The sequence below is a fragment of the Bos indicus genome, chromosome 29, assembly GCF_029378745.1.
Source record: "Bos indicus isolate NIAB-ARS_2022 breed Sahiwal x Tharparkar chromosome 29, NIAB-ARS_B.indTharparkar_mat_pri_1.0, whole genome shotgun sequence".
Classification (NCBI taxonomy): Eukaryota; Metazoa; Chordata; class Mammalia; order Artiodactyla; family Bovidae; genus Bos; species Bos indicus.
The window spans coordinates 26,148,206-26,292,384 of NC_091788.1; the positions used below are offsets into that span (position 1 = coordinate 26,148,206).

Here is a 144,179-nt window from a genome sequence, read left to right on the forward strand (position 1 = left end):
TCAACGTTTTTAATATGACTGCATACTAATGGGGTGTTAATGGGGGCGGGGGTCTCTAAGTTGGAAGCTGCCATCCTCAGATCTGTGTTTCCAAAGACAGACATTCTTGTAGCAGCGTGAGAGATGGAAGAGAGGTGGGGAAAACTGAGCAGGAAGCTTCCAAAAAAATAAAAAAAAGCTAGGCAAGACATCTGAGCTAAGGCAGTAAGAGAAGCAGGGATAAAAAGAAAGACTGGATTGAAAAGCATTTCTATAGTTGATACAAGGGCTTCGCTGCTGGCTCAGTGGTAAAGAATCTGCCTACAGTGCTAGAGATGCAGGTTTGATCCCTGGGTCGGGAAGATCCCCTGGAGAAGAAAATGGTAATCCACTCCAGTATTCTTGCCTGGAGAATTCCATGGACAGAGGAGCCTGGGTGGGCTACAGTCCATAGGGTCACAAAAGTGTCAGACACAACTTAGCGACACAACAGCAACAACAGATTGTTGATACATGTGAGCAGTGATAGATGCCACTCAAGCCGTAGCAATCACTCCTAAAATGATCCCACTGATCCTCTTCTGAACCTCCATGTGTTAATCTGCATTTGTCAATTTGCTGGCCCTGTGAGACCCACCTAAGGGTTTACACTGCTTTGGGTTCCTCCTAGAGGCTTTGTCCTGGCTGAACAGTGAATACAAAAATAGCCTCTACTGAACCCCGGGGACCACTGATGCAAATTCAGTTCAGTTCAGTCGCTCAGTCGTGTCCGACTCTTTGTGACCCCATGAATCGCAGCACGCCAGGCCTCCCTGTCCATCACCAACTCCCGGAGTTCACTCAGACTCACGTCCATCGAGTCGGTGATGCCATCCAGCCATCTCATCCTCTGTCGTCCCCTTCTCCTCCTGCCCCCAATCCCTCCCAGCATCAGAGTCTTTTCCAATGAGTCAAATTAAGCCCTGCTAATCTCTCAGGGCAAGATGAAGCTGAGTTGGTGCTTTGACAGCAGGGTTCCTCTGACCTGCAGGGTCCCGCCCCTGCGCTGTCCTCTCTCCCAACCACAAAGCGCGATCAGATCAGCTGAAACTTCCCTCAGGGCATTGGCTCTGAAGCAGACTACCTGGAGCAGGTTCTCACTTTACCATTTACTGGCTTTACCTCACCTCTCAAACCAGGTTATTCATCTGTTAAAAAAAAAAAAAAAAAAAAGGGAATAATAAGCACTTCCCTGGTGATGCAGTGATTAAGACTCCTCACTCCCAATGCAGGGGCCCAGGTTCAATCCCTGGTCATGGAACTAGATTCCACATGATGCAACTAAGACTTCACATGCCACCACAAAGATCAAAAAGCCTGCATGCCCCAACTGAAACACAGCACAGAGAAATAATAAAATAAAATAAATATTTAAAAAAAGAGGAAAGGGAATAATAACATCTATCTATACTCTCCCATTGCTTGAGAAACAGAGAAAGGGACAGAGAGAGGAGAACCACATCTGAGAGAGAATCAAACACTCGGGAATGCCTTTAAGCTAAAAGCGTTATGTAAGGAACCCTGTCATCACTACAATCAGCAGTGATGTATGGTCATAAGAACAAAGAGGTCAGTAAAAAAAAAAAAAATCTGAATGATGCAAGTACATCAATTATTTGTTTCTCCAAGTTTCACTTCATTGCAGTGAGGATGACTATATATATATATATATATATATATATATATATCTTGGAAAAAAGGAACCATCCTGGTGTCCTTAAGTGTTGCTTTGCCCATTTCTCTGCCTTTCATGAAAGAACCACATGGCCAGGGGCAACCTTTGAATGGCAGTTTTAAATTAACTCTCTCTTGGAAATAACAGTCAATGACAAATGTCAGACCACTGGTGCAGAGAAATAGTGAAAAGCCCTATTTACTCTAAGAATGTGGCTGACGTTGAATACATTATAGTCCAATTATGTTTCTTTTCAGAGTGCTTTGGAGGAGTGGATGGAAACTAAGATTCCCAGGCCTGTAAGTTCTCCTGCGTATTTTCTCTGTGTCTGACATGGTTTAGAACAGTGGTTTCCAAAGCGGAAGGGAGGCCAGCATCCTAGACAGCATGTGAAATACTAGAGCACGAAAAAAAAAATTAGAACATTTATTTTTATGTTTTTTAGTGCATGGTATGGAGTGTGTTTTATAGTATATATGACAGTAATATGTTGGGACTTCCCCAGTGGCTCAGAAGGTAAAGAATCCGCCTGCAATGTAAGAGACTTGGGTTTGATCCCTGGATCGGGAAGACCAGGAATGGCCACCCACTCCAGCATTCTTGCCTGGTGAATTCCATGAACAGAGGAGCCTGGTGGGCTACAGTCCATGGGGTCTCAAAGAGTAGGACATTACTGATTGATTAACACTTTTTCATGGAGTGTGTTTTACATTGTATATTACAGTAATACATCTATAATTTACATATATATGCACATATATACGTGTGTGTAAGCCTATAAACAAAAATGTTTACTGAGGGGGCAATGATTCGATGAATCTGGGAACCAACATTGTAGAAGGGATTTGAAATTCAATCTGGGTTTGAATTTCCTGTCTCCTTAGAGATCTGTGTTTCCCAGTGGCTTCTCAGTTTTTGGTTATCCTAGGTGAAGGGAAGAGAGGAAAGAGTGATTCTAGTCCTGATATTGCTACTGACTCACTGTTGACTCTGCTGTGTGGCCTCGAGGGAGTTACTTAGCAGCTTTCAAGAGCTGTGTTTACTTCATTCCTCACTCATGGGTATAGTAATGGGTATAGAAATATCTTCTTCACAAAGTCATTGAGAGAATTAAATAAAATACAGCTTATTCTGATTTAGGTATAAAGACAGTGTTTTCAGGCGTGTATTTAAAATCATCGTCCCATCTCACTCTCTTGCCTGATGTTCTTTGTTTTGTATGTTTCACCGGTGAGTCATTTATGGCTATTCTGGGGGAACAATGGGGCGGGAACAGTGGGTTCTGATCCTTATATTACTATTTACTCACTGTTGAGTCAACACTCAGCTAGCATTGATTGGACATCCTGTGTGCAACTCATGCTTAATATTATCTAGTCCTTGTAGAATCCAAAAGGCATTTGCTTCATTCTTCAGACGAAGAAACTCTAGAGCAGGGCTAGTTACAGAACTTCTGCACAGATGGAAACACGCTATAGCCACACTGTCCAAGGTGTAGGCAGGAGCCACACGTGGGCAGTAAGTGCTTGGACTATGGCTACTGTGACTTAGGAACTGAATTTTTCATTTTGTTTAATTTTAAATAATTTCCACTCAGCTGCAGGTGACTGTTGGCTATTGTATTGGACAGTACAACTCTGGAGACTGCTGAGCTAACATTCAGGTACAGGCAAAATTGAGACCGTTATGGGCTGAATTGTTCCTCCCAAATTCCTGTCGAAGACCTAACCCCTGGAACCTCAGAATGAGACTATATTTGAAGATAAGGCCTTTAAAAGTAAAATGAGGTCCTATGATTGGGCCCTAAGTCCAACATGACTGGTATCCTTTTAAAAAGAGAAGATCAGAATACAGACACACAAGGGGGAAGACCATCTGCAAACATGTGAGAAAGATGGCCATCAACAAGCCAGGCAGAAAGGCCTCAGAAGAAACCAGCCCTACTGACACCTTGATCTTGGATTTCTAGCTCCAGAATTGTGAGAAAATTAATTTCTGTTGTTTAAGCTACTCGGTGTATGTTTATTACAGCAGTTCTAGCAAACTAACAGAGATTTTTTTCAATTATGTGTAAAACCCAAAATATTGTCATGGGTTAACTCTGGGAAAGAGAGTAGGATTGTGGGAGGGCACATTCTTGGCCTTTGTACACAAATACAGCTTGTGGGATCTTAGTTCCTGGACCAGAGAGAGAACCTGTGCCCCCTGCAGTGGAAGCACAGGGTCTTAATCACTGGACCACGAGGGAAGTCCTGGGAGGGCGCTTTTACTATTTACCCCAAGTACATCTTTATCATTTACTCTTTCACAATAAATATACATTCTTGTGTTAATTGTGTCATTAGAAGACTTTTTTTTTTAAGATCAGAAACATCAGAGTCAAACCTAGATTTTCTGGCTCCAGAAATTACTCTACTATACACATTGCATTTCCCCTTGAGCAAATTAAATCTCTTCTTTAGGCCTTAATATTTGGACTGATAAAATAAAAGTTGTGGGCTACATTGGTGACTTTCAAATTTTGTCTCAAAGAAATATTTTAGAAGCTACTTTGAAGGTTCAGAGAAAGGCTATGTAAGTAGATCACCTATGTTTTTCAAGCAGTGAAGTTCCTATTTGATTTGATTTATATATTTATGTCCCATTGGGGCTTCCCTGATAGCTCAGTTGGTAAAAAATCTGTCTGCAGTGCAGGACTCCCTGGTTCAATCCCTGGGTCAGGAAGATCCCCTGGAGAAGGGATAGGCTACCCACTCCAGTATTCTTGGGCTTCCCTTGTGGCTCAGCTGCTAAAGAATCTGCCTGCAATGTGGGAGACTGGGTTTGATCCCTGGGTTGGGAAGATCCCCTGGAGAAGGGAAAGGCTACCCACTCCAGTATTCTGGCCTAGAGAATTCCATGATCTATACAGTCCATGGGGTCGCAAAGAGTTGGACACGACTGAGTGACTTTCACTCACTCACTCACTATATTTGTGTCCCATTTAGCACTATTTATAGAAAATAGTATTATAATTCTAAAAAAGACACACCAAAGTCTGGAAGCTGCTTTCCCTAGATGACTTCTAAGTTCCTTCTAACTTGAACACCCTAGAGTACTTACCATTTCAATAACAAATACATTTTTGTATGAAAACACAGACTAGGGAAATCTCATATAGGGTTTTGCTGTATTCATATTTGTGAAATTATTGCAAGCTTCTTTACAGTGAAGTATTCCATCAATTAACCAACAGGTTTGGGTCATGTAATTAACAGGCTAATACAACTGATTTGGAGGGCTGGATTTCACACAACTCCTGGTTGGGTATTACCCACACCTGAGCTCAACATCCAGATCAACACTAGTGGAAAATACCTTTCCCTAGAAACAGATACTTGAATTTTGATCTAGGACCTGCCAAGTCCTGGATACATAGAAGAACTGTACAAAAAAGATCTTCATGACCCAGATAATCACAGTGGTGTGATCACTCACCTAGAGCCAGACATCCTGGAATGTGAAGTCAAGTGAGCCTTACAAAGCATCACTATGATCAAAGCTAGTGGAGGTGATGGAATTCAAGTTGAGCTATTTCAAATCCTAAAAGATAATGCTGTAAAAGTGCTGCACTCAATATGCCAGCAAATTTGGAAAACTCAGCAGTGGTCACAGGACTGGAAAAGGTCAGTTTTCATTCCAATTCCAAAGAATGCTAAAACTACTGCACAATTGTACTCATCTCACATGCTAATAAAGTAATGCTCAAAATTCTGCAAGCCAGGCTTCAACAACAATACGTTAATCGTAACTTCCAGGTGTTCAAGTTGGTTTTAGAAAAGGCAGAGGAGCCAGAGATCAAATTGCCAACATCTGCTGCATCATAGAAAAAGCAAGAGAGTTCCAGAAAAACATCTATTTCTGCTTTATTGACTATGCCAAAGCCTTTGGCTGTGTGGATCACAATAAACTGTGGAAAATTCTGAAAGAGATGGGAATATCAGACCACCTGACCTGCCTCTTGAGAAATCTGTATGCAGATCAGGAAGCAACAGTTAGAACTGGACATGGAACAACAAACTGGTTCCAAATAGGAAAAGGAGTATGTCAAGGCTGTATATTGTCACCCTGCTTATTTAACTTATATGCAGAGTACATCATGAGAAACGCTGGACTTGAAGAAACACAAGCTGGAATCAAGATTGCTGGGAGAAATATCAATAACCTCAGATATGCAGATGACACTACCCTTATGGCAGAAAGTGAAGAGGAACTAAAAAGCTTCTTGATGAAAGTGAAAGAGGAGAGTGAAAAAGTTGGCTTAAAGCTCAACATTCAGAAAACTAAGATCATGGCATCTGGTCCCATCACTTCATGGGAAATAGATGGGGAAACAGTGGTAACAGTGTCAGACTTTATTTTTTGGGGCTCCAAAATCACTGCATATGGTGACTGCAGCCATGAAATTAAAAGACGCTTACTCCTTGGAAGGAAAGTTATGACCAGCCTAGACAGCATATTAAACAGCAGAGACATTAGTTTGCCAACAAAGGTCCGTCTAGTCAAGGCTATGGTTTTTCCAGTAGTCATGTATGGATGTGAGAGTTGGACTATAAAGAAAGCTGAGCCCTGAAGAATTGATGCTTTTGAACTGTGGTGTTGGAGAAGACTCTTGAGAGTCCCTTGGACTGCAAGGAGATCCAACCAGTCCATCCTAAAGGAAATCAGTCCTGGATATTCATTGGAAGGACTGATGCTGAAGCTGAGACTCCAATACTTTGGCCACCTGATGCGAAGAACTGACTCATTTGAAAAGACCCTGATGCTGGGAAAGATTGAAGGTGGGAGGAGAAGGGGCCGACAGAGAATGAGATGGTTGGATGGCATCACCAACTCAATGGACATGAGTTTGAGTGAACTCCGGGAATTGGTGATGCACCGGGAAGCCTGGCTTGCTGCAGTCCATGGGGTCGTAGAGTTGGACACGACTGAGCAACTGAACTGAACTGAAGTCCTAGATCTGGCCTTGACCTCGTGGCCAGACCTCATGGTCTGGCCTTGAACAAGTTAGGCGTCTGTTTCTTTAGCCATAGCATAAAGACTTGGTCTATTGGGACTTCCCTGGCAGTCAAATTGGCTAAGACTTTGTGCTCCCAATGCAGGATGCCCAGGTTCAATCCCTGGACAAGGAACTAGATCCCATATGCTGCAACTAAAACCTGGTACAGCCAAATAAATACATGTATATATAACATATATATATATAATTTATTAAAAAGAAAGCAATTTGTCTATTAAACCTCTGAACCTCTTGTCAGCTATCAAATTCTATCATTCATTAAGTCCTTGATGCTTGATCAAAACATATGTGCCCTTCAGGCAGTGAGAAATTAGACCTCCAAAAACAATGTGGGTTTATAGAGACTTGTCAAGACTTCCCTTAAATAGGATGCACAGCCATGTTAAATTCTTAAATTGAAAAAGATAACAAAGTAACTAAAAACTTTGGAGAGAAAACTTATCCTCATAGGATAGTGGGCCATGAAGTAACAGGACTTTAATGATTAAGCTGGCCTTATTTTCCCAAGCTGCTTTGAAGAGATTATCTAAGTATCATTCCAGACACCCATCACTCTTATTTTTAGCTCTGAGTTTCCTTCACGAGAACAGTGGCCTGTGTCTTCGAGTTCCAGAGGGCGCCCAGATATGGTTCATGATTCATATGCAGGTACTCTGCATCGATTTCCAGGAAGGTCAGGGGACTGAGAGCCGGGAAAAATGATTTTTGGTGTAAAATCCTTCCTTGCTTTTGTTCCTGTTCCCACCACTTGATCAGAAATGCACAATCCACAAATTGATCCCTGTGTGCCAAAGGCGATTGGCAAATACAAAACCCAGGCGATATGGTTCTCCAAGGGCCTTGCAGCTGGTGTGGGGGAACGACACTCAGGGCTTTGGTCACAAGCTATTTTCAGCCTCTGATAGCAGTTGTGTTACTCATGTCTCATTCACCCCCTCCCCTCAGCCTCCCTCCCCTTCCCTGAACCGCAGGCCAAGGCTGGTGACGGCCCCCATGTATTTAAAGCAGACGTGAGCCCCTTTATGCAGCTGAGCCGACAGAGATCACACAGACAGGTGAGTGGAGCGAAGGGCATCAGGCCTGGGGGTGGGCTGGCCTGGGGGCGCGTTGGGACTAGGAAGGGTCCATAGAGTAAGGGTGTGTTTCATAGAGTAAGTGTGTATTTCTTTCAAGCGCCACCAGCCACTCTGGTTCTGTGTAAGGAGGCTCAAGTTATGCTCGATTCTGGGGTAAACCCAGTTGTCTAGAACACTCCTCAAAGGGTGATTAGCATTTGAGGGTGCAAGGAAAGCTCACAGAGAATAAGGGATCATTTTTGGTCTAAAACTATTTTGATGGAATAATGTTTCTTATTGTCTTAGTCAAAAGGCATTCATTCTAGTCCTAGGATCACATAATGAATGACGTGTGACTTTGAGAAAGTTCCTGCCCTCGGGGTCTTGGTCTCCTCTGCCAGGATCAATATGGATGTGGTGACATTTTCCTAAACTGTAAAGCCCTGCACAAAGTGGTTAAATAGACACGATACAGCAGAAGCCACCTTTCCAATGCTTAGAATACAAGGATCTGTTCTTTTTCAAAAGGTGTGAGTGAGGGACTCAGACTTCTACAGTTCACCTTATCCTCTCTTGCACTTTGGTAAAACTCAAAAGAGTCATTGATTTAAAACTGATTTTATATCCCAAGGATGTTCAGCAACAGACTTGCTCTTAATCATTTGAAACTACTCAAAACAAGCCCCCTCAAAAGACACGTCTGTGTTGAAAATCCATTAAAAGTTCTGTTTACTGGAAGATCATTCCCAGCTGGGGCTTGAGGGGTGATTCCCATTGTTTCCTCTAGATTTCAGTACAGGATTCTGTTGCTACTGTTGTTGTTACATCCCAGTGAATGACAGGCATGAGTGTGACTGAGAATGAGAAACGAGTGAAAACGCTGCTCAAGGATCAGAGCCACCGCCTCTAAATCCTGTTCCCTTCACTGAGCCAAGGTGGTGACTCCTCAAGAAGGAAGGGTTGGCGAACAGGTCTGAGGACCCCTGTCTCTGCAGTACAATTTACAATTCATTGCCATTGATGAGCTTGTACTGGCCGTCTCCTGAATGCAAGGAAAGGTGGGCATCAATACAAAAAGGGCAGGAAAATGGGGAAAACCTATGTCCTCAGTTTATAATATTTTGGGGATTGAACTGCAACACTGGGTATATTCAGTTCATCGCAATGCATATAAAACTTCTTTATGACCCAGAAAATGTCAGAGACTCTTCTGGCTTGACTTCAGTTCCATTCTAAACAACTCAGTCCTTAAAACAAGCCCTGCCTGTTGGTAGGGGTACAGGTGACCCCCAGGCTCAGAATCCTCTCAAACGGGCAGACAGGTGCCCTGCAGCCCCTCACACAAGTCATCCACTGGAGATGGAGGAGGAAGGGGACTGGGGGGCAGAGAAGGAGAAGGAAAGAGTGAGCAGGATCTTTCAACAGGCAAATTGCTACAGTCCTCCTGGAAGACGAGGAGACAGACTCGGGAGAATACAAATTCAGAAATCCTGGGGGACTTCCTTGGTGGTCCAGCGGTTAAGAATTTGCTTTCCAGTGCAGGGAGTGTGGGTTTGAGCCATGACTGGGGATCTAAGATTCCACATGCCACTGGGCAACTAAAACGGTGCCAGCCTGCATGCTGCAAAGAGCCAGTGTGGCCAAAAAAAAAAAAAGTTTATGTTTAAAAAAAAAAAGAAAGAAATTCTTCGAACTTGAAAAAGGAAATAGAAACAAATGAAGAGCCTCAGCCATAGAGGCAGTTCAAATTCTAGCTTTGAATATCACTTCTCTGAGTTTCCATTTCTGAACAGTAAAAATTAAAGTTAGGCCACCTATCCCAAGGGCATTTGTTAGAAGCAAATGGAATAAAGTATGAGAAAGTAGTCTGTAAGCTTAGTAAAACTGTACAAATAATCAAGGCCTTGGAGAAAAGGCACAGGGCCAAACCCCATGGGCTGCAAGAGGATTTCCTGCTAAGTACAAGTGTGTTAGTTGCTCAGTTGTGTCCGACTCTTTGTGACCCCCATGGACTGTAGTCTGCCAGGCTCCTCTGTCCATGGAATTCTCCAAGAAAGAATACTGGAGTGGGTTGCCGTTCCCTTCTACAGGGGATCTTCCCATCCCAGGAATTGAACCCGGGTCTCCTGCATGTGCAGGCAGATTCTTTACCATCTGAGCCACTACAAGTGTGATGATAGAGGTCGGAGCAAATAACAAGCTGACCAAGAGTTAGATGATTAACCTGTTTTACAAGAGGAAGGATGCAGACAAGGAATATAATACACAGGAAATAGAACTCCTGAGGCAGGCAGACTTCCAATTATAAGTGTGCCACTCAGATTTTCAGGAGTACTATATCCAAGAGCTGGACTTCACAGCCAAAGAGAAATGGGATGCCTTCAACTGTAAAGAATCGCAGTTATTCACTGCAATGAAGGGAAGCGGGAGAAGAGACAATCATTGTCTTATTTTGGGGGCCAAAGAAGACAGAAGCTTCTCTGAGCCTGACCAGCGACCTTATCATGGGCAAGGGGAAGGATCATGATTTGTCGGTTGTTTACTGCCCTGCGCAGGTGTGGAACACAGGTAGCCAAAAGTCACCAAAAGTCCTGCAAGACATCATTCTTCAGAGCAAGTAATGAAACTTCAAAGAAGCAAAGTAATCACTCAGGGTCACATGGCTAGGAAGTGGCTGAACAGGCTGCAAACTAAGGTGCAACGTGGTCTTTAAAAACAAATTATAAAGGTCAAGAGAGAACCAAGCGAGTTTCTGAGAGTAACAGTCGGCCACATCTCAGAGACGATTCCAGAATAGATAGAATATGACCCGTGCGCTACAGCCTTAGTTTGAGGGACAGGTGTGTCTACTCTGTCTGAATTTTAAAAGAGCTGTGTGTATTTTTGTACTGGGATTAAGTGACCTATGCTCTCCAGACTTTGAGAAAGGGCCTCTGGAAGGGGGACTTCATGTATCTCCTCAGAAGCTTAGCAGGAAGCTGCCGACCTTGCGTGTCCTACCCAGGGGGAGCCACGGTCTCCCTGGGCCACGGGCACTCTGTTTGGATTCACTGCTTCCCTTCCAAGTCCAGAGCACCAGCAAGGTCAGCGGGTATTAGGCACCAGAACTGCCCAAGTGAGGAAGTGGCTGCCCCAGGGCACAGGCTCAGGACTCTGCCAACGTGCTGTCTCTGCTGCCAGGCTTCATCTGTTCTTGGGTACAGCACACTCTGAAGGCTGAGAAACAGAGTGGGTTCACAGTCTGAACAGAAGAGCCATGGAGAAGGAATGGGAAAGATTTATTTAAGAAAACGTATTTTAGGGTCTTTCCTGGTAGCCCAGTGGCTAAGGCTCTGGTGCTCCCAGTGCCGGGGGCCCAGGTTCAACCCCTGACTGGGGAACTAGATCCCACATGCCGTAACTAAAGACCTCGCATGCTGCAACAAAGATCGAAGACCTGGCTCAGCCTAATAAATACATTTTTAAAAAAGAAAAGAAAATGGATTTTAAAACTGGAGACTAAAAACACTAACAGTAATAATGAAAGCAACTAAAATTATTAAACACCCGCTATGTGTAAGCATTTATATATAGTATCTTTGCTATTACTGCTGTCTTATTTAACCAAAAACAACCTTCTAAGAAAAGCCTTCTCATCCTCTCTTTATGTACATGATGACATTGAGCTCAAAGATTTTGAGTACTTTGCCCACAGTTGAATAGATAGTGCTTCTTGAACCCTGGTTTGGTTCTTTCCAAAGCCCTTGTTTTCCCACATTATCTGTTTTACCTGGATGAAAAAACTAAAGAGGCAGTGTTTAAGAGGAAATACCTCTGGGCAGCTTCTCTGCCAGGTGAGGTTCCAATCACCAATTAGATTCCTAAATCTGTCTCAGGAAGTACCCTTGAAAGGGCTTCACCACATTGCAGCCACTTGGCCATCCAGCCCAAGCTAAGTCAAGAGGAAGAAAGAACCCTCCAGTCCCGAAGGAGCCCTTTCCATGTGTGAGGAGCACTGACTCTAGGAAAGTCCTTTATTTTACTGAATTGAATTCCATCGCCCCATTACTCCCACCCATGAGTACTCTCTCTGCCCCACAGAGAGATGACAGGTCGGTAAGACCCCAGTTCCCATCACCTGTGAAGTTTGGTTAATGGAGTTGCTGACTCTGGACCCCTCTCCAGTGTGTTGTAAGCAGGGACATGGGGCACAGAACCAGCTTCCACGGGGTTTGACTTGTGGTTCTGCTGCTTACTAGCTATGGGACTTCAGCCAAGTCACTTTAGCTTTCTGTGCCTCGGTTTTCTCATCTACAAAATGGGAATCACAACATTTGCTCTACAGGGCTGTTGTATTAAAAGTAGTAATATATAAAGCAACTGACACTCAGTAAACAATAAGTAGTAGCTAAGGTTAACAGAAGAACACAGCTTCGGAGTTAGAGCCGCCTAAGTTCCAACCTAGCCATGTGACACAAACTAGCCAAGTATGGCCAGAACCACTAGCCACTGAGCAATGTAATTTCCCCAAGATTCCTTGTCTCTGTCTCTAAAATGAATGTTGTAAGCACCTATCTTGAAGAGTGGCTGTAAAGATTAAATGAGATTTGCCACAGGGCCTGGTCCAAGGGCCAGGCTCCAGACAATTTGACTCAACAACACGATTATATTAGTACTGATTATCACTTAGATTCCAGATATGTGTTTCTATGATCCAAATCTTTGCTTCAGTCAGTGCAGACAATTTAACTCACTATGTGGAATCAGGCCTCTAACAGAACAACCAACACTGAGATGAAAAGAGCATTGTCACTGGCGGTGTCTGCTCAAAGCCCGTGGCCTGGTTCTTTAATGGACCCCTAATAAAGAAAAAACAGAATCACTGAGCACCTATTTTATCTATCCCACCCACTTTTGCCCTAAGGTATCACCTTTCAGCTCTATAACAAAGAAGAAAGTGAAGTCGCTCAGTTGTGTCCAACTCTTTGCGACCCCATAGACTGTAGCCTACCAGGCTCCTCCGTCCATGGGATTTTCCAGGCAAGAGTACTGGAGTGGGTTGCCATCTCCTTCTCCATTCAGCTCTATAGTTGGTAGTTTAAAAAAAGAAAAAGCAAGTATTGAATTAGGAAGAATGTGCCCAAAATACGCAGTACAGCAATATTTTAAAAAATTAAGATAGATATGTGAACAACTTAGAGTTATTGCAGGACTCATCAGCTTTCACATTTTATAATACTCTGCAATTTCACTCACTCAAACAACTACCATCCTCCCCAAAATAGTGAAATAGATGAGATTATCATGCCTGTTTTAGAGAGAGACATTAACGTTCAGAGAGCCTGCATGGCTTTCCCAGATCACACAGCTTCGAAAAGGCCAGGCAGAACTAGAACTCTGGCCTCCTGCATCTGGCTTACTCTCTTCTCCAGTCCCCACAATAGTGCATTCCAGTATAATCTCTTCCACAGCATTATTCATTAAGAAATCCACACAGGTAGCTCTCACTGGGAACTGGGTATTCAGCAGTCTGGAGTCCACCCTCTCCCTAGTTGACATGGCAGGGTCTGGCATTCTCTTTCATCCTCCTAAATCCCGGACTGTCTCCCATTTTAATCCTGACTCACAGACAAGACCATCTCTGGGACTGGCCCAGGGAGTAGCGCCAGGTGATGTGATGGAGACTCTGATCCAGGTGACAAATGGGGCTGAGTGACGGGCAAGCCTATATTTGGTATCCCACCTTCAGTGACCCTTGCCTGTGCCAGGCAATGCTGATAAACAAGTGGCCCATCCCTTGGACCTTGCCAGAGTAAACTTGCACTCCAGGCCTGGCTCAGGGAATGTTGAGACACAGGAATTCCAAAGCCATGCGAGAGGCTGAGGTTAGGTATGTAACCCAAGACCTAAAGGTTCTTTCAAATCATAGTGACTTAATTAGCAGATGGTTATTCAGGTTGAATAACCTGAAATAAAGTGAGTAACAATGACTTGCCATTGAACAGCTTCTCAATGCTGCTTTAAATTCCATCATCTTTCCATGACCTTCACAAGGATCCTGTGAGGAAAGTGCAGGACATAACATTGTCATTTTTCACCCACTTTCAAGGCCGCAAGGTCAAGATTAAAGCCCGTGTCTTCCCATTCAGGCTGCTTCACAACGCACACTGCCATTTGGCCTTGAGCATCCAAAGAAGAAATCAGAGATGTCTCCTGCGTTAAGCCCCCATAGCTACACTTCCATCTTTAGAAGTGGACCTGAGCACCTGTTTAATTGAATGCTTATGGATTTCTATTTTGTGTCCTGACATCTTGATAAATGTATGTCAGATATTTATGATCACTTAAAAACAACCTCTGCAGGCTCCATTACCTTGTGAATAGCTATTATCTGTAATCTTATACTTACTTTGAAAAGTACCATGTGTAGACAACTGCTGAACACACACACACATACACACAATCCCCCTAAGAGGTATCTCTGTCTCCCATTAAATTGCAAGACATGCCAATGAAATCTCCATTGAAGATGTGAAATGAGAAATTTGACCTGGGGTTGTTTTCATTGAAATTTTTCATGTCATTAATTTCACAAGTCACATTTCTAGATATGTATTACATTTCTTCTCTATTTTATATTATGTTGAAACTCAGGATCAAAACGAACATGAGGAAAATTACATGATTCTACCCTTTTCCAAAAATGTATCATCTTTAGTCAGAGAAGGATGGATCTTGGAAAAAGAAGTTGGCTAAAATATTACCCCAAATGTCTACTTTTTATGCCTCATCTTGTGTATACATGAGGTTGCAATATTAAAAGTCTATTCTGTCCCTGAAAGTAAAGTATAAACAATTTGAGCTCTTTCAGGGTGTTTTACGATCACAAAGCCTTTCTGTGTGCTCTTTTCTCTGCCTGAAATGTCCTTTTTCCTTTTCTCTGTCTGGTAAACTCTTTGTGATGTTTTCTGTGATCCTCTAACAACTCACTGCTTTCTTCCCCAATCTAAATGTAGGTAAGTGGCTAAGTCATTTCCTCCTTTAAATTTGCATGCTGCTGCTGCTGCTGCTAAGTCACTTCAGTCGTGTCCGACTCATCCCAAAAGACTCTTTTCTGGTACAGAGTATGCTGGTTCTTGCCTATCTTCCTAGATATCTTCCTAGAATGTAGGCTTCTCAAGGCTAGGGAATGGGACACAAAGTACCCATCTTTATAAGCTTTCTCCTCCTTGATTCCCTCACCAAGAAATTAATGCAGTGTCTGACACATGACAGAAAGTGAAAGGTGAAAGTGAATTCGCTCAGTCATGTCTGACTCTTTGCAACCTCATGGACTATACAGCCCATGGAATTTTCCAGGCTAGAATACTGGAGTGGGTAGCCTTTCCCTTCTCCAGGGGATCATCCTAACCCAGGGATCGAACCCAGGTCTCCTGCATTGTGGGAGAATTCTTTAGCAGCTGAGCCACAAGGGAAGCCCAAGAATACTGGAGAGGGTAGCTTATCCCTTTCTCCAGATGATCTTCCCAACCTAGGAATTGAACTGGGTCTCCTGCATTGCAGGCGGATTCGTTACCAACTGAGTTATTAGGGAAGCCCAATACATGACACATGATACATTGACACATGATAGGTGGTAGTAAACGCATGGTGATTAAATGAATGAATGAATGAATGCAGATTTGACCCCAAGGCTTTCAACTAAAAATCCATTACTCTTGCCACTATATTGAACAACCTGAACTATAGAAATAGCACTAAAGGTTTCCTTTTTAAAAAACATTTTGGGGAATTTCCTGGAGGAGTGGTTAGGGGAATTCCCAGGTGGCTCAGTGGGTAAAGAATCCACCTGCAATGCAGGAGACATGGGTTCAGTCCCCAGGTTAGGAAGATCCCTTGGAGGAGGGCAAGGCAACCCACTCCAGTATTCTTGCCTGGAGGATCCCATGGAGAGAGGAGCCTGGCACGGCTACCAGTCTATGGGTCACAAAGAGTCAGGCATGACTGAAGCAACTGAGCATGCATGCCAGTGGTTAGGACTTGGCGCTTTCACTGCTAAGGGCTCAGGGTTCAATCCTTGGTTGGGGAATTCAGAGCCCACAAGCCTCATGGTGTGGCTATATTTTCTAAGATTTTATTGGATAAAAAGAAGAGCTTGTTTCTCTGAGAGGAAGGGTAGGTTTCTGGCTAACCTAACCCGTTGTTGGAAGAAAGGAAAGCTCCTTGTAAAGCATTTAGATGGAGAGTTTCCCTTTTGTCCTAGTATTGGGTTCCATGATCTGTTTGCTATTTGCCTTCTGTTTCTTAGCAAAACCTGTCTCTGTTATGAGGCTGGAAGACACAATCCATACCAGGTGACTCAGGAGCTTTAGTGTTAATCGCCAACTATTATAAGAAGGTGACTGGCTTCCTGGAAGGGAAGCAGAAAGTCGAAGCAGCCACTTGGAATGGTCTGATAGTGCTTGGTGCCAATGACAAGATGACACACCAGAATTCTTACAAACCAAAGGATCCCAGAGAAAATTCAAGCCCCGGGACTGACAGGATTTCAGAGATCTCACTGAGCATGGATAGCTCAGTTTAGTTCTGCTCTGGGGAAACTGAAAACTGGATTCATTCTTATACACTGTATACATTCTTATACATTCTGTGTCTACAGAAGGAAAGAGGAAAAAAAATTCTTGATGTCTCTCCTAGCCTGGTATCTCTGAAACATAGTTCTCTAGTGAGGGGACAAGGGTGGCCTGGGGCTGGCTGTCAGCAGCTCCTGGCAACAGAAGGTGCTTAAAGGATGTGGGCAGACTCACAGGAACATCACCTGGCTCCTGGAATCACACCTGTCCCTGAGAGCAGTGATAAGTACCTTCTTGCACATCCTCTAAACAACACTGTGAAGCAGCAAAGAAAAGAAGGACTCTCTTCATAGCACAGGTGGGAAACAGATATAAAGAGACCCTATGAAGTTCATTTCCATGCACACAGCAAGTTGCCGGTAGCCCTAATGGCAGGAGGTAGGTTTCCAAACCACTGATCTAGTGTGGTGCCAACATAGCTCATTACCTGGGCAATGATATTTCTTAAAAAGGAATTAATGGGTAGATGAAATGAATCTGAAGAGAGTTTTAAAATATTACATATGTATATGTATTTTTATCAGGGCTTCCCAGGTAGCACTAGTGGTAAAGAACCTGCCTACCAATTCAGGAGACCTAAGAGATGTGGGTTCGATCCCTGGGTGGGGAAGATTCCCTGGAGGAGGGCACGGCAACCCACTCCAGTATTCTTGCCTGGAGAATCTCGTGGACAGAGAAGCCTAGTGGAATACAGTCCATGGGATCGCACAGAGTCAGACATGACTGAAGTGACTCAGCACACACGCATGACTGGCGAAGGCTTTGCTAACCAAAGGGTGGTTCACTCCTAGCAGCATCAGCTCATCCTGGAGTCTGAGACACGCAGAACTTCCTCCCCTCCTCAGATCAACCAAAGCAGAATCTGCATCTTAGCAAGATCCAAGGTGACTCAAAAAACACTTAGCTAGATAAGATATGGTTTTCATAGGTTGTTCCCACTTCTGATGGAACAGTTTTAAAAACATCTAGATGGAAGAAAATAACAATACTGAATATTTGCATACAATTTCAGATACACAAAACCAGTTTATCCATTCTTTCTGAGAACCCTGTGAGGTACACAGGAAGAGGGACTATTAATTTTTAACAAAAGAGGAAACTGACACCCACAGTAGCAAAGTGACTGGCTCAGAGCTTGCTCTAAGTGTCTGAGCTTATCCGCTGACTTACACACAGTAACCATTTGCTGAATGAATGAATGAACCACCAAGAAACTGGGGCTTGATCCTGGTCTGCAGGCCACAGGACTACTAAGGATTGGTTCTTTTTTTTTTTTTTGAAGTATAGTTGATTTACAATGTGTTACTTTCTGCTGCACAGCAAAATGAATCCATTATAAATATATCCACTCTTTTTAAGATTCTTTTCCCATACAGGTCATTACAGAGTATCGAGTGGTGTTCCCTGTGTTATACAGTAGGTCCTTATCAGTTATCTATTTTATATACAGTAGTGTGTATATGTGGAGAAGACAATGGCACCCCACTCCAGTACTTTGCCTGGAAAATCCCATGGACGGAGGAGCGTGGTAGGCTGCAGTCCATGGGGTCGCTAAGAGTTGGACATGACTGAGAGACTTCACTTTCACTTTTCACTTTCATGCCTTGGAGAAGGAAATGGCAACCCACTCCAGTGTTCTTGCCTGGAGAATCCCAGGGATGGGGGAGCCTTGTGGCTGCCGTCTGTGGGGTCACACAGAGTCGGACACGACTGAAGTGACTTAGCAGCAGCAGCAGCAATGTGTATATGTCAACCATGATTGGTTCACTCTGGAGGCCACCTAAACTGAGGGTATTTGCTTTATATCCTGCTAGATTTGACCTTGATCAGAGAGTCTTCAAGATGCCAAACTGGGGTGGAGGAGCGAAATGCGGAGCCTGCGAAAAGACCGTCTACCACGCAGAAGAAATCCAGTGCAATGGGAGGAGTTTCCACAAGACCTGTTTCCACTGCAGTGAGTTGGATGTGAACACCATGACAGTCCCTCAGCATACCAAGGGCACACCAGAGCTCACCCTTAGCCACAGATACTGTGTATCAGCTGTTCTCAGCGGATGGCCCCAGGACCCAACGCTTCAGCATCCCCGGAACCTTGTTAGGACTACCACGCTGGGGAATGGCCTAAAGAAGGGACGGTGCTCTCCTAAGCACCCCTTCTCCAACCACGTGCCCGGCTCAGAGGCAGTTTCCCTGCAGCTCAGAATCAGAACAAGCTCCCAGTGGTGAAAACCCTGACCCCGTGGTGATATTTACAAAGTGTGACTTGGCAGAGAAAGGAAGTCATCACGTATCTGCAGCCAGGCTGGACTTGGCTCAATGGGTTGTTCCCACAGGCCAGCAGTCGCTGAAGCCAGCTGCGATGGGCCTTTCCTAAGAAAAAACCAGTGTCAGGAGAGGGGACAGCAGGGGCTGATTCTGGAAGGGTCAGAAAGGGAAGAATTTGGGGCACCATCAACTTGACAAGGGGAATCTTTACCGTCCCCTGTTGGACACAGTTTCACAAATGTCAAAACTAGGGGGACATTTAAGACTCTGTGGTCCACCCAGGAGTCAGGCTCTGCCCAACTCATGTGACTCTGGACAAGTCATTTCTCATGTCTAAGCCCAGGTCACAGGCATCTGCAACAGAGCCAGGAGCAGAGTCTGTACCTTCAAATCCCAGTCTAGTCTCCTCAACCCGACTGCCTTCTAGTAGGAGAGCAGTTCTGTTTTGGGCACTTACCTTCTTTGCTTCCCTCCAGTAGGTCTGGCTTAAGGGTTAGTCTTACTTGACATTTGGCAGACGCTCTCCCTGCCTAGTGCTCCATCCATCCCCATGTCTTACCCAGCAGCCACAAGGCATCACGCTGCCTCAAACTGTTTCAAACAGAACTTCAAGGGTAGTGCTCCATCTGTTAGGGCATAGAGACCCTTCATCCTCCAGTAACAGTAATGTTTTATCTGCTCCAGAAGTTTTCATTATCCTGTACCTCTTACAACATACATAATTCTCACTGAGGAACAGGGGAAAATGCTGCTGTGAGTGATTGGATTGGCAAATCTACCAACGTTTTAGGTTTTAATGATGGGTAGTTAATTTTAAGTCATCATACACATCCAGCAGATTCACCATTATCATCACAATTATCCAAGAGGATTTATTCCATAACCCTCTGACTTCTGTCCAAAATAGCTAATGTTCTTTTAAAAGAGTAGGGATAAGAAATACTGGAAAGAACATTGGAATTGGAGTAAAAATGACTAGGGTTTGAGTCTGAACCCTGCCATGCACTGTAACTGTGACCACGTAAGTCATTTCACCATGGTGAGCCTCAATTTCCCCATTTACAAAACAGACATGGTTATACCAGCCACACAAGTTATAAGAAGAAAGCTGGGGTTCTTCACCTGAAGTCCAGTTCTCTAGGCCTTTATTCTCCTTCCATCAACTTGGATATCTGAGTGGGAGCAGGCAATGATAGCGATGCTTTCCATGGTGAGGGGTGTCCTTCCCAGGAAGCAGGAAGATGCCCTCTTTAATGGACCATGTAGAAAGGATGCAAGCATTTACATCCCTTTCAACCCTTGAATATTCTCCTTAGAACTCGCGGGTGGGATGGGGATCTGAGCAGGTTTCAGCAGTGGTGGACAGAAGATTCTGGAGCATGTTTTTCTATAGTTTCATCACAGGACTGATCTGTCCATAGGTCACTCTGTAATTGCTGGAGATAGAGGCAAAGTCTACCTTAGTCTGTCCCTTGGCCAGTGTTCTCCAAACTTCTAGACAAATCTTAATCCTCCCTACCAGCGCTATCCAAAAAAACTATAATGCAAGCCACATATAGAAAATTTTTCTAGTAACTCTATTTTTAAAAACATAAAAAGAAACAGGTGAAAATTTTAAACATTCAACCCAACATATAAAAAATAATAATTTCAACGTGTCATCAATACACACATTATTACTTCATGTGGTGGGCAGGTGGCTATGGTATTGCACAGCACAACTCTGCTGCGCCTGGGGGTGAAGGTTGGTCAGAAGCTAGGGAGTGGCTACAGAATTGTTTAGGACAAGACAGGGGCCAGGAAGTCCTGGAGTGATGGAAATGAGCACTGGAGTAGGGTCAAAGGGATCCGAGGCTGGCTCTGAAATTTACTGCTGTGTAATACTTCACTTTCACTTTTCACTTTCATGTATTGGAGAAGGAAATGGCAACCCACTCCAGTGTTCTTGCCTGGAGAATCCCAGGGACGGGGGAGCCTGGTAGGCTGCCGTCTATGGGGTCGAACAGTCGGACACGACTGAAGCGACTTAGTAGTAGTAGTAGTAGTAGTAATCACGGACAAGTCACTGATATTCATGCATGCATGCATGCATCAATTCACTCACTCATTCACTCAACAAATGTTTACAGAGGACTAACTTTGGACTAGGCTCTGTGCTGTGTTCTGGGGATATTAAAATAGTTTTTACCTCAAAGAACTCAGTCTCTAACATTATAAATATTCAACAAGTTGTTCTGGAGATTAGGAATGACAGCGATAAGAAGGGCAAAGATAGATATATACTTAATATGCTGAAATATAAGGCATTTCCCCCCAAAATTATTCCTCACAAAAAGGGTTCACCTTGGCTTCAAAGCCTTATAAAGTCTCTCATGCTACAGGACAGACTCTCAGTTTATTTAAAATTTTTTAATTAGAAAATTTAACACACATAATATTGACATAATTGTTTACTGAACTCCCGTATGCCTGTTTCTCCAGCCACATAAGCACCGACCTCTGGCCAACCCCACCTCTTCTACCACCGTATCTTCTCTCTCTCTCCTATTCAATTACTTACTTTAAAAAAAAAAAAATTACCATTTGAGAAAGGCATATTAGCTTGAAACAATCTCATTAAACGTTGGATTGCTTATAGAGGTCACTTAATGGAACTCGTTTTCTAAAAAGGAGGCAAACAAATTGAATGCACATGTATTATTATTCCTGGGGATATGACCTCACTCTTATAAGCACTGCATATCACCGTAAACAGTCTTTAAGGCTCATCATTACAACGCAATACAGCAAGGTATTAAGCTGTGGAAATCCTATATGCTTTTAAAGCCGCCCTAATTTTATTGTTATTAGGTACTTCTTGTTGAGACACACAAGGTGACGGCCTCCTGCTCGAGGAGACAGGGTTGCCTCTCAGATACAGACAGACGTGGGGATGAGCTGCTCTGGGGAGCTGGGTCAGCTGCCTCAGGAAGACACTGTTGAGAAGGGAGATGTTGAAGGTGAAGATGCAGAGAAATAATTTAGATGCAATTTGTTTCCTGAATTTGTGTAAGATTAGAAAAAAGCTAATGTCTCCAAAGCAATGTATTTTATATTTTTTATTTATATTATTAAATATTATAAGTAGGTATTTGACATTTTCATTTACATCCTTAAACATTTATTTATTCAAGTTGACAAAAATGTTTCTATTAATTGAAAATGTTAATTAATAGAAGATTTTCTATGAATCTTCTTTTTGGAAAAATAGTCTTACGTACTATGTATAATATATGTAATAACTATACTAATGTAAAGTATCGCCCATAGTTTATATTAGGTGATATACAGTGACTTGAGTCAATGGAAGCCTAAGAGCAGGTCTACCCTTTCATTACGTCCCCTCCTTCCAGCACTGGATCAAAAGTAGTCTCAGCAATAATTATCTCCCTGAATATCACAGTGCCCTTCAGAGTCCATTTTAAATAGAGAAACTGCTCAGTGCTGATTCTGATGTGATTAAGAAAAAAATAAGTTCCTCCCCTGCCTCACTCCCTGCTTACCCCCACACATAAACACTCACACTTCCCGATGTCATTTGGGGTGAGACGCTCAAGGACAACTACTCTTAGTTGGTCTGAGACCACACACTGGGTTCCAGTCCTGGTTGCCACCTCTTTCTAGCTGGGCACCGGTGAAAACACGACTTCCCTTCTCTGTGCTCCCATTTCCTCATCTGTGAAACAGGACTGTCTTGGAAACCTATGTCTCAGGGCAGATGCACAGGTCAGGAATCAAAGTCATATGCTCGGCTTGGGGGGCCCCTCGTGCTCGGCTCCTTGGTCCTTGGCAAGGGGGCCCCTTGCACTAGCGGCACAGGGAAGGAGGGAAGAATCGCAGCCCTAACTCCCAGACCCTCCTTTCCCTGGCAGTGGCCTGCAGGAAGGCGCTGGACAGCACCACGGTGGCAGCTCACGAGTCAGAGATCTACTGTAAGGTCTGCTACGGGCGCCGGTATGGCCCCAAAGGGATCGGGTATGGACAAGGCGCTGGCTGCCTCAGCACGGACACAGGCGAACACCTGGGACTCCAGTTCCAACAGTGAGTTACTGCCCCGCTTCTCCCTGCCAGTAAAAGCCCCAGCTCTCAGGGTAGGTCATTCTGTTCCCATGGCAACGTTTTCTGGAGATGGGAGAATGAACCCCATTGTTGACTTGCCAACAACAGAATACTCAGTCTGACCAAGTTCTAACAATGTGTCATCTCTCTGAAGACACTCTTTAAATTATCTGTCTTTCTAAAGGGCAATTACTTTTATACCATAGCTCTTGGTTTGCATGTCAAGAGAAAACCCAGAATGTACAGATGTCCTATTGTTTGACCTTTGCAAAACCGCATGGAGTCTCTTTCCTTCCCCTTTGAGTATTTCTGTGTAAATTACATATAGACGGCAGGGACGCAATGGCCCTTCTCTGTGTGTTTGTCGCTGAAAGATCTCTCCCCTTGGGTTGTAAGATGACTAATGTCTGCATTGTAGGGGGGAGTGGGTCTGTGGGGATGGACTGTGCTGAGTAAACAATCAATTATGACTGTTCTGCGGGTCTCCTAGCTGCCCTGTCTGTTACCAGCACAGTGCTGAGGTTTCCCTAGCATTATCCTAGGGAAGCAGGGATTTCACACTGTGCCACCTCCATCTACCAGTCTGTTCTACTTGATGATCGTGCTGACCTCCAGCCTAAAACTGAGTATACAGACTGACAGTCACCGGCGTGCAGCTGCTATCTGGCCAGCTGGTACCCGGGCTCAGCTCTGCAGTGGGACTGGCAGAAAGGCCCAGCCCAGTGGAGGCAGTGTCCCCCAGAGATCAGTGATAGCATCTGAAGAGTCATCTGGTCCCTTTCAAAGAGCGCAGCCCATGGTAGAGCCTGTAAAAGTACAGGGATGTGTGATTTGTCATTTAAATTTTTCTCATCACTCAACTCCAACTGGAGATGCTATTTAAAAAAGAAAGATGCTACCAGCTGCAATCTCTGCTTCACATTACCCAAAGCTCACTTTTCTATGCTAGGGCTTTTTCTGGGGTGCTGCACAGACAGAAAGAGAGTCTGGAAACCTGGCTTTAATCCCAGCTTCACCAGTTATGAGCTGCTGACCTTGGGCAGTTACTCCTCTGGCCCTTACTCTCCAGCTTCTCCTACCTACTTTAGAGGGTTATGATGAGACTCAAACAATAAATGTGCAAGGAAACACCAAAAGATAAGGAAACGCAGGGTTATTATTGTGCCTCTATCTGAGACATGGCTCTCAAGAGGGCAGGTGACCTTTGGATGCAGGGTGACAATCTGAATTGTGACAAGGAATGCATCAGCTCATTGGACTATGGTTTGTTTAGTATCAACTGTCAAGATGCTATCTTGCCTTGTAATATTTTTACTCATTTTGGAAAGCAGACCTGTGGGTTTCCAGATGGTACAGATAACCCTAAATATGCAATCAGGATAATAACACAACAATAGCAATAATACAAGCTACATACATGGAACATTTGCTAAGTGCTTTACAACAGAAAGGAAAGATGTAAATGAATTCTGGCTCACATTCATTAGCCCTTACAGCATGCCAGGCAGGTGCTGGTCTAAGTGCTTTAGTTATCTGGCCTCATTAAACCTTCTCAACAGTGAGCCAGGCACTGTAACTATTCCCACTCTCAGATGAGGAGTCTAAGGCACAGAGAAGTTTAGTAACTTGCTCAAGGTCACACAGCTCATACTATTTGCCAAGGGAAGTCTATAGGTTTCATTCGTTTGTCTATTTCCACCAGGTCCCCAAAGCAGGCACGTTCAGCCACCACCAGCAGCAACCCTTCCAAGTTTGCGAAGTTTGGAGAATCGGAGAAGTGCCCTCGATGCGGAAAGTCGGTCTATGCTGCTGAGAAGGTGATGGGAGGTGGTAAGGTAAGGACTTCCACAGGAGCCAGATGGGGATGTGCCCGCCTCCACCCCGTGGGCTGGGAGGAATGAGAGGGGGAGGCAGACCCTCCTTAGCTCCCAGGAGCCACTTAGGAGCCACTCATCCTCACCTGCCTTCCTGGACTGTGACGGTCACCCTGCAGTGCCCTAGGAAACCGGAACTAGTAGAATTTGATGCAATATACATTAACTCACTGGAGGGAAGGCACCTAGCTAGGAGCTCTGGAGATACAAAGATACACAAGCTCCCTTGTCTTCAGTGTCCACAATCCTTCCAGAAAAGTGTCAGTTCTGGAAGCCGAGGCCACTGCATAACTCAGCCTGCTATTGGTGCCACACTGATGCACACAGCAAACATCCCACAGCAGCTAGAAGTATCCTCATTCAGAAACGTTGTAGCAACAGGGAGAGTCCTCAACATCTGAGACAGTAACCCACACTTGTCCACAAGCTCCAGTTTCAGGCCTGAAGCCAGGGTGTTCACCCAAGGATTTGAGCCTGAAGACAGACAAAGATCCTGTTTATACTAACCAGGGGGAGGAAGGCCACAGAGAGTGTCTGACTCCAAATATAGGGACTGTCTCCACCCCAGGACTGGCCACTTAAATACAGGTGAGGACCCTGGGCTGTGCATGGGAGACATGCAGATACCCAGAAGGCAGGCAATCTTCTGGGTCATCTAAGCCACACAACTTTCTTCCATCAGAAATACAAGGAGAGTACCAAAAAGACTACAAATAACAAATGCTGGAGGGGGTGTGGAGAGAAGGGAACTCTCCTGCACTGTTGGTGGGAATGTAAATTGGTACAGCCACTATGAGAAACAGTAGGGAAGTTCCTTAAAAAACTAAAAATAGAGTTGCCATATGACCCCACAATCCCACTCCTGAGCATATGTCAGAAAAGATGAAAACTCTTAATTCGAAAAGATACATCTGCCCCAAAGTTTATTGCAGCACTATTTATAATAGCTAAGACACAGAAGCGACATAAACGTCTACCAACACAGGAATGGATAACAAATGTACACACACACAATGGAATACTACTCAGACATCTAGTGAAACGATGCCATTTGCAGCACCATGGATAGACCTAGAGATTACCACACTAAGTCAGAAAGAGAAGGGCAAGTATCAGAGGATATCACTTACGTGCGGAATCTAAAAAAATGTTATAGACGAACTTACTTACAAAACAGAAATAGACTCACAGACACAGAAAACAAACCTCTGGTTACCAAAGGGGAAGGGTGGGGAGGGATAAATTAGGAGTTTGTGGTTAACAGACAGGCACTACTATATATAAAATAGTTAAATAACAAGGACCTACCTGTATAAACAACAAGGGAACTATATTCCGTATCTCATAACTTATAATGGAAAATAATCTGAAAAAGAACACACACACACACACATGTATCACTTTGCTGCATACCTGAAACCAATACTGTAAATCAACTTGCTCCAATAAAAAAAGAGGAGGTACAGAGAGTTAAAAATGAGGCTGAATTCCCTAGATGATGGCCCATTTCTTCGCCTTTCTTTTTTCATTTTATATTCAGTATGTTACCCACTGCCTCAAGTCCAAGTTCCCCTCTCTCCAGTTTATTTTTTGATCTTCTAGAAAGAGGAATCCCTCTTCTATTTAGTCTGTTCTGAAGGGATATATATGAAAATCACTTTGATAAATCCAGCTTTAGAGGTCCTAAGAATCACAGGCCAATTTTTTGTATCTCATTTTCCTCAAATCCCTGGAAAAATGATTCTGGGAGCCAAATAGTTGGGTCAATGATTAAGACAAGTGCACTCCTTTATATGCTACTGGTCAGGGGACTTAATAAGGAAGCAAATGCTCTGCCTGCCCTATTAAATATCCAACTGTCCTGCTCTCCTGTGCCCCACAGCCTTGGCACAAGACCTGTTTTCGCTGCGCCATCTGTGGGAAGAGTCTAGAGTCCACAAACGTCACTGACAAAGATGGGGAACTTTACTGCAAAGGTGAGTGGTTCCAGAGACTCTCCTGAGATGTTTTCTCAGGGAGGGTCCTTGGGAGGGAAACCTGTGTCCCTGCTGAGAGGCCTGTGCCTGCCTAGAGGCGTAGCTTCTCATCCTGATCCAGGTTTGGGCTCCCAGGATGCAGGGCAAAGCCAGCCACTGAATGGAAAGTAACCTTCCGCTTGACCCATCTCTGGCCCCGCTCCACAGCAGCATGTGGGGGGACCTGATACTTTACAGATGCTCAGGGAAGTTGAGGGCAGCTGGGCACCTGGCAGGAGGGAGGCCAAGGAGGCAGCAGTGTCCTGACTGGCCTCGGAAGGGGCCTCAGGTCTGGACTCATCACATTCCCTTCCCAAAACCTGAATGCTCTGTCCACATGACTGGCAGATAGGGGTGATGGGAGGTTGGGGAGGATGAACTCTGTTTGGCCTCTGCTGAATTCATCAAGACACACCTGTCTCCTCCCTCCCCCCTTCCTTCCTGACATGTCTGGTTCTGAAGTTGCACATCACTTAGTGATCACACAGAACTGACAAGCTGGTTTGCCTTCTGGTCCTCACAGGTCTGCCCCAAACTGCCTCCACCATCCCTGTGTCTTGCAGAGAGGAAGAGAGGCTTAGCTCCTTCCTGACGCCGAGAAGAAGGGGGATGCTTTAGGGCCGTGGCACTGTCCTCAGAGCCTCTCCTAGCCCTATTCTGCCTCTCCACAGGGTTCCCTCACCCTTTTCACCCAGTGATGGGTTCTCAGGATCTCTGAATGTGTGTGTTAGAGTTGGGGAGGGGGGAGAGGGTGGACATTGCTAACCAAGACTGCAGGTGGCCCGGCTTCTCCCAGCATGAGACCGGGTGGAAGCTGATGCAGCAACTGACAGGGACAGCTTGCTCCCGGTAGTAGAGGATACAGAGGGTCCTCAGCATTCACGGGCCAGAAACTTCTAACATGCTGCGGCAGCTGGTAGGGAGATCAACCTGCAGAGAAGTATGAATAACTGCATTCCCAAGTGCTGTGCCACACAGTGCAGGGCACCAGGGCAGACAGTGGTCCAGGGAAGCGTTCTTAGAAGAGAGAAGCTTCCTCTGGCTTTGGGAAGGGGTGTCCCAGAACAGGAACAGTGAGTGCAGAGGCACCGAGGCTGGGACATTGTGGCTCATTCTAGGCAGTGTGTACCTGGAGTGCAGGGAGGGAAGCAGGAGGCGGGGGGTGCTGGGCAAGCAACTGGCAGCCAGATTATGGGGACTCAAGAGAAAACGTCTCTGAACACACTTAGGAGAGTGCAAAGGTGCATAAACAGTTTTATAAGCAGATATAAAATACAATTCAATTTGTTTAAAAGGTAACTTATAAACACATTTATCAAAAGGATGCCTGGGAGAAAAAAAAAAAAAAAAGACGCTTGACCCAGGTAAAATAACTGTGCTCAGATACAGGGAACTGAAATAATGGTGCTGACTGGCCCATCCTCCCCTGTCCCCTTCTTTCTCTCGTCCGCAGTGTGCTATGCCAAAAACTTCGGCCCTACAGGTATTGGGTTTGGGGGCCTTACACACCAAGTGGAAAAGAAAGATTGAAGCGTGCACCGTGTCTCAGGTCTCTCACCAGCCTAAAGCATTTCCCAAGTAATCCTGCCCAGATGGAAACCCTTTCCCAACCTCCTCTCATCGCTGGCTGAACGGTATCTCTCCTCAGAAGCGATCACAGTCTTCACCCGAAGTTAGAAGAGCTCTTCGGAAGAAAATTATTAACAGTCAAGTCCAAGACAAAATGCTTTATTATTTATGATACCTGGGGGTGGGAGAGACCAGAAATAAAAATTAAGTGACACCTTGTATGTCTCTGGATCTTTTCTTTCAAATAAGGGGACATTTTCAAAAAAAAAAAAAAAAAGTTTTTTAACAAGTTGTGCAGAGGATGTTGGTGTCAGCTGAGGAGTGAGGAGGAGGAGGAGGCAACAGGCAGAGGGAAGCAGTCTTCTAGAATCTGTCAGCTAAGCTTCTTTCTAGTTAGCACGAATGGAGAAGAAAGTAGGGGGTCCCCGAGGAAACAGACAACGTGGCAGTGAATTCTAAAAGGAATATCAAACTAATCAAGACCTCATCCTTTTCTCCTTACCACGGGCTTTGCAATATTACACATTCGTGAAGACTCAGACATGGCAACAAAATGTGGAGTCTGCTTCTGTGGTAAACACAACACGAGCATGATTTTCTTTCATTCCAGAGCAATTCCCTAATGTTTAGCAATTTTCTTAAAACTTCTCCTGTCGAACTGCCAGCCTCACAAATGAAATGCAGCCATTTAAAAATGTCTGCCTCTGCCTCCTCAGCAAGACCTTGGCGGCTCAAGCGGGTGTATTTTCTCACCTCCTCTTTTAACAATCACAGCATTTCTACCACTACCATGAAATTCTCAATTCTTTGCAGCAAATGAAAATCTATTGACAAAAATTATGGAACATGAGACTAAACTGTAGGGCTTTCTGTGCTCCAAGACCCAAGGAGATGTTTTTAAAATGAGCATTTGTTCAGGGCTGCATACTTGCTGTCATGGACAAAGCCCTGCACTGACTTCATTCAGTTCAGTTCAGTCGCTCAGTCATGTCCGACTCTTTGCAACCCCATGGACTGCAGCACACCAGGCTTCCCTGTCCATCACCAACTCCCAGAGCTTGCTCAAAGTCATGTCCATTGAGTCGGTGATGCCATCCAGCCATCTCATCCTCTGTCATCCCCTTCTTCTCGTGCCTTCAATCTTTCCCAGCATCAGGGTCTTTTCCAATAAGTCAGTTCTTCACATCAGGTGGTCAAAGTATTGGAGTTTCAGCTTCAGCCATCAGTCCTTCCAATAAATATTCAGGACTGATTTCCTTTAGGATGGACTGGTTGGATCTCCTTGCAGTCCAAGGGATTCTCAAGAGTCTTCTCCAACACCATGGTTCAAAAGCATCAATTCTTCAGTGCTCAACTCTCACATCCATACATGACTACTGGGAAAACCATAGCTTTGACTAGATGGACCTTTGTTGGCAAAGTAATGTCTCTGCTTTTTTATTATGCTGCCTAGGCTGGTCATAACTTTTCCTCCAAGGAGTAAGCATCTTTTAATTTCATGGCTGAAGTCACCATCTGCAGTGATTTTGGAGTCCAAAAAAATAAAGTCTCTCACTATTTTCATTGTTTCCCCATCTATCAAGTGATGGGATTGGGTGCCATGATCTTAGTTTTTTGAATGTTGAGTTTTAAGCCAGCTTTTCATAATACTGACTTCATTATTTACCTATTTATCTATTTTCTGACGTTCAAAATGCAAATACATTTAACCACTTTGTTTGATTGGCATAAATAGAATGGTTCAGGAAGAAGAAAGAAAAACAGCCGGCAGGGGTTGCATCCCATTACACTTTCAAACAAGTGATACACAAGTATGCTTCACTCACTCAGAGATTCTTGCTGGGGTGATTCAGCCACTGAGTTCTGTTCAAATAGCCTGAGGATAGATATATTGTACATTCCAAATTCTCTGGGAAGGACGCCCAGGACAATGTATTTTTGATTTGGAAACATTTTCCAGAGTTCCCATCATTGTCAATCAAACAATAATGCCAGTGATGAACTGAATTAATTAAACCAAATTCTCTTTAATCGGAAGTGACGTTAAAAGCCACACACTACCTTGGCCCTTCACTAGGAGGTCCCCCATACCAGGGACTTCCAGGTTTGCTGAGGGGTGACACACACATGAATGTTTACCAGACAATGCAACCTTCTCCTCCACTGCAGTGCAGTTACCAGCATCTCGATCCATCCACCTGGGAGACTGAAAGCTAAATGTAAAGTAATTAGCCTCCAATTAAAATTTTAGAAAAAATTAAAAAAAAAAAAAAAGCAAAAACTTCAGTCATCCTTAGCTCTGCCCTGACATCCTTCCTTGCCTCATTCCCCAAGCCTCATCCTTCCTTGCCTCATTCCCCAAGCCTCCCTGATTCTACTTCAAAATGTCCCTAGAATACACCTCCTCTATCCCCATTCTTTGATATGTTTGATATGATATCCCCACTCTTTGATATACAGCTGGGGCTACAGTAGCAAAGAACCATGGAATAGATGGCTTAAACCACAGAAATTGCTTTTTGCAGTTCCAGATCCTAGAAGTCTAAGATTAAGGTGTCGGCAGAGTTGCTGTCTTCTGAAGTCTCTCTCCTTGGCTTGTAGATGGCTGTCTTCTCCCTGTGTCTTCACATGGCCTTCGCTTTATGAGTGTCTGTTTTGCAATTATCATAACTACCTCTTCTTATAAGGACACGAGTCATTTCAAATTAGGGACCACCTGAATGATCTCATTTAAACTTATTTCTGTAAAGATCCCACCTGCAAATACATCGCATTCTGAGATACTGGGGGTTAGGACCTGAACACAGAATTTGGGGGGCAGGGTGGGCAGCACAGTTCTGTTTGTAACAGTGTGTCATATAAAGGATACAAACTGCCTCGGACTTAACTCATTCAACTTAGCTTCAGACCATCTCCTCCATGTGAGCCCAGCTACACTCAAAGATGCAAAGCTTTCCGAATACACGAATTCCCCCATCCCATCGTGCTTCTGCAAATGTTATTCTTCCTGCCTGGAATGCCAAGAACATGGAACCCACTCCCAACTCCTTAGCCTGGTGAACTCCTAGAAATCAAGTCACAGATCAAACGCCAATTAATCCACCTCTGTGTTCCCACAGCTGGTATGTAATGAACATAGCACTTGTCTCACTGCATTGAATTTTTAAACTTCGATCTGCCTCCTTGTTAGAATGTGACACATTTGCATTCACTGTGCTTAAAAAATAGCAGGCATTTAATAAACGTGTGGAGTGAGTGATGTGTGAGAGATTGTAGGCTGAACTAAAAGCAAATTCTGCTAAAATTTAGAAGATACTATACATGGGAGCAAAGGAGCTTGGAAACGAAAAAAAAAAAAGGCAAGAACTTTATTGTGGTTTGGCAGGGTTTGTGTCTCTCCTCTTCTTCCTGGGCACATGGCTCTACTGAATTTCCCAGGCTCCCCAGTCAGCGACTAGGCCACATGACGGAGTTGGCCAATGGAGGCCCAGCCCCCAAGATCCCCAGGAAAGTCTCCACTCTCTCTTGGCACGTCTGTGGATACAGAAAGTCTGGTGGACACTGAGGCCCTAGGAAATGGTGGAGCCATTAGCTGGGAAGCAGCTTGGGTCCCAGCATAGAACACCTGCTAATTCTAAATGGACTGTGACAAGAGGGAGACATAAACCTCATGTTGTATTAGGCCGCTGAGATTTGGGGGACGTTTATTACTTTGTTAACCCCCTTGACTAAAACGCACCTGAAATACTGGGTGTGCTGCATCCAAGACATTCACTGTCAGTGTCCATCTCGTCCATTCAAGTCACAGGGAGCATCACCAGGATTTTGCCTAATATTTGTGAAAATGATTCAGATGTGTCATCTCCAATGTGACTATACAGGCATTTGGGAAAAGAAATGAAGCTATGGGAAGATAGAATAAGAGTCACATGATTGGGCTTGCGTTGGTGTTAAAACCAAACAAAAACAAAGCCTTGCTATTCACCTACAGCCTTCTCCTCTCATTCAGAGCCAAACTGTTAAGACTAAGACTCATTTATTCCTTAGCATCTTGGTATTTGGTTTCCAATACCCCCTCAGCACTGATCACAAACTCTCTGGTCTTGCCTCAGTGGTTCTTCTCAGCTTCGCCTTAGCTCCTGACCACTGCTCTCTCTTTGAAGGTTCCCCTCCTTGAATGCAATGACTGCCTCCTGATTACCCTCCTACCCAACCTCCTCTCAGCCCATCCCCTTCTTCTCCAGCTCCCTAGATCCATATTCCCTAAGGTCATGTTCCTGTCCTTCTCCTCTCTCTTTTCGTTTTCATTGGTTTTCATGTTTGGTCCATTTTTAGAACTGACCTTCCCATTTTGGGAGGGCAACTCCCTTTTTATTTTCATCTCATTTCTCCGCCTCTCTCCTGTGACTAGCTCACCATCTGTGCAGGTGACTCACAGGCATGCCCTGGCCTCTTTCCAGCCATCTTAACTTCTTCCAGTGGACAGTCTGCAAGTACCTCAAGCAGACCCAACTACCAAACTCACCCCCCAGTCTTTCCACTGTTTTCCTTACTTCTCAAAATTGCACCCCACCCTCCTCATTCACTGGATTCAACACTGCAAAGCCATCTTTGGCTCCCTCTCTTCTGCCCACATTTAATCAGTAATGGAGCTGGCTGGATCTCTCCTGCTCCTTCATTATTTGTTACCTAGACCACAATTAAAAGTTTATCTCTAACAATTTTTATCCGCCAGGGTCCAGTCAGAAAAACAAATCACACTATTTTTTTCAAAAAGAGAGAAAATAATAGCAGAAATTGGCTAAACGAGTGCTTAAACTTTTGAAAAATTAACAAGGCACACACTGACTTAACACAGAGATACAGGACACAGCTCCACTATCCCTGGGGCTCGGAAACAAAGAGAAGAGATGGTGGTACCCTCATCTACGCCTCAAGGACAGCTCTCCCAGGGGCATGGAGTCAGATCTCTGAGGAGAGTGCTCGGTCTGCAGACGGTTGTCGCTTCCAAGGGGCACCATGGAGCTAAAGTTAGACACTGACTCCAGCTGTCATCCTGGGGGTGAAAGGCCATTGTTTAACAACACTGAGGGGAACAGCTGGTGAGCAGGATGGAGTCAGTCCCTTCTCCCCTCCTCTTTCCAGCCTACTGGCAGAACTTAACACAAAGTCGGCTGGCAAAGAGATTATCATTTTCAGAGTCCTAACGTGGACACACAATGTAGAGGAGAGAGGTAGACTGGGCACATTTCCCTACCAATAGCTTCTCTCCTTACAAGGATTTCTGAATAGCTAGCATTGATTGAGCCCTTACTATGTGTCAATTACAATTCTAAGCACTTTATATGGTTAACTCCGCTAATCCTCATCGTAACACTTGGAGGTGTTCATAATAACACTTGGAGGTATGCACTGTACTACAACTAATCAGAATACAAACAAGGAAACTGAGGCACTAGGAACACATGTGCCCAAAGAGGCGAAAGTAACTTACAACCGACATACTCAGGATGCAAACCCAGGGTGCCCAGTATGAAACAGATGCCCAGGCTTTTTGTAACTTTCACACCCACATATACCTGAGGGAGATGCCAAAATAGAATAATGGGGTAAGATTCCTTAAGCAAATGATTCTCAAACTGTAGCAGGTCTATGTGAGAATCGCCGGGGGAACCTGACAAAAATTCAGATTCCAGGACTCTCTTAGATCTCAGAGACTGACTTAAAAGGTCTGAGATGAGAAATCAGAATTTTGAACACGCTATCCCTGGACACCACCCTTTCTTCCCACCCCAGCCCCTTATTTGATGTGAGCAGCCTGTAGAACACGAACTTGGCAGGGATTGGTGAGTGAAGCAGAGAGGATATAACCTGACAAAGTCCACCTGCCCCCAAACTGAGAATCAGACTTCAAACATCTCAGATCACATCATGCTCTGCTCAAAATCCCTTCAATTCCACTCAACAGATTCATTCAAATACTTATTGAATATATACTACGTGCTAGACAGTATTCTAGGTGCTTAGGATACATCAGTGAACAGAACACAGAGCCCTCGTGGACCTTATATTCTAACGGGGTGGAGAGGGAGGCAGTATGCAGTAGACACAATGAATAAAGAACACAGGATGTTAGAAGGCGGGAAGTGTTATGGGGGAAAATGTAGTGTAGGGCAAAGAGGAGGAAAGGGGCAAGAAAAGGATGTTACAACTTTCAAAATGTGGATGAAGGCAGGCCTCATTGAGAAGTGGACATTTCAAAGAAAGCTGGGAGGAAAGGCACTGTGGATTTCTGGGGTTACAGCAGTCTCGGCAGAGAGAACAGGCAGGCAAAGGCCTGAGGCAGAAGTGTGCAGGGTGTGTGGGATGATCAAGGGGGAAGTAGGGCAAGCGGCCAGCCCAACCCTGCAGGCCAGTCAGGGCTTCACCTCTTTCCCTGGTGACATGCTGAGCCACTGGAGGACTCCTGAGCCCAGGAGTGCTGTGATTCAATCTGCCTTGTACAGGGCTTACTCCAAGGCTTGTAACTGGGTGAGGGTGGAAGCAAGGAGACCAAATCAGAGGGCTGTAGTCATGCAGGCAAGAAGTGATGTAACTCGGGGCCACAGCAACAACGGTGGCCACGAGTCACTTCTGGATATATTCTGAAGGCGGAGCCAGTAGGATTTCTCAAAGAAATGAATATGCAGTATTATGGGAAAAAGTGATCAAGAAAAACTGTGAAGTTTTGGCCTCAGTAATGGAAAGGATTAAATTTCTGATCAATGGATGCAAAGAACACTGAGGGTAGGGAATAAGGTTGTTTACTTTTTATTCACTTATTTTAAAATGTATTCTATGTTTTATTTTTATCTATTTTTAAAAATCTGTTGTGCGGGTAGAGCTAGGATATAAATCAGAGTTCAGTTTCAATTTGGACAAGTAAATTTTAATATGTCTACTATTAGATGTTGAAGTGGGCACGTCAGGTACACAGTCTGGAGTTTGAGAAGGAAGTCTGAACTGGAGTTAATAACCTGGGGTGTATGTCACCACGAAATCAGATGAGATTATCAACAAAGAGGAAGTGAGTTTAGATAAGGAGCAAGGAGATCAAGGACTAGCCTCTGGGACATTCCAGCACAAAATGGTAGGGGTAGAAAAACAGCAAGGAGATGTCAGGCTCTCAAGAGCAACCAGTGAGATGAGGAGGAAACTCAGGAGTGCTCACTTCTGGAGGCTGGGTGAGCAACTGTCAGATGCTGCTGTAGGTTCTGTAAGATGGACTTGGAGCTAACGCTGAATTAACAACACGGAGTACTTGACAAGAGCAGCTTCCATGAAGTGCTGGAGGTCAAAGCCTGACTGCAGATGGGTTATGAGGAGGATGGGAGAGAGACCCTGGAGATACTGACAAGGTTTTCAAGAACTTCTACTGACATGAGAGTAAAGAAATAGCTCCTTGGGAATTCCCTAGTGGCCCAGTGTCTAAAACTCGAAGCTCCCAATGCAGGGGGCCTGTGTTCAATACCTAGTCAGGGAACTAGATCCCCGATGCTGCAACTAAACATCTCACATGTCACAACTAAGACCTGTGCAGACAAATACACACACACACACACACACACACACACACACACACACACATATACATACATATGTATAAAGAAATAGCTCCTTATTGCTCACTTTAATCTTATAGCTCCCTAAATTAACATTCAAGACTCCTGGTGATCTACTAATAGCTCTCATCCACCTTTCCAACTTATTAACCAAGCTCCCCACTTCCAGTACTCTATGGGCCCAGGGTGTCATCGTTCTGACTACAGAGTTTTCTGTTGTCTTTACTCAAAGTTCTCTCCATGAGAATGCCTCTCAATTCCAACTATCTACTTTCAAACTCAGTATCACAGAAGACTATGATACTTTCTAATGCCCTGTCATCCATAAACACTTCCCTGATCACACCACTGAGGGTCTCCCCAACCTCTAAACTCTAACAATATTTTATTTGGATCCCTCTTATGGCGTTTAGTAGTTTCTATATTATCTTACATTTTTTCTTCTACATTCTAAATGTATATTCTTCTAAATGTAGAATTATCTTCTACATTTATCTTAGCTTCCCCTCTAGACTGTAAATGCCAAGGTTAGTATGCCCAACTAAATGTTTTCTGGCCTACAATACCTAACATGGTGCTCCATGAATATTTGTGGGGTAATTTTAAAATGAATGAAATGTGCTTTCCATGTTACATATCAATTAGATATGGTAGAATACAGTGGCTCTGGGAATCTGAATTATAAACAAGTGAGCTCCAGGTCCCTGCCCTATCCCTGTGGTTCTGATCTAAATGGTCTATGGATCACAATTTGAGAATATTTACTTGGCAGGAGTTGATAGGAAAGGAATGGAGAGAGGATATAGCCTGAAAAGGTCGTTCTGCCTCTCAAATGAGAATCAGCCTTCAAGCACAATTCTGGTCACATCATTTCTTGCTTTAAAACCACACATTTAACAAGTTCACTCAAATATTTACTGAACACATACATGTCAGGCGGTATTCTAGGAGGCCAGCACTCTAGAGTGGGTAGCCCACTTAGTATCCATGTGACCTTGCAGAGCATGCAAACGTCTTTAGGCTTTACTTTCCTTATCTCAAAGGCTCTGTAGAAAAAATGAGAACAGATTACTGAGGAACTGAAAGGTCTATGTGGTCAGAGGACAAAGTGTGGTCCAAAGTAAGATGGTAAACAAAATAAGGCTCTATCATGCAAGGCTATCTTGAGAAGGAAATGGCAGCCCACTCCAGTATTCTTGCCTGAGAAACCCCACAGGTGGAGCAGACTGGCGGGCTACAGTCCATGGGGTTGCAAAGCGGTTGGACATGACTTAGTGACTAAACAGCAACAGGACAGGGCCAGCAGGGCATGATGGGAATTTTAGCTTTTGCCACAGGGCAATGGGAAGCGAAGGCAGGGTTTTCAGCAGGTAGGTGCCATGTCCAGGGATGTGTATATATCTGTGTGTGTGTGTATATATGTGTGTGTGTGTGTGCGTGCGTGTGCATATAAATAATACCAAGAGTTAAAGTTGAACTAGCATTTCCTCCAGAAGGGGGAAATTAGCATTTACAATCACATCCATTTATTATTTTGAAGGTACTAAGTAAAAATTCTAATTAGTCTTTAATACTTCCTATGTTCAATTTTCTAAGTAAAACAGGAAAAGAAATAAAAACTTGCTTATTTGTATTAACAATGATCTCACCTCATTCCTGGAACTGGGAATGTTTCTTCAGTCCTAAATACACCTTTTCTTAATTTAAGATTCAAGAAGTGTCAAGTTTCAGAAACTAAATCTCAGCTACAAAAAAATTGTTTTATTACATGTGAAAGCAAAACAGGTACATCTATTTAAATACTTTTTTTTACATATTTATAGATAAAACAAAGACAAATAATTTATCAAAAATTACAAGTTTAAAGAATAGTACTACTTTGAAACAGCCAATAAAGTATCTGAAAATACCACACTTTCTCCATAATTGGTGAATATTATCGCCAAAAAAAAAAAGGAACTTGCATTTTCTCATGAAAAATATAAAAGTTCTTTTTAGACGTTGGCTAAGATTGTTCAGGAACAGTCCGTCTTACTAAACCTGAAAAAGTGTAAATGCTTTCTTGAGAACTTCTGTTTTTACCAGATGGCTTTAAAAGCCACCTGTGCTTTCCTTCGCGCTTAGGTGAACTCTAAATCTTCATTTCACTTGCAGACCACAGAGCATCGACATAAGTACAAACAAATCAAAGTGAGAGTTACGGGTTGCTTTTCTTCATACTGAGCGAAGAACTTTCTCTTTAGCCGGGTGAAAGACCATGGTGTACTGGGAAGTCCAGTCTACTGCACAGGGCTTCACCAAGCCAAAGCAGCCGCACTGGAAGAAATCTGCGAGGTTCTGTGTGAACCCAAGGCTGCCAAGAAAGGAACAGAGCACGTCTTACTACATTTCCTGTTAGCACGTGATAAACATTCACTCAAACCCTAAATGTGCACTGAGAATTTACAATACACATCCTTCTAAGATCCCACAGAAATCCAGAGGTGAATCAGACAGTTCCTTGAATCTGGGACCCTTAAAACTGAAGCCTGGCTCCATTTCTGAACATGAATCCCTATTTTGAGATTCCTGGCAACTTAACTTCATTTTGGATCCTCACTTACTGGAAGGGTCACCACCACTATTAAGTTTTGTCTTTTCATTCCCACTGCTCTAATTCAGACCTGGACCATCTCGAAGGCCAGACAGGCCAGAAACACACACGCACACACACAATCAATAAGATGGGATTCTTCTAAGAAACTCTCTAAATGATGCTTCTGTCTCAATTCCTTCAAATTCATCTTACATACTGGAGACTGGGCCTCCAAAAACATGATACATCACAACTCCTCACCTCCCAATCAAAACCCTTTAAAGACATTCCTCTGCCCAGAGGCTCAAATCCAAATTCCTCATCTTTGTACTCACAGCCTTACACAATAAAAGCCCCAAGACTCCTTGGGTTTCAACGCTCCAAACATACCTTTTGTGATAGCTACCCTGGCTTTACTTTCCCCGTGATCACAACTGCATGGGCCATTCTACTACCCTGGAACCCACATTTCACTAATTTTGTATCAGGGAACACTCTCATCCTCTTAAGTCCTACCAGTTCTCAAGGCCCAGGGCAAGGCCCACTTCGCCTCTGGAGCCATCCTGACTGCATATATCTTCACCATCTTTATTTTCCTCCATTAAATTCCTGAATGCTACTATCTGTTCCAGTTACCATGAATATTCATTTTTATGCATGTGCCCCATCTTACGCGAGAACACATCTGTGAGTGAGGATGAGTGTGTGCTGCTGATGGTTGGCGAGAGCCATCAGAAAGAGTTCCAAGGCTGCTCAGAAGGCAGCTTCCCAGGCAGAGGGCTGCCCACGTGGAACTGACCACGTAGAAGCGGGAAGGCATGCTGGAGATTGACAGGGCCCAGCTCAAGAGCTGGCTATGAGTAAAAGTAACTTAGGGAGGACATATAAGACAAACCTTTGGGCTGAGCAGCATTTGGAAGCCAGATTCAAAGTGGCTCCAAGGCTTTACCTTTAGTTCCTCCAGGGATGCTGCCGTTACTTGTCATGCCCCAGCTCACTCACCTCTGGCCCTTTATTCAGACTCTTCTCCAGGGCTTAGAATGCCCTTCCTTCCTTCTCCCCAACCCCATGTCTTTCAAAGCTCAGCTTAAAATTCCACCTCTATCACAAAGAGGTCCATACTTCAATGGACTAAATATTTATTCCTCTGGTTACATCCCTGAGAAAGGGACTTATTACCACCACTGCCAGTCTCAAGCAATCAACACAAGCTTAACACCACTCTCTATTCTCCATCACTTTGGTCCCCTCTTCCCAATTAAGTCAATTTCTCTTCTCTAAACACACATCACAGTCATATTACAGGCTATGATTTCCCTGTCTAACAGCCTAACAGTTTCATCTTGTACCATGAGTGTGCTTTAAAATAGACTGCTCATGAGATATGCAGTAAGCGTTCAAATCCCTGGAGGGCCCTGGGTCACCTCTGCAGTGCTCCCAGCCTCCAGATCCCGATATATGTGACAGGGAGATAAGCTTCAAAGCCTGATCGTTCACATCATAAGAGGATGGCCTTCCTACAGACACACTCATTTTTGACAGAGGACGGGTTTTATACAGCTGGTGCTCTGAGGAGAACATATCCCAAACCTGAAAAAGTAGCTTTTCTTTGACACAGGTGGGCTCATTAAACCATAGGGCTAAAAGAATTACTGGTGATAGAAAGTCAGGTTGAAAATCCTGGCAAAGCTCACAATCTAACGCTTTCTGCAGAGAGCCCTGTGGCTGGCTTTCTCAGCCACGTGCTCAGTTATCTCACACTGACTTCATGCCAGCAATATGCAACCTTGTGACCATGTGGCTTGACTGAAAAGATCCCCCGGCTTGGCAAAACTTCAAAGTCACTTACTGTTTGTGCTCGGTCCAGTAGACTAAATCCCAAATTCTTACCACCTTGGGGCTCATGACCTTACCACTCATCTGCTGTCACTGAGGCTTCCAAGAAAGAAGAGGTTCAACTCCACCAGGAACCAGTCAGGAGGATGGCAGCAGGGCCACGGGTGGTGACGGTGAGGCCAGCACCTTCCATAGGCCCAGCAGGAGGAACAGGTCTCACTTACTTGTAGGGGGTCCTCCTGAGGGACAATGTCTGTTTCATGTGCTTGCTCTGCTTCAGCAGGCTGGTTCTCTCATAGGAGGTCAGGCCCAGAAAAGCAATCTGAAAAAGAATACTGGAAGGTATGCAAAAAAAAGAAACCACACCACCACACTGAGGCTCATCACTCTTGGCAGAGCATCACGGGACACTGATAAACAATCAGCTCTTCGCCAAAGACAATATCACCAAGCCTTCTAACCACGGATGGTGCTAAGGGAAAGGACTTGATAGCTCAAAACCAGACTCTCCTATATAAATCTAGTAGCTGGGCTTTTTTTTTTTTTTGGATTGTCTGCTTTTTATTAACCTTCAAGAAAGCAGAGGGCATTGACTGATAATCATGAAAAGATTGCTTTAGCAATTCAGGCCGTGGCTTATGGCAGTGTTTAGATTCTCAACACATTCAAATTTCAGATGAATCAAGCAACATAATGTCAATATTAATACAATTATCTCAACCTCTATATGCTTCTTAGTATCTCTTTGAGAAGGGTCAAATAAAGTTAATCTGACGTGAAGGACATTTGAAAACTATCCTTTATAAGGACAGCCCTAAATTTAGGGAAGGGTAAGAATTAAAGAAACTTAAAAAATTCTAGAATCATTAAAACCAATATTATTCACTGAGATATCTCATCCAATTCTCTAACAACTCAAACATCAAGTTCCTTATCTGTAAAACACAGATTATCACAGCACCCTCTTCAGCTTGTCTAAGGACCTGCGATAGTATGTTTAAAATGATCTAGTGCAGAGGTTGATAGAGGTGAAGCAACTGGTCCAAGGCCACACAGCTTAGAAAATGACAGAGCTGGGATGGACACCTCGGTCAGCATGGGAACGTCCGAGCACTGACACTGTCCCTACCATGTCAGCATGGGAAAGTCCATGGTCCCTGTCAGCAGTCTACACTCTTCGTTTGACTTGCTACAGTCAAAACCATGACTCATCAGAACACTTAGGAAATGAAAGCCTTCAAATAATTGGACTATTTTGTTTATTAAGAAAACAACTTTACTCTGAATTCTCATATTCGAACATTATCCAAAACTTTGAGCCCACTTTCCTACCTTAGAGAGTATAAACAAACTTTCTTTTAAAAAGCAAAGATATTATATCCTCAAATACTTGTACTTCTTTAAAGAGTCCAGAAAGAAGAAAGAAAAATTTAGAACTGATGTCTCAGATCTTAGGTTCCGCCTCTAACTGAGCCCTATGGCCATAAGCAAGGCACTCAGCATCTCTCAGGCTTAGCTTTCTCATCCGTAAAATGGACACACGACTTTGGCACCGTCTCCATCTCAAATGTTTGTGAGGCCACTGATGCAAAAGTGCTTTGGAATACATAAAACATATATAAATAATCATTTGCATTACTAATATCTTATATATATATATTATATACATATATTATTTATATATGCTTTACGTATTCCAAAGCACCTTCCCAGCAGTGGGCTCCCCAACATTTGAGATGGAGACTGTGCCAAATTCGTGTGTCCATTTTACGGATGAGAAAGCTAAGCCTAAGAGATGTTGAGTGCCTTGCTTATGGCTGGGCTTCCCTGGTGGCTCAGATGTTGAAGAATCTGCCTGTAATGCAGGAGACCCAGGTTCAATCTCTGGGTTGGGAAGAGCCCCTGGAGAAAGGCATGGCAACCCACTCCACTACTCTTGCCTGGAGAATCCCATGGACAGAGGAGCCTGGCAGGCTACAGTCCATGGGGTCGCAAAGAGTCAGACACGACTGAGTGACTAACACATTTACTTAGTCAGAGGTGGAGTTAGAGCCAGAACCTAGGATTTGAGACATCAGTTCTAATTTTCTTCCTCCTTTCCTGGACTCTTAGAACAAACTTATAAATGATTATGGCTTTCCAGGTGATGCGAGTGGTAAAGAATCCACCTGCACAAAAGACAAGGGTTTGATCCCTGGGTCATGAACAGCCCCTGCAGTAGGAAATGACAACCCACTCAAGTATTCTTGCCTAAAAATCCCATGGACAGAGGAACCTGGTAGGCTACAGTCCATGGGGCCACAAAGAGTTGGACACAACTGAGCACACACACATAAATGATTATTATAATATTAATAATCATTGATGCTAATATTCATCCTTTTTTTAAATTATTTTTTGGCCACACCACATGGCATGTGGGATCTTAGTTCCCATACTAGGGATCAAACCCACACCCTGTGTAGTGGAAGCAAGGAGTCCTAACCACTGAACCAACAGGGAAGTCCTGCTAATATCCATTCCTACTGCCCGAGTCTATAAGATGTCAGATAGGAGATTAGGACAAATATTCAGAAACCTCAATTCAGTCAGTATTATCAGCTTAACTCCTTTCTTCAGCATTTTCCCCCCTTTTCCTTTCTTTACTTTTTATTATTATTGCAAAATTGGTTACTTCTTCATAAAAAAGGAATACATTTTGCTTTTGTTGAGTAATGCTCTAATTATCTGAGGTCTGGCAGTAATTGGCTCAGACTGATCATGGCTGTCCATTCCATGAAGGAGGCCATAGCAACAATGGGAATTAGGTTATGCTCTTAAAGGCAGGCACGCAGCAGGGAAGGAACAGAAGCTTCACAGAAAGCTGAAGGTGGTGGCTACTGCCCTGGAGCGTGACCTTTCTAATGGTCATGACCTTCTCTGCAAGGGTAATTACCATGTCCATTGGTTAGCGATGCATCTTTCATTTCTTCTCCACTTCCATGCCCTTAAGTACCACATAATAATAAGGATAACAAACAGGGCTAGGAAAAGGGAGGGAACATAATCATCTCACGTCTGCCCAATGCGTTACAGTTTATACCGTGCTTTTACACACCATATAGTTTAATTATATGATGGAAAAAGCCCTTGAATGGAATTGTCAGAAGACCTAACTTACCAGTTCTGATTTTTGCCATTCAGTGGGTGATCTTGAGCAGTTCAATTCACCTCCCTGACCTCTATCTGTTAAAGAGGTCAGCTTAAATAACTCTTACGACTATACTAACATCTTATTACTCTAACCTTTAAACCATCTGTTAGAGTTGACAGCAATTACTACCCCCGCCCCTCCCGCCATTTTACAGGAAACTGCAATTCAGGGGTCAAATGACATGCCCAGACCCACAGAGTAAGTGACAGAGGTAGCGCTCAAATCTAAGTCCTTCTACCTCAGTAAGCATTACTGTATATGCACTACAAGAAAATAAATAAATACCTGAAAAAGTTGATTTATTAATAAAAACGCTGACCATGAGAAATGAAAACTTGCTAACACGAAGATATACATGACCCAAGGGGAACAGGTCACAGCCTGATTGAGGTAGGTCCACAGTCCATCTTCTTTGAATGTTGTGGTACAATGATTTGACCAATCTGTGAATTCACAAAAGAGGGATCCATTATTTAAAAAGGTAACAAGCTAGTGGTCATTCTTCAAGAAGATAAAAATCGCTGCAGTTCTATTTAGGGAGAAGAGAAAGTAACACATAATAGCACAGATCAGAACTCAACTTAAAGACTTTATCTTCCAAATAAATGTCACCTCAACAAAGATTTTTTTTAAAATGGTACTGTTAAGGCTATGACAATACTGCATTGGTAGTTGGCAGTGAAGGAATAAAAGCCAAAACCTTTATAAAACCATCACTAAAATCAGTATATTCTGCATAAAATAGAGTGGCCAGAAGTTAGTTATTCAAGGACTTGATAACTGAGAATGATTATATATTCAATAAATATTTGTCTGAGAAAATTCTCTATCTTATCCATGTTACAGCCAAGATAAGGGTCTATTACAGAATTGAACATAAATTCTTATTAAGGGCTCAGCTCAAGAGGCCATTGTCGAGGACACAAGAAATCCTATAAGCACCTGGGTGTCACTGTAACACAACCTATAGCAGGCAGTTACTGACTGTACTTGTGCAATGGGACCATAATTAATCCCGAAGAGGGAGAAAAGCCAGGTGAGAGAACTCATGAGTCAGACACCCCTAAGAAAAAAAAGAACAAGATTCATACGGTCGCAGCTCAGTTTCTCTGCAGGAATATCTATTCATATGTCAGTCAAAAGTGAGGTCTTCATGATACTGACCCCCTAACCCAAGAAGCCAAGAACATCGGTAGTGAGAACACAGGCAGGAATAGGCAGAAAAAAAGGAACAGAGCTTCCAGGTAGTAAAAGCGAAAGTCAGTCACGTCCGACTCTGCAACCCCATGGACTGTAGCCTGCCAGGCTCCTCTGTCCATGGGATTCTCCAGGCAGGAACACTGGAGTGGGTAGCCGTTCCCTTCTCCAGGGGATCTTCCCAACCCTGGGATCGAATCCAGGTCTCCCACATTGCAGGCGAATTCTTTACCATCTGAGCCACCAGGGAAGCCCAAGGTAAAAATCAGTGACATCAAACAGGCATCATGAGCATTCATAAAGGACAAGGAAATAAGAATTGTATAGATGTGCACCTTGAGGTTTTATAAATGCCTCTGACAATTCAATAAGTAGTTCAGACATTTTCCCAAAGCAGCACTTAAGAGCTCCTGGGACAGAAAGGAAATGAGTCCATGGCTTTACTATCATCTGTCTGACCATTTTAGTCCTGAAAATCTTTTTTTTTTTGGAGTCCCATTTGATTTCCAACAATCTTTCATGAATATATGCCAGAAGCATTCTAAGGGCAATCTTCACAGAGCAACAATCAAGGTAAAAAAAACTTTAAGGCAAATTACACTCTCTTTAAAGCTGCTCATCAGGACAGCAAACAAAGATGCATTCCACATACACACCTGATAGACAAAATATACATGTATCATTTCCAACAGCAGGCTTAGGAAACAGCTGCTGAGCGGGAAAGAATACCTACTTTCTTTCTGCTTCTGAATGGCTACTGTTCCCTTCTGGGAATTTTTTTGATAACACTGCATGACTTCGAACAGGAATTTTCACGGGACTGATTTCATGTTTATCGAAGATATGGCTGCCAATGGCCACATACATTATGTTATGCAATACAACACTTTAATGTGTACTAATAATACATTTTTTCAGGTGGCCACTGGCTAATAACAGGGAACTTGTGCTCCAGATCAATCATTTTCATCTTTAAATAGCTTTGACAGTTATGGTGTTCTAACAATGATCTAAAAATCTTTGTGCCTGTAGCTCATAGGATGTTGACACTCTGTCCACCCTGAAAACAGACCCCACAAAAGGAGAAATGCACAGAGGCTGCTCAAAGCCAGAGTAGCTAGAACTGGATCCCACGAGGAGGAGGGTACACAGCAGTGTTCTAGCATCAGTGTTGATAATAAAGAAGGTGGGATGACAATGAGGCCTTGTTAGAAAAATGGAGTGAAAATTCACTTTTGACTTCTGTGAAGTAATGATAAACGGACACGATGCTCTTGTTCAGTGTAAAGAAATATTGTGACCATCACAAAATAGCAAAACGATAAATTAAAGTAACAAAACATGTTCAGCTAGTTTACACAGTTGTTAGTGAATGTAAGGTGGAACTGTTTCTAAGAAACAAAAAACGTAACACAAAAATTGCTTTGGAGCCAGAGAATAAAGACAAAGAGGAGGGAAGAGCCAATGCATGTAACAAGAAAGCGACTTGGGAAGAATGAATGTGATGGAAAATTGCTTCTGTCCTTATCAACAGTCTTATGCTGGACACAGCCACCGCACAGGGTGACTATTTTTAGTGACGAGAGAGAGTGCGGAGAGACAAGAGTGGCGTAAAATCTGGCTCCTCTCCCTGAGGATCAAGTCCAAGGGACAAGCTGGTCCAGGGGCCCAGCTTCAAAAGGTTTTCCAGGAATATGCTTTATTTTCAGGCCTTTAAAAGGGCAGCTCTTTCAACAGAAAGAAGCATTTTTTTTTTTAAATCTTTAATTTATTATACCACAGGACATAATAATCGAAGCAGTTTTAAAATTTCAGTGCTCAGGATTACTGATGGTCTTTGACAAGAACTGAGATCAGGGATCACAACCTTCTGACTCAGCTCCATTTGCGATGGTGACGGTTACGCTAAGCTCCAAGAGCATTCCCTAGTGATCAGAGACACCAAAGGTGTCTGGTAGAAACAGGGCTGTCAAGGTAACTGAGGTCCTCTCCATGCCTATGGCAGGGCTAAAACCAGACCATTTCATGAATATCAATTAACAATCTCTAAACAAAACAAAAGGGACTCTTGAGAGTCCTTTGGACTGCAAGGAGATCAAACCAGTCCATCCTAAAGGAAATCAACCCTAAATATTCATTTGAAGGACTGATGCTGAAGAGGAAGCTCCAATACTCTGGCCACATGATGTGAAGAACTGACTCACTGGAAAAGACCCTGATGCTGGGAAAGACTGAAGGCAAAAGGATAAGGGGGTTGCCGAGGATCAGATCATTAGATAACATCACTGACTCAACAGACATGAATCTGAGCAAACTCCGGGAGATAGTGAAGGACAGGGAAGCCTAGTGTGCTGCAGTTCATGGGGCCACAAACAACTGACATGACTGAGTGACTGAACAACAGCAAACAACTTGTAATACTGGATGTTTCTGGAAGGAGATGTGAGAGGCTGCGGACAGCATGGGAAAAATTACCTTTCAAAATCTAAACAAAATTTAACCTAGAGAAAGCCAGCTGGTGAGTGGGCTTGGGGGAGTAAGGAGTGATGGGACTTGGGATGCTAAAGAGGAAAAGAAAAAAATGTAGGAATAAATTTTCCACATCTGTTAGAATCATTCCACATTTTAGCTCAAGCAATAGACTTGTATTCTACTGGCAAAATCTAAGACTTGAGCATGAATATAATGGGAATGTGGATGGAAACAGATCAGCAGTAAAGCCTGTGCCTCTAGAACCAAATGCTCCTAAAACTTTCAGAATAAATAAACAATAAACAGTTAGGCAATGGCAACCCACTCAAGTACTCTTGCCTGGAAAATCCCATGGACAGAGGAGCCTGGTGGGCTGCAGTCCATGGGGTCGCTAAGAGTCAGGCATGACTGAGCGACTTCACTTTCACTTAAACCAATAAAATCAAAATAAACTATAAGCTCTGTAAGTTTTTCCAGTTAGATAGCCTATTCCTAGGTCTGAAAAGCACAGGCATACAATTCTTAAGAGCTAACCAAAATCCTCCTTGCTTCAATTTAAACCCTGTTCTTATTCGATCACCTCGGAACAGCTGGACGTCACTCCCTACATGAGCCCCCTCACCCCCGCCAGCCACTGACAACCTTCTGCACGGCTACTGAAAAGTTGTTTTCCTTTCTCAGAGAAGCAGAATAAGTGATCTGCTGTTTCTTCCAAGTTATTATTTCCAACCTTTCAATCACTGTCACTGTTTTCCCATCAGTTCTAAGTCCTGACTTGATATTTATCAAATGGCACGAGCTTTCAGAGTTCCGTGCCTTAAGTACTATGACCACCTCCACCTCACTCCCTCAACCTCTCTACCACCAACTTTTCCCCCCTATTTTATTTACTTATCACTTCCCCTTGCTTTGTACTTGAGCAACTGATTTTTACTCATCTCACTGAGGGATAAATCTGCACTTATATGAGTCTATTTTTGACCACTTCTCAAACTTATCAAGGTCACTTCAGAGTTCAATCTCTTCCAAACTACTGACAACTAACCTCTCCTAGCATTTCTTACAGCTTCCTGATGCTGAGAGAGTCTTAAGGGCATTCATTTCACTTTTATTAGGGCATGGTTTATAGTCATCCAGCCACAATGTGATATAAAAGAGTTTACAAGAAACAGTGTATCGAGTGTGGGTGTGTAAATCTGCTATAAGAAAAATGTATACTTACAGATGAAAGATTCATATATAAACCAGTCACACACGATGGAAAGGAAAAATAAGAAGAATATGTAATAGTGATGGTTGCCAAAACCTACATCAAAAAAGAAAAACAACATATTTAACACTTTCTTACAATGATTTTCTAGAACAAGGTCTTATTAAACAATTTCCTGTCAAAAGCTTTCACTAAAGTAAAAAAGAACTAAGCTGTTGTTTTGCTTTTAAATGCCATTAAACCCAAACCAAACAGCTTTGATATGTCCTGTTCAAATGTCCACATCAACTGAACTAATATTTATTCATTACTTACTAAAAGAAGACATTTTTTTTGCAGAGAACAAAGCTTACTAAGTAAATCCTATGCAGCCCTAGGACGGCCTCTACAGTGCTGGAGGGAGATGAGTGGGCAGGAGCTGGGGCGAATCATACCCTGTCTCTTCCTTCCTTCCATGGAATGAGTTTATACAAGTATGACTTCTGGACATTAAGGACTGACTCAACCAGGGGAACCCAGAAAACAAACAGGGGCAAGAGATATCTTGGAGGGAACTGGATACAGCAGAAGAGGGGCAACCTGCAATGCCTGAGAAAGGTCTACAGAAGCAAGGGAAGGGTGAGGGTGCCAGGTATCCAAGCCCCACTGTTGCATGTGCTGCCCCCTCCCCATGCTGGAAATGGCAGCATTTTGACGCTAATGACACAAAGCTCCTTAGCCACCATCATGTTCCCAGCTTCTCAAAGCCCAGCAGAAGGAACAACACCCACTGGAATCAGGAGACCCTGATTTACAAATGACACGTTGTGTGACTACAGGTAGGTCATTTAACTTCTGATTCAGTGTTCTTGTAACATGAGGAAAATATCTCTTCTGTCTACTTCACAAGCCTGTGGCAACCAAAGAGGATGATATAAATGCAAATACTATGCAAACACGGTGTGATAAAAATATGTGGGCTTATATTATTGTTTTCCCACTGCCATTCAAAGCTGCCTGTCATCAATGCTATTCATCTCATCCCTATGGTGGGATGGGGTCCACAAAGCCTGGGAACACAGGAATGATCTCTTCACCTGTTCTGTAAACACAAAAGCTCACAGAAGTGTTAAGTCACTCAGTCATGTCCGACTCTTTGTGACCCCATGGACTGTACCCCACCAGGCTCTGTCCATGGGATTCCCGGGTAAGAATAGGAGTAGAAATGGAGTAGGTTGCCATTTCCTTCTCCAGGGGATCTTCCCGATAGTAGAAAACATCAAAATGCACCACGGAAAGGTCCTTTCGTTCATCAAGATTCTACAAGCATAACCTTCCCTTGAAGACTCATGAGACTCTGAAGTTCTTCATAATAAAGCCCTGCCTTTTACTGTGAAGGCTCAGAGGAAACCCAGGGCTTGCAGATCAGGACAATGAATACTCCCATGGAAGGCAGGCCCCAGACCTCTGCCATCTCTGGCTCTGGTGCCTACCTGAGCCTGGGAGGCAAGGAGAAAAGGTGACTAAAAGGGATAAGATACAAATTATGGAAAGAACATGCTATCTGGAGTGGAAAACTGATACTACTAAAGTGAACTCGAGCAAATAATTTGACCTTTAGTATTTTTTCCAACTCTAAAATGAAGATAGTAATACCAACCTCTCATGATCAAATAGGATACTATCTATAAAGGTGCTTTAAAATTATTATCAACCTCAAAAATCAGTGTTCCAAAAGTATTAAGACCACAGAGCTGATCCTCTGACAAGCAAGAGCTACAGATGCTTAGATCCTTTGATGCTTACTGCTTTTTCTGAGTCACACGCATTAATGAAAAGAGAGCTGAACTTCAGATGGAAACTTGACACTCTCACCTATGCACCGTCCAGTCCACATGCAGTGTTGATCGTACCGAGCCACACAGGAGTTGCACACATGGCAATGGAGTGACCTTAATGGCTTCCTTATCTAAGGCGACAATTAAGAGAGCAAAAAGCAGATATCAGAATCCCAAAGTGGTAACAAATCAAAAGCAAAATCTTGCTTCTAAATTATAAAGACATACTGGCACAAATAATCCTATAGTGATCATCACTTCACTCAGGCTCTGGAAGGCCTTGTTGCTCTTGCTTCTGGGTGTCTACTTTAATTGGGCCATCAATAAGAGGATATGGAGTCCAGAGCCTACTGACACCGATGAAGGGGAAATGAGGCAGCACCACACAGCAGGGTGAGTACCGGACTAAGAGAAATCGAACACGAGTTACATTTCTGGCTCTGTCAGTAATTTGGGGAAAGTTACTTCCTCTCTTTAGGCCATGAACCCTCAGTTGCTAAATCAAAGGTTTCACTAGGTGGTTTCTAGGGTTACCGTGATCCTGAGACTCCAAGTTAGTTCTAACATATGCTTCATGGCAGGAAAAGGCAAACCACACACACAAAGAGGTTCAACCATAGGCAACTTCAAGAGATTATAAACATCATTCTCTTATATGTTCAAGGCAGAAAATTGTTCTGACAGCAATGCAAAATTTAAAAGAAACCAATTTTATACCTGGTAAAAAGAAAGGTGTATAAATATACCAGGAAGATGTGAAAAATGCTTACATGAGCATTGTAACAAAGAATTTGCTTTTACTATGGGAAAAGAATTATAGAGGAAAAGACTCACTCACAAGACAGGATGTACAAAATGTTCTGAAGTCCAGACAGCCGGTCTCTGCAAGGGTGATGATACTCTGAAAGACATTAAGTTTGACCTTACGTTTGCTTTTTACTGGGGGAATGGATGATGCATGGTTATATACCATTCTCATAGTTCTCTCTCCAAACTGCAATAGCTAGAAAAGCAATTTAGAAGACCTGCCACCATATCATTCTGTGCCTGAAATATGTGACTTTTCAAGGCTGCATTTTCAACCACAGTCAATAAATTAGAATGCACAGATTGCTCCCCCTCCCTGTATTCCATGAATGGCAATGATCTCTTAGTTATAATATGCTAAAGAAAAATAAACACATACATTATATACTCATAAAAAAGGAACAAAACCCACCTATACATCAGAATTGATGGTTATAAATTCCAAAGGCAGGCTTTCAGGAATACTGGCTTTAGATAACAGAGAAAACGACAATCTCCCCAACTTCTAACATTCACGAGCAATGGGAGACACACCGTGACTGCAGACAATTTCAGTCTGAGGACAAAAAGGGCATCTCCTCAGCCAGTAAGGAGGAGGACTCCCCGTGGTCTCGTCCTAGATACTCTCCATATATTTAATAGGGGAATTTAAGCTGTATGATGATTACCTAAGTATTATTATAAAGAAGCAGGAGCTTATACCTACTGACAGAAATTATATCTGAAAAAGTCTTGGTGGTATATTACTGTAATGGAAAATAAAAACATTTTTTAAACGTTCATATAAATAAATGACAGTGAAGAAATCTGCTTGCTGATTTAATTATTCCACATTTACGCTGCACCTATTGTATGCCAGGTTTCCCTGCGGCTCAGAAGAATTCGGCTGTAATGAGGAGACTCGGGTTCAATCCCTGGGTTGGGAAGACCCCCTGGGGAAGGGAATGGCAATTCACTCCAGTATTCTTGCCTGGAGAATCCCATGGGCAGAGGAGCCTAGCGGGCGACAGTCCATGGGGTCACAAAGAGTTTGTCACGACTGAAGCGACTAACAGACTGATTAGCCGCAGGCACTGGAGATGCAGTCACAATGAAAACCGACATCGTTTCCACGCCCTTCTATAAAACAAACCAGTAACGGTACAGAGAAAGCTCACCATTTTCTTTTCTTCTTCTGAAGCCTTAGTGAACCCTGGATCAGTTGTCCAAGTCTTGTAGAAAAAATAGAGGAAGGCTGCTATGCTGATAATGAAAACGAAATACAAAGGGGTGCCTGCTACATGTGAAAGCCAAGTTAAGGAACATATCCAACTTCCAGTAAGAACACCCTAATTGTGAGGTAGGCACATTTCATCACTGGGCTTAAGAGCCTCTTCACTCTGCACTCTACCCTTGCCTTTCCCACATACGCACACCACTAGGTGGACCAACCCAAAACCTGGTCCCACCCTATGGTCTACTCCCATGGGAATTTGCTCACAGTTGGCTAATAATTATCCCTCCTCATCAGCTGAAACTCATCTAAAAGACTGAGAGGAATACTTGTGGTATATGAAGAACCTCCTAAATACTGAAAAACCTTCCAGAGCCAAACAAATTAATATCTAATGGGGTAATTGTGCCTCTCTTGTGCGCATCTAAAATAGTATTTTCTGGTCACCTAATACATTTTAACAAAACTATTCAAAGAAACAAATCACTGAATTCAGAGATTCTAATTAAAAATATTTCCCTATATATTAGATTAATGCTAGCAAATATTTCTTACAAGGAAGTTTAATAACATAATTCTTGTAGTTGTATTAGGCTGAGTTAATTCAGAAACAAAGAAATTTGCTCTCCTTGCAAAGTGGTTACGAATTAGATACTATTTGGAAAGGCAGATATTATGGACAAGTTAAGATAAAGTGTTTCAAAGATAGACATTATCCACTTTGAAGTGCTTTTAAAGTAGTTCAAATCCTTTGTACCAAAAGGGAAAATTTTGCTCCAGGGAAAGACAAATGAACGTGCAATAATGAACCAATAAGCCAGCAGTAAACCAGTTCTCCTTGTCCAATTAAAATCATTATATTGACACAGTAACTGTATCTGCCTTTGGAGGTGTTGCCAAGCTGCCTGGTGCTAAACTTCAGAGTGGAAACACGTAGCCATAGAACAAACTCTAAACTCTTGGCTATTCAGTGTGGTCCGTGGACCCACAGCAATGGCTTTACCTGGGAGCTTATTAGAAGGGTAGAGCTCCAGACCTCACCCCAGACCTGCAGAAGCAGACTGTGGAGTTTACCAAGATCCCTAGGGGAGGCACACACACATTATAGTTTGAGAAGCACTGCTCTTACCCACAAAAAACCAGCACAACCACATCTGGTTCTGGTAAGCAGGAATGGTTGGTTTAGCTTATTGGTTTATCCGTAGATGGGCCTGGCTTTATGAAAGAGACAGGATCCAAAAAAAAAAAAAAAAAGCTGTGTGAAATTGAAATTGCATTCCCCTAAAATCCTGATCAACATACATGACACAGTCTCAAAAACCTCCAACTGAATCACAGGATAATCTCACGTACTGAGTGGAACAAATTTGGGCTCCTGTTCCGAATAATCTTTAAAACAAATCCTGCAGAAATTGATGGATTCTCTCCTTCCAAATAAACAGATCCCTTCACTATATTCCCTCACATAAAAGCCAAGCATTCCTTGTTCCCATGCGCTTGCTCTGTATGGCTCACTGCTCTCAAGTGCTCCCCACTTTCCCCATTTACTTCTAAAATCATACTTTTAGGATGTCCAAGTCCTAACTGCCTTCAAGACCTTATAGCCTTCCTTTCACTTGAGGTCTTTCCCTGTGGAAAAGGATTCTCTCCCTTCCCTAAACCCAAGAATGTTAATTCTATGGCAGTCAGCCCTGGATTATAGTTATCTGTAGACAATTTAACCTCCCCAGTTAGCCTGTGACCCTTTTGTAGCTAAAAATATTTCTCAACATGGATCTGAGATCTGCCGTTCTATAACTTGGATTAACTGGTTTTCGTTCTTTAGCTCCTTTATATCTACACTGTAGATCTACACTACAGTTGCCCTACAGGCAGATGCTACAGGGGCTGCTTCCAACATTTTTATTGAGTGCTCATTCTGTACAATGCACTGGCTTCCAAATGACAGACTTTCAGGCACTTGAAATTGGAAGGCAGAGCTTACACCTCCAGGATAAGCAGCAGTATCACTGCTCGTACAACACACTTTCCTGCATGTGTCCCTCTGTTTGCCACTGTCTCTTTTCGAAAGAACAGAATGTGAAACAGAGCAAACACATCTCAGGTGTGTCCTGACTAGCGCAGTAGACCGTGAGATGCTGATGTCTTTTGCCTGGACACTCACGTCCTAATACTACTAGATGATACACTGGTTTCCTTGAAAGCCGCATCACTACACATACCCAGCTTCTAGTCAAAGCTCCTGGCTCTTTTTCATTTGATCTGAAGCTGTGTCATTCTCATCACGATGTGCACTTGTATCACGCTGACTGTCTGAAACTCAGTATTAGGACTTCACATATTTATCCCTCTTAAATTTAACTCAGCTATAGCTGGAATCCCAAACGTCATGTTCAGTGGTTCACCATCTCTTTGCTGAATCTTAATCTTACCTTCAAACTCAGCAGTAAGGCCTTCTCTCCTTCTCTCAAACCCGGCACCACATATCACTCGCTGTACACACAAAAGGCACTAAAAGAAAGTGTTCATCTCAAGAGCTAACCTAGAGCTGCTCTTAAAATTCCAACATATAACCTTCCACACAGATTTTGTTCTTAAGAGTAATTGATAATAATAAAATAATAGGTATTATTTACAGAATGGGGACTATGGTCAGCATTTTACAGATATCCTAACATAGTAATACTTGTAACCACCTGATGAACTTGGTACTGTTATCCCTGATTTATAGGATAACTGATATTCAGTGAAATTATTTGCCCAATGGTACCGTGGCTCAGCAGGTAAAGAATCAGCCTGCAGTGTGGAAGACTTGGGTTCGATCCCTGGGTTGGGAAGATCCCCTGGAGAAGGGAATGGTAACACACTCCAGTATTCTGGCCTGGAGAATTTCATGGATAGAGGAGCCTGGTGGGCTACAGTCTATGACGTCCCAGAGTCAGACATAACTGAATGACTTTCACTTCACTTCACATAATAACTAGTAAGAATTAAAAAAAAAAAAAAAGCCAGAACTCCAGTTCATTCTGTCTGATTCCAAAGACCACACTCCTTCCACAATGTTTCCAGGCCCTCTTCCCGTGATGGGCAAAGCGGCTGTGGGAGTGGAGGCCCCATGCAATCCAGACACGGCAACACTAGTCTACACCTTCAGGATGGGTCTTTTCAGGGCAGCACCTCAGTGCACACCGAAGGCAGTTCAGATAGCATTTAGCATTCAGCTTGGAAAACACTGATCTGATGGCGCCACCTACTGACTGACCTGGACCCACCAGCAGCAGCCTGGGCGCTTACTAGAACAACTGGCTTCATGCTGTACATGTCAGTAAAATACCTTCCTGTCAACTCCAACATCTTTTAAGATTCTGTCCAGCTATGGAAATCAAATCAGTCCTTCTCATGTTATGACATCTTCACAAATACTGGACAGCAGTAAACTCAGCTGAGTACTAACTAAATACCTCTGTAATTGAAACTACCACACTTTTTTGATGCAAAATCTGAAAGAGCACGAGTTACCCACATTTTAAAAAGTCATCAAGAAACACAATTTTTAAACTATGTTTACTCCACTGTGTATGAAAATATCAGTCAGCCCTTTCAGTACCACGTCAATTACCAAAACATTTACTAGCCTTGGGACTTCTATAAGTGATAAAAGTATTTTTGTATCACATAATATCACCCAAGCCTTTATTAAATGGTGGTCATAAGGCCAGTGCTTAAAAAGCTGCCCTCAAATCAATAATTGAGATGAAAATTAATGCACTAAGATCTTTTGAAAAGTCAAAATGACCCCCATGGTATACTATGCCATTTATTTAAAGGAATCTGAAAAGTACTAGAGATAACGCTCAGAAATAAAGAGCATCACTAAAGTAAAAACATGTTATAATGAAGGGTGATAAATGCACTCAGAACTCATATGCCTCTCTCACTTTACATTTATTCCAATGAAAAAATAAACTGAGTGAACGCATCTCTCTTATAAGCAGTATTCTTTCTTTTCAAGTGTATCACTCCCAGAAAGAGAAATAACAGAGTTAAAGGAATATGCTTAAAGGTACACGTCTATTCACCACATCCCTTTTCCTGGCCTGTAAGGAAAGCAAGGCTTTTAGTAGCTTCCTAGGGCCCTTTGAGGAAGAGAAAGGAGCCTAGAAAGAGGTGGGAACTCTGAAAACTGGAGAAAACGCTTCCTTCCTAATGGGAGCTATAAATAGCTATTAACTAAGTTGGACACAACTGAAACGACTTAGCAGCAGCAGCAGCAGCAACCCCTATCCAAGGCAATGGCTGCTGCTAAGTCGCTTCAGTCGTGTTCGACTCTGTGCGACCCCATAGACAGCAGGCAATCAGGCTCCCCCGTCCCTGGGATTCTCCAGGCAAGAACACTGGAGTGGGTTGCCATTTCCTTCTCCAATGCATGAAAGTGGAAACCCACTCCAATACTCTTGCTTGGCAAATCCCATGGACAGAGGAGCCTGGTAGGCTGCAGTCCATGGGGTCGCTAGGAGTCAGACCCGACTGAGCGACTTCACTTTCACTTTTCACTTTCATGCACTGGAGAAGGAAATGGCAACCCACTCCAGTGTTCTTGCCTGGAGAATCCCAGGGACGGGGGAGCCTGTTGGGCTGCCATCTATGGGGTTGCACAGAGTCGGACACGACTGAAGCGACTTGGCGGCAGCAGCAGCAACCCCTATCCTCACTTTCAGGTGACTGGATTTGGCCTGGGCCCTGCTCCTCAAGTGATAAACCAATCCCTTGGATGAGTTGTTGTTTTTTTAAACTATGAGTTGCCATCCACTAGTAGGTCATGAAAGATTTAAGTGGCCTATGACTCGCATTTTTTAAAAAGGAAATAGAATAAAAAACAAAACTATTAGAGTAAAGCAAGTATTAGGATGTGCTTTTGTCTCACATATATTTTGGGTGGCAACACAAATTTATTTTTACTGTGCACTGAAAATCACTGCCTTGGATAATAACACTGCACTGACCACTGCTGAGGAGGACACATTTCCTTCAGTATTCCACCTATACAGGTAATCTTGGTATCCAGATTTATTAAACGACTATAACTGCTGACCAAGTTAAGAGAACCATCTGACCTTAAAGAGAACCTCAAGGCAATACAGTAATTTTTATGGATCTAAATAATTCATTCACTGTTTTAATATATTGTTAAACTGTTTCCTTCCTATGTGTAATTAATACTAAACACCTGCTGCTTCCATAGTGTACCCTGAGATCATGTCCAGAATTCAGTAGATTTCCAACATTAAACACCTTCAATCAGGACCATTAAATTAATATAAATTTGATTTGCATTCCCTGGATCTCATCTAGTATCTAAATTTTAGTCATTTTTAAAAGCTAAACGAGATATGCATTTAAATGTAAACTTGAAGGATATCAGGAAAGAATAAGATGAACCAAGTCATAAACATCCAAAAAATGGAACTCAGCAGAAAGACTGTTGGTAAGTATATAAGGCTCTTGTACCCGAGCAAGAACCTAAAAGAAAAAAAGTATAAACATAAGGTATTAGTGAAAGTAAGTATGAATCATATTCATCTCAGTTCTAAATTCCCTTAAATAATAATAACAGTGAAAATAAAGACGACCTCAGATAACAACAACAGCTTTCACTAAGCGCCATGTGCCACTTTCCACGTGGTAAGAGCCACGCACCATCATCGCTTCATTTTACGTGTGAGAAAACGGAAACACTGGGACTCTCAAAAAGTGAATGTTCTAGTTCCTGTAACTAACTTGCATGTTATTTCACTCCCAATAACATTATATTTTCAATTAATCTTTTTCATCTCTATTGAAATACATATTTGTATTTTTGGCATGTTGTATTTTCAAATACATGTTCTATTTTCAAAATGCAAAAATTTAAATCCCTGGAGACTCATCTTCACATTTAACAAGCTAAATGTGAAGCAAGCAGTGTATTTTTGAAACACACGGAGGCACACAACCTTGAGCATTTTTATCCTACAATCAGCTTTCGAAGCAGACACATAACATAAAAAGGTACATACAGGTTATCGGTGGCTCTCGTCATCAAACCCCAACCATCTTGCTTGGATCACAAGCAACATGGCAGTCCACATAAAACTTACTCAAATGTTTATTATTATAGTTCCAAAAGAAAAAAATCTTTTACATTAAATACTCAATACAGTAAATGTATGCATGAATATAGTTTACCTAGATCTATTTTAAAATTTATATCATAAAACAACAATGATTGAACACACATATTAAAGGGTTTTTAAAAAGCTATCAAGATCCTAAGCTCAACTATGATAAAATAACACTTGGCAACAAGTAAAGATCCCAAACCTCAGGCCCCCAGTATGCTGCCAGAATAGGCCAACTGGAGCCCACATAACCTTCACGGCATGGCTTGTCTGCAGCAAAATTTGTTTGACCTAATTAAGTAGTGCAGTGAACTATCTTATTTGTAACAGCCTGCTACCACGACCTGTCTACTCCTGACAGGTATCACACAGCAGCCTGGATCAACAAACAACCTCCTGTGGAGCCAGTAATAGTGGAAGTTTATAGCTGCTTACTCCGTGAAACTGGGACTCTGAAAAGTGGAAGAAATAAAAGTAGAACGGACAAAGCTGCCATATGCATTTGTCTCCCATTTGAACAGTGTCCATATGCTAAGCCTATGGACTTCATAAGCACATGAAGCCCTCAACTCACAAAGTTTCCATATAAAAATTTTATAACATGAGTTTCTATTAAAACAAAATCTCAAATGCCCCTATCCTAGGTGAGTAGATATTGTGCCAGCCTTTGCTTTCTCTCTGGAAAAAAGAAAAAATGTGACTGCAATTTGGCTTAAAATTTATTTGAAAACCAAATCAATCCAATTAGTGGAAAATGAATGAATATCTCTAACTTACAAATTTTCTGCATAGCAGGCAATTTCAGGCATTTTACTATTTTTCAGAAATTTGAGCTTTTAAATTCATTTCCAGCCTACTGTCCTGTTCTTGAATGACTAAGTGGTAAAATTCCGCTAATGCTTTTTTTTTTTTTTTTTAAATAACAAAAGCAACTCATGCTTATTCCACAAAATGCTGGTAAGCAGACAAAGGACATAGGAACACTCATAATCACACCCTGAAGACAGCAACACACACTTTCTTTTAGATTCTCTCTTATAGATCATCATCGTTACATTTTCCTTTCCTTCAGTGATTGAAAACGTTCGACAGGAGAGACAAGTGTCCTGCTTGTACGGGCCTTACATTCCAGGAAATAGTAATTAAGTGCCATGGGGGAGGATACAGCAGAGCCAGTCAGACACGGCTTGGCTGAGGAGGGGATGCTGGGAGCTGAGGTCCATGAGACGTCTCCCGCTACGTAACAATGTGGTACAGAGCAGAGCCCTGCAGACAGACACACAAGCAAGAGCCAAGGCCCCAGGTGGGTATGAGCTTCCTATGTTCTAGAAACAGAAAGAAGGCTGGAGGGCAGTGAAAGTAATCGATAATGCCAGAGGGGAAGGGGTGACTACGTAGCACCTCACAGGCAAGGAGTCTGGATGACATTCTGAGGACAAGGAGAAGCCACGGGAGGGCTTTATGCAGGGAGAGAAGACAGAAACTGGTTTGCTTTTTTAAAAGCCCACCCTTGATTGCTGAGTGAGGAGGAACTACAGTGGGATAAGAGCTGGAGTCAGAAGATCAGTGAGGTGGCCTGGCCTAAGGAGCCAGTGGAGGAGAGGGCGTGAGCAGACCAAGTGGGACAGGGCAGGGAGGGCCTGGGAGGGCACTGGGTGTGGGGGTGAGGAGCAGCGAAGAACAGCGGGGGCAGTAATCCGAGAACGGGACCCATTCTTCATGTAGAAACTGCATGCCGCTCTGCTGGGAAAGGGAGACGAAAAGCAGCGCTGGGGTACTGACTACTGAGTACTGGGCATCAGTAATGGTTTTAACCTTTACATTTGTATTAACCACAAGGCAGGTCATAAACATCATCCTCATGTTAGAGATGAAGAAATCGAGGCACAGCAAGGTAAACCAACTTGCTCAAGGTCAGACTGTCATGTGGTAAAGCGTGACTTGAACCCGGGCAATCTGACTCTTAACTAGCGACTACATATATATACATGTGTGTATGTGTATATATATAGACATATATATACACACATATATATAATGTATACAGATGTATATATGTAAATATATACACATATATAAATGTAAATATATAAAATGTATATACATACATTGTATATACATTGTATACAATGTATATACATACCTATGTGTATTACATATAAATATGTAAATATATAAAATGTATATATGTATATATATATAAAATGTATGAATATATTATTAAAAATAGAACTATACCACAGTTACTATTTTATAATTTCCTATGATTTACTTAGGTTGTTTCTTACCTAAAAAACATTATGAGCTAAAAACTAGCCTAAAATGAATTTAGATTTAGAATAGAAAAAAAAACAATTTCCAAAAAATGGGAAAAATGCTTCAAGATGCAAAATAGTTACAAAAATCTTCCCATTATTCATTAACAATTCAAAAAGTGACCCAGGGAAAAAAAGTGAGCTAGGATATTTATTTTCTACCAATTGTCAATATAATTAAATTATTGGATTGACCGATTTGCTTTCAGTCAAATCATATACCACCAAAGCCCTGCCCTCCCACCTTGAGGATCATTCTATGTGATAAGTAACATTCATAGCTCAATAAAAATCTGTGGCTCCAACTAATAACAGTAAAAAAAGAGTACTCAAATTGGAAGGGCAATAACCAGCTTTGCAAAAACTAATACACACCTTGGAAACAAAGACGTCAGAAAAAACAATATTATTAAAAGAAATCCTTTTAAAAGCCAAGAATCTGAATCGAAGTCCAATATGTATCCAACAGCCCACATGGTAATCACAGAAAGGAGCAGCAGCAGGAAGACCTATTAAGAGATTCAGAATTTTAGAACTTAATGGATTTTACCTCCTAAGCACCTAATAATAGTTCAAAAGCAAAACTATTTCCTAAATATATAGCAAGTTAATATAACAGCACAACACAGTTTTTATTCAAAATTGCTGATAGATAAATCTGAACTTTAAGAAATTACAAATCTTGAAAGCAATCTTTTAAATCTTGCATTAATAAAATGTTGCTTAAACATGTTTAGTTTTGCTGTATTCCACTTCAAGAAATGTTGATGTTCTAGAAACATGTTAGTGATAGCTGACATTTAAAAATGATTTCTTTCAAACAGTATTATATGCCAGAAGGCATAAAGCAGGACAAAAAGACCACACAAAAATCAGTATACCCAAGACTCAACGAAGAAAGTACAAGAGTTCCAATCTGGGCACTGCATGGTGCCATGCCCTTATAAAGAAGGTCAGAAGGAACAAGTCTGCAGAAAAGATGACTTTCATTTAGGGCATGTGGAATTACAGACATCTAGGAGATAGCCAGGGTCAGTCAGAAAAGCAGATCTACCATACAGGTCAAAACTTAGTCTTTAATCAGTACACCGACTGGAAAGACAGGAATGAAAAGCATCCTGAGGACTGTGTGCAGGTGAATAGGGCAGAAGCTTGGCCAACAGAAACACTCAAGGGGAAAAAAGCTAAGTCCCAAAATGTGAGTAAGGAAGTGTGACCGGTATGACCAGAAAGGCAGGATGAGAACCAGAAGAAATGTTCCAGTCAAGCAAGGGAAGGGACTTTCAAGAAGAGTAGATTCTCAGTGTCATATGTCACATGGAGGTCAAAGTCTGAAACACATCCTCAGGATGCTAATAATATGAGTTTATTCCACAAAGTTAAAAGAAGGAAGCAACACTGTGGCTGTCTGTATTAAAGCCGGACGCCACATCTGTGCAGTGTGGTCCCTTAACTCCAGTATGCATGACCTTTATATTCTGCTCTATCTTCTACAATCTTTACTCCTCTAAACCACATTCTGAGAATGGCTAACTTCAAATGATTGTCCGATTCTTTGCGACACTGTGGACTGTAGCCCACCAGACTCTTCCATCCATGGGATTCTCCAGGCAAGAATACTGGAGTGGGTTGCCATTTCCTTCTCTAGGGGATCTTCCAGACCCAGGGATCGAACCCAGGTCTCCCACATTGCAGGCAGACGCTTTAATCTCTGAGCTACCAGGGAAGTCAATTTCAAATGACAGGAAATCTTTAATATGCTTCCAATTCTAATTTGCATGATAACACAAAATGAGCAAGTCTAGGGTTGTTTTTTTAAAAGGTAAACTTAGAATCTACATGCAATATAATCTCAGAACAGAAATAATAATTAAATGTGAATCTCACAATTTTAATCACAGATACAACACTCATGGATGAGCCACACTTTCCTTGTTCAACAAATATTCCAGTGTACATCATATGCTAGGCACTGTTCTAGGCACTTGGGAACACATCAATGAATTTAAAGTCTTTCTCTCACGAAGCCTAAATTCTAGCAGGGGAAGACAGACAAACATACTAAGTGAATTTTAGAGTATAGAGAAAGCTAAATGGAAGCTTTCTCTATACTCTAATATTCACTTAGTACACTTGTCTGTTCTAAGGTTTTTGGCTTTTATTCTGGGAGAAAGAGGGAAACATCACAGGATTCTGAGCAGATAAATGACAGGATTTGACTTACATTGTAAGATTCATCTGACTGCTCTACTGAGAAGAGACTAGAGGTGAGTGGAGGCAGGAAAATGTCAGAGAGCTGCAGGAATTCATCTTGCTGGACCCCAGTGTCATGGTAAAGCGGTGAGAAAGGTCAGATGCCGGGTATACACTGAGGGCAGAACTAGCCAATATGTTTTTCTGATGGACTGGATACGCAGTATGACAAAGAGGCAAAGGTAACTGGAGAGTAAGTTGCCACCTGCTGAGATGGGGAAGCTCTGGACAGAATAGTTGGGAGCAAGGGGTAGGAGAGATCAGGAGCTCAGTTTTGGATGCTATACTGACAATGCCTTTTGGATGGTGAATGGATAAATCAAGTAGGTAACTGGATAGGTCTGAACTAGAGATACATTTGGGTGTTGTCAACATATAGACAGCATTTAAAGCCATGGAAGGGAAACTACCAAGGGAATGAATAGATAGAAAAGAGGTCCAAGGACAAAACCCTGGGACACTCTACTAATAAAGCAGGGGAGGGAGCAGAGGAGATGGCAAAGGAGACTAGAAGTAACTGTTATTTCTTTTTTTCTCCCTTCCCATACTTAAATGCAAAATTGGTGTAGATTTCGTGGGGATCCTCTGCATAGAAATCTCATGCCTGTTAATCTAGAATCTGAAGGTATTCCACACATTCTGAAGACAACGCTATTGTATGTGAAGATGTTAAACAGTCAAATCAATCCAATATCCATTTTAATAATACATTCTCTATTACAACTTAGATTTTGCTGGACCTAAGAGCAAGCTGACCGTTCTCATTTTTTCTATCATCCATTCACTTTTTTGTGGTTGTTGTTCACTTTTAACTTTAGAAGACCACCACTCAGAAGAACTGCCAAGTTAAAAAAAAAAAGAATAAAGGTTGGGTTTCATCTCTCAAAATTCTGGATGCTTTTAATTTTATGAAGTGACATCATATGCCTGAAGCTTGCAACATTGTCATTTTTTAAGTTTAACTCCTCCTGATTCTAAGAAAACGTTTTGAATGTTATTATTTCCCCTTTGAAAAAAATTTTAATAGGAACAAGTTCTTTAAGAATAACTCCCTATAAAATTCCTTGCAACAAAGATTCTTCCTTTTGCGTCTCTAAGAATCTAAACTATTTGTGTTTCAATTCACTCATGAAATAAACGTGGAAGTATGCTGCTGCTGCTAAGTCGCTTCAGTCGTGTCCGACTCTGAGCGACCTCATAGACGGCAGCCCACCAGGCTCCGCCATCCCTGGGATTCTCCAGGCAAGAACACTGGAGTGGGCTGCCATTTCCTTCTCCAATGCATGAAAGTGAAAAATGAAGTATGCTATGGTATTCAAAAGGTAACATGGAGCTGTTGAGCCATCTAGCTGAGAACCAACAATAAATTGCCAGTAAAAGTGCCAAATTTCCAACTTTGGGTTACAGGATGTATGGGAAAGATACAATTGGCAGATACAATGCAGCAGTAGGCCAACTCTTTGGTTCTCCCTGATGACTTCAAACACGAAAACAAAAGGACAAAGAGCCCACAGGATAGGCCCTGTATGAAAATACCTCGCATTTCTGCAGCCATCTCCAAAGTCTGAAATTTTTGTTGGCTCGAGTTTTGGCCTCCGTTTTTAGCATGTGAATAATGAGCCGATTTTTGTTCTGCAGGGCCATGTCAAGAGGGGTTTCTCCCTAAAAAAGAAAGAAACAGTTCAATTTCATTTTCGATACAGCATAGGTACTAAACTTTTTTTTAATATTTATTTATTTGGCTGAGTCTTGGTTGCGGCACGTGTGATCTTTAGTTGCACATGCAGGATCTTTTATAGCTGTGGTATGTGAACTCTTAGTTGGGGTATGTGGGGCCTAGTTCCCTGACCAGGGATTGAACCCAGGCTCCCTGCATTGGGAGCGTGGAATCTTAGCCACTGAGCCACCAGGGAAGTCCCAATGCTAAACAAGTTTTACAAACTCACAAGAATCATAGATTCAATGTATTTATTCCAAGGGTAGCCAACTATTATTGTTTCTATGTATCTTGTGGTAACTGAAGACATAATAAACTAAGAGAGATAAACACCTGGCCATACCTTAATATTTCGGACATCCAGGCTAGAACCAGCTTCCAAGAGCTTATCAACAGCATTAACATTTCCTGCTGCAACCGCCCAGTGGAGTGGAGTGTTTTGATGTATTTTATCAACTATATTGAGAGAAGGATTAAACTTTAAAAGAAATCCAGTTGGTTCTGGCCTGTCTCAAAACAATAAAACACCAAGGATCATTTATTAGAATGATTTGAAGGGTAAATGTAAATAATGAACCTGTTTGATAATGTATCAATGAACCAATCAGTAAGTATTCTGAAAACTGCAGAACTTCTCTGTGCAGAGTTTTATTCTAGGTGCTAATACTGGTGAGGCCCAAGTTGCTGCCCCAAGAGAAATGTATTAATTGTCTGCTACATAATGTAATTTTAATATCAATACAATGGAATAATTGCTTTTGTTTTTCAAATTTTTATTTTCATGCTGCTGATTTAATGGTTAACGTTTTTTTTTTTTTTTTTTTTTTTAACTTTGGCCAACGTTAAATGCTATGTAGATAAACCAAAAGCTAACTTCACATTCTCCCTCCAACCACTTATTACATAAAGTGGTATAAAAATGCCCTAAATTATTTACCATAGAAAGTTATGGACTTGAAAGCAGAATTTAATGAAATATTTTTTACTTCATCTTCAAGACCTTTACTTCATTCATGACTACTCAAAAGATTCCTTTAATAAAATAATAATCTATTTTACTCATTCTATTCAAGATTTTTAAACATTATACATGACCTGAGAGTTACTAGCAAAGATGACAAAATGCTTTTTGACAAAATTCTACCCCAAATTTGAGCCCTATCACTCTAGGAACTAAAAGGAAACAGCATCAGAACTAACTCAGTTCCTAGGAGCAACATCCTGAGTAAAAGCAGACTCAGAAACTAAGTACAACACTGGAAACAAAACTGACAAAGGACCAAGCGTAGCACGGATTTGAACAGAAGAATAACAGAAGTTGGACAACGTGGTGACCAATAATCACAAGCAGTAATGATAAAACACACAAAAACTTAAATACGTAAGTAACTGATATGAACATAACAAACGTGCTATTTTCTTAAGTGCAATTTTCATCAACTGCAATTAATATTTTCAGAGTTGTCAACAATATCAGAGAACCCTCAAACTTATTGTTTTTTGAACTGCATATTTATCATATGGATTTCAAATTATGGGAGCATTTAAACCTGTAGCCATTCTCGAGAAACGTAAACTAAGAAATGCAAATTCTGTTAATAAATATACGCTCTGGAATCTTCAGGTGTTCTGTAAGGAAATTCTTTTCTTATTAGTAGCTTTCAAATTTTTCCCCAAAGCTATCAGAAAAGAGAAAACTTATTTCAATGCTGCTTTTCTAACTACAACTACATTAAAAGAGCATGTCACAGTCACAAGACGGAAAATCTTACTTTCTTCAGAATGTTTTGTCACCTCACATAGAATAAGATACTTAAACTGCTGGAATCAAGAGTCAGAATAAGGCAATTCAATTAAACTTACTTACCCAAGTACTTTGTTAGCTGATAACATGAGTGGTGTCTGCCCATTTACATCTATCGTATTCACACTCTGTTAAAAAAGAAGAGTTGATCAGCCTAACTGTAAACACAGGTAAGTTACTGTTTTCTCTCTTAGTAGAAGTATCCCTTTAATACATTCAACACCACCAGTGTGTCTACAAGTGTTCAAATATCACTTGAATAAACTAGTGTTCTGTTTTACATCAATAGGGTAAAAATCCACTGATTGCTACAAAATATTTTTAAAGGGAAAAATCTGAATATATGATTTCAAGTGTTGTATGTTGTGAATGGAAGAAGACTAAGGGACAGAAAAATGTTGATAATCACCTCAAATATGAGACAGTAGAGACCTTAGAAGTTATCTAGTTTAGACTTTAACTGACACATTAATTCAAACTATCACCTCTTGGACAAAATCATCCAGTCTCTACTTAAACACTTTCAGTAAGAGTGAACTCTACCTTCTGAAGCAAGAATACAAAGTATATTGTATTTTTGGATTTACTATGTTTCAAAGAGTAAAACATGAAAAATTCTTTTCTATTTTTGAGAATACAGGAAATAAAAAGGAAATCATAGTCCAAGAAGATACGGTCCACTTAAAAAAAAAAAAAAGGGTCCAGAGTTGAGGTATATAATACCTCAACCAAGGGCCCCCAACCCCCCAAAAATGTCAGTGACTGAATATTCTTACAGGCCTTGGAGGAAGAAACCCAAAGTGAAGTAGAAAAGATGACTCTTCATATAGTTTCCAAAATGAGAACCAAGAGGTTATAATTATTCTACTTGAATTGCTAAGTCTAACAGAAAGTGCTTATTTAAAGAGAATACTGTCATTCCAACAGCATTTGTGCAAACATGTTTCCATGCCTGCTACACGAAACTACTGATATCTAAACTAGTTGTTATCAGAAAGCATATCCCAGGCAAGCAGAACTGACAGTGAAACTCCCACTGCCAACAACCCATAATTTAACCAGTGCCACAAATGAATGTCTCTTAAGGCAAGTCATTTTTCATGGGAATACTTCAGGGAACAATAAGAAACACACATTCAAACTGGTCTCCACTTGGACTCAAATAATGAAAGCAAATGATGGGTTAATTTAGTGATCTGACTACCATTTCCACATTCAACCAAAAGAAAAATACAGGCTTTAAAGTCATGTTTTTGAAAAACTCTGCAAATTACTGGGATTACAAGAAAAACTATTATAAGCTTACAAGTTTCAGAAACAACTATTATATGTTACTGAGCTAAATGACCTATCCTTTTTGCTCCAATGAAGCTGGAAAAGAAGTATTCAATAGCTAGACTTACTGAGGCTAGTATTTGAACATTCAGGTATCTGTAAAAATGATTTTTATACCTTAAAAATGAGGACTATTACTAACGATCCTCTGAGTCCTTTCAGATTTACAACAGCTGCAATACAAAATACGTCTCAAAACATACCTGTCCTTTAGAGATAAGATATGCTATAATGGGCATGTGCTGAAATAACACTGCCAGGTGGATGCCGCAGAATCCCTCTCCATCAATGAGAGCGGGGTCTGCACCATACTGTAGTAATAATATGACCATAGGTAAATGACCTTGTCTGGAAAAAGAGAGAACAAAAATTATACTGTACTCTATAGTGCAAAAGAGAAAAATTCAGGGAGAAACTAATATTTCTAAGACATGAGGGACTGTGGTTAGATATAAAGAGTATTTCTTAACAGTGCACAGATTTTTAAAACACTGGAGCTTCTCTAAATATCTTTTACGTAGACATTCGGAACTCAGAACTATCTGGACAGTTCTTCTTAAGTGCAGGTAATAAGCTTATTAATAATAACCTCCCAATCTACCTTAAATCTTATGTGTAAGACTACTACCATGTATAAATAATTTTACATAACTAACAATAAAAATGGAAATTAAAAATCACTTGGACTTTGCCATTGTTATTTTAAAAACAAAAAACAATTATGAAACAGGTATGCTGAATGAAGGGTAACAATTCCCAGACCACAGGTGATAATACTGTTCTTAGGAACTACATATTTCTCTTTGAATACAGCTCATTTCTATGTAAAGCACTGTAGCTTAAGGGGATGAGCTAACCCCAGATTCTTCAAAATTCTCGACTCCAGAGAAAAGATTCAACTTCTTGCCTTAAATGAACAATTATCCACTTCACTTTCAGGTTCGTATCAATTTCACTGATCAGAGAGCATGGAGTTAAAATGAAAGATGAAGAAGTTGCTAAGTATCCAAATAGACACTTACTAACTTCAGCTTCAGATGCCAGTACATACCAGGGAAAAGAACTGATGGAGTTTACACTCACTAAACTACCACATTTGTCCATGTGATCAAATATTAAAAATATTTACTTTGATTTAGTTTGGGCCTCAATTAAACACAAAAACATCATCTATGGAAACTCTTTAAAACTGTATTTTTTTTTCAATGAAGGGGTAAAAACAAAAGAAAGTCTTTCAAGTGGTCTGTAACTGCAATTCCAATATGAACTACTAGACATATATAGTTATTTAAATGCAAATTAGCTAAAATTTACTAAAATTAAAAACCCAATTCCTTAGTGGCATTAGCCACACTTTACATTTCACATGTGGCTAGTGGTGCTCCTTTACTGGACAGCACAAACACTTCCATCTTCACAGAAAATTCTATTGCAAAGTGCTGGTCTTTAATGTTCAGAAAATACATATGTCAGTTTTGATTCTGAACAGCAATTTCAGTATTTAAAGAAACCTTTACCTGATGGCCCAGTGAAGAGGAGTTGAATTTAAATCACCACCCAACTGATCTACCACAGCGCCTTTTGAAATATAAAACCTGTTAAGAGCAGACATAAGTGAAAATAAGGTTTAAAATTTAAAATTCATACTAAGAAAGAAAATATCCATTTTTCTTAGTAATAAAAGTATTCGAAAACAGAAATTATAATAATGCCCCTCTCTAAAACACTCAGATCTGTAGAAGTCGGAAAGATTCACATAAAAGCATCAAACAGATCCCTGGTGAAATATTCTCATCATGTAAGTGATTACTCCTGCTGTCATGAGTATTCCTTTACAACTATACACTGAACACATAATAACTACTCTCTGCTTATTCTAACCACAAAACTCTTGAAATGGTTTATATTTAAAAGGTTTCTATTACAGATGTTCTACTTAACTTGCAAGAAGAAAGGTGAAACCATGTCACAACTAACAGCTTAAAGTTAGAGTTACTATGTGGAAATAATGATGCTAAAAGTAGGTAGCAAAAAAATAACTCAAAATTCTTCCAGAAAAGTTAGACATTTTGAGCATTTCACTCTGTATTTTGGAGGTATTGATGGGATACATTGTATAAAGTGAAACTATAAGGTAAAGAGACTTATTTTCTTCTGTGGCTTACAGGAATTAGTCTCATTATTTCAAAGTTGTGCTTCATATACATTATCTAAACAATACACCAGTTTATTTCCACAGAAAAGGAGTATGGCTGTGAGTATATCTCCTTATTCTAACCTTCAGTATATTTTTACTTTCCTAAACCACAGGATTTTAAATGTGTATAATACAAAACATATACACATTCATGTATACATACACATTTTACATGCTAAGATATAAAAAAAAAACCCACAGTAGTGCTTTATGTAGGGGAATAATTTTATACAATCTAATACATGCCTAATCTAAAATGCATTCCATATTTAATTTTGCTGTTAAATTATTCCCCTACCCATCCATTCCTCCTAGCATTATTACAATGTAACAATTTCAGTGATTCTTTTAAACTTGGTGAAACTATCTGTTCTATTGTGAAAAACATGTTGTTATGCTGTCACTCAATCATGTCCTACTCTGTGTGACCCCATGGACTGCAGCACACCAGGTTTCCTTGTCCTTCACCAGCTCCTGGAGCTTATTCAAACTCATGTCCATTGAGTCAGTGATACCATCCAACCATCTCATCCTCTGTCATCCCGTTCTCCTCCTGCCTTCAATCTTAACCAGCATCAGGGTCTTTTCCACTGAGTCAGTTCTTCACATCAGGTGGCCAAAGTATTGGAGTTTCAGCTTCAGCACCAGTCCTTCCAATGAATATTCAGGGTTGATTTCCTTAAAAATGGACTGGTTGGATCTCCTTGCACTCCAAGGGTCTCTCAAGAGTCTTCTCCAGCACCACAGTTCAAAAGCATCAATTCTTGGGCACTCAGCCTTCTTTATGATCCAACTCTCATATTCATACATGACTACTACAAAAAACACAGCTTGGACTATACAGACCTTTGTCGGCCAAGTAATGTCTCTACTTTTTAATACGCTGTCTAGGTTTGTCATAGCTTTTCTTCCAAGGAGCAAGTGTCTTTTAAAACTTTCAAGGTTGCAGTCACCATCCGCAGTGATTTTGGAGCCTATGAAAAAAGAGTCTGTCACTGTTTCCATCGTTTCCCCATCTATTTGCCAGGAAGTGATGGAAACAGATGCTACGATCTTAGTTTTTTGAATGCTGAGTTTTAAGTCAGCTTTTTCATTCTCCTCTTTCACCTTCATCAAGAGGCTCTTCAGTTCCTCTTCGCTTTCTGCCATAAGGGTGGTATCATCTGCATATCTGAGGTTATTGATATTTCTACCAGCAATGCTGACTCCAGCTTGTGCTTTATCCAGCCCAGCTTTTTGCATGATGTACTCTGCATGTAAGTTAAATAAGCAGAGTGACAATATACAGCTTTGATGTACTTCTTTCCCAGTTTTGAATCAGCCTGTTGTTCCATGTCCAAAAATGTTCACATTCATTGCCTGAACTGTGACTTCATTTTTAATTTTTCTTTTTGGGCCAGTGAGTCCTGGTCCAGATGATCTCTGAGGTCCTTTTCAATACTATAATAACCATTGTGCATGGTACAAAGTTCAAGCATTCATTTATAATAAAGGATTAGAGATGGCTCAACATACATACTTGCACTTGAAAAGAGAAAAGACAAATGAAGGAAAGGTTTAGAATTATAAAACACATACTTAATTAACACACATATATCCCATCTTACTTTACAAGATCCAGCCTGTTATTAATGGCAGCCCAATGAAGAAGAGACACATTTTCTTTGTCTGGTTGCCTGACATCATATCCTGCTTCTACCAACTCTTTACATCGTTCAAAAATTCCGTATCTGCAATAAGATGGAAAATAAAAGGCATAAATGATACTATTAAAATAATTTCAGCTGTCAAGATTTCTTTCTTTTACCATGTCTTTATCCAGTGTGTCTTTTGGTCAATGCAGAAATATAATAATTAGCAAAGGTATTCACAAAGTGGATGGAATGTAAAGCCAAACAACAGAAGTAAACCTGGCTACTAGCTGATGAGATAGATGACTCTATTTGGACTTACTTGATTTTCTGAAATAAATTTTTAACATTCACAGTTTCCCTCTTTCAATAAGTTTCACTGGATCTTCCACTACGCACGAGGAATGCATGGTGCTGATTCGGGACAATAATCGTATCCCCAAATCAAACAAAGCCCAACCAATGATCTCACAATAAGGGAGCGAGACTAAAAGCAAACTGGAACAGGGTAAATTCAACAATAAAACATGGACACGGTGTAGGTACAGAAAAGGAAGGAATGATTAGCCCTTCCTGAAGTAGATGGAACACGATATACAAGCTACGAAGGGAAGACATTTCAGGCAGAGGGAATAGCATGTATGAAAACCAGAGATATGAAACTACACGGATACCTGGAGAAATAATAAGCAATTTAGCACCGCAAAAGCATAAAGCATAAGAAAGGCAATGGCAGGAGATGAGGCTAGGAGAGGCAGGCAAAGCCTGCATGATCCTTCTCTGCCACGCTTTGAAATTTAGTCTTTACGGCTCAAGGGGAAGCCAGCGCAGGTTTTAAAGAAGAAAGCACTCAGGCTTTGGGCTGTAAGAAAGATCACATTGGTGCAGTATGGAAGCTAATTTTAGGTGAAGACTGAGAGACCAGTTTAGAGGCTCTTGTATTAGAGACAGGTGATCAGCAAAGGGAGCCTCAGGTAAAAGGAATGGAAAAGGAGGGAAAGATTGAAGGGATATTTAAGAGAGTTATTTAACTATCAGAATGAAAAGTAGGAGAGAATTTATCTCTTTTTAACGCTAAAATAATTTTCAAAATCATTCATTAGCTCTATTTCTTTTCAATAGAAACTATTAAGTCCTACTAAACCATGCTGGGAGGGATTGGGGGCTGGAGAAGGGGATGACAGAGGATGAGATGGCTGGATGGCATCACCAACTCAATGGACGTGAGTCTGAGTGAACTCTGGGAGTTGGTGATGGACAGGGAGGCCTGGCATGCAGCGATTCATGGGGTCGCAAAGAGTTGGACACAACTTAGCGACTGAACTGAACTCAAAGTAGTGGTTCCCAGGGCCTCCAGAGTTAATGTAAATTAGTAATTATAATATTCAAATAATTGTCAATCACTCTTTAACAAATATAAGCAATATGTTAGTCTACATTAAAGCCAAACAGGTTAACTAATCACCAAACATCTTCACTTTTGACAGAAATGATATATATCAAGTTTGTGCAGTAACATCAGTTTCTTTCATGCAGATTAGAAGCTCTGACAGGCAGGCTAATATTTGATTACTAATAAAGTGGCCTACTAATTAACATAATCTGACAGGTAAAATATTTCAAAACATATTCAATGGCAAGAGATGTGGTAGATGTTAACAATCAGTGAGATCCATGAGGGTGATAATGCTGGAAATGATTTTATGCAAATACCCACAGGTGGAAATCTTAAGGAGAAACTCAAAACATATTTCATTTTCAGTGAAAGCAAAACAACCGACTATAGTTTCAAGTGGTCAGAAAACCTGTTTCTATTTTGCTGACTTTCTTCTAGTGCACCCAAGATAATAGCTACACAGAAAGTAATCAATAAATGTTTAAAATACTCATTAATGTGTGAGTTATATTCTTCTATCTCATCTTCATATTTAGGTTGTAGTACATTTTAAAAGCCTAAGATTGTGTGTTTCAAATTCAGAGTCTAGCATGAGTGTCATTTAAAACCATCTGCTCACTCAATGAACATTTACTGAGCACCTAATACAAGATAAACTGTGCAAAAGCACTGGGCTTACAAAGATGAAAAAGACATGCTTTTGCTCAGAAGTTCACAATCTAATGGAAGAGACCATTAATAAAAAACTAAGCTGCACTGTATCAGCTGTTCTGATGCTGGTCTGACAAGCATACATACTATCACTGGAGTATGAAGGGAGAAGGTGTGCACAGGAGTGCCATGGACTGCACATAGGTTATTACAACTCAACAGAAATGAAGGATAAAACAAAGCATTAGGAAGACTTACTGAGTAGCTTTTACAATGTCACAGTTACTAGAATCCTCTATAAGAGGAAGAGCCTCTCTCGCCTTGGCAAGTTCTTTGTTTTCGTGTGCACAGACTCCATGTCGACCAAATCCTGGAGGGTAGGGGCCATGGCTGTGATTCCTGCACTGAAGAGTAAGAGTAATTTGACAATGCACGGTAAAAGAATCAATGTCACATTCAACTACATCATAAAGCATTTGGTACTATCAACAATATCCATCAATTAAATGATTTTTTTTCATTCTTAGAGGTACATCCTATAGAAAATTTTCATTTTAATTCTATTCACTAGGATTAGACGCTTACTATTAGAAAAGTCCAAACTATGTATTAGGTTGGTGCAAAAGTAATTGAGGTTTTGCACTGTTGAACTCTGCCATTCAACACTGGAATACATTCTTAAATAAATGTGGTTATCTTATATATCACTTTAATGCATACTTCTCACTATGTATTTTTGCTAATGACTTATTACCTACTGTTTATATTTATCTTAGACTGTGGAAATGATGTTAGACAAAAACTAAATTCCAGTGATTTTTTAATTCAAGTTCAAAATGGATCACAAAGCAGCAGAGACAACTCGCAACATCAACAGCGCACTTGGCTCAGAAACTGCTACTGAACAGTATGTGCAGTGGTGCTTCAAGAAGTTTTGCAAAGGAGACGAGAGCCTCGAAGATGAAGAGCGCAGTGGCAGCCGTCAGAAGTTGACAATGACCAACGGAGAGCCATCATCAAGCTGATCCTCTTACAGCTACTGAAAGTGCCGAAGAACCCAACATCAACCATTCTATGGTCATTCAGCATTTGAAGCAAACTGGAAAGCTGAAACAGCTCAGTAAGTGGGTGCTTCATGAGCTGACTGCAAACCAAAAATATCGTTTTGAGGTGTCATCTTCTCTTATTCTACACAACAACAACAAACCATTTATTGATTGTGATTGTGATGTGCGACAAAAAGTGGATTCCATACAACCCCGGGTAACAATCAGCTCAGTGGCTGGACTGAAAAAAAGTTCCAAAGCACTTTCCAAAGCCAAACTTACACCAAAATAAAAGGTCATGGTCAGTCTGGTGGTCTGCTGCCAGTCTGATCCACTACAGCTTTCTGAATCCCAGTGAAACCATTACATCGGAGAAGTATGCTCAGCAAATCGATAAGATGAACAGAAAGCTGCAATCCCTGCAGCTGGCACTGGTCAACACGAAGGGCCCAATTCTTCTCCATGACAATGCCCGACCACACATCGCACAACCAACACTTCAAAAGTTGAACAAAGTGGGCTACAAACTTTTGCCTCATCCACCATACTCACCTGAAGTGAAAGTGTCAGTTGCTCAGTTGTGTCTGACTCTTTGCAACTCCATGGACTCTAGCCCAGCAGGCTCCTCTGTCCATGGAATTCTCTAGGCAAGAATACTAGAATGGGTAGCCACTCTCTTCTCCAGGGGATCTTCCCAAACCAGGGATCGAACCTGGATCTCCTGCATTGCAGGCAGATTCTTTACCATCTGAGCCACCAGGGAAGCCCTCATTGTCACCTGACCTTTCACCAAATGACTATCACTTCTTCAAGCATCTCGACAACTTTTTGCAGGGAAAATCCTTCCAAAACCAACAAGAGACAGAAAAGGCTTTTCAAGAGTGTTGAATTGCAAAGCACAGATTTTTACACTACAGGAATACACACACTTATTCTCGTTGACAAAAACATGCTGATTGTAATAGTTCCTATTAATAAAGATGTGCTTGAACCTAGTTATAATGATATAACATTCATGGTCTGAAACCGCAATAACATTTACACCAACCAAATAGTTCTGTCATAAAACAAAGGCCATCTGCAAAAGACACTAAAGTATTCTGTTACTTGTAATAGGTCGAGGGTCATGGCTCTTGACAGCAGGAAGGTCACATCTGCTTCAGGAAGTCATGGCAAATACACCCTAAGGCTACATCCCAATGTATAAATGAAATCCCAGAAGAGGAAGAGGAAATACTTTTAAATAATTTGACTAAAAAATAGCCAAAAATCTTCCAAATTTGGTGAAAATTATAAACCCACAGCTCCTACAAGCTCAACAAACCCAAGCGGCACCAAGCTCATATTACACCAAGGCATATAAAAATCGAACTACTCGAAACCAATGATAAAGATAGCGGTCCAAGGAAAAAGACACATTATGTTCAAAAAAACAAAGATAAGAATGAACTCAGACTTCTTATCAGTAAGTACCAGCCAGAAGACAAAAGCAAGACAGTTTTAAAAATCTAAAAGAAAAAACTTAACCTGCAAACACTAACAAAAATATTCTTGAAAAATAGGAATGAAAGAAAACACTTTTTTCAAACAAATCAAAGCTTAGAAAACTGCCAACAGACACTATCTTACAAGAAATAATAAAGGATGTTTTTCAGGCTAAAGGAAAATAATACCAGATAGAAATCTGAATCAATACAAAGAAACAGAGAGTGACAGAACTACATGGTTAATATGTATAATTATGTGGGTCAACATAACAGATTTTGTCACATTTTTTTAATTTCTTGATGACAAAAAACAGAAGTATATTGTTACAGGAGATTCTTAAAACAGTATTTGCAGATAAACAGTTATAAGTAAACCCAAGAGCAACTTCTAAATAAATAAAGTCTTGCAATAAGCCAATAGCAGAAATAAAATACTTAAAACATACTCAGTATTTTTCAAACTACAGGAAAAGTAGAGGGAAAATGAACAAAGAACAGAGAAGGAATAAAACATATAAGGTAATATATTTATACTAAACTCTATTTATAATCACGTTAAATACTAATGGTCTAAAGAAAACCAAATGAAAGACAGTTTGGTAGACTGGATTTTTTAAAAAGCAAACACCTAGAAAACTACATGTCATCTACAGGAAACTCACATTAAATACAAAAATATACATAGGTTAAAGGTAAAGGATAGAAAGAGATATGCCATGAAAAAAAAAATAAGCATAAGGAATTCAATGGTTATATTAATATAAGACAAAGTAGACATCAACACAAGAAATATTACCAGAGATAAGGAGAGACATCTCAAAATATTAAAGAAGGCAATTTATCAAGATACAACATCCTTAAATACACATGTATCCAAAAGGAACTTCAAAATTCATAAAGCAAAAAAGAAAAACAGGAAGATTCATTATTATAGTCGAGTATTTTAATACTTCTTTCAGCTACTAGAAAAACAGAGAAATCAGAAACAGATGCACTTGTGCGTGCTCAATCGCTCAGTCGTGTCCGACTCTTTGCGACCCCGTGGACTGTAGCCCGCCAGGCTCCTCTGTCCACAGGATTCTCCAGGTAAGAATACTGGAGTGGGTTGCCATTTCCTTCTCCAGAGGATCTTCCCGACCCAGGGATCAAACTCGCGTCTACCCTGTCTCCTGCACTGGCAGGCAAATACTTGACCACTGCACCACCAAGAAGACTTAACACTATCCACCAACTGGATCTAACTGACATTTTCATAAAATCCCACCCAACAACAAAATAGATATGTGTTCCAAGTACACATGGAATATTCATCAAGACAGATAATATTCTGGGCCATAAAACAAGTCTCAACAAACTTATATGGGTTGAATTCATACAGAGTATGTTCTCTGGCCATAGCTGGAATTAGATTAAAAATCAGTAACGAAAGGATATGTAGAATATTCTCAAATATTTGGAAACTAAACAACATAGTTGTAAATACAGTGAATTTTTAGCTTTAAACGCTTATAATCGGAAAAAGACTCTTGAGAGTCCCTTGGATGGCAAGGAGATCAAACCAGTCCATCCTAAAGGAAATCAGTCCTGAATATTCATTGGAAGGACTGATGCTGAAGCTTAAACTTCAATACTTTAGCCACCTGATATGAAGGACTGACTCATTGGTAAAGACCCTGATGCTGGGAAAGATTGAAGGCGGGAGGAGAAGGGGACGACAGAGGATGAGATGGTTGGATGGCGTCACCAACTCAATGAACATGAGTTTGAGTAAACTTCGGGAGTTGGTGATGGACAGGGAGGCCTGGCGTACTGTAGTCCATGGGGTTGCAAAGAGTTGGACACGACTGAGTGGCTAAATGGGAAAAAAGAAGGAACTAATATAAATGACCTAAGCTTTTGCCTTAAGAACCTAGAGAAGGAAAATAAACCCAAAATAGAATGAATGAAACAATAAAGATATGGAAATCCACGAAATATAAAAAAGAAAACAAATGCAGAACCACTGAAACCAACAGCTGTTCTTGGGCCTTCCCTGGTGGTGCAGCAGATGGGAATCTGCCCATGGTTCCATCCCTGGTCGCGAGATTACACGGGCCATAGGGCAGCTGGGCCCATGTGACACAACTACTGAGCCCACGAGCCACAGCTACTAAAGCCCCCGTGCCTAGAGCCTGTGTTCCGCAACAAGAGAAGCCACTGCAATGAGAAGCCCACGCCTCGCAACGAAGAGTAGCCCCTGACTGCTGAAATTCAGAAGCCCGCCAAAGCAATGAAGACTCAGGGCAACCAAAATAAATAAAAATTACTAAAAACAAAAACAGAGTGTAAAGTTTTTCTTTAAATAGCTGGTTCTTTGGAAATAATAAATCAATAAAATTGATAAACCTCCAGACTGATCAAAAATAAAGATGTCAATGACATATAGCAGGTTTAAAAAAGAGGACACTATTACAAGATTCTGGAAACACCAGAAGGATAATAAGGGACTTCTGTGATCATGTTTATGCCATTGAATTCAATGACCTAGATGAAATGCAAAACATTTTCTTGGAACACACAAGTTATCAAAATGGAATTAAAAAGAAATGAGTAGCACTCTATCTATTAAGGAAATTGAGTTCATAATTTTAAAACTTCCCAATAGGGACTTCCTCATAGTCCAGTGGTTAAGACTGTGCTCCCAATGCAGGGGGCCCAGGTCTGATCCCTGGTCACGGAACTAGACCCCACATCCCACACCGGAGTTCACACCCCACAGTGAAGACCTGGTGTGGTCAAGTAAATAAATAAAAATATTAAACAAACAAAAACTTCCCATCAAACAAAAGCAAAACAACTCCAGGCCCACATAACTTTTAACCAGCAAACACTATGAAAACATTCAGGGAAGAAACGATACCAACTCCTTCAGAATACAGAGGAATTGCTTCCTAGCTCATTTTAGGAAGCAGCATGATCCCCAAAATAAAACCAACAGACATTCGCAGTAACAAAACTACAGACTTAATACCCTTCATGAACACACATGTAAAGATCCCAATGAAATGTCAGCAAAATTGTATTCAGTGATTCAAATATAAAAAGGGTAATATACATTACAACCAAGCTTAAACATTTCAAAAGGAATCAGTACAATCCATCGTCTTCACAAAATAAATATATTCAATTCAGCAGAACAAAAGCATTTGACAGAATTCAACACCCATGCATGACACTCTTTGGACACTAGGGAAAGAAGGGGACTTCCTCAACCTGATAAAGATCATTTATAAGAAATCTACAGGGCTTCCCTGGTAGCTCAATGGTAAAGAATCCACATGTCAATGCAGGAGACAAGGGTATGAGCCCTGGACTGGGAAGATCCCACATGCTGCCAGCAGTTAAGCCCATGCACCACAGCTACTGAACCTGTGCTCTAGAGTCCAGGAACCACATGCACCCCAACTACCGAAGCCTAAACACAAGAGGAGTCACCGTAACGAGAAGCCCATGCACTGCAACAGAGTCGTTCCCTGCCCCCCGCAACTAGAGAAAAGCCCACACAGCAACAAAGACCTAGAACAGCCAAAAATAAGTAAATTATTTTTTAAAAATCTATAGCTACCACACACTTAACAGTAAAAGAATGAATGCTTTAACTGTAAAGACTGAGACAAAACAAGAATGCCCATTATCACCACTTGTAATCAACAATGTAATGAGGTCCTGGACAGAGTAAGAGTAAAGGAAAGAAAAAATGCATAGAGATTAGAAAAGAAGCAAATTCACCTTTATATACAGACAATATGATCATATACACAGAAAACCCAAAGGGATCTTTTTTAAAATTTACAATAGGAGTCGGACACGACTGAGCGGCTTTCACTTTCCACTTAAATGCATTGGAGAAGGAAATGGCAGCCCACTCCAGTGTTCTTGCCTGGAGAATCCCAGGGATGGAGGAGCCTGGTGGGCTGCTGTCTATGAGGTCGCACATAGTCGGACACAACTGACGTGACTTAGCAGCAGCAGCAGTAGCATACAATATAAAATACTTAAAAAGATTTTCTACTGTATCCAGCATGTTTAGTTGCATTTAAGGGAGAGGTTCACATCAAATATCTAGCAAATCATGCCTAGAAATCCAAACTGGCTTGTTATTTTCTAATCCCATCTATGGTAAAGATACCATAAAGTTGTTACCAGACCTTTATCCACCTTATTCACCAGACCTGTCTCTGAACAACTTCTCATTGTTTAAAAACAACTCTGAAAGGATGAATACACATCAAGAATAGAAAATTGAAGATACATGAAATGTGCTCACATCAATTCTCCAGGAGTTCCAAAAAAGATTCAAGAAATGATGGGTTTACTGAAAGAAGTTCATAATCCCTCAAAGGGTTACTCATAAGGGATCAGTACTTTTGTTCTAAGTTATCTTACAGTTAAATTGACCTTTTGGTGTATAGTTCTGTGGATTTTAACACATGTGGAGTCTTGTAACCACTACCAAAATCAGGATCCAGAACAGTTTCAACACCTCAAAAGACTCCCTTGGAATATTCCTTTTAAGCCACATCTCTAACTCAACTACCTCAGCTCCTGGCAACCACGGATATGTTCTTCATTACTTATTTTTTTTTCTTTCCCAGACTGTCAAACAATGGAATAATGCAGAATATAATCTTCTAAGACTGGCTTCTGGCACTCAACATAATGCTGAGACTCATCCAAGTTACTGTATGTTAGTAATAGTTCCTTTCTTGCTATATAGTATTCCATTACATGAATGTATCACAGTTTATCCATTTAAACAACCCACCTGGGTTGTTTCCAGCTTCTGGCAATTATAAATGGAGCTGCTATAAACATACATTTTGTGTGAACGTATGTTTTGCTTCTCTAACAGTGAAATTTGCTTGACCATCTGGTAAGTAGATGTTAAATTTATAAGGAGTTGCCAAATCGTTTTCCAGGGTGGCTGGACCACTTTGCATTGCCATTAGCAAATTATGAGCGTTCCACTTGCTCTGCATCCTCTGGCACTGACTCTCTCTTGTCAGTGCAAGAGATGCACATCCCTGATGGCTAATGGGGGCTGAGTGTCATTTCATGTGCTATCTGCTATCTGTGTATCTTCTTGGGTGAACTGTCTTTTTACTCATTTTTTAATTGGGTTATTTTCTCACTGCTAAGTTTTCAGAGTTCCTTATACTACACATGCTGCTGCTGCGGCTGCTAAGTCGCTTCAGTCGTGTCTGACTCTGTGCGACCCCATTGACGGCAGCCCACCAGGCTCCCCCGTCCCTGGGATTCTCCAGGCAAGAACACTAGAGTGGGTTGCCATTTCCTTCTCCAGTGCATGAAAGTGAAAAGTGAAAAGGTAGTCGCTCAGTCGTGTCCAATTCTGTGTGACCCCATGGACTGCAGCCTACCAGGCTCCTCCATCCATGGGATTTTCCAGGCAAGAGTGCTGGAGTGGGGTGCCATTGCCTTCTCCATACTACACATGCTAGACATAAGTAAGTCCTTTGTCAGATATGTGATTTGTAAATTTATTTTCCCCATCTGTAGCTTACCTTCCAATTTCTTACGTCTCTTTCATACAGCAAAGATTTTCAATTTAATAAAGTATAATGTAGCGATTTTTTTTTTCTTTCATGGATCATGCTTCTGCTGTCACTTCTAACAACCACTGCCTTGGGACTGCAACTCCTCTGCTCAGAGAGGAAGTTCTCCTCCCTCAGGCTTTCAGGTGCTTGTGCTGCCAGGAGACCGCTTTCCTGTTCCTTGAACCTGAACTAGAGGGCTTCTCCAGGAGCACTCCTGTCTGCAGGGATGCTCACTGCCAGGGTTCAAGTCCCAGGGTGGGGGATGGAGAGGAGGGGACTCAGATGGGAAAACAGTAAATTAGCTCCTGGTTCAGTGGTTTTTCGAATTCCGGTCTTTCCCCCTGCTCTGCCTGCTACAATTTTCTTTCGAGAATCCTTAAAGAGCATTCTATTCTATCCAGTCCATTCAAGGGGACAGACAGGGTGGAGTGTTTTTTGCTCCTTCTTAGCCAGAGCTAGAATCACAAATGTTTTTTTGAATACACAAGTTCTGACTTCTCTGGTAAATTCAACCTCACTGCATGAAACTCTAATTTTACATGCACACACTCACACAGATAAAAATAAACACATACGTAGTGAGATGAAAACATCAAAAGGACATTAGGATTCTCTTCACCATATCGCATGTAACTACCTCCAACTGAGAGAAGACAAAGGACCAAGGAAACAGTTAAACTCTACTCAGAATTTCTACAGTCTCAATAAACAGCAGATGTAGATGACAGAGAAATCATCTGCTTTTTATATAAAACTTAAATTTTTTTAAATCATAAAGTAATTCACACTAATTTTAAAGCTCCAGCAATACAGACATGAAGACTTTAGCTGATATTCTGGACTCTTTCCCTCCCAATCTTGTACCAGTAGAGATACTATTATTAACAGTTTGGTATATATCTTTCCTCACTATCGGTATATACTTTAATATATATAACATCATAGAGCATACACAGGTTTTTATGATTTTCTTATATTTAACAAAACATCTTCAAACATGGGATTTGATTATATAATTATTCATCAACTTGCCTGTCTCACCTAACAATATATCATGTACAGCCCTGGAGTCAGTAAACAATAGTTGAATCTTATTCCATTGTAAAGACCTAGCATAATTAGACATTAGACATGAAAGCTGATTTCAGCATTCACTCTCTAAACAACCCTGTAATTAACATCGCATACATTCTCTAACATTGATTCACCAACACAGGACTGCTGGGTCAAAAAAATATATACGTATTTTAAACATAAACAGATACTGACCAATTATCTTCCCTAATTCACATTCCCAGCAACAAGTATAAGTGTTCTTTTCCCCAAAAACCTCCCCATAACTGATTATTATCAATCTTTTTACAATCTTTCCAATCTGATGGCTAAAACACATAAAAAAATGCTTTTTATCATTTATTGTCTCATATTTTCTCTTTTGTGGGTTGCCTTTTCATAGTCTGTTCTTCTAATGGATTATGTATCTTTTTTCCACTTATACATTAAGAAGATTAAGCCTTTCTTTATATACAGATTTTTCATCACAAATAAATGTATATTATATAGATAAAAATGTATTACTTCTCATTATGCCTCAGGGCTTTAAGGACATCAGTTTCATTTTTTATGCAGAAAATTGAGGAGGATTACACATTTCAATATAAAGAGCATTTATTTATTATGAAGTTTATTCAGCAATTAATTCCTGTGTTTTTATGACATGCAAAGCATTATGCTAGGAACACAAGACATCAGTGTATATCCTTTAGGAGCTTAAGTCTAATGGGGAAGCTAAGTCAGAGACAAAGAGATACTTCAAGTGATAACTGAAGCAGTATATGATGCAACGGCAAAAATTGGTGGCCAAGAGTAGACAACAGGAGGCACCTTGTGTTCATGCTGTTTTTGCCTAAATCCAAATCAGAGTAAAAGCTAAAGATGATTACATAAACTCAAAGCCTGGTTTCAGAGCCAACGGTCTCCAAAGTGAGGAAGCGCACTCAAGGCCAAGCACTCAGTAACAGAAGAAAATGTTGAAGCTGCTATTATAATAATTTCTGTATTTTTTAGAAAGGGGGGAGGGAAAGCCACAAAAGCTTATAAATTTGTCTTCTTTAATCTTTATGAGTTTTTAGTCCTGGAAGACTCATGCAATCTGTATATCAAGCAGGTCACTCCTCATGGTCTGTTTACAAAATAACTTGCTAAGTTACTTCAGTCGTGTCTGACCCTGTGCGACCCCATTGATGGCAGCCCACCAGGCTCCCCCGTCCCTGGGATTCTCCAGGCAAGAACACTGGAGTGGGTTGCCATTTCCTTCTCCAATGCATGAAAGTGAAAAGTCCCCAAGTTCTTTTTTTTTTTTATCAAAAAAGCTTAGAGGACACAGCTGTAAGTTATGTTCTTTGCTCTAGATATCACTCCCTCTCAAAATTCTGCGGTAAGAGCTACGGGTGAGAAAGGAAATGACCTGCTTTGGGAGGAGGTTAACTTCAGGGACAGTCACATAAAATGTTTACAGAAAACAACCATGGAGTCCCAGTGCAAAGGTTAAAGCAAAGTTTGTCGCGATCCCACATCCTTCTTAGAAATTACTTGCTGGTTAGCTTACAAAATGTTTTTTTAAGTTTTCTCTAGTTGTTTCCTTTTTACCATGTTGAAAGGAAAAATCTTCTTGAGAACAAGGTCCAAGTCTCAGATTTCAGGTTGGCTGTATGATGGTAGCTAATCATCTACCTGATTTAGGGCTTCAGTTTCTACATTTGTAAAATGAAAGGAGGAGATCAATGTAGCTATAAAGTTACTTCCAAATCCATGTTTACGGTTCTAAGAAGAGCTGTTACAGTAGTTATTATTGACATGTGTACTGGTAAAGGCATCACTGCATAAACAAACACCCTTCGTGGCAGTGGAAGCCTAACTGATAATATGGCTACCTACAATATTAAGGTAACAGAATAGACTGAGCAATAGACACCAGCAAACTCATATGAGTTTTCATTAATCATTCACTCAGGGAAATGTAAAGAACACCTACTATATACCAATCAGGGTATTAGGTACTTAGGGATAAAAGATGAATAAAACAAAATTCTTGCTACAATCCATTCATTCATTCACCAGGTGTTTCTTGAATGCCTACTCAATGTGTCAGTCACTGTTGGAGAAATACCTTGATATGGCCCTGAACACAACAAACACAGTCCAAAATAAGAAAAAGAAAAGGAGGGGCTGCTGCTACTGCTAAGTCGCTTCAGTCGTGTGACTCTGTGCAGCCCCATAGATGGCAGCCCACCAGGCTCTGCCGTCCCTCGGATTCTCCAGGCAAGAACACTGGAGTGGGTTGCCATTTCCTTCTCCAATGCATGAAAGTGAAAAGTGAAAGTGAACTCGATCAGTCGTGTCCGACTCTTGGCGACCCCATGGACTGCAGCCTACCAGGCTCCTCCGTCCATGGGATTTTCCGGGCAAGAGTATCGGAGTGGGTTGCCATTGCCTTCTCCGAAAGGAGGGGCAGGGATACCAAAAAAAAAAAAGACTTGTAGCTAGCTGAATACTCTCCTCCACAAGGAACAGAAAAAGCAGAACAAGATATTACAAAATTCTATAAGACAGCTATGAATACATGTGTGGTGATTATTATAACAAAGTCCCCAAGTTCTTTGATACTTCTCCATCAAAAGGAAAGAATCTATGTCCCTCCCTCTCAAATCTGAGCTCTCTGACTACTTCAATAATAAAATACCACAGAAGTGACACTCGGTCAGTGATACTCGGCAGGCTCAGGCCTCAGAAACCGGCAGCTTCCTCTTTCTGTCTCTTGAAATGTTCACTCTTGGAGCCCAGCCGCCATGCTGTCCAGAGGCCCAGGGCATGTGCAGGTGTCCCTGCTCAAAATCATCATGACATGTGACTGAGGGTACCACCAAATGATACCAGCCTGAGTCATCCCAGGGGACAAGTCTTTCCAGCAGAGGCTCCGGACATGATGGAACAGAAACAAACCATCCCTGCTTTGTCCTGGCCAAAATCCTGACTGCTATGATTAGGGATGATTTGTTACACAGTAGTAGATGATTCGGAGAAAGCACTGGCAACCCACTCCAGTACTCTTGCCTGGAAACTCCCAAGGATGGAGGAGCCTGGTAGGCTGCAGTCCATGGGATCGCTAAGAGTCGGACATGACTGAGTGACTTCACTTTCACGCACTGGAGAAGGAACTGGCAACCCACTCCAGTTTTCTTGTCTGGAGAATCCCAGGGACGGGGGAGTCTGGTGGGCTGCCATCTATGGGGTCGCACAGAGTCGGACACGACCGAAGTGACTTAGCAGCAGCAGTAGATGACTGGAACACAGTTAACATATAACAGGTATTTCTCACATGGAGATATCTTGAATCCAATTATTTTTTCTAAATAGTATATAAGTACCATTAAAGTTAATTAACTAAAGAGAAAACCAAGATCTAGAAAACCGTATTTAAACTCTCATGAGGCTCAAAATCCTGACGATTATCAAATAAAACAAAGACAGAAAGAGAGATTGGACAGATAACCTTTAAAATTTCTCATGGCATTAACAAGTACTCTGTATTAACAGAGTTAAGTATCCAAGTTTATTCACTGGGAAATTATTTACAGAGTATGTTAATGACATTAAATGCTGAGAAGAAACACAAAGGAAGGAAGGGGGTTAGGGAATGTTGCAGATAGTGGTTATGATGGGGAGGGCCTGCCAACATCGCCATGACATTTGTGTCCAGACCTTACAAAAGTGGAGGGAGTAAGCCATGTGAATACATGAGAAAAGAGTTTTCCAGATAGAGCAAATAGTAAGTACAAAGGCCTTGGGGCCAGTGTGGCTTTGGTTGATTGAGCAAGAAAGCAGTATTAATAAAAAATGAGGTCGGAGAGGAAACTGGGGGCCAGAGAGTAAAGGCAAATCTGGTAAAAACCTTTCATCTGGAATCAGAGGAACCAAATTCAACCAGAGCAGGAATGTTCTTGTTTGTTTTGTTCACCAATTAATCTCCAGCACCTGTAACAATGCTTAACCCCTGGTAGAAGGAATGAGGTCTTGGCTCTGTCACTTACCAGCTATTTGACTTTTAACAAATGACTCCTCTTTTTTTTTTTTTTTTTTTGGCCTCACCACAAAGCTTACAGGATCCTCAGTTCCCCAACCAGGGAGTGAACCTGAGCCATGGGAGTGAAAGCACTGAGTCCTAACCACTGGACCTCCAGGGAAATTCCATGACTCTCAACTTTTTGAGCCTCAATTCTAATCTTTAAAACTGTAGCAACAATCCCTCCCCACCTCACAGAGTCACAGTGAGGGTTAAGAATACAGAAGTATTTTGCAAGCTGCAGAGCATCGTATATAGGTAAGATCTTTACGTTATTATTGAAAAAGTTAATAGCAATTATTATTAACAACAACAATGATTTCTACCTTGTCCCATTTAATCCCAACCTCTGAATCATGCTCTCCCTCCATGTGGCAGGGAATTCAAGCAAGGCAATCTTTCCTGAAGCACCAGGTAATGAAGTTTAAGCACTTAAAGGCTTCTGTAAATGAGTGGTAGTAATTAAGATATGATAATTATTCCTACTATCTTTTCCTTGAAACTCTAAGGGGGAAGAAAACAAACAAAGGAGACAGTTTCCACGTGAAGGTTCTACACTGTTTTGTAATATCTGGTCTGCTTGCAAACCTTTTTTATTCTATCAAAATGCAAGAACATTTGACAACTTCCCTCCTGTTTTGTTCCTCACTTAATCTTACATCAGCTTGCTGAAAGAATGGAGGGAAAAGGGAAAAATGAGGAACATTCTCAAGATGGCAAAGACGTTTCTTAGAGAGGCCAGCTAAGCCAATCAATCTCAAACTGCTTGAATCCCACTTAGGGACAGAAAAAATCTACTACCCAACTCACTCCAGCTGGAGACAGCTTCAGTTTTCTCATCTGTAAATGGGGATTCTATTACCTTCTTAAGGATGCTTCAATTCTGTAACTAAATAATGCACACAAAAGCATTTGGCATATATATGCTAAGAACTCACTAGACCCTGGCCGAACCTGAGTATTTTTCATATATTCAACAAATACTAAGTAAACAGCTATAATATGCCAGTCAGGACCATAAACAAAAAGGACAAAAATCTAGTTCTCCTGGAGCTAACATGTACCTCCTGTCACTAGCCATTGGCCCCTTCTGTTTTCTGAAACTACATCTGGCTTCCAGCACGACCTCCGCCACACACACAGAGTCCTTTGGGATTTTGCAGATAGCCATCACGCATCTCCCTCTCCACCCCGCTTTCTCTGGCCTAAACAAACAGCCTCAGATCTTTCAAGGAATAAGCAAGGATATGGCAACAGGGAGCTAGTAAGGGGCTGGGTGGGGCGAAGACAGGTTCCCAGGCGCCTCGGCCGGAAAAGAAATGAACAGAACCTCACAGACTTCAGGCCAAGGTCACGAAGGGCTGGTCCAACTCAGGTGTGTCAGCTGACACCTCTCCCAGGAACGGCTTCCCTCCCCTCCCAGGCCCCACAGCCGTCCCAGCCCTAAGGCGAATTCGGGAGAGCCGGTATGGCACTCACCCTATGTCTTCGCCTTTTCTTCCCGGTCGCCTCGGAGAGAATTCCCTGCATCATTCTCGGCGTTTCCAGGTTTCCCCCTCCCTGGATCCTGCCCCTCCGCTCCCTGAGGCCCCTCTGGGAGCTACCTCACACCCAAACTCTCCGTCTCTTCATCGCCTCGGCCACCCGCCGGGCCCCTGAGACGTTTGCGCCCATCCGCACTCACCTGCGAGCCCAGTCCCGGCCCCTCCATCTCCCCAGTGGCAGCGGCGACTCGACAAAGTGGCGGCGGCGGCCCGCTGGCCAGCCCGCCTAGAGCCGTCTCTACTCCCACTTCCTCCTGTGACTCCGCCTCCACCGCGTCCCTGGCTCGAGCGCTGCGCCGTCAATCGGCCTCGAAAGAGCCAATCCATGGCCTCCTTTCGGCTGGGGGCGGGACTCTCACGCCGCCAGGGAGGCTAGTGGAGAACTGCGAGTCGGAGGCCCCGCCCACGCCTCGCCCACGCCGGGTGCTAAGAGCCGCTGGCCAAGGCTGCGCACTGCTTGCCCAGGTAGGTGTCCACCTGTCCCCATGCCTCATTCTGCCGCTAGTGTACGTCCAGGATCTGGCGGTTATTCCAACGTCAGCCACCATCTGCAGAGTGCAAATCGGGACTTGGCTGTTTAATAGCTAGATGGCCTTGTGAAACCGTCTCTTAACTTTACCTCAATTTTCACATCTGTGAAATGGAGAAAACGAGGGTACTTATTTCACAGAATTGTCAGAAGGGTTGAACGAGATTAAGCATGTAAAGCCCCCTAGCCAATGTTTGACATAAGAAGGAACCAATAAATGGTAACTATTAAAACATTTGCCACTCTGTTCCTGTCATCTTGGGCAAGTCTCTTTCACCTCTGGGGCTCTGCATCCTCAGCAAAAGAAAAAAACATGTGAGTTCCATCGCTCAGGTGGATTGGGAAGAGCCGCCATCTGCGCTCCCCACGCCCTTTTGTGAACTGCACTGAAGTAGCTGACACCTAACCTCTATCCATCCTGAAGGACAGACATGAAGCTAGGTGAAGACTTAGCTTCTGCCCTTGGGAGTCCACTGGGGAAATGGGTTCTCCTGCCTCAGCCTCCAGAAAACACTAGGGCTTCTTCTAGCCCAGCACTTAATACGGTCTTTGCAATTGTTCCTTAATGTATCTGTTGCCAAACCAAACCTTTGGAAAGTTAAACTGGAAAAAGATTGAAAGAATGATGTCTCCTCTATTCTACTATAATAGTTCTAAACCATAAAATAAATGTCTAGAAAGGAAACAAAGTGCTGGGTTTTCCTGTGATAAATACTATAATACAGTATAATTGTAAAGTTTGACAGTTATTATTATTATTATAGTGCTGCTACCTATTGGGAACATCCAGTCCTGAGTTCAGAGAAGGCAATGGCACTCCACTCCAGTACTGTTGCCTGGAAGATCCCATGGACGGAGGAGCCTGGTGGGCTGCTGTCTATGGGGTCGCACAGAGTCGAACACGACTGAAGCGACTGAGCAGCAGCAGCAGCAGTCCTGAGTTGCCCCAAAAGCCCAAGGTCTTCGAGGCTGGGGCCTTACTGTATCCACCTGTGAACTCCTGGTGCCTGGCACAGCATTGGTACATGGAAAATGCTTGGTACAATTTTACTGAGTGGATGGGTGAATGGATAGGTGTGTCATCAACTTCTATGATATAAGGTAGGACAAATTAAGTGGCAAATAGAAGTGCAAGCAACGTCCCTTGAAAGCCAGTGGAGCAAGCAATCAATTTGAACACCCCAGGATGAGACACTGGGCAAGGTTTCACAGAGGAGAGAGCCTTTGGGCATGGTCATTTTGCTTAACAAGAGCTCTGTTTATTGATCGCTTACTATGTTTCCAGAAGGAGAAACTGTGTTTCAGACTGATTCCATAAACCCCAAATCACTCAGCTGGTAAGTGGTGGAGAAAGGAGTCTACCCTGTGTCTCTTACCACAAAGTGCTTCAGCAGAAGTGGTTTGGTTGTTTCACTTTCAAGTCCCCTCCCCCCCTTTTTTTTTAATGCCTCTATTGAGCTTCTTCAGATTGGGATGGGTATATCCGTAGCTGGTGGCTGAAGGAAAGCAAACCCAGTGAGGCCTTGAAATGCCACCCTTACTTCTCATCTTTGAAAATGCCTCTGGCTTAGCGTGTTGACATAGCACTGGAGAATAGCCCAGTGGTAGGGGGCATGTTCCTAGAGCAGACCATCTGGGCCTGAATCCCAGTGCCAGCACTGAGTTGTCATATAATCTTGGGCAAGTTGCTCAATCTCTTTGTGCTTCAGTTTCCTAATCTGTAAAATATAAAAATGGGGAAATGATAGTACTTACTTCACAGGGCTGTTGGGAGAATTACATGAGCCGTTGTACGTAAAGTACTTAGAGGAGTGCATGGAACCTAATAGGCACTGTATATGGGTTAGCTGCCATTGTCATTGTCATCGTCCTCCTCAGCAGTGGGTGGTGGAAAGAGTACCAAATGGACCAGCTGGAGGTGGTCATGTAAAGGGCTGAAGACACACACTCAGCAGACCTGGCTTCTAGTCCAAACTTTGTCATTATTTACCATGTACATTAGTTGGCTTGGAGCTGCCATGACAAAGTGCCACAGGCTGGCTGGTTTAAACAGCAGAAATTTATTTTTCTCACAATTCTAGAGGCCAGAATCCAAGATTATGGTGTCAGTAGGGTTGTTTCTTCGAAGGCCTCTCTGCTTGGATTCAGATGGCTATCTTATTCCTGTGTCTTCACATTCCCTCTCTGTGTGTTATCTGCACCTTATCTCCTCTTCTTATAAGGACACTAGTCATAATGGATTAGGGCCCTAAAATGACCTCATTTGAACTTCTCTCTTTAAAGACTCTACTTCCAAATTCAGTCACATTCTAAGGTACTAGGAGTTAAGACTCCAATATATGAATGGGGAGGAGGGGCAAAATGCAGCCCATAACACTGTGTTCAGTTCAGTTCAGTTCTTTTCAGTTCAGTTGCTCAGTCATGTCCGACTCTTTGTGACTCCTTGGACTGCAGCATACCAGGCCTCCCTGTCCATCACCAACTCCCAGAGCTTGCTCAAACTCATGTCCATCGAGTCGGTGATGCCATCCAATCATCCCATCCTCTGTCATCCCCTTCTCTTTCTGCATTCAGTCTTTCCCAGCATCAGGGTCTTTTCCAATGAGTCAGTTCTTCGCATCATATGGCCAAAGTATTAGAGTTTCAGCTTCAGCATCAGTCCTTCCAGTGAATACTCATGACTGATCTCCTTTATGATGGACTGGTTTGATCTCCTTGCAGTCCAAGGAACTCTCAAGAGTTTTCTCCAACACCACAGTTCAAAAGCATCAATTCTTCAGTGCTCAGCTTTCTTTATAGTCCAACTCTCACATCCACACATGACTACTGGAAAAACCATAGCTTTGACTAGATGGACCTTTGTTGGCAAAGTAATGTCTCTGATTTTTCACTATGCTGTCTAGGTTGGTCATACCTTTTCTTCCAAGGAACAAGCATCTTTTAATTTCATGGCTGCAGTCACCATCTGCAGTGATTTTGGAGCCCCCCCAAAATAAAGTCTGTCACTGTTTCCATTGTTTCCCCATCTATTTGCCATGATTGATGGGACCGGATGATGCTGAGTTTTCCAAATTTGCTGGCATATTGAGTGCAGTACTTTCACAGCATCATCTTTTAGGATTTGAAATAGCTCAACTGGAATTCCATCACCTCTACTAGCTTTGTTCGTAGTGATGCTTGCTAAGGCCCACTTGACTTCGCATTCCAGGATGCCTGGCTCTAGGTGAGTGATCACACCACCCTGGTTATCTGGGTCTTGAAGATCTATTTTGTATTGTTCCTCTGTATTCTTGCCACCTCTTCTTAATATTTTCTGCTTCTGTTAGGTCTACACCATTTCTGTCCTTTATTGTGCCCATCCTTGAATGAAATATTCCCTTGATATCACTAATTTTCTTGAAGAGATCTCTAGTCTTTCCCATTCTATTATTTTCCTCTATTTCTTTGCATTGATCCCTGAGGAAGGCTTTCTTATCTCTCCTTGCTATTCTTTGGAACTCTGCATTCAAATGGGTATATCTTTTCTTTTCTCCTTTCCCTTTAACTTCTCTTCTTTTTTCAGCTATTTGTAAGGCCTCCTCAGACAACCATTTTGCCTTTTTGTATTTATTTTTCTTGGGGATGGTCTTGATCACTGCCTCCTGTACAATGTTAGAACCTCTGTCCATAGTTCATCAGGCACTCTTGTCTATCAGATCTAATCCTTTGAATCTGTTTGTCACTTCCACTGTATAATCATAAGGGATTTGATTTAGGTCACACCTGAATGGTCTAGTGGTTTTCCCTACTTTCTTCAATTTAAGTCTGCATTTGGCAATAAGAGGTTCATGATCTGAGCCACAGTCAGCTCCCGGTCTTGTTTTTGCTGACTATATAGAGCTTCTCCATCTTTGGCTGCAAAGAATATGTTGTGAAAGTAGCTCAGTTGTGTCCAACTCTTTGTGACCACATGGACTCCACAGTCCATGGAATTCTCCAGGCCAGAATAATGGAGTGGGTAATCCTTTCCCTTCATTATTTCTGGAGTTATTTCTTCACTGATCTCCGGTAGCATATTGGGCACCTACTGACCTGGGTAGTTCCTCTTTCAGTATCCTATCATTTTGCCTTTTCATACTGTTCATGGGGTTCTCAAGGCAACAGTACTGAAGTGGTTTGTGATTCCCTTCTGCAGTGGACCATATTGTGTCAGACCTCTCCACCATGCCCGCCCATCTTCAGTGGCCCCTCATGCGAAGAGTTGACTCATTGGAAAAGACTCTGATGCTGGGAGGGATTTGGGGCAGGAGGAGAAGGGGATGACAGAGGATGAGATGGCTGGATGGCATCACTGACTCGATGGACATGAGTCTGGGTGAACTCCGGGAGTTGGTGATGGACAGGGAGGCCTGGCATGCTGCAGTTCATGGGGTCACAAAGAGCTGGACACGACTGAGCAACTGAACTGAACTGAACTGAACTGAATTGAATCCTTTCCTATCTCCAGGGAATCTAATCAAAGAATATAATCAATCTGATTTTAGTATTGACCATCTGGTGATGTCCATGTGTAGAGTTGTCTCTTGTGTTGTTGGAAGAGGGTGTTTGCTATGACCAGTACATTCTCTTGGCAAAACTCTGTTAGCCTTTACCCTGCTTCATTTTGTACTCCAAGGCCAAATTTGCCTGTTACTCCAGGTATCTCTTGACGTCCTACTTTTGCATTTGAGTCCCCTATGATGAAAAGGACATCTTTTTTAGGTGTTAGTTCTAGAAGGTCTTGTAGGTCTTCAGAGAACCATTAAACCTCAGCTTCTTCAGCATTACTGGTTGAGGCATAGATTTGGATTACTGTGATATTGAATGGTTTGCCTTGGAAACGAACAGAGATCATTCTGTTGTTTTTGAGATTGCATCCAAGTACTGCATTTCAGACTCTTTTGTTGACTATGATGGATATTCCATTTCTTCTAAGGGATACTTACCCACAGCAGTAGATATAATGGTCTTCTGAGTTAAATTCACCCATTCCAGTCCATTTTAGTTTGGTGATTCCTAAAATATTGATGTTCACCCTTGCCATCTCCTGTTTGACCACTTCCAATTTACCTTGATTCATGGACCTAACATTCCAGATTCCTATGCAGTATTGTTCTTTACAGCATTGGACCTTGCTTCCATCACCAGTCACATCCACAGCTGGGCATTGTTTTCGCTTTGGCTCCATCTCTTCATTCTTTCTGGTATTATTTCTCCACTCTTCTCCGGTAGCATATTGGGCACCCACTGATCTGTGGAGTTCACCTTTCAGTGAACTTTCATATCTTTTTGCCTTTTCATACTGTTCATGGGGTTCTCAAGGCAAGAATACTGAAGTGGTTTTCCAGTGCCTTCTCCAGTGGACCACATTTTGTCAGAACTATCCACCATGACCCGTCCGTCTTGGGTGACCCTACACAGCATGGCTCATGGGTTCATTGAATTAGACAAGGCAATTTCTCCTGCAAGAAGTCCAAAATTACAACTCACTGCTGAACAACCATCGACAGGAAAATGTTGGATCCCACCAAAAAAAGATACCCCACATCCAAGGACAAAGGAGATGCCCCAGCAAGATGGTAGAAGGGGCAAAATCAGATTTAGAATCAAACCCCGTACCCACCAGAGATGCTCAGAGGACTCAAACAAAATCTTGTGTGCACCAGGAGACCCCACAGAGACTGAACCAGACCTGCCTTTGAGGGTTTGAGTGTCTGCTGTGGAGGTACAGGTCAGCAGTTGCCTGCTGCAGGGGCAGGGGCTCTGGGTGCAGCAGAGCTGGGTGTGGCATAAACCCTCTAGGAGGAGGTCGCCATTAACCCCACCACAGAGCCGCCAGAACACAGGACTGGGGAAACAGACTTGGAAGGCACAAAGAAAACCTTGTGCGCGCCAGGACCCAGGAGAAAGGTGCAGTGAGCCCACAAGAGACTGACCCAGGCATGCCTGTGAGTGTCCAGGAGGCTCTGGCAGAGGCGTGGGTCAGCGCTGGCCTGCCTCAGGCTCAGGAGAACTCAGGCATGGGACCTTTTGAAGGAGGTCGCCATTACCTTCATTACCTCCACCATAGTTTGGTCTCCAGTCAAACAACAGGAAAGGAACACAGCCCTGCCCATCATCAACAGAAAATTGGATTAAAGATTTACTGAGCATGGCCCCACCCATCAGAACAAGACCCAGTTTCCCTCACAGTCAGTATCTCCCATCAGGAAGCTTCCAGAAGCCTCTTATCCTTATCAGTCAGAGGGCAGAGAGAATAACACTGTGTGACCCAAGGCAAATCCCTCTCCCTCTCTGTGACAGTTTCCTCATCTGTAAAATGGGTCTGAGAGCAACAGTGGGAACACTAACCTTAATTTTGACAGTCCCCCCGCCAGTTTTGATCAGGTGATGTCTCCAGCTGAGACTAAGCTCTACCTCTCTAATCCCCATAACATGTTTTTAAAATCTCTTTCATTTTTAAAATATACTCATTTAAGTGTATGGTAGAATTTCCTTATGGGACCTTCTGGGCCAGATACTTTCTCTCTTTTTTTGGCTGTGTTGGTTTTTTGTTGCAGCATACCAGATCTTCATTGTGGTAGGCAACAGCTTCTCTCTAGTTGCAGCCTATCGGCTTAGTTGCCCCAGAGCATGTGGAATTTTAGTTCCCTGACCAGGGATCAAACCAGTGTCCCCTGCATTGGAAGGTGGATTCTTAACCATTGGAGCACCAGGGAGGTCCCTTTAATCTCTTTTAGATGACACTCCTTCTCTCATTCTGCAAATATATATTGGGTGCCTACTACAGACCAGCAAATTTAGAAAACTCAGCAGTGGCCACAGGACTGGAAAAGGTCAGTTTTCATTCCAATCCCAAAGAAAAGCAATGCCAAAGAATGCTCAAACTACCACACAAATTGCACTCATCTCACATGCTAGTAAAGTAATGCTCAAAATTCTCCAAGCCAGGCTTCAGCAATACGTGAACCGTGAACTTCCTGATGTTCAAGCTGGTTTTAGAAAAGGCAGAGGAGCCAGAGACCAAATTGCCAACATCTGCTGGATCATGGAAAAAGCAAGAGAGTTCCAGAAAAACATCTATTTCTGCTTTATTGACTATGCCAAAGCCTTTGACTGTGTGGATCACAATAAACTGTGGAAAATTCTGAAAGAGATGGGAATATCAGACCACCTGACCTGCCTCTTGAGAAATTTGTATGCAGGTCAGGAAGCAACAGTTAGAACCAGACATGCAACAACAAACTGGTTCAACATTGGGAAAGGAGTACATCAAAGCTGTATATTGTCACCCTTCTTATTTAACTCCTATGCAGAGTGCGTCATGGGAAATGCCAGGGCTGGATGAAGCACAAGCAGGAATCAAGATTGACAGGAGAATTATCAACAACCTCAGATATGCAGATAACACCACCCTTATGGCAGAAAGTGAAGAGGAACTAAAAAGCCGCATGATGAAAGTAAAAGAGGAAAGTGAAAAAGCTGACTTAAAACTCAACATTCAAAAAACTAAGATCATGGCATCTGGTCCCATCACTTCATGGCAAATAGGGAAACAATGGAAACAGTGACAGACTTTATTTTCTTGGGCTCCAAAATCACTACAGATAGTAATTACAGTCATGAAATTAAAAGACACTTGCTCCTTGGAAGAAAACCTATGACAAACCTAGACAGCATATTAAAAGCAGAGACATCACTTTGCTGACAAAGGTCCATCTAGTCAAAGCTATGATCTTTCCAGTAGTATTGTATGGATGTGAGAGTTGGACTATAAAGAAAGCTGAGTGCCGAAGAATTGATGCTTTTGAACTGTGGTGTTGGAGAAGACTCTTGAGAGTCCCTTGGACTGCAAGGAGATCCAACAAGTCCATCCTAAAGAAGGTCAGTCCTGGATGTTCATTGGAAGGACTGATGCTGAAGCTGAAACTCCAATACTTTGGCCATCTGATGCAAAGAACTGACTCAGTGGAAAAGACCCTGATGCTGGGAAAGATTGAAGGAAGGAGGAGAAGGAGTGACAGAGGATGAGATGGTTGAATGGCATCACCAACTCAGTGGACATGAGTTTGAGCAAACTCAGGGAGATAGTGAAGGACAGGGAAGCCTGGCGTGCAGCAGTCCATGGGATTGCAGAGTCGGACACGACTAAGCGACTGAACAACAACAACTACAAACTAGGCACCATTTAGCACTGGGGATTCAGTATGGAGCAAGACCAAAATGCTATCCCCTGGCTTCCTGGGGCTTTACTGTCTAGCAGCAAGAGACAGACTTTAATCAAATGGATTCACAAACACTGCCCTCTTAGAGTCAGCCTTGCAGTCCTTGGGTAGAATCTCTACTTGGCCATGGGCTTCTGGCACACATCGTCTTTATGTCCCTTACCATGCTTTGCACCAGGTCTGGCATGTGCTAAAGCCTAAAAAAGAAGTGCTGTCCAAACAAATGAACTGATGAATGAATACAGCTCAAGTGATGGTTTTCAAAAGGAAATCAAAAGTTGTTCAACTTCATAAATCACTCTAAGAAGTGCTGACTGCACAATGCTTAACAATTCTTGGCTTTGAAAAAAATTTCCACATTATGGTTTGCTAATCGTCACTGTTACACTATGGGCAGCAACTGACTTCGTTCTGATTCAACTTTTGAATCTGGCCTCCTTGTTTCTTCCATAGCCCTGTGAAGAACAGGGGCAATTTTTTTGAAACGGGCTCATTGTAGTCGTTTCAGTGTTGGCACCAAAGTGACCCTTTGCAATGTCAATAACAACAGGAAAAAGAAAAAGAAAAACCCACAAGTTTGTTAGCACAGAGATTCCCACAGACACCAGCTAGGAATCCCCAGTGCTCTCTGGTACCAGGCCAGCAGGGCTGGGGTGAGGAGGAGTATTTGCTAGGAACGCTTCAGGCAACAAATGTTTATTGAGTTCCTAATATGTGCCAGACACAGGCTAAAATACATGAGTATGCTGCTGCTGCTGCTAAGTCGCTTCAGTCGTGTCTGACTCTGTGCGACCCCATGGACGGCAGCCCACCAGGCTCCCCCATTCCTGGGATTCTCGAGGCAAGAACACTGGAGTAGGTTGCCATTTCCTTCTCTAGTGCATGAAAGTGAAAGTGAAGTCACTCAGTCGTGTCCGACGCTTTGCGACCCCATGGACTGCAGCCTACCAGGCTCCTCCGTCCATAGGATTTTACAGGCAAGAGTACTGGAGTGGGGTGCCATTGCCTTCTCTGATACATGAGTATCAGTTCAGTACAGTTCAGTTGATCAGTCGTGTCCGACTCTTTGCGACCCCATGAATCGCAGCACACCAGGCCTCCCTGTCCATCACCATCTCCCGGAGTTCACCCAGACTCACGTCCATCAAGTCAGTGATGCCATCCAGCCATCTCATCCTCTGTTGCCCCCTTCTCTTCCTGCCCCCAATCCCTCCCAGCATCAGAGTCTTTTCCAATGAGTCATCTCTTCGCATGAGGTGGCCAAAGAACTGGAGTTTCAGCTTTAGCATCATTCCTTCCAAAGAAATCCCAGGGCTGATCTCCTTCAGAATGGACTGGTTGGATCTCCTTGCAGTCCAAGGGACTCTCAAGAGTTTTCTCCAACACCACAGTTCAAAAGCATCAATTCTTCAGCGCTCAGCTTTCTTCACAGTCCAACTCTCACATCCATACATGACCACAGGAAAAACCATAGCCTTGACTAGATGGACCTTTTTTGGCAAAGTAACGTCTCTGCTTTTCAATATGCTATCTAGGTTGGTCATAACTTTCCTTTCAAGGAGTAAGTGTCTTTTAATTTCATGGCTGCAGTCACCATCTGCAGTGATTTTGGAGCCCAGAAAAATGAAGTCTGACACTGTTTCCACTGTTTCCCCGTCTATTTCCCATGAAGTGATGGGACCAGATGTCATGATCTTCATTTTCAGAATGTTGAGCTTTAAGCCAACTTTTTCACTCTCCACTTTCACTTTTATCAAGAGGCTTTTTAGTTCCTCTTCACTTTCTGCCATAAGGGTGGTGTTCTGCAAGAATACACAGAAGAACTGTACAAAAAAGATCTTCATGACCCAGATAATCACGATGGTGTGAACACTGACCTAGAGCCAGACATCCTGGAATGTGAAGTCAAGTGGGCCTTAAAAAGCATCACTACAAACAAAGCTAGTGGAGGTGGTAGAATTCCAGTTGAGCTATTTCAAATCCTGAAAGATGATGCTGTGAAAGTGCTGCACTCAATATGCCAGCAAATTTGGAAAACTCAGCAGTGGCCACAGGGATGGAAAAGGTCAGTTTTCATTCCAATCCCAAAGAAAGGCAATGCCAAAGAATGCTCAAACTACCGCACAATTGCACTCATCTCACATGCTAGTAAAGGAATGCTCAAAATTCTCCAAGCCAGGCTTCAGCAATACGTGAACCGTGAACTTCCTGATGTTCAAGCTGGTTTTAGAAAAGGCAGAGGAACCAGAGATCAAATTGCCAACATCCGCTGGATCATGGAAAAAGCAAGAGAGTTCCAGAAAAACATCTATTTCTGCTTTATTGACTATGCCAAAGCCTTTGACTGTGTGGATCACAATAAACTGTGGAAAATTCTGAAAGAGATGGGAATATCAGACCACCTGACCTGCCTCTTGAGAAATCTGTATGCAGGTCAGGAAGCAACAGTTAGAACTGGACATGGAACAACAGACTGGTTCCAAATAGGAAAAGGAGTATGTCAAGGCTGTATATTGTCACCCTGCTTATTTAACTTATATGCAGAGTATATTATGAGAAATGCTGGGCTGGAAGAAGCACAAGCTGGAATCAACATTGCTGGGAGAAATATCAATACATGAGTATAGTGGTGAACAATACAAACGCTGTTCCTCTGGAGTTCAAGTATTTTGGAGAGGGCAAATACTGATAGAGACAAATAAATTGATTTATAAAAAAAAAAAAAAGAAGAAGAAGTAAAATGATAAGTGCTAACAAGGAAAAGTACCAAGAATATAAGCTAGGGACCTGCTTTAGCCTGGGTGGGGGGTGGGGATAGGGTAGAGTAGAGGGTTGTTTTCATAATTCATAAACCAGCTCAAAGGACTTTTCTAATTTCCTCTGTTAGTAAATGGGGAGGCTCGGGGAGGGAAGTGACTTACACAAGATCACCCTGCAAGTTACTGATGAAGATAGGATTAGGGCAGGTCTCCTGACCCATCACAGGTATCTCACCAGCCCTCGGCAGTCTCAGCTTTCTAAATACCACAAATCTCACAGATTTTCAGCACTAGGGGTTGAGGGACAGGACAAGGATTGCTTAGACGTCTTGCTAGATTACGTGTCTTCTCTCTGTGAAGAACCTTCGCAGTTAAAAATGGAAAGTGAGTCTTTCACTTCCTTTTATATACTATTTATCAAGATCTGGTGATGAGCTACTCTAAAAACCTCAGCTAATATGATCTGGGTTAGGAGGGCATGGCACACATCTTATATTTTACTTGCCAGATTAACCAGATTCATATGGGAGTGTGTGTTGGGGAGGGGTAGAGAGAGGAAGAGAAAGAAGGTGAAGCAGGAAGTATATTTTGCCGGTTGCTGTTTTGACTCTTAGTCACCTGATTGCAGTCCCACATTTAAATACCTGCTATTAAGGAAAATGTTCTGGTTGTATCCAAATCATGACAGCAACATTCAGGATTAGGTAATCCATCTACCTTGACTCTAGTGTAGCAAGAACCCCTTCTCTACCTTCTATATCCATCTATCAGAGCTCTGTATTTGTTGGTTTACATATCCACCTCCCCTAGTCTCTGTGCTCCTGGAATACACTGAAACATCACTTCCTGAGGAAAGCCAATTGACCCCAGGAGCATCAGGCTAGAGCTTGTGGAAGAGACCTTACCACTCTCATCTGCAAAATGGAGCTAGTAATAAAACCTACTCCTCCACAGAGTAGTTGTAGAGATTAAATGAACGAATGTACGTAATGTGCATATAATAAGTGCTGTATAAATGTTGGATGTTACTAAGTACAGAAGAAACTGAGAAAACCTGAAATCTTAGGGAAAACTCAGCCTAAACAATGATCATGACCCAACTCTGGAATATTCCTGACTTTATAGCAAATAGGATCAAGGTTCCCCCAGCCAGTATTTACTCCTTGTTTCAAAAAGAACATGGGTTGTGACATTTGCTGGAACTGTCCTCCTCTTTCCTTCACCTCCCTGTTCTGCACACTAAACTATTTATGTTAGTGAGAAAAGCTACCTTTCCCTCAGCTGTGCCTTCCCTAGAGGACAAGACACTAGTCAAATCTGCTGTTAGCTGCTGCCTGTGGGCTCTGATTATAGTGACAGAGTGGTGTCCATGGTAACTGGCTAAGCTGGCTTGCTCCAGTGCAAGTTGTTCAAGAATATAGAAGGAGGGACCGTAAGAGGCTGAATTGGTTGTCATCTCAGTCTCTAAATGAAAAAATTCCACACTGTGCTTTGATTGGGTGGTGAATCCAGACAAAATCTGGATTTCCTAAACAGTAGGGACTGAGTTCATTCCCAAGGCCACTGATTTTCTGATGAATCTGACCAGTAGAGATGATAGTTGGCTAGGGCAGTAGTGGGTGAGATGGTAGAAGAGGCAGAACACCAAATAAAATGATAGACAGAAACCCTGCCACTCCCTTGAATCTTCTGTGGCTCCTACTGCCTGCTGCAAAGTCTTTTGTGGGACTAGAGTTAAGCACTGAGATACTCTCAAAAACTAAGGTAACCATGGTCACTATTTTCTCTCTCGTGTTTGTGCCTCTGGACATTGGTCCTCTTCTTTCTGTAGAGCAGGGCCCTCTGCTTTCTCATGGTTCCTGCTTCCCCACTACTTCTGCTTGCATGTGACACTGACCCCAGCCCCCCACTACCTGCTTATCATTGTCTCTGTGCCTCTTCATTCAGAATTTTGAAAAAAAGAATCCATTTGGTTGTTCTTGTTCAAGGGCTTAGATGGCTCTGGGTTGCTTATCTACCCTGACCAGTTGGCGGTGATGGAGTAGCTTGTTTTTGCCATGAGCACTAAGGGATTTAGCAAGGACTGTGTGTGGGGACAATTCACAGAGAAGGGGACATACACCTCCTGAAATTCCACGAATTAGAGATGCCTTTGTCCCTACAAGTAAACACATTCAGCAGGATGTATTGGTTTCCTAGGGCTGCCACAACAAAACACTAAACTGGGTGACTTAATTCTAGTTGTTGCTGTTCAGTTGCTTGGTCATTGACTCTCTGTGACACCAGGGATTGCAGCACGCCAGACTTCCCTGCCCTTCACCATCTCCAGGAGTTTGCTTAAATTTATGTCCATTGAGTCGGTGATGCCATCCAACCATCTCATCCTCTGTCTAATTTCATTCTAAAGGCAAGTCTTAAATCAGGACTGGTCCTAATTTAGGACTTTGAGGAAGTCCTAAATCAAGGTGTACGCAGGGCCATGCTCTCCCTGAGCATTCTAGGAGGATTCTTCCTTGCCTCCTCCTAGCTTTTGGTGGTTGCTGGCAATTCTTATTCCTTGGTTTGTAAACACATCAATCTCAGCCTCTTCATGGTATCCTCTCCCTGTGTCTCTCTGAGTGTCCAAACATTCCTCTTCTTATAAAGACACTGAATTAGGTTTTAGCCTGATTCTGTATGAGGTCATCTTAACTTGATTGTATCTACAAAGACCGCATTTCCAAATAAGGTCACATTCATAGGTGCCAGGAGTTCAGACTTCAACATACCTTATAGGGGGACACATTCAACCCACAACAGAGGGAAAATAAAGAGAATTCATCTAATCCACGTGCCTCTGTCTGAGAAAACAGCAGTTTGGGTTTGCGAACAGGCAGACATGAGCTGGAGGAAATGCTGAGATCTGGGGAACTTCTTGGAGCGAGAGGCCAGGTAGGTGGAATGATAAGGGACTTTGGACAACCTGGAGGCAGTGAAGGGAACTGGGTTCCTGGATGGGAGAAGATAAGATTTACTTGTTTTAAAAAGTAGTCCAGAACCGAGGGTCACAGAAATCTGGAGCCAACTCCCCATAACACCCGGGACAACATCTCTTAAATAACAGGCACTCAGGGGATTTCAGTGAGCGAGGAGGTGGGGGGATGGGAGGAGCAAGATGGGAATGAGTCCTGCAAAGTCTCCCAGCACCCCCACCCCCCGACCCCGAGGCTGAAGGGACTGTCCTTGCCCACACCCCACAGCTTTACAGCTCGGCGCTTCCCTCACTGAATTGTAACTGCCCGTGCCTCCAGTTTGTGACTCTCTGAGCAAAGGGGCCGTGTCCTTTCTGTTCACTACTACAACCCCGGAGCCAGCACAGAACATATAACACGCGGGCGCGTAATTCCGCTTGATGCTTCCATGCAGGTGAGGGAGGAAAGACTTGTCAGGAGCCCCAGCCTAAGGCCTGGGCCGACAAGTTTGAGGAGGAACCGAGGAGAAAAGGCGATACTTCGGAGGTTAACCCGGGGCATCACGGTTCCTAATTTCAGCTAGTCACAGGACTCGTGTCCACGTTCCACAGGAGCCCTGCCTCCCTCAGGACGGGTTTAGGAGCACAGCATCCAGGTCGCCTTTGCTGTGAACAGTGGTGAAGCCCGTGGCACAGGCCCTGACAGCTATCTCAGGCCAAGGAAGCTGCACATAACCAACCAGGAACTGCCCACAGGACTGGGATACCCCCAGGGTGGGGCACATTCAGAGAGAATCAAGACCTGTGATTGAATCCAGGGTACTAGAGGCCAGGCCTCCAGCTGTGATCAGCCCCACAGAGGGTCTGAGGCAAGAGCCCCATCTCTCCCTGTTTCAGCTTCCTCCTCCACCAGCCCTGATGCTGGGCGGCCTTGAAGGGGACATGTGGGACAGTGTGAGGAGCTGAGTGAAGAGTCAAGAGGTACAGCTTTCAAGTCTTTACTCGGCCAATTACTAGCTGAATTGCCTCTGATGAGACATGTAAGCTCTGTAGGTTTTAGTCTGCCTGCGTATGCTAAAGTCACTTGAGTCATGCCTGACTCTGTGCCACTGCATGGACTGTAGCCCGTCAGGCTCCTCTGTCCATGGGATTCTCCAGACAAGAATACTGGAGTGGGTTGCCATGCCCTCCTGCAGGGGATCTTCCTGACCCAGGGATCGAACCCGTGTCTCTCACGTCTCCTTCTTTGGCAGGCGGGCTCTTGACCAGAAGCACCACCTGTGCTGGCAGGCAGGGATTTTACCAGCTATACCTCCACGGGGCTTCTCAGAGCCATACTGAGAAAGGAATCTTTTTTTTTTCCAGGACTTTGCAGCTACTAAAATAAATTACCCAGACGCAAAAACAGGAAACCCACCTGGTTTGTTTATGGGATTAAATACTGCACTTATTTAGGATAGAGTTCAGTGGTGCTGGATAGTAATGAAAGTGTGTGATGTGATACATTAGCTCATGTGGGACTCCTCCAGGCTTTCTGTAAATAAAGACAACAGTGATTTGAGGTTATTCTAGGCCAGAGAAGATTTGGCTTAACTAAAAGGCTGCTGAAATCCTGCTCAGTCCAGTCTGATCTGGTCCCAAGGCAACTTGAAACTGGTTTCCCTGGGGTAACTCAGGTAGGGCCTAAGAAACCAGATCAACACATGCTAAACACAGCTTTTTTCTTACCCAGCCAAGGGAAAAGCAGCCCGTTTCCTAATTCCACTCAATAAATACCAGTTATAGATTAACTTAATTCAGCACGTGCCTAAGGGAGGCTGAAGATGAGGCCCATGCTGGGCTTTGACAAGGCAGCGGTGTGTCCCAGGAAGAGTGTGGTCACTAAGAAAGGGCAGAGGACAAGGAGCAAGGGTTTTACTGCACAAGGACTCAGTGCCTCAGGCTCCTCTGAAAGGAGATGGGATTAAATACCATCAGCCCAGTGAAGCACCCAGAACCCATCCAGGATGTCCAGCCTGGGGGAAATCTTCACTGAGGCTCTTTTGACAGTGATTTTCCTGATACTCCATGTCTTCTGCACCTTCCTGTAGCAGATGTTTTCTCCTGAGTGTGACATGAGTAGAATATTAAAAAAAAAAAAAAAAAAAAAAAGTGGTGTGTGACTCACAATTCATTATTTGCATTGCAATTATCTATGACAGTCATCTTCTGAATTCTCAGATATTAACATTCCAAATCTCTTCCAAGTCACATTTCATAGCCTCCCCAACATACATCCATTCATGAATAGGATTTCATTATTAAGAATTTCATTTCTCATAATGGATGTTTTTTTCTAATTTAGGCTCCATGGGATATGTGCTGAGATAACATGATTTATTGCCTCCAGTTTGCTGACCTTGGACATTCAGCCTGCCTGTGTGCTAATTTCATGGCAGGCCGAATTTTTGCTTCTTTACCAGGCTCTTCCTGAAGGAGGAAAATCCCTAACACCTTCAAAACAATAAAAAAACACCCTTAAAATACAGAGGCAAACCTTTTCCTTAGAATGAAAGGCTCACACTTGTTCACAAAGCTATCATCCAAACCATGGGTTATTGAAGATAAACTGCAGAAAACATCAGACAAATAATTGTTCTGGTAGAAAATGGAGCAGACTGGTTAATTTTTAATTAGTACCCATGTAGAGTAAATATCCTTATACAGTAAACATCTAAGCATGATCTTTATAGACATGAGATTCTGCTTTAAACGTATCTACTCATAGTGGAGGTCTCTTCTATTGACAATGAGATTTTTATGGAAATATATATTATTTGCTGCACAATATATGTGCACTTTATTTTCCAGAGCTCAGGAAAATTGCAGAGTGGGAAAATTATACTGCTTTGAGTATACAAAGTTCATAGCAGCATTATTTACAAAAGGCAAAATATGGAGGAACCTAAGTGCTCATGAGTGGATTAGTAGATAAAGAAAATGTAGGGTACACACACACACAATGGAATATTACTCAGCTGTAAAAAAAAAAAAAAAAAAAGAATGAAATTTTACCATTGCAACATCATAGATAGACCTGGAGGGTGTTATGCTTAGTGAAATAAGTCAAAGACAAATATGGTACGATATCACTTATATGTGGAATCTGAAAACTAAAACTAGTGAATATAACAAAAAAGAAACAGACTTACAGATATAGAGAATAAACCAGCGGTCACCAGACGGGAGAGAGTAGGGGAGGAGCAGGAGAGGGGTAGGGAATTAAGAGGTACAAACGCCTATGTTTGTAAGTTGCAAGGGTATATTACCCATCACAGGTAATATAGCCAATGTTTTATTATGATTATAAACAGAGTATAACCTTTAAAAATGGTAACTCACTGTTGCATACCTGAAACATAGTATTGCATATCAACTGCTGCTGCTGCTGCTGCTGCTAAGTCACTTCAGTCATGTCCGACTCTGTGCGACCCCATGGACTGCAGCCCACCAGGCTTCTCCGTCCATGGGATTCTCCAGGCAAGAACACTGGAGTGGGTTGCCATTTCCTTCTCCAATGCATGAAAGTGGAAAGTGAAAGTGAAGTCGCTCAGTCTTGTCCGACTCTTAGCGACCCCATGGACTGCAGCCTACCAGGCTCCTCCAACCCTGGGATTTTCCGGGGAACAGTACTGGAGTGGGGTGCCATTGCCTTCTCCCATATCAACTATACCTCAATAAAAATATATAACTGAGTATATCCATTTTCTGTGGCTGCTGTAACAATATGCCACAAAATTGGTGGCTTTAAAAAACAGAAATACATTCTCTCACAGTTCTGGAGGCCAGAAATCTGAAGTCAGCACCACTGGGCCCGAATCAAGGTGTTGTCAGGGCTGCACATCCTCTAAAGGCCCTAAGGAAGAATCCATTCTTTGTCACTTCCAACTTCTCATCAGCAATCCCTGGCTTGTGGAAACATCTAAAACTCTCTTTGCCTTATCTACGCCTTCTCTTCTGTGAAATCTCTTTCTGACCCCCTCTTATGAATATACACATGATTGCATTTAGGGCACACTTGGATAATCCAGAATACTCTCCCTACCTCAAGATCCTTAATCATATCCACAAAGGAACCCCAGCACACACTTTTTTTTTTTTGCTAGATAAGGTAACACAGATTCCAGGGATTAGGACATGGATATCTTTTGGAAGACCATTTTTAGTCTACCACATTGAGCATTTACTCCGTACCATTTCCTACTTGTATCTATATACCTGAACCTCCTCCCACAAGCCCTTTATGATGAACATGTGGTGGGAAAAACCCCCAGTTGGGAATTATGAAATCTAAGACCTTTTACTCATCAGCATAGGTGCCTGTCTCCTTATCTGTGTCCAGGGCAGACGTTGCTAATAAGAGAGTCAATTCCTAGGCAAGTTGATAAGAAGTCCGGGGTCCCAGAAGAGGAGAAAGGGGTTTGGGGCTCTCAAGGAGGAAATAGGGGTCTGGAATTCTCAAGGAGGAGCAAAGGACAAACACCTTTTTTTTTCTCTACATTCCTTAGTCTTAGTCTCATAAAATGTTTTCTCCTTTAAGCCTAGAACTAATGATTACACAACAAACAACACAGTTTAAACTCTGTACTAAGGATTATATAACAACAATGTATCCTGATTAAGGACAGTTCTCCTTCCTGAAAACCTTCTGGCTAATCCTGTTACCTTAAAATGTAAATTATGGGAGTGGGTCAAGTAAGATCTTTACAACCTTGAGACATTCTTTTGATTTATTGTAATAACTAATTAAAAGAGTATATAACTCCCTTGCTAACACTAGGGGGGCACTCTCTGTCAGAAGCTTTCTCTGTCCCTTTTTATACTTTAATAAAACTCTGCTATACAAAAGCTCTTGAGTGATCAAGCCTGGTCCCTGGTCCCGAAGTTAAATCTTCTTCTTCAGAGATCAGGAATCTGACACCGTTCACCGTAAGCTATCACTAACTGATCACAGCATTAGTTTTCAGTGAACCCCTAGATCTCCCCTCAGAACCCTCAATACAGCAGTCCAGGAAGTCAATGTGAATTGAAGCCTACTTGTCACCCCTATGTTGAGTCCTCAATTTCCTCGTCCGTGAAATGGGAATACTTTCTGCACGTCTTCCTCCTGAGGACAGTGTGAGGATTAAATGACATAATGGATGGGAAAGCACTAATGAACACTTAACGCAGGTGACTAAAGAAGATATATTCTCAACAGGAACTCATGGGAAGACTGTTCAAGAGACCTCTGCCTAAAAAGCTATGCAGATGGCTCCTAAAGCGAGGAGACAGTGAAACTTAAGCTCAGGGTAATGAGCATAGGTCTGCAACATAGATCATTCTTCTCTTTATTTCATCCAGCAACATAACAAGCAAACACAGCCTACCCATTAGTAAGGATAACTTTAAAAATAACATCACAAAGCATATAAAGTTTGCTCTACTGTTTGCTTGGCTCACAAGAGCCATCTGGTATGTGTCAGTCTGAAGTCAGGACTATATGCTCCCCAGGTATGCGGACACCACCAACTCTGTTCCAATTATATCAACACTTCAAGGACTAATGAAAATGCATCCCTCTAGGAAGTCTTCCCTGATACAACAGGAAGTGCTCCTTGCCAACTCCATCTGCAACTCTGTCATGCTGTATTTGCATTTCAAGGTTCCTGTAGACAGGGACAGGAACGACTCATCCTTGTCTCCACAGATGCTTCTTAGGTTCTGCCAAAAAGCCTTTAAGTGAATATTTTAAAACCCTCTGCAAGATTTCAAAGTATCTCCTGTTTTCTCCTACTTTAGGAACCAGAAGACCATCCCTCAATATTTCAGTGACCTCTCTGAGTAACAGCTCCATCCAGGGTGCCTTTACTGGGATCTGGCTTTAGGCTTGGCTCTGCTAGAGACCAGCTGTGTGATTCTGACATGCTCTGAGACTCAACTTGCTCCCCTATAAAATGGGAAGAGAGTGGAACACTGTCCTCCCCGCCTCTCCTGGTTGTTGGCAATGACTAACACAGGCTTGGTTACCATATGAATGGGTTTAGATCTCAGCTCATTCACAGTCTAGCTGTGTGATTGTGGTAAAGCTGCTAAATTTGCTGAGATGGTTTTTTCACCCGTAAAATGGGAATGCCTACCTTCTGGGACTATCAGTAGGGATAATACATGTACAATTGTTAGCACAGTACCTGACATCTAATATGTGCTCACAACACGTCAGTGGGAGTTGTTATTTTAAAGGAACTTCTTTAGTTGAAAGAAATGGGATTGTCCAATGAGGTGCGTTAGGCAGGACAGAGACAGATGAGACCAGATGGGGAGTCCAAGAGCAGGCAGGTTCAGGAAGGGTGATCTTGCAGTCTGAGGTTCAAGATTAGGCAGGTTGTGTTGAAATAAACCTAATGGTAATCATCAACACACAGGATGAAACTGTCCTTTGTATCCCTCTTCCTGTTCCCCTCACCCCCATTTCAGTCTCCAGCTGTTTCTGGACCCAGCTTCACAGGAATCAAGAATATGGGCAATGTGGTTATCAAGTTCAAGGTGAAGACCCTCACCATGGTAGCAAGCAAGGACTTGTTCTTAGAAGCTAAATAAAACCCAGGTTGTAAGTACGGAAGTCCAAGATCATCTCCTTCCTTGCACTAAGGCAGCAATTCCCTGGTGAGAGTGAGACTGCATCCTGTCCAGCCATATGTAAGGCAAGGCAGACTGAGATAAATGCTCTAATCAAGGACAATGCTATTGTATAGATGAAGAAACTGAGGCTCAGAGAGGTTAAATGACTTGCCTAAAGGTCTCACAACCTGTAAGAGACAGAGGTATCCATCAGAACCAGGTCCTTGGGGCGGGGTGGGGGTGGGGTCTTGTCCTTGGTGCTCTCTGCTACACGATGCTGTCCTGAGATTCCATGAAAGGAAGCAGTAGTCCCACACACCACTTCCTCCCCTCCTTGAGCATTTTCTGTCTCTGATGGATTCACCACTTTGGTACCACTGTTCAGCCCACTGGGCATCTCTTTGGGGAAGCCCCATCTCACATCTGTCAAACCTTTCTTCCTGAGAGTCCTCATTGCTCACTGAGAGGCTGGGTGAAGAGGGGAGCAGCGATGGGGCCAAGAGGAAAACCTGGGGGTGATATTACTGGAGGTATGTACGTTGGTATACATTTTCTGGAGTGTTGGTAGCAACGTGTATCAAAATCTTAATAATATGGATATGCTTTGATACAGCAGTTTCATTCCTGGAAATTTATCCTGGGGGAATAATCAAATGAGTGTATAAAAATACAAACAAGTGCAAAAGAAAAAGGAGAAAGAAAACAAAGTCTAAAAGGTCTTAGTAAGGGATTAGGTAAAGATGCATATTCATACAATGGAGTACTATGCAATCACCCAAAGTGATAATGTCAGACTATATTTATTACCATCTAAATAAACAACATGGTGAACCAAAAAAAAAAAAAAAAAAAAAGGGCCATATGGACAGTATTATTTCAAATTTTTTAAACATATTATATTAATGTGTATTGTGTGTTTATGTGTATTTCCTGACAGTGTCAACTCTCCTAATTGATATCCAACCATCTAGCTGACTCATCAGTTGAGTCAATACACCCCTTCTACCTAGAAAACGTCCAGGACTGGTGCTCAGGCCCACTGAAGGTTCTGGATGGAAGGCTGTGTGCCTTTGTGCCCACCCACTTGTGTTCCTACCAGACAGCTCATGTGTTCAGCAGGAGTCAGTTTTATAGTTCTCTAGCCTCTTTATTCCAATTTACTTGTTAGTCTATTAATAGTTAAATGTTACATAAGTGGGAAAAATGAGTGAACACAGAGAAATGTATTTTAAAAATTAAGTTGAGAGTTTTGAAGAACACAAGTGTTATTGTAGTGAGGTAGCTATAATGGGTTAGGGGAGAGGGATAATGGTCAAGGTTCAAGAGTCTGCTCTCAGAATGCTTCCAAATATTTTTTTAAGTTTTCTTTCTTCTTCAAAGAAGCCAAAACAAGAATTAGGAAGTAAAATATTCTGGTGTCTATATAAGAAAGGCAAAGGTGAACTCCCTTTAGCAGAGTAACAGTAACATAAAAAGCTATACTAAAACATTGATGTATTTTAAGTGAAATAGAAAAGTTAAAGAATATACATCATTTGTTATTGTTATTTTTTAAACTTTTTTATTGAAGGATAACTGCTTTATAGAATTGTGTTGTTTTCTGTCAAACCTCAGCATGAATCAGCCATAGGCATACATATATCCCCTCCCTTTTGAACCTCCCTCCCATCTCCCTCCCATTCCACTCCTCTAGGTTGATACAGAGCCCCTGCTTGAGTTTCCTGAGCCATACAGCAAATTCCCATTGGCTATCTATTTTACACATGGCAATGTAAGTTTCCATGTTACTCTTTCCATACATCTCACCCCTCCTCCCCTCTCCCCATGTCCATAAGTCTATTCTCTATGTTTCTCCACTGCTGCCCTGTAAATAAATTCTTCAGTGCCATTTTTCTAGATTCTGTGTATGTGCATTAGAATATGATATTTATCTCTTTCTGACTCACTACACTCTGTGTAATAGGTTCTAGGTCCATCCACCTCATCAGAACTGACTCAAATGGGTTCCTTTTTATGGCTGAGGAATATTCCATTGTGTATATGTACCACAGCTTCTTTATCCATTTATCTGTCCATGGTCATCTAGGTTGCTTCCATGTTCTAGCTACTGTAAATAGTGCTACAACAAACAATGGGATACATGTGTCTTTTTAAATTTTGGTTTCTTCAGAGTATATGCCTAGGAGTGGGATTGCTGGGTCATATGGTGGTTTTATTCCTAGTTCTTTAAGGAATCTCCATACCGTCTTCCAGAGTGGCTGTATCAATTTACATTCCTACCAACAGTGCAAGAATGTTCCCTTTTCTCCACACCCTTTCCAGCATTTATTGTTTGTAGACTTTTTGATGATGGCCATTCTGACTGGTGTGAGGTGATATCTCATTGTGGTTTTGATTTCCATTTCTCTAATAATAAGCGATGTTGAGCATCTATTCGTGTGTTTGTTAGCCATCTGTATGTCTTCTTTGGAGCAACGTCTGTTTAGGTCTTTCCCCCACTTTCTGATTGGGTTGTTTGTTTTTCTGGTATTGAGTTGTATGAACTGCTTGTATGTTTTGGAACTTAATTCTTTGTCCGTTTTTTCATTTGCTATTATTTTCTCCCATTCTGAAGGTTATCTTTTCAGCTTGCTTACAGATTCCTTTGCTGTCCAAAAGCTTTTAAGTTTAATCAGGTCCCACTTGTTTACTTTTGTTTTTATTTCTGTTACTCTAGGAGGTGGGTCATAGAGGATCTTGCTTTGATTTATGTCACTGAGTGTTCTGCCTAGGTTTTCCTCTAAGAGTTTTATAGTTTCTGGTCTTACATTTTGGTCTTTACCATTTTGAGTTTGTCTTTGTGTATGGTGTTAGGAAGAGTTTTAATTTCATTATTTTACATGTTGCTGTCCAGTTTCCCCAGCACCATTTACTAAAGAGGCTGTCTTTGCTCCATGGTATATTCTTGCCTGCTTTGTCAAAAATAAGGTACCCATAGGTGCATGGGTATATTTCTGGGCTTTCTATCTTGTTCCATTGGTCTATATTTCTGTTTTTGTGCCATTGCCATACTGTCTTGATGACTATAGCTTTGTAGTATAATCTGAAGCCAGGAAGGTTAATTCCTCCAGCTCCATTCTTCTTTCTCAAGACTTCTTTGGCTATTCGGGGTCTTTTGTATTTCCATATGACTTGTGAAATTTTTTGTTCTAGTCCTGTGAAAAATGCTATTGGTACTTTGATAGGGATCACACTGAATCTGTAGATTGCATTTGGTATTATAGTCATTTTCACAATATTTATTCTTCCTACCCAGGAACATGGAATATCTCTCCATCTGTTTATGTCATCTTTGATTTCTTTTATCAGTGTCATATAATCTTTTGTGTACAGTGCCGGGAGCCAGCGTGAGGAACTCCGCCCATGGCAAAGGTCATGAGGAAGGAGGCTCGGCATACGCAAAGGCGGGATCAAGCCTCAGGAGTCCCCCTGGAAATTCTCGAGCACCTACCCCCAAAACCAGAGTCTGCCTACTTTACTGCTTTGTGCTCTCACCTACATCTCTGACTTTACAGGGGGCTGTCCCCCACCACCTCTCTCTGAAAAAAGAATTAACTTACAGCTCTAGTTAATAAAGTTCCTGGACGTGACAAGAGTGTTTCAACCTACAAACTCCTTTGGAAGTCCTCTAGCCTGCCTGAATAGGTTCTTTGGGCCACATGTGATTGTTCAGAGCCTCCCAACCATGAGAGGCATGAGATGTTCTAAACTGTCTAAATACAGATTCCTTTGAGCAGTTAAAAGATTGATTAGAAATTGTATTGGTGAAGGGTTTTTCACTTGTTGGGCCAATGTTTGCTGCTAAGTTTCCATATCCCTTACCTACTGTGTCCCTGGCAGTGTATTGATGAATATAATTGGTGTATAGGAATGTAAGTAGTAGCTTTAATGTTTGTAACCTTGGACCCTTGAGTTAATTCTTTTTCTTGTTATAGCCCACCACACCTTTGCCCTATAGGAATGCAACTTTATCTAATGCTTTTGGAGGGTGGCTCCTGACTAATCACCTTTAGAGAAAAATAAGTTTTCTGAAGAAAGGGTCTTAAAATGTTAACAGGCCTCCGGGCCAGAAGATGATGTAAATCACCTAAACTTTTGCATATGATAAGTTTGTAGGAAGAAAGCCTGGCTTACTGCTGACTCTACCCCTTCCCCCATTATCCCCTATGCACAACTTAAGGTATAAAAACTACTTTGGAAAATAAAGTGCGGGCTTTGTTCACCAAAACTTGGTCTCCCCATGTCGTTCTTTCTCTCACCTTCTGGCCGAATTCCCATCTGGGGCAGGGAGGCTCGTCAAGCCTACTAATTTTGCCTGGGCTTCTAAGATCTGACTAGGGAGGCCTTAGTGTCTCCTCTCCTTCAGGAGAACGGGAGGACACCTGCGGCCTACGTGGTGATGCAAATTCCTTATTTTGGAATTTTATTAGCTTTCCACGTAAACCAAGTTATTCAGCCTCTTTTCTCCACTGAATTTTCCTACTGAGCTATCCTTATTCTATTACTCTTTATATCTCTAATTAATATTTAATTAAGAAATTGTTTTCTTATCCTCGCCGACGCCGTCCCCGCTTCGAATTCCCTGGATCCACTGGGGCTGGACCCTGGCAGTACAGTTCTTTTGTCTCCTTAGGTAAGTTTATTCCTAGATATTTAATTCCTATTGTCGCAATGGTGAATGGGATTGATTCCTTAATTTCTTTTTCTGATTTTTCATTGTTAGTATATAGAAATGCAAGTGATTTGGAACCAGTCTGTTGTTCCATGTCCAGTTCCAACTGTTGCTTTCTGACCTGCATACAGATTTCTCAAGAGGAAGGTCAGGTGGTCTGGTATTCCCATCACTTGAAGAATTTTCCACAGTTTGCTGTGACCCACACAGTCAAAGGATTTGGAGTAATCAATAAAGCAGAAGTAGATGTTTTTCTGGAACTCGCTTGCTTTTTGTATGATCCAGCAGATGTTGACAATTTGACCTCTGATTCCTCTGCCTTTTTAAAATCCAACTTGAACATCTGGAAGTTCACGGTTCACATACTGTTGAAACCTGGCATGGAGAATTTTGAGCATTCCTTTACTAGCATGTGAGATGAGTGCCATTGTGTGGTAGTTTGAGCATTCTTTGGCATTGCCTTTCTTTGGGACTGGAATGAAAACTGACCTTTTCCAGTCCTGTGGCCACTGCTGAGTTTTCCAAATTTGCTGGCACATTGACTGCAACACTTTCATAGCATCATCTTTCAGGACTTGAAATAGCTCAACTGGAATTCCATCACTTCCAGCAGCTTTCTTCATAGTGATGCTTCCTAAGGCCCATTTGACTTCATATTCCAGGATGTCTGGCTCTAGGTGAGTGATCACTCCATCATGATTATCTGGGTCGTGAAGATCTTTTTTGTATAGTTCTGTGTATTCTTGCCACCTCTTTTTAATATCTTCTGCTTCTGTTAGGTCCATACCATTTCTGGCCACAGTCTACAGGATCACAAAGAGTTGGACACTACCAAAGTGACCCTGCACACATAGATGCAAGACTTTATTGCCTGTGGCAGCTCTGCCCCAGTGAGAGTTGAGCATGAAGATGGCGCAGCTGCTTGGGTTGCAGGGACCCTGGTGTTGCCAAGTGTCCATGGACTGCTTCCGCTGCAAGAGTTATGGCCGTATCAGAGTCTTTTTCCGACCCTCTTGTAGCTGGCAATCAGAAAGCCATTTTGGCCAGTCTTTCTCTGTAGCTTCACCCATTCGGGCACTTAGAGAGCTCCCTTGCCTAGGGTCCTTCTCTGTTGCTCGGTGGGTCAGGCACCTAGAGGGGCCCCCATGCCTGGGGTTCTACTCTGTAAATCAGTGCATCTGGCACTTAAAGGGGCACCCTGGGTGGGGTCCTGTTCTGTAATTAAGTGCATCAGATATTTGATGGGCCAGCCTCTCTATTGTTCAGCTGCCAGTGCTGGCATGTAGAGGGAGAGAGGCTATGGTGATGGCTCCACCCCCTATGCATGACTCATCAGTATCGCCTTGCTTCCATGGCTGCCCTGCTTTCCTCCACAGGCATTTCTCATGACAACTCCTCCCTCACACAACCTCGATCCATCTCTCCACAGTCAACAGCAGCCCTTGCCCTGGGATTGCTCCACAATCCCTAAACTCCAGCTCCCAGCCACTGCACCTTACACGGGACTTGCATCCCTGTCCAGGGTATGTATGGCTGCAGCAAGGACTGTCTGATTCTCATTCCATTTAGGCTGCTACAGATCAGCTGTTTCACTCTCAGCCTTAAATGTTTCTCCTCTGACTCGGACAATTGCCCCAGTGTGGGGATCGGACCCCTGCTTCAGTTCCCCCACCTGCCAAGGGCAGATCCAGTCTTACTAACACTCCTATTTTTCCGCCTAGTTCCTTCCTCCTACCGAGTTTTGCCTGGGTCTATATATTTTTTTCTGCTGGCCAGGTACTCTGGTCTGCTCTCAGCTGGTGTTCTGCATGCACTTCTGTGCCTGAAGGTGTATTCCTGATGTATCCATGAAGAGAGATGTACTCCACGTCCACCAACTCTCCACCATCTTGTTCTCCCTGTTATTGTTATCATTTATTTCAACTCTTTTTTTCCTTAATTCACTAAGCACAGTCCTAATACTATCAGATAAAATGCCTTCTGCTACAAAGGTCTAGAAAAAGGAAGGATATAGTGATAATATCAGGAAAGATAGAGTGAGTGCATGTGTGCTCAGTCATGTCAAACACTTTGCAACACTATGGACTGTAGCTCACCAGGCTCCTCTGTCCATGGAATTTTCCAGGCAAGAATACTGGAGTGGGTTGCCATTTCCTCCTCCAATAGTGAAATTATGGTTGATTTTTATCTCTTCTTTGTACCTTTCTACACTTCTAAAAATAAGAATGTTTATTGTATTATAATCAGGAAATACCACAAAGCTATCACCATCTTGGGAAAGGAAAACGGAAAGAGAAACTTCAGGATGAAGGAAACAACATGCTGATGCTGGCAGGTGGCCCAGGAGACCCTTTCTGTCTCCCCTGATGACTGGAACTGTTTGAGTTATTTTGTTGTAAATCCTAATGGTGTTAACGAGTTTACCACCTTGGTTTCGCCCCATCCTGAGTGTCAGGTTGACATCAGCACTCAGACATCTCAACACACTTAATTATCAGGGGAAGGGGGTTTAAGGCTCAGGCAGGCAGGTCTCAGGAGGAGAAGTGGACCTTCCCAGATGATGCAAGTTGAGGGCTCCATGAATAAGCCAGATCAGGATGCAAATAGAGGGAAGCAGTGCTGAGCACCTCGGGTTACTCTCATTCATATAGGTTACAGCAAGTTGCTAAAGGTCACACACCAGCAGATACAGACTTGCATGAAGATGGGCAACATCCTTGCATTAAAAAAAAAAAAAAACCCACAATCTTTATTTTTTAAATAAATACCTTGTTTTCATAGAAACTGTAAAATAATTATTCATTCTTGACTTACAGACTATTTGTTGAAAACCAACTTCCAACTGCAATAACAATTCTAAAATTATAATAAAGTGGTTCAAAGTCCTGCATAAAAAAATGGAAACAAAAATCTGTTCTTATTCCAACATCTTTCCACAATACACTCTATTTCAGTGCTAGAAAGGCTGGGACAGTTGGTCAGAGAAAAGGCAAATCTGACAGTGTTGACGTCCTGCCTTTGGCAATAGCATTATTAATTGTGCCAGGATGTTCTGGGGAGATGGAGTTTAACATCAGTTCAAAGGGCAAAGAAAGACTTAGGGCTCTTTATGAAATGATTGTCAAGGGAGGCGATCATGTATGGAAGCATAGGGGACTTCCTGGTGGTCCAGTGGATAAGAATCCCTTATCACAGTTTCGATCCCTGGTCTGGGAAGATTTCACACATTGGAGGGCAACTAAGTTCATGCACCACAACTATTGAGCCTAAACTCGAGGGTCCCTGCTCCGCAACAAGAGATGCCACCCCAAAGAGAAGCGTGCACACCACAGCTAGAGAGTAGCTGCCTCTTGCTGCAACTGGAGAAAAGCCTGTGTGCAGCACTGGAGACCCAGTGCAGCCTCTGTCCAAGGGATTTCTCAGGGCATGGGTATTGCTGTGCCCACCTCCAGGGTAAATAAATAAGTAAAATAAAAACAAAGACTTTCTTTAAAAGAAAAAAGGAAGGAAAGCAAATGGGAGCCACTGTACTCAGTCTAGCTGGGACTGGTACAGGGCACCTGGGCTTAAGGAACAGAGTCAGGCTGGAGCCCAGGCATGTGCGATGGAGCAGGGTTGAGGAAGAGTCTATCTTCCCTTCCAGTCTGCCAGCAGGAGCAAGGGCAGGCATCTCTCAGTGTGGGATTAGAGCCCCGAGAATTAACTTCACTCTAATGCTTTGTGATGGGATTTGGGGTCAGCCAGACCTGAAGCACATGCTGGCTTCACCATCTACAAGTTCTCAAACACAGATATTAAAAAACAGATTCAAAATAGAGGGTATGGATTTTAGCATTTAGCACAAGGAGGGCACTTGTGCTAAATCCAATCAATAGTTCCCTCATTTTACATAATTGATATGTCCCAGCAAGGTGACATGTACAGCAAGTGCTGGATTAAATGCATGAGGGCTACATTCCTTCCTTTCTCTCTCTCTGTCTCACTCATATATTTACACACATAAAGTCAGTGTAAACCACAAGACTCAAATGGAAGAAGACTTTTTACATTTTTCTAAATTGACACAAATCCTGCTTGGCTTCCATCTGCCTGGTTGGCAAGGCCAGGAGATACAATCTTGATCATTCTGAGGGCTGCTCCCCATCGGCTGTGATACATAAATTTGGATCTTCCGTGATCCAGGAACTCAGAGGAGAGATACAGATCCTCAGGGAGCCCGCAGATGCTGTTGGCCAGGCCAGCATGTGTGTGATCCATTTTAAGGAGGCGGCTCCGCTGGTGGCCCCCATGCCACCCCAGACATGCCTTGGGCCTTCACACGGCTCCAAAGGCATGGTGCTTTGTGCTTAGTCCCCAGGCAGCCCCACAGCCCTACTGCCCCTTTGGAAATCCTGCTGCCTCCAGAGGAGTGGGCAGAAGTGGGTACAGGGGCTTCACAATACCATCTTGGAGCTGAAATGGAGAGGCCAATCCTCCCATAACCATCTGGGTCAGGGAATCCCAGAAAATAACTGGACACCCAAGTGAACTCACTGAGAGAAGAAAGTTTCCTTTTTTCATTTCCTTTCTTCTCTGAGTTTTTTGAGTCCATAATTAAAAAAAGGATGACACATTGATTAATTTCCCAAAAACTTAATGTCTTTTAAATAAAGAAACCCTGTAGTAAATCCTCTAGTAGAGTAAAAGAAAAAAAACCCTCTAAAGATTTGATGAAAAATCACCTCCCAATATAATTGCTTTGCAGATAGTTTTTTTTTTTTTTTTTAAGTGACAAAACCAATAGCACAAGTATATTATGGCCACATGGTACTTAAAAAATTATAGAGGCAGCCTTGGCTTTGAATCCAATTCCATCTATTACCATTTTGTGACCTTGGGCAACTTATTTAATCTTTCTCAGCTAGAATGTAATTATCAGAAAGGCAGTTTACTTTAATTTTCAGGCATAGTGTGTGGTATACAGAAGGCATCCAATAAATATATTGAATGAATGGACAAATTAAGGGCACTTCAGTTCAGTCGCTAAGCTGTGTCTGACTCTTTGTGGCCCCATGGGCTGCAGCACGCCAGGCTTCCCTGTCCATCACCAACTACTGGAGCCTACTCAAATTCATGTCCATCGCATCAGTGATGCCGTCCAACCATCTCATCCTCTGTCATCCCCTTCTCCCCTAACCTTCAATCTTTCCCAGCATAAAGGTCTTTTCCAATGAGTCAGTTCTTCACATCAGGTGGGCAAAGTATTGGAGTCTCAGATTCAGCATCAGTCCTTTCAATGAATATTCAGGACTGATTTCCTTTAGGATTGACTAGTTTGATCTCCTTGCAGTCCCAGAGACTCACAAGTCTTCTCCAACACCACAGTTCAATAGCATCAATTCTTTGGTGCTAAGCTTTCTTTAGCTGACAACTCTCACATCCATACATGACTACTGGAAAAACCATAGCTTTGACTAGATGGACCTTTGTTGACAAAGTAATGTCTCTGCTTTTTAATATGCTGTCTAGGTTGGTCATAGCTTTTCTTCCAAGGAGCAAGTGTCTTTTAATTTCATGGCTTCAGTCACTGTCTGCAGTGGTTTTGGAGCCCCAAAAAATAAAATCTGGCACTGTTTCCTCTGTTTCCCCGTCTATTTGCCATGAAGTGATGGGACCAGATGCTATGATCTTAGTTTTCTGAACATTGAGTTTTAAGTCAGCTTTTTCACTCTCCTCTTTCACTTTCATCAAGAGGCTCTTTAGTTCTTTGCTTTCTGCCATAAGGGTGGTGTCATCTGAATATCTGAAGTTATTGATATTTCTCCAGGCAATCTTCATTCCAGCTTGTGCTTTATTCAGCCTGGCATTTTGCATGATGTATTCTGCATATAAGTTAAATAAGCAGGGTGATGACAATATATAGCCTTGATGTACTCCTTTCCAGAAAAATAAGTGACCAATCCAAAAATGGGCCAAAGAAATAAACAGACATTTCTCCAAAGAAGACATACAGATGGCTAACAAACACATGAAAAGATGCTCAAAATCACTCATTATCAGAGAAATGCAAATCAAAACCACAATGAGGTACCATTTCACACCAGTCAGAATGGCTGCTATCCAAAAGTCTACAAGCAATAAATGCTGGAGAGGGTGTGGAGAAAAGGGAACCCTCTTACACTGTTGGTGGAAATGCAAACATGGATTTGTTGTTCCATGTCCAGTTCTAACTGTTGCTTCTTGACCTGCATACAGATTTCTCAGGAGGCAGATCAGGTGATCTGGTATTCCCATCTCTTTCAGAATTTTCCACAGTTTGTGATCCACACAGTCAAAGGCTTTGGCATAGTCAATAAAGCAAAAGTAGATGTTTTTCTGGAATGCTCTTGCTTTTTCGATGATCCAGCAGACGTTGGCAATTTGATCTCTGGTTCCTCTGCCTTTTCTAAAACCAGCTTGAACATCTGGAAGTTCATGGTTCGTGTACTGTTGAAGCCTGGCTTGGAGAATTTTGAGCATTCCTTTACTAGCGTGTGAGATGAGTGCAATTGTGCAGTAGTTTGAGAATTCTTTGGCATTGACTTTCTTTGGAATTGGAATGAAAACTGACCTTTTCCAGTCCTGTTGCCATTGCTGAGTTTTCCACCTTTGCTGGCATATTGAGTGCAGCACTTTTACAGAATCATCTTTTAGTATTTGAAATAGCTCAACTGGAATTCCATCACCTCCACTAGCCTTGTTCATAGTGATGTTTTCTAAGGCCCACTTGACTTCGAATTCCAGGAAGTCTGATCATCCTGGAAGTGATCACTCATCCTAGGTGAGTGATCACTCCATCATGATTATCTGGGTCCTGAAGATCTTTTTTGTCTAGTTCTTCTGTGTATTCTTTTTTTTTTCCCTTGGTTTTGCCATACATTGACATGAATCTGCCACGGGTGTACATGTATTCCCCATCCTGAACCCCCCTTTCACCTTCTTCCCCATCCCATCCCATGCCTCTGGGTGATCCCAGTGCACCAGCCCCGAGCACCCTGTATCATGCATCAAACCTGGACGGACAATTCATTTCACATATGATAATATACATGTTTCAATGCTGATCTCCCAAACCATCCCACCCTCGCCCTCTCGCACAGAGTCCAAAAGACTGTTCTATACATCTGTGTCTTTTCTGCTGTCTTGCATATAGGGTTATTGTTACCATCTTTCTAAATTCCATATATATGCGTTAGTATACAGTATTGCTGTTTTTCTTTCTGGCTTACTTCACTCTGTATAAGAGGCTCCAGTTTCATCCACCTCATTAGAATTGATTCAAATGTATTCTTTTTAATTGCTGAGTAATATTCCATCGTGTACAAGTACCACGGCTTTCTTATCCATTCATCTGATGATGAACATCTAGGTTGCTTCCATGTCCTGGCTATTATAAACAGTGCTGCAATGAACATTGGGGTACACGTGTCTCTTCCAATTCTGGTTTCCTTGGTGTGTATGCCCACCAGTGGGATTGCTGGGTCATATGGCAGTTTTATTTCCAGTTTTTTGAGGAATCTCCACATTGTTCTCCATAGTGGCTCTACTAGTTTGCATTCCCACCAACAGTGTAAGAGGGTTCCCTTTTCTCCACACCCTCTCCAGCATTTATTGCTTGTAGACTTTTGGATAGCAGCCATCTGACTGGTGTGAAATGGTACCTCATTGTGGTTTTGATTTGCATTTCTCTGATAATGAGTGATGTTGAGCATCTTTTCATGTGTTTGTTAGCCATCTGTATGTCTTCTTTGGAGAAATGTCTTTTTATTTCTTTGGCCCATTTTTGGATTGGTCATTTATTTTTCTGGAATTGAGCTGCAGGAGTTGCTTGTATATTTTTGAGATTAATTCTTTGTCAGTTGCTTCATTTGCTATTATTTTCTCCCATTCTGAAGGCTGTTTTTTCACCTTGCTTATAGTTTCCTTTGTTGTGCAAATGCTCTTAATTTTAATTAGGCCGCATTTGTCTATTTTTGCTTTTATTTCCAATATTCTGGGAGGTGAGTCATAGAGGATCCCACCTTGACTTATGTTGGAGAGTGTTTTGCCTATGTTTTCCTCTAGGAGTTTTATAGTTTCTGGTCTTACGTTTAGATCTTTAATCCATTTTGAGTTTATTTTTGTGTGTGGTGTTAGAAAGTGTTCTAGTTTCATTCTTTTACAAGTGGTTGACCAGTTTTCCCAGTACCACTTACTAAAAAGGTTGTCCTTTCTCCATTGTATATTCTTGCCTCCTTTGTTGAAGATAAGGTGTCCATAGGTGCATGTATTTATCTCTGGGCTTTCTATTTTGTTCCACTGATCTGTATTTCTGTCTTTGTGCCAGTACCATACTGTCTTGATAACTGTGGCTTTGTAGTGGAGCCTGAAGTCAGGCAGGTTGATTCCTCCAGTTCCATTCTTCTTTCTCAAGATTGCTTTGGCTACTTGAGGTTTTTTGTATTTCCATACAAATTGTGAAATTATTTGTTCTAGTTCTGTGAAAAATACCATTGGTAGCTTGAGAGGGATTGCATTGAATCTATAGATTGCTTTGGATAGTATACTCATTTTCACTATATTGATTCTTCCGATCCATGAACACGGTATATTTCTCCATCTATTTGCATCCTCTTTGATTTCTTTCACCAGTGTTTTATAGTTTTCTATATATAGGTCTTTTGTTTCTTTAGGTAGATATATTCCTAAGTATTTTATTCTTTTTGTTGCAATGGTGAATTAAATTGTTTCCTTAATTTCTCTTTCTGTTTTCTCATCGTTAGTGGTTAGGAATGCAAGGGATTTCTGTGTGTTGATTTTATATCCTTCAACTTTACTATATTCATTGATTAGCTCTAGTAATTTTCTGGTGGAGTCTTTAGGGTTTTCTATGTAGAGGATCATGGATCCGCAAACAGTGAGAGTTTTACTTCTTTTCCAATCTGGATTCTTTTTATTTCTTTTTCTGCTCTGATCGCTGTGGCCAAAACTTCCAAAACTATGTTGAATAGTAGTGGTGAGAGTGGGCACCCTTGTCTTGTTCCTGACTTTAGGGGAAATGTTTTCAATTTTTCACCATTGAGGATAATGTTTGCTGTGGGTTTGTCATATATAGCTTTTATTATGTTGAGGTATGTTCCTTCTATTCCTGCTTTCTGGAGAGTTCTTATCATAAGTGGATGTTGAATTTTGTCAAAGGCTTTCTCTGCATCTATTGAGATAATCATATGGTTTTTATTTTTCCATTTGTTAATGCAGTGTATTATGTTGATTGATTTGCAGATATTGACCTGTATCCCTGGGATAAAGCCCACTTGGTCATGGTGTATGGTTTTTTTAATATGTTGTTGGATTCTGTTTGCTAGAATTTTGTTAAGGATTTTTGCATCTATGTTCATCAGTGATATTGCCCTGTAGTTTTCTTTTTTTGTGGCATCTTTGTCAGGTTTTGGTATTAGGGTGATGGTGGCCTTATAGAATGAGTTTGCAAGTTTACCTTCCTCTGCAATTTTCTGGAAGAATTTGAGTAGGATAGGTGTTAGCTCTTCTCTAAATTTTTGGTAGAATTCAGCTGTGAAGCCGTCTGGACCTGGGCTTTTGTTTGCTGGAAGATTTCTGATTACAGTTTCAATTTCCGTGCTTGTGATGAGTCTGTTAAGATTTTCTATTTCTTCCTGGTTCAATTTTGGAAAGTTGTACTTTTCTAAGAATTTGTTCATTTCTTCCAAGTTGTCCATTTTATTGCCATATAGTTGCTGATAGTAGTCTCTTATGATCCTTTATATTTCTCTGTTGTCTGTTGTGATCTCTCCATTTTCATTTTTAATTTTGTTGATTTAATTTTTCTCCCTTTGTTTCTTGATTAGTCTAGCTAATGGTTTGTCAATTTTATTTATCTTCTCAAAGAACCAGCTTTTGGCTTTATTGATTTTTGCTATCTTTTGTGTATTCTTGCCACCTCTTCTTAATATCTTCTACTTCTGTTAGGTCCGTACCATTTCTGTCCTTTATTGTGCTCATCTTTGCATGAAATGTTCCCCTGATATCTCTAATTTTCTTCAAGAGATCTCTAGTCTTTCCCATTCTATTGTTTTCCTCTATTTCTTTGCATTGATCACTGAGGAAGGCTTTCTTATCTCTCCATGCTATTCTTTGGAACTCTGCATTCAGATAGGTGTATCTTTCCTTTTCTCCTCTGCCTTTAACTTCTCTTCTTTTCTCAGATATTTGTAAGTCCTCCTCAGACAACCATTTTGCCTTTTTGCATTTCTTTTTCTTGGGGATGGTCTTTATTACTGCCTCCTATCCAATGTCACGAACCTCTGTCCATAGTTCTTCAGGCACCCTATCAGATCTAATCCCTTGAATCTATTTGTCACTTCCTCTGTATAATCATAAGGGATTTGATTTAGGTCATACCTGAATGGGCTAGTGGTTTTCCCTACTTTCTTTAATTTAAGTCTGAATTTGGCAATAAAGAGTTCATGATCGGAGCCACGGTCAGCTCCTGGTCTTGTTTTTGCTCACTGTATAGAGCTTCTCCATCTTTGGCTGCAAAGAATATAATCTGACTTTGGTATTGACCATCTGGTGATGTCCATGTGTAGAGTCCTCTCTTGTGTTGCTGGAAGAGGATGTTAGCTATGACCAGTGCATTCTCTTGGCAAAATTCTGTTTGCCTTTGACCTGCTTCATTTTGTACTCCAAGGCCAAATTTGCCTGTTACTTCAGGTAGCTCTTGACTTCCTACTTTTGCATTCCAGTTCCCTATAGTGAAGAGGACATCTTTTTTGGGTGTTAGTCCTAAAAGGTCTTCATAGAACCATTCAACTTCAGCTTCTTCAGCATTACTGGTTGGGGCATAGACTTGGACTACTGTGATATTGAATGGTTTGCCTTGGAAACGAGCAGAGATCATTCTGTCGTTTTTGAGATTGCATCCAAGCACTGAATTTTGGACTCTTTTGTTGACTACAATGGCTACTCCATGTCTTCTAAGGGATTCTTGCCCACAGTAGTAGATACTATGGTCATCTGAGTTAAATTCACCCACTCCAGTCCATTTTTGTTCGCTGATTCCTAAAATGTTGATGCCATCTCCTGTTTGCGCACTTCCAGTTTACCTTGATTCACGGACCTAACATTCCTATGCAATATTGCTTCTTACAGCATCAGACTTTACTTCCATCACCAGTCACATCCACAACTGGGTGTTGTTTTTGCTTTGGCTCCACCTCTTCATTCTTTCTGCAGTTAGTTCTCCACTCTTCTCCAGTAGCATATTGAGGGAGTTCATCTTTCAGTGTTATACCTTTTGGCCTTTTCATACTGTTCATGGGGTCCTCAAGGCAAGAATACCGAAGTGGATTGCCATTCCCTTCTCCAGTGGACCACGTTTTTTCAGAACTCTCTGCCATGACCTGTCCGTCTTGGGTGGCCCTACACAGCATGGCTCATAGTTTCAGTGAGCTAGACAAGGCTCATGTGATCAGTTTGGTTAGTTTTCTGTGATTGTGGTTTTCATTCTGTCTGCCTTCTGGTGGATAAGGATAAGGGGCTTATGGAAGCTTCCTGATGGGAGAGACTGACTGAGGGGGAAACCGGGTTTTGTTCTAAGGGGCAGGGCTGTGTTCCCTCCCTGTTGCTTGGTCTGAGGCCAAACTATGGTGGAGATAATAAAGATAATGGTGACCTCCTTCAAAAGGGCACCTAGCACAAGTTAGAGGCTCCTTTGCCTCCTTTTTCCCAGTCCACTTTTTAACTTCTAATTTTGAAATAATTCAGAGCCACAGGGAGATGCAAAAATAATGCAGAAATGTTCCATGTACCAGTCATCTAGCCACCTGCAGCTGTGACATTTTACACGCCTACAGTGCATTACTGATTGATCCGCACAACAGTCTGACCAGTGTCTGCATGCACTCACTCTTTTTATAAAACTTGTATATGTATTAATCTGTATAATCACTGCCACATCAAGACAGAACTGCCCAGAACCACAAATGGCAGCTGTATAGTGCTGCCATTGTATAATCAAACCCCCCTCCCCTTCCCAAGCCCCCACAAGCACTTCTCTCTTCTCCATCTCCCCTTTGTCAATTTGAGAATGTTTTATAAATGAAATAATACAGTATTTAAGCTTTCAAGACTGCCATTTTTTCACTCAGCGTAATAGCCTCATGATACATCTCAGCTGTTGCATTTATCAATAATTCACTCCTTTTCCTTGCTGGGTAGTGTTCCATGAGATGGATGTACTACAGTCTGTTTGACCTTCACATACTGAAGGACAGTTGAGTTGTTTCCCAGTTGGGAGCTACTACAAATAAAGCTTCTCTGAACTTTTGCACCTAGGACACTTTACATGAGCATGTGCCATGATCATTTTTATGTGAGCATGTTTTCACTTCTCTGAAATAAGTGCCCAAGATTGTGACTCATGGGTCACACAGCAAGTATATGTTTAATGCTTTAAGAAATTCCTAGGCAGATTTCCAGAATGGCTGTTACCATTTCACATGCTCACCAAAAGCAGATGTAAGACCTAGTTTCAACTCTCTGCTTCCTTGCCAGCATTTGTTTCATCAGTATTTTTTATCTTAGCCATTCTAATAGGTGTGTAGTGGTATCTCATTGTGATACCCTAACAGCTAGTAATGGCGAACAACTTTCCATGTGTTTATTTGTCATCTGCGTATCTCCTTTAGCAAAGTGTCCAGGTTCTTTGCTATTTTCTCATTGCATTATTTGTCTTACTGTTAAGTATAGAGTTCTTCATTTTGAAAACAAGCCTTTTGTCAAGTAGTTTGCAAATGTCTTCTCCCAACTGGTACTTATCATTTTATCTTTTTCACTGAGTCGCCCACAGAGCAAAAGTTTTCCGTTTTAATGAAGTCTAAATAGTTTAGTCTCTCCTTTCATAGGTTGTGCTTTTGGTGCCATGTCTAAGAATTCTTCTCCTTTTTAGATCACAAAGCTTTTCTCCTATGTTTTCCTCTAAACATTTTATGGTTTTACATTTTACACTTAGCTCCATGGTCCATCTTTAGTTTATTTTTGTATAAGGTGTGAGGTGTAGATCAAGGTGCATTTTGTTGGCTATCAATGTCCCGTTTGTTTGTTTCTACCAAGTGGCATAACAGCACCACAAAAGTAAGAAACTATCCAGGGGGATAGGCTGTCTAAACAGTCCCTCCAGAAAATTAATCACCCTCTCCTGGTTACCGAGAATGAGCTTGAAGCTATGGAAACAAATACTTCACCACTGAGACTTCCTTCTGCAATTATATTATGCAACCCAATACTGGTCATGTTGGATCTCTGAGGAGTCTCCTGTTGCCCCTTGCACCATCACCTAGAGTGAATTTCTGTTTGAAACAGGAATTGAATGTTGAAATTTTCTGTTGATATGGTAACATACCACTTAAGTGTAGGAGAGGGTGTGTTTTATGGAAAGGTGGTCCCAGAGGTGGAAAGGGCCCAAAGCAAGAATCCCTTCTACAGCCTCTTTGCAAAGAAGGACACTCTTTCATTCAACCAATATATTCTGAGTAGGAACTTGGTCTCTGATCCAAAACAGACAAAAACAGACATGGTGTCTGCCCTCTGCTGGGGGAGGGGGTGGAGTACACACACACACACACACACACACACGTGCGCTCACACATGCATTACCATGTGCCAAAAGCTGAGGATCCAATAGGATGCTGAAGGAATACATGGCAGGCACACCTAAGACTTCCAGACTTCGGAAGGCAAGCAGTGCTTCCTGGAAGACGTGACACTGAACCTGAGGCCCTAGTAGATGAGTTGCAGAGAGCCAGGTGGCGTGGAGAGGGTGAGGCAGGAACAGTAATAAGAAAGAAAATGTTTCCAGGTGAGGAAGAACAGCATGTGCAAAGGCCCAGAGGTGGGAGTGAGTGTGGTGGGGCAGGGATCTAACCATCCCAAACTTCTAGTTCTTAAGGGAAAAAATGAGGGATGAGGCTACCAAGATCAGACCAAGAGGGACCTCGACATTTCAGCCATTTCATAAGGACACCAGGAATCCCCCGCAGGGTTCTGGGTAGGAGCCTAGAGGTTTGCATCTGTATTTTAAGAAATCTCACTCTGGCAGCATGGAGGCAGGTTGGTAGGAACCTAGGCAGCTGGCTGGGGCACTAGTTACGAGACTGTTGCAAGAGCTGTTGGAACCAGAATGGGGGAAGTGGAGATGGGCTGATAGATTTACACAAGAGTGGGTGCTGAGGCTTCAGGATAGAAGATGAGATGTTCATTTGTTTGTTTGTTTTCATTAATTTAATTGGAGGATAACTGCTTTACAATACTGTGTTGGTTTCCGCCATACATCAACACGAATCAGCCATAGGTATACATATGTCCCCTCCCTCTTGGCCCTCCCTCTCCCCTCCCACCCCATCCCATCCCTCTAGATTGTCACAGGGCACTGGGTTGAGCACCCTGTGTCATACAGAAAATTCCCACTGGCTATCTATTTTACATATACCATGCTACTCTCCATTCATCCCACCCTCAAGGAGAGCAGATGAAGTTTGAAAGATCGCTTTGAGAAATGGAGAGAGAAGATGTACAGAGAAACAGAGGTGAGTTGAGGGGTCAGCTGAGGTTGGAGCCTTTGCTTGGACACTCCTGCTGAGGAGGAGCCTGCTTATTCCTTCCCCATTGTGATCTTTCCATGATTGATAGTATTGCCTGAGCAGAACCCTGCTCCCCTGTAACTTCCCTGCCCCGGTCCAACTTCGGTCCTGAGGGACCACACTGGATGGGTCCACCTCTGCTGATCTCTGTAGCCCTTTGACCATTTTAAAGACACAGGTCACATTCTCTCAAGCTTTTTCTTCAATTTACTCATCCCTAGTTCCTACAACAACTTCTCTCTTGGCATGGGTTCTTCTTTCAGGTAGTCCCTCCACCTCCCACCTTTAACTTAATTTTTAAGAAAATATTTTGGCTCTGCTTTGCAGCATGTGGGATCTTAGTTCCCCAACCAGGGATTGAACTCTGCAGAGGGAGCTCAGAGTCTTAACCTCTGGACCACCAGAGAAGCCCCCTCCCACCTTTAGTCACACAATGCCTGAACTCTGGAGAGTGTCTGATCAGCCAGAAGACAGTAGCAACCCCTTCGGGAGCCTGACAGTCTACTCCAAGCATGCCCATACTCTTCTGTCTTGCCAGAAAGCTGTCTCTCTTCCCTGAGCATTTGAGGGAACATCCCCCAGTGGCATCTGGGGTGCCCTGGGCAATGGAGACAAGCCTGGGCCAGAGCCTCAGCTGGGGAAACAGGTTTGATGAGGCCCTCGCTGACTCATCTCCAATTGCAAACAAGCTGTGTCTGGGAGCACGTGACCCAGCTTCACCAGCAAATGGATGACCTGCCTTTTCTCCTCTGGTGAGAATCAGGCACCAGGGGCTGTTCACTGGCCCAAGATGGGTGTGTGGCTTGGTGTGGAAAATAGAGGTGTGACTCTGGCTCCATCTTTAGAACCCATGTAGCCTTATTGGAAGAGAGGATATAGACTGGGTGGCCAGAGGTGGGCCTTCACGGAAGAGTCAGGGCTACAGCTAGACCTCAAAGGGTAGGGGAATGTCTGTCGGTGAGAAGAGTAAGGCTGTGCATTAGGAGGGCAAAGAAAGATGTGGAACTCCAGAGTACTGAAGGTGGACCCAGGGAAGGAAAAGAAGACTCTGTGGTCACAGCAGAGACTCTCTGCACGTGAACATCAAGAGAAAATGCTCTAAAGGTAGTCTATCAGGCTAGACTCTCCTCCAGGTAGGGAGGGGCCAAGGGCTCTTGAACCAAAGACGGAGATGATTAAAGTGGTGAGTGTTTGGGGAATGGGTCTGGCAAAACTAATGATGAATCCTGAGCCCTGCTTTGGCCCAGGAGAACAGGACTCCAGGATGTCTAGGGAGGGAAAACCCTTCCAGGAGGTCATCCAGGGAACCCAGGGGAGCATCCGGCTGGCCTAGTTTTGGTTCCCCTTCAGGTGATTTTTCCAGAAGTCCTTCCTAGGGGGATGAGGACAGGGAGAACAGGAGACTGATCAAAGCAGGGACTTGCTTGGGGCTGTGGCCCAAGGAAGGAAAGTGGTGTAGTAGGAAAAGCAGCAGACTGGGAGTCTGGAGTCCAGATCTAGTCTCTCCTTATCCTCTTAGTGCCCTTGACCACTTCCCTTCTTCTCTGCAAGTTATAGTTTTCCTTGGAGAAACAGGAGTTTTGAGATCTGTGACCAGTTTACTTCTATATCGTCTGACTCGAGTTTTTTTTAACAGAGTTATCCTGAGAGAGTTGGCACCATCTCTGAGGTTCTTGGGCCATCCTGCCCTTGGTGTGATCATCATGTACAACAAGCAAAACAGGTCCTATGAGGCAAAGCAAATAAGTCCTCCCTGGAAATTCACACTCGTGTCACCGCAGAGCTCATGGTACTGGCATCAGCTCCAACAGGAAAATCCACATGCTTGTCAGTAACATCCTGGGCCCTCCCACATGGGCTGTGGCACCAGCACAACCGAATCATGTTTAGCAAAGGAAAGATCATGGCCAGCTGTGTTGCTGAAGATACTGATGAAAGTCAGTACTGCCCTGGAGGACTGAATTCCTGACTGATTTCCAAGTTCTGAGTTCAGAACTAGGTTTTCCCTTTGCTGACAAATCTCCACCAGGATTAAAGGGAGCTGGATGTATCTCTGTCATCAAACACATCATGACAAATTAGTCATTTGTTAATTCATCCAAAAACATGCATTGAGCAACTGCCTTACTTATTAAATGTACGTGTGTGAATGGATGGATGGATCAGGAGACCCAGGATCTGGTTCACTGATCAGCTGGGCATATGAGGTAGGATTTTCTCTCTTACAAGTGACAGAAACTTAAATCTAACAGCTTGAGAGAGAGAGAGAGAAGTACATTGATTTCTGTATCTGAAAACTTATCAAGAGTTTGCAAAAAGTCCCTCTTTATCTTGAATCCCTGGTTTCTTCTGTGTTAGCTTCATCTTTCAACATCCAGTGACCAGGCTCACCACCCAGCAGCTCCAGACTTACATTCTTCTAGCTTGGCAACTCCAACGAGGAGAGGGCCTTATCCCCAGGACTTCTAGATGAAGTCCTTGAGGGGATTCTCACTGGCTCAGCAGGTGTCAGATGCCATCCCTGGACAGATCCTCTGGCCAGGAGGGTCCAGCACTGAGTCTGGATTCTGGGCCACCCACAAAGTCTAGAGGCGATGTCAGCCCCAGAGAATCCCCACGGACAGAGTGAGAACAGGGAGAAAGGGAACAGATCCCCAGCAGGCATGTCTGCAAATGCCCTCTCACTGGGAGCTCTGTGACTTCCCTGGTGGCTCAGACGGTAAGGCGTCTGCCTACAATGCGGGAGACTGGGGTTCGATCCCTGGGTCAGGAAGATCCCCTGGAGAAGGGAATGGCAACCCACTCCAGTACTCTCGCCTGGAGAATCCCATGGATGGAGGAGCCTGGTAGGCTACAGTCCATGGGGTCACAAAGGGTCAGACATGACTGAGTGACTTCACTTTTGGGGAGCTCTAAGGCAGTGCCTCTGCCTCTTAGAACCTCTCATTTTTCTCCCCATCACCCCCACCACAGACTTCGCCCTCTAACAAGGTGGTGCGGGGGGCAGTAATTCTTTTCACTGGTCACTTAATAGTAACCACCACGGCTCCTCCTCCCTCTTGAAGCTTTTCCCAGCATCCTGGCCTCCAGACTCCTCCCTGTTTCTGACCTCGGCCACATAACATTCCTGCCATCCGACGTGACACCCAATCATTAGGTGTATCTGGAGCAGAAAGAGTACCTAGACCTTTGTCTGGCCCAACAGGAAAGACTGTCCTGAGTAAGACCCTTTCTTCCCACACAGGAAACTCGCAATCTAGTCAGTGACGAACCTGCATTGCCGGGAGCCGGCATATTGCATATTGAGTGCATATTGCATATTGAGTGCAGCACTTTCCACAGCATCATTTTTCAGGATCTGGAATAGCTCAACTGGAATTCTATCACTGCCGGGAGCCAGCGTGAGGAACTCCGCCTGTGGCAAAGGTCATGAGGAAGGAGGCTCAGCATACGCAAAGGTGGGATCGAGCCTCAGGAGTCCCCCTGGAAATTCTCGAGCATCTACCCCCCAAACCAGAGTCTGCCTACTTTCTGCTTTGTGCTTTCACCTACACCTCTGACTTTATGTCTCCCACTACCTCTCTCTGAAAAAAGAGTTAGCTTACAGCTCCAGTTAATAATTCCTGGGTATGACAGTGTTTCAACCTACAAACTCCTTTGGAAATCCTCTAGCCTGCCTGAATAGGTTTTTCCAGCCGCATGTGATTGTTCAGAGCCTCCCAACTGTGAGAGGCGGGAGATGTTTTAAACTGTCTAAACACAGAGTCCTTTGAGTAGTTAAAAGATTGATTAGAAATTGTATTGGTGAAGGGTTTTTCACTTATTGGGCCAATGTTTGCTGCTAAGTCTCCATACCCCTTACCTACTGTGTCCTTGGCAGTGTATTGATTGATATAATGGGTTTATAGAAATGTAAGTAGTAGCCTCAATGTTTGTAACCTTGGACCCTTGAGTTAATTCTTTTCTTGATTGAGCCCACCTCACCTTTGCCCTATAGGAATGCAACTCTATCCAATGCTTTTTGGAGGCTGGCGCCTGACTTTAGAATAATCACCTTTAGAGAAAAATAAGTTTCTTAAAATGTTAACAGGCCTCCAGGCCAGAAGATGATGTAAATCACCTAAACTTTTGCATATGATAAGTTTGCAGGAAGAAAGCCTGGCTTACTGCATGACTCTACCCCTTCCCCCATTATCCTCTATACATAACTTAAGGTATAAAAACTACTTTGGAAAATAAAGTGCGGGCCTTGTTCATCGAAACTTGGTCTCCCCATGTCATTCTTTCTCTTACCTTCTGGCTGAATTATTCAGCCTCTTTTCTTCACTGAATTTTCCTACTGAGCTATCCTTATTTCAGCCTCTTTTCTCCACTGAATTTCCTCACTGAGCTATCCTTATTTCAGCTGCTTTTCTCCACTGAATTTCTTCACTGAGCTATCCTCATTCTATTACTCTTTATATCTTTGATGAATATTTAAATAAATAGGTCGCCGATGCCATCTCTCCTTTGAATACCCTGGATCAGCTGGGGCTGGACCCTGGCACTGCATTATTCTCTGAATTTCTCTGTGTGTAAGTCTAATCTCCAAAAAAGAACTACCGGTTCCCTTAGGCAAGGCCAGGCCTCATCCTTTCCCCCATCTCTGCATCCTTCCAAGCTGCACCGTATCCAGTGGACCAGTCTCGGGGCCTGGGAGCCCCCATCAGCAGAAGTATTGGCAGCCTTACCCCACAGGTCCCAGGCTTCTTGCTAAAGGATGCACAAGCTCCCAGCAGGCAGGACAGCCCTCCTCTTTGTCACTTCACACTGCGGGCGCTGCTTCCCACACACCTCACCCTGGGCCCTTGGTCACCACATCACATGCACCTTCAGCCCTAGCTTATCGGTGATTTACATCTTTCATTCTGAAGTCACTGGAACCATGTGACCCCGGCTGTCCCTTGGATCCAACCATTTCCAAGACAAGGAGAGGAAGGCTGCTTCTCTGTTTTGTATCGGACCATCTTGCAAGGCCAGAAACGGAGTGGCAGCTTCATGATCTATGCCTGTGGTCAACAGATATGGTCTGACCACCCGCCACTCGGTGCACAGAACAAGTACTGGGGAAGGTGGTGAACTGCAGTCCGGGCAGTCTGTCCTCCAGGAGCTCTCACACCAGCAGGAAAGCCCATTGGCCCCTCCCCCAACCCTGGGATAGTTTTTCATGCTCCCTCGTGTTCCCTTCTATCCAGTCAATGGGATGGGGATAAACTTGGTACAAGCACAGGAGTGTCTCGGTTATGGGACAGGGGAGTGGGGAAGAAACGGACAGAGTGGCCTCACGATGCGCTACTCACAATGGTCATCCATCATTTGTCAATCAGGTCCCTGGACTCAGCATATGGACCCAAACTCCTTTCTCCCTCACCTGCTGCCCAAGAGGTGTTGGAGCAGCCACTGGCCACATGCTGGGGCATCTTGGCTTTGGCCTTAGCCATTTGTTTAAAGCATCCATCGGAACTTTCCTGGGAGGTTCCTGTGCCTACTGCTTACTGCAACGTGCCCTTGTCTGCAGTGGACACACTCAGAAACCCATGCTTCCCTTCTATCTTTCACATCAGCACAGGCCTGACTGCTGGAGACCAGCTCAAAGGACAACTGGTGGACAAGTCTACACTGAAATGAAGCAGCCAAACTGAACAGAGCCAAATGGAATGATCTCTTCTAGGCACACAGGAACTGATTTTTTAAAAATAAGGAATATTTCCTGATCCATCTGCTCTTCACTGAGTATCTCTTGAACTTCTGAAGGTGGGACTTTCTCTGGCAAATTTCTGCTCTTGTCTCCTTTGAACTCAGAGGTGAAATTAATCCTGGGATCCCAGTCTGCTTCTTTCTCCTCCACCTCTTCTTTCTGACATTAAAATCTGTCTCTGCCTTTCATATCCACAGAGAAGAGGGTGGGGCTCCACTAATGAATGTTTGAGAAACCCTTTGAGATCTTGGATGAAAGGCACCTTCTAAAATACAATTAAAAATAATAGGGGTAATTACCAGCTGGCCTAGTCCCTGTGGGATAATTAGACAGTTTTCCTCGGGCAGATTCTGAATTCATGCAGAAATACACGGGTTCACAAGGCTAAACTGATCTGAGATTTCAGGGGCCATTGTTATGCTTCCTCCATTCTAGGATCATAGACTAGAATTTTTCTGAAATCTGAGGCACATCGTAGCCATCCAGAGCTGGAAAGTATCTTTGAGATGATCTGTCCCACCCCTTTGGTATGCAGATGAAGACGGGGAGGCCCAGGGTGGCAAGGTGACCACCTCAAAGTTGCACACCGAGTGCAAGAGCCACAGCGCAGGAGGTCCAGTCCCTGTATACCCCGATTAGGGGATTCCTGTCACCCTACTCCTAATCAATAAATCACCTTTTCTCGTCTCTGTATACTGATCACTTTCTATTGCACAGAAGAGTCGTGGAATGAGTCAGAGAGAGCTGAGTACAAATCTTAGCTCTGACACATATGAAAGACAGTAGCTGGCAAGTAAGCCTCAGTTTCCTGATGCATAAAATGGGAATAACAATGCCTGCTTCACAGAGGTGTTAAAGGAGCCAGTGAGCAATGCACACAGAAGTGCCTGGCATGGAGCATGTGTTCAGTCAATGCTGCTGGAAGACATGCTCCAAGAATGAGCCTGGCAGTGCCAGGGTTTGACCGACGGTCCTTGCTTTATATTGGTATCTTCAATCTGCATTTAATGAGCACCTAGCATGTGCTGAACACTATGCTAAGCTCTCCAGGATTTATCTCATTCAATCATCATCACCATGCCCATGAGGTCAGCCATGAGCAATCAAGTTTCAGAGAGGTTAGCTAACTTGTCCAAGGTCACACAGCTGAAGAGGAGGTGAGACTTGAACCCCGTGCTCCCAGTCACTATGAGACACTGCTTTCTCTTGTGAAAAGAGACGTGAACATTGTTACAATCACAGTGGAGTCTTTGCTGTGATACAGGAAAGGAGTGACGGGGGGTGTGGGGACAGTTATAGCCTAAGATGATGCACTGAAGGACTTTTACCTTCGAGGTCATGAAGGTTACACTCTTCTTCTTGTGTAAGATTATTCATTCTGAGGGGCTATACTGATGCAAGGCACATGATCTCCCCAAAGAATGCAAGGTCAGTAGCTGTAGCTGAATCTCAAATCAAGAAATCTAGATTGGGGTCCTGGATCTGCTTCTTAGAATCCAAGTACCTTTGCTCAAGTCCCTTAAGCTCTCTGCTTTCAGGGCCCCGTGTTCCTGGTCTGGAAAACAGAGATGACACTTCTCACATTACCCCTTTACTGCAAAAAGGGTCTTTGGAGATTCAAATGGGAATGAACGTGGAAGTACTTTGTCACTACCACTTTCTGTACAAATACAAATCTGTATTTGTACAGAAAGCAAAGTACTGATAGCTTTGAAGATTTTCAGTGTGATAAAGGAAGTGGCTGGAAGTCCCAGGCTGGTGCTGGACTTCAGAAAGACTGACTTAGCATCCATGGCAGGCAGGGGACAATATATATTACCTGCCTTTGAAGGACGCTTCAGTACATTCAGAGCGCTGAACTCGTATTATTTGGTTAGAAGAGGGCACTTTAGGGGACCAGCCCTTTGCAATTCAACTGTAAACATAATGGGTTCCATTTACTTCAGGTTTCGACTTTTTCCCAGCTGAGACCCAAGGTCAGAACCTGTTGTGTTACATTCTTTGTTTCCATATGTGGGGAAAAAAAAAGCCCCTGTGAAAGGCCACTCACTGGGTGAGGCCAGCAAAGGAGGAAAGAAGACAACCCAAGCGTCATCAATTACTCTGGGTGATTTCCTCATCAATCAAGACTTTCCCAAATACCTCCCAGAAACTAGAATAACCAGGACTGTGCTCTGAATTACCCTGCTCCGGATGGATGGCTCAGAGTCATCTTCTCCAGGGATTTCCAGGGCTGACTGAGAGGATGACTGTGGCTCAGACTGTCAGAGATAAGGGAACACCCATCTGACTGACAGGTTGCCCTCTGTCAGCCTCCGGGCCTCTGGGAGGGAGAGACACCTAATACCCCAGATATGGGGCACTCACTCCCTCACATGGTTAGACACCCTCCAAGCACCGTCTGCCTCCAGGTGCTTCTCACGGACTGCTCAAGGGTCTCCAGCACCATTGGTATTGTGTCAACTCTAAGACACCCCTTCCCAAGACTAAATCCCCCACATTAGGAGGATGAAATGATATAAGCAAAAGGACATGGCTTTAGGCATCAGAAAGAAAGGCTTGATTTCCAAAATTCAAGATCAAAAACTGGATCAAAAACTCATCACCCATGTGACTTTGGGATATTTAATTGACCTCTCTGAACCTCTGTGCACTTACCTTTAAAACAAATAATAATCATCAGTACCTTTCTGGATTATTGTAAAGATACAAACTAACATAGAGAACGTGCTCACACAGAGCAGGCATTCAATACCAGCAGTCTCTACGTGGCAAGATTCAGTCATTTTAGAAACATGTATTGAGGGCTTTCTTTGGGTCAGTTGCTCTTCTGGGTGCTGCACATAGGAGAGCAGAACAGAGGAAGAGAAGGAGCATGGGAGGACTTTCCTGGTAGTCCAGTGGCTAAGGTGGCATTTCCAATGCAGGGGGTTTGGGTTCAATCCCTGGTCAGGGAACTAGACCCCACATGCTCCAGCTTAAAGATTCTATATGCCACAATGAACGATTCCGTGCACTGCAACAACAATCCTGTGTGCTGCAACTAAGACCAGGTGCTGCCAAATAAGTACATGAATAAAAATAAGTATTTTTTTTAAAAAGAGAGAGAGTGGGCTTTGGTCTAAAAGATCTGGGTTCTAATCCAAATGTTTACCAACCTGGTGTCCCTGGACAGTGGGCGGACTGAGCCTCCCTCATCTCATCTCTGCACGGGGATGGTGTGGGGGTTAAATGAGATGATGCACACCACGTGCTGAGCCCAGGGCCCCATTCAGCATGAATTCTGAGGAAGCGGGAGCCACACTGCCAGAGTTAGGGATGCTGAATACGTGAAGGAGTTAGTGCCAGCCACGTTCAGGCAGTTCAGTGGACATTTTATTATGTAGAATTTCAAGTAATCTTATTTAAGGCTATGGTTTCTCACCCTGGACTCCATGGGCTATTTCCTTTGTCCACTTATTTTCCCAGGGAAATAGACCCTTGAACATAGAAGGGAAAAGTCCTGTCCCTTTAGATTCACTGTGCTGTCTTTAAGAGTAGAAGGGGGTCAAGACTGGGGTGCAGGGCCAGCTCCCTCCGGCTACTGTTCAGAGTGGGGAAACTAAGGCAGAAGATCGGTGGTATAGATGGGACATCAGGGAGGCGAGCTGGGGGGGCCTGGTTTGGGGGGCAGATGGAGAAAACTCGGTAGGCATGAGGGCTGCCTGGCCCTGCAGATATGGGGCAGGGGCAGCTCTGGGACCTCTGAGCCCACCCCCAGGAGTCGCGCCCAGCTCAGGAACTGCCCAGGGCTGAGTCCACCCACCCAGGGTTTCTGCAGGCCTGAGAAAGGCAGCCGCTGACAGAGACATCACGCTAACCATAGCCTTTCTTCATTTGAGCCACTGATCCAGGGAGAATCTAGTGGGGAGGGAAAAGAATAGTTTCATTTTCTCCCTATCCTGGAATATCCATGCAAAGTGCCTGACCTCCCTCTGTTTCAGGTAATAGAGTAGAGGAAAATCATGCTTCTCAACCCAGTTTCCTGGGGTTATATAAAAACGCAGATTCTGAGTCTGTGGGTCTGCGTGGTGCCTGAAATTTTGCACCTGTAATGAATTTAAAAGACGCTTACTCCTTGGAAGGAAAGCTATGACCAACCTAGATAGCATATTCAAAAGCAGAGACATTACTTTGCCAACAAAGGTCCATCTAGTCAAGGCTATGGTTTTTCCAGTGGCCATGTATGGATGTGAGAGTTGGACTGTGAAGAAAGCTGAGCGCCGAAGAATTGATGCTTTTGAACTGTGGTGTTGGAGAAGACTCTTGAGAGTCCCTTGGACTGCAAGGAGATCCAACCAGTCCATTCTAAAGGAGATCAGCCCTGGGTGTTCTTTGGAAGGAATGATGCTAAAGCTGAAACTCCAGTACTTTGGCCACCTCATGCAAAGAGTTGACTCATTGGAAAAGACTCTGATGCTGGGAGGGATTGGGGGCAGGAGGAGAAGGGGACGACAGAGGATGAGATGGCTGGATGGCATCACCGACTCGATGGACGTAAGTTTGAGTGAACTCTGGGAGTTGGTGATGGACAGGGAGGCCTGGCATGCTGCAGTTCATGGGGTCACAAAGAGTCAGAGACGACTGAGTGACTGAACTGAATGAGTTCCCAGGTAATGCTGAGGCCTCCCTGAAACTCTCTGCCCATGAACCATGTCAAAATGTTAGATAAAATATTTTAAAACACATCTTTAAATCAAGGAAGGGGAACCTAAGGCTAGGAGTGAAGCCAGATCCAAGTCCAAGCAGATGCATGTGAAGAAACGGCCACATTCTCAGGTGGGCTAGGCACGACCTCGTGGCCTAGAACTGCCACACACAGAACAGGATGATACGCAGCATTCATTCTGTACTCGTGCAGGCTGGGGAGCCACACTGGAGACCCTTCCACATAAAGCCAGGATTCAGGAAGGGCTACCCTGAGGAACACTGGGGAGAGATAAGAATTTCAGCAACAACAAAAAGAAACAAAAACTAGGAAAAGTGTCTGGGTCAATCTTGATTTGGGGGAGCTGGAGAAAAAAAATTGTCCTCTGAGATTTGAGAGCTACAGGCTGACCCTTGCTTGATGCAGGAGTCTGAAATGACAAGGCAGCCTGCCCCTAGAATCTCTCCAATGATCCTTTAAATTTCAAGCAGACTGTGGTCTATTGTATGTCCAGATGCCTGGAAACAGTCACAAGTTCTCCTGCAGGAATGCATCTCAAGCCAAACCACACAGAGTTATCATAGGAAACCACCTCCAAAAGGGCCTCACAGTCCAAATCTCAGTGCATGCAAGGAGACAGACCACCATGAGCGAGACACAGCGGGAACAGCGCACTGCGGAGTCCAGCCCACAAAGACTTCAGATATCAGGACAGAGACGAATGAACAATTATGCTGAACATGCTTAAAGAAATAAAAAGAAAATTAAAAGTGAGTAAAGAGTAAGAGACTATAAAAATGACCAGGCAGATTTTTTTTTTAAAAAGTGCTACTAATGGTGAACAAGTTTCCCCAGCTTCCTGTTCCCCAGCCAACAACACGTTTTCCAATAGAAAAACGTTTGAAACGTGTCCACCCCATCCCTGGCCATTAAATGCAGCCTGCTCACACCTGCCCTGTGTCAGCAGCAAGGAATGTTATTGAAAATATTTTTCCAGAATCATCTCTCCACCTGGCCCATCCTGTCTGGGGCTACTCCTCCAGGCTCTGGGATTCGCCACCTTCCTTCCCCAGCTCCCAGTTCCTCTTTTGGGCCCTCCTCCTTATTTAAGTGACACATTCAAACATTCCTCGCATCCCTCCTCAGCTCCACAGGAGCGCTTCTTTCATAGTGGGACCCTCCGTCCCAGGGGAGGGGTCTCAAACGTGACTGCACTAGCAGCAGTAATAATCCCGCCCCCTTCTACCACCACCACCTGCATATGTGTTTACAAAGCGCCTCTCGTTGTCTGCCAAAGCACTGTCATTGTCCCAGACAGAGCAGGCTCAGAGCCATCACAAAGTGGCCAGAAGCCAACAGAACTAGGATTCAAAACAGGGCTCACCCGGGTGACCCTGCCTTGGCTACTACTCCGCGGCTGCCTCTAATGACAGCAGTCATCAGTTACCAGGCAACACTCTCTGTTCCCTTGTTATGTCAAACCCTTCCCGGCCCTCATCGATCTGAACAGACATCTCCTTAGTCTTACCCAGTCGGTTAGGAAATCTCTGGGGGATGGCCAAATACATATTTATGATGAAGAAAATGCTAATTTATATCCCATCTGTCTGAAGATAATCTGTCTCTGGCTTCAGTCAGTGGAGACACATGAACAAGTCACCCCAAGCAAGAGTCGGTGTAAGCTTAGCAGACAAGAAGATGTGTGGGAGGGAGACAGGGTCCCATGCCACTTCCCTTCCCCGTCTCAAGGCAGTATCTCAAAATCCCACAGAAAAACTTTTTTTCTTTTTTACCTACAGAGACGAAAGACCACGATACATGACAGTATGCATAAATGCAACAAATCGTAGGCAAACTGTAAAATTTGAGTTAAGTTCTGTTAGTTTCACTCCTGGGAGAGTTTTCCAGCCAGAAACAGAAAAGGAAATTTACAGGCGCCCTCTCGTGGGGAGATCTAGCACTGCAGGGCCACCCCCAGTCACCTGGGCACCTTGGGTAAGACCGCTGCCTTCATGAAGTTTACATTCCAGGGGAGGCAGGTGAGGAAAGCGAGGCAAGGAACGAGCAGATAAATGGGCAAGCTCCTCTCAGAGAGTGAAAGTAAAGAACATAAAATAGGGTGAGGTGATACTGTCTGGGTGGAGGGGGTCTGGGTAGGGCTACAATAGGGGACGGGATGGCTGAGCTAAGCCCACGTGAAAAGAAGGTACTAACCACGCGGAGATCAGGGGCCAGTGTCCCTTGCACTGCAAAGATCTGCAGGCACACCTGAGCACAGAGCACAGAGAATCCAGTGTGGCAGGTCATGCAGAGCAGAGAGAACTCCAGGCAGTGAGAGTAAAGGCGTAGACACCTCTGTGCTCAGTCGTGTCCAGCTCTTTGCCACCCCATGGACTGTAGACCGCCAGGCTCCTCTGTCCATGGGGATTCTCCAGGCAAGAATACCGGAGTGGGCTGCCATTCCCTCCTCCAGGGGATCTTCCCAACGCAGGGATCAAACCCAGGTCGCAGGTGGATTCTTTACCATCTGAGCCACCAGAGAAGACATCTCTGGGAACACCCATATTGTGCAGGTGGGAAAACGAGGTCTCTCATACACATTCAGAACATGATTTTCACCCCTGTACCTGCCCCCATGCCAGGTCCTTCAGCAAATCCAGCCAGCTCTGACGAAGACCATCCACCTCTACTCCTACGGAAGGTTCCTAATGGATCTCCTTGCCTCCTGCAAGGCATTCTTCTCTCAGCAGAAAAGTGATCTTTTCAATGGATAGGGTCTCCCCCTTGCTTAAGCTCTTCAATGACTGTACACTTAGCATAAACCCCACTCAGGCCGTCCTTCTCCCTCCCTCCCTCCCTCAGCTGCAGCCATAGTAGAAGCTAACCTTTTCTGCGACAGGACCTTGGCGCTTGTGGTTCCCTACACCAGGAATGTTTTCCCCCTGCTTCTTATCAGGTCTGGTTCCCTTTCATCCTCCAGGATTCAGCTTAAACTTCCTAAAGAAGCCCCCAGTTTACTCCAGATCCCAGCAGCATGTAGATTTCCTTCATGGTACCCACCACCCTGTATAATTATTTTATTTAGTCATTGTTCTCTTGTTGTCTTTTTCCAAGTGGGTTTGTACCTCCACGAGGGCAGAGACCATAACATTTTTATCTACCACTGGATCTTCTATGCCTCTGAGCTCCTGGCATTTAAGTGATGTTTGCGGAATAAACAAATGAGCCCCAGGAGATGGGAGCCCATGAAGATCTTTGCAATAACCTAGCCCAGTACCTTTCAAATTTTATTTTTAGAACACAGAACCTCCTTCCAAATGGAATCCTATGCAGAATCTCAGAGGTGAGAAAGCAGACACGAGCCCTGCCCTTCTGTTCTGTGTTTGTACCACCAAGAGCCCTGAGTGATGCTTTGGGCTCTTGAGAAATCCCCCCAGGTGGCTGAGTTGTCCTCAAGCCCCACCATTTCTGTGGCTGCTTGCCTCTGTTTTGACTCTCAGAACAGAAGCAGGATGCGACATGGCATTCTGAATGGTCATAAGCAGTTTACAAAGAGGTTAGAGTTAAATGTTTTGGAGGAAATTTACATGTGGAAACATATTTGGTAATCTGATGATGCACACCTGGGGTGTGTGTGAGTGCTGTGGTTTTTATTTCAAAGAACAGCAAGTGACCGTGGGCTCAGGCAAATTGGGAGAATTCCCCAGCAGCCCTGTGTATGCAAAAGAGGGTTCATGGACCACCGCCTTCTGAAACCAAGCAGCACAGCCCAGTGGGCCCCACTGGAGCATGAGACAGCCTAGGCCTGGCTCACAGGGTGGCTGGGCATCCTCGGAAGGTGCCTGGGCATGTTAGACATCTTTTATGCTCCGATTCACATCTTCTAGGCTCACCTTTTTACCTTGGCCATTGCTGAGGTGATCAGGGGCATAACAGCTGCATGGAATATCTTTTGCTTTCTGACGGCTCCTTGTTAGCTGTGTCATCTTGGGCAAGTTGCTTAACCTCTCTCTCTCACATTTATCATCTGGAAAAGGGGGGTGATAAAGGTACTCACTTCATACAGTGGCAGTGAAGATTACGAGTTAATACACATGAAATGCTCATACCAGTGCTTGACCTGCACAAAGCAAGACACTGTTATTTCAACTCTTGCCAGATATTGCCCCTCTTGTCATGATGCTGTACAGGTCTCTGCAAAAAACTTTGCTCTCTCAGCAGCCAATTTTGTAGTGTTTGTATTTTTGTTTTTTTGTTTGTTTGTTTGTTTTTAGTTTCTGTTTTATTTTCTTTCTAACTGAGGTGTGAGAAAGTTCTAGGTTTAGTTGAAGTTCCTGGTGAAAAAACACAACTGAGATTTTTTTTCACTGATTAAAATCTGCATATTTGTATTTCAAACAATCCAGCTAAAACTTGATTTAAAAATTCCTTTTATTTCCTTTTTTGGCTTAATCAGTTCAGTTCAGTTCAGTTCAGTCAGTCGTGTCCGACTCTTTGCGACCCCATGAATTGCAGCATGCCAGGCCTCCCTGTCCATCACCAACTCCTGGAGTTCACTCAGACTCATGTCCATCGAGTCGGTGATGCCATCCAGCCATCTCATCCTCTGTCGTCCCCTTCTCCTCCTGCCCCCAATCCCTCCCAGCATCAGAGTCTTTTCCAATGAGTCATCTCTTCGCATGAGGTGGCCAAAGTACTGGAGTTTCAGCCTTAGCATCAGTCCTTCCAAAGAACATCCAGGGCTGGTCTACTTCAGAAGGGACGGGTTGGATCTCCTTGCAGTCCAAGGAACTCTCAAGAGTCTTCTCCAACACCACAGTTCAAAAGCATCAATTCTTCGGCGCTCAGCTTTCTTCACA

General features: G+C 42.8%; 2 protein-coding genes across 5 annotated transcripts; one reads left to right on the forward strand and one right to left on the reverse strand.

Annotated features, from left to right (window-relative positions):
- Positions 1-7,657: 7,657 nt before the first annotated feature.
- Positions 7,658-28,461, forward strand: CSRP3 (cysteine and glycine rich protein 3). Its single transcript, XM_019954918.2, has 6 exons — positions 7,658-7,807; positions 18,234-18,373; positions 22,596-22,764; positions 24,485-24,617; positions 26,539-26,632; positions 28,125-28,461. The coding sequence occupies exons 2-6, from the start codon at positions 18,262-18,264 to the stop codon at positions 28,199-28,201; spliced, it is 585 nt and encodes a 194-aa protein (XP_019810477.1). The 5' UTR covers positions 7,658-7,807; positions 18,234-18,261; the 3' UTR covers positions 28,202-28,461.
- A 9,121-nt stretch (positions 28,462-37,582) lies between these two features.
- ZDHHC13 (zinc finger DHHC-type palmitoyltransferase 13) lies at positions 37,583-88,678 on the reverse strand. Of its 4 annotated transcripts, none has more exons than XM_070782895.1 (17): positions 88,552-88,678; positions 73,877-74,017; positions 71,548-71,670; positions 69,261-69,338; positions 67,947-68,091; positions 66,472-66,536; positions 64,948-65,110; positions 64,424-64,549; positions 61,010-61,143; positions 57,579-57,681; positions 52,106-52,228; positions 50,980-51,042; positions 50,179-50,272; positions 48,337-48,420; positions 43,731-43,888; positions 40,477-40,574; positions 37,583-38,194 (listed from the first exon to the last, which is right to left on the reverse strand). In XM_070782895.1, exons 5-17 carry the CDS (start codon positions 68,073-68,075, stop codon positions 38,056-38,058), a joined length of 1,479 nt encoding a protein of 492 aa, XP_070638996.1. In that variant the 5' UTR covers positions 68,076-68,091; positions 69,261-69,338; positions 71,548-71,670; positions 73,877-74,017; positions 88,552-88,678; the 3' UTR covers positions 37,583-38,055. The 4 variants fall into 4 exon arrangements, with proteins under 4 accessions (XP_070638996.1, XP_070638994.1, XP_070638993.1 ...); XM_070782893.1 differs by having other exon boundaries at positions 73,877-74,022; positions 88,552-88,670; XM_070782892.1 differs by lacking the exon at positions 88,552-88,678 and adding an exon at positions 82,321-82,388 and having other exon boundaries at positions 73,877-74,022.
- Positions 88,679-144,179: the final 55,501 nt, after the last annotated feature.

Coding starts and splice junctions, on each gene's coding strand:
- CSRP3 (XM_019954918.2), top strand. CDS start 18,262: ATGCCAAACTGGGGTGGAGGAGCGAAATGCGGAGCCTGCGAAAAGACC. Junction 22,765..24,484: donor CTGGGACTCCAGTTCCAACA/GTGAGTTACTGC, acceptor TATTTCCACCAG/GTCCCCAAAGCAGGCACGTT. Junction 26,633..28,124: donor TGGGGAACTTTACTGCAAAG/GTGAGTGGTTCC, acceptor TCTCGTCCGCAG/TGTGCTATGCCAAAAACTTC.
- ZDHHC13 (XM_070782892.1), bottom strand. CDS start 82,374: ATGCGATATGGTGAAGAGAATCCTAATGTCCTTTTGATGTTTTCATCT. Junction 71,671..73,876: donor GACATTGTAAAAGCTACTCA/GTAAGTCTTCCT, acceptor ATCTTATTGCAG/ATACGGAATTTTTGAACGAT. Junction 68,092..69,260: donor CCTCTTCACTGGGCCATCAG/GTAAAGGTTTCT, acceptor CTCTTTTTCCAG/ACAAGGTCATTTACCTATGG.